General features: G+C 41.6%; 1 protein-coding gene and 1 non-coding gene across 2 annotated transcripts; both read left to right on the top strand.

Moving 5' to 3' along the window:
• Positions 1–47,043: 47,043 nt before the first annotated feature.
• Trnap-cgg lies at positions 47,044–47,118 on the top strand. The gene has a single exon. It is a non-coding gene; the product is annotated as a tRNA-Pro (tRNA).
• Positions 47,119–78,499: 31,381 nt separating this feature from the next.
• LOC124593780 lies at positions 78,500–117,471 on the top strand. Its single transcript, XM_047132129.1, has 3 exons — positions 78,500–78,571; positions 90,239–90,366; positions 117,293–117,471. Coding segments are annotated over exons 1-3 (309 nt in total). The 5' UTR covers positions 78,500–78,569.
• The last annotated feature ends 26,708 nt before the right edge of the window (positions 117,472–144,179 follow it).

Below are 144,179 nucleotides of genomic sequence, written 5' to 3'. Positions count from 1 at the left end.
ATTATGTATGCAATTCCTGTGACAGGAAATATCTATTTGTGCTCCCTTTTTTTTAAAAGAAATTAGATCATAAAATTATTATTTAATGGATCTGTAGGCATAAAATAGTGATATTAGTACATCTATTAAATTTTATTTTAACCAATGCTGCAGTGCAACTAGAAACTAGATATTAAACAAAATAGGCAAATATATACATAAAGCAAGGCATGAAACGTCATTCACTAACCATATGGCATTTCATAAGGCAGTAAAATATTTTTCAACTAGAAAGACATTAGTCGTGAAATGTTTCTCATCATTCCATTAGGCATTTCAGTAAATATCAGAAAGTACAAGCTCCAAACTGTAATCATATTTTTTCAAGTATGAGCGTGTCTTATTTGCGGTGCTTTCTACAAATGAATGTCAATATGAAGGTTAATGGCCTCGTTTTTCTCGACCAGTCCCTCTGAAAGGTACGCACTAATGGATTTTTTTCCAGGCGACTGTCACGCAGCTGGGCGCCCACAGCGCATTAGGTCAAGGTCACTTACCTTCCTTACCAACGTATTTACAACAGCAGTTTCCGCTACAGTGACAGTCAGATACAAATAAAATTTCACAGGTTGAGAAATTACAGTAGAAATGTGTAGAAACGAAATCTCATGAATAACAGTGTTGTGATGCTCACATTCATGCATGTACACATGTTTCATAACTCTTAAACTACGATTCTTGGTTTCCAACATCCTTTTTCACAAGTCAGAGTCCCTAAACACTACTCATTATTTCTTACCTTATTACACATATAAATATTCGTCAGCACTTCTTCAATATTTCATCATAATAAATACATAAAATAATCAAATTCTTCATATAGCATCAGCTTATTGATCATAAACATACCTCAACAGCATAATACACATCATTGTCACAATAACATCATCACTGCAGCTTCCTTCAATAATTTTAGAACCTAAAAAAAAATTCTCTGCTCATTTCAGTAGTGTCATCTACCTCAAATGTTCTTCAAAAATCATGATCCCATACCAAATACATCATTCAAAGCTCTCATAGTATTACAATGGTTCCAAAAAAATATGAAGAGTTCATAAAGTACAGACAAAATACAATTTCATACGTGTGAAGTTATCCAACTGTGTAATTGTGTAAACATGTGTCACTGAAGTACTAAAAAAAATGTTTGTCTCTCTCAGTTAAATGATCAGATAGCTGTGTAATTCTGTGTCAGAGAAATATGGTACCGATGTGTAAAGTTGTATAAGCAAATACCATATTAGCTAGGGCTCCTAGCTCCTCGGGCTTGACACACGCTTAGTACACAAAGTAGGCGAGTACCCCCGGAGGATAAATGTAATTATACCCTCAGATGTTACAGATTACAGAAATGGAATGAAATGTATCACCGAAAACCTTCTTTGTATCTTTGTAATTGAAAAGTCTTTAAAAAATGTTAGAAGTACAAAAATTTAGACACTCAAATGCGTTTCCTGTAGCGCTAATCTGTGCATCTTGCTGTAAGATAATTTCTGTCATTACTTGACGGTAAAAATGTGTCAAGTGTCGTAGTTATCGTCCTCTGTAAGCAAAGTTGTGCAGAAGTCAGTGTACTTACCTTGTCATAAACAAAAATGAAATGCTATGTGTATAGATATCGTAGTTACTACGCTTATTGCTGTGATCAAAAAATGTACTATACTGTAACGTATTGTTGTACTATGGGAAAGGTTGTCTCATCGTAACTATATCATAAAATTTACTACTAAAACATGTTTTACTTTCCAGAATAATACAGAAAAACTGTACAGATATAAAACAGATACAGCGAAAAAGCAATAATGTAAATTGTGTTATTCATTAAAAGCGTCTTGATATAATAGTGTAGCTGTCAAATAAATTAACCACTGTGTCATCTGTTATCTCTCAGAAATTACTAGAAAACCAGACTGTCTTTTCAAGTAAACCAAAATGTGGCATTAAAATCTCATTAGCAGTATATGTTCTAAGTATGTAAGCCTTATAGTCGTTACATAATCGTGCAACTAACAAGCAAGAATGTACACACAATAACACTATGTCTTCTCTTCACTATAACAATGCATTCGTAATTACTGTCTCAATATATTCCCTAGGTTCTTGCCTGGATAGTTGACTTCAAAACATTGTTGCATGTTAACAGTTACTAAGTGTGACAAAGCGTACTAGTAACGTGAAGTGAAAAATTTTATGGCAAAGACTAAGTTAAAAAGCAGATTATCTCTCAATAAACGGTTTTACATGTGAAATGTGGTGCAACCCTTTACTCTTCCTAGTAGGCAGTTTCAACTTCAACGCAATTATCATGTGGTATATGTCGGATTCTGTAAGGTCCATTATAAATCAGAAAGAATTTGAGACTCAAGTGTTTCTTCTTATGTGACAATGAATGAGCTTTAATGAGAACTTTCTGACCAATGCATTTGCTTTACCGTGTAGTTTTCTCCTTTTGTCTGCAGCAGAATTTATATTTTAATGGCCAAATCAACTATGTCTTTGTGCTGAAGTTTATGTGTATTCGGAAAACGTAAAAGCTCTGTGATTCTGTTTGGTGGTTCTTCATTCTTCAGTGCAAGAATCGGTGGTAAAGCAGTGGAGTCAGGGGGTATTTCATACATCACGTTTTGAAATAGGCGTAAATATCTGTCCCAATACTAATGCTTACTGTGACAATAAAGTCTGAAAAGCTTATTGATTTGTTTCATAATCCGTTCAGACGGGTTACATTGTGGTGAGTACAATGAAATAAAAACAGGTTTGATTTTACGATTCCGAGCCATGTGTGACCAAACAGCATATCTGAATTGCGGTCCGTTATCTGAAATGTTTTTACTAACGTGTCCAACTTCACATAAGAAATTTTTAACAAAGGCGTTGGATACAGACCGTCCATTGGCTTTATGTAACGGTGTGAAAGAAACAAATTTTGAAGTAAGTTCAGCAGCGACTAAAACGTACGAAGATCCATTCAATGTTCTGACAAGGGGTCCCAAGGGATCAACAGCAGCAAATTCTTTTCATTTAAAAGGAATTATGGGAAACAACGGAGCACTATGTGAGATAGTAGATGGTTTAGCCTATTGACAAAGTTTACAAACAGAGAAGACTCTTCGAGTTCTCTTTTCCACAATGTTAAAATAACAAGTCGTCCGAAGAATATGATAACATTTTCGTAGACCAAAATGGGCGTAGCTGAAATGAATGTACCAAGTGAGCTTATAAACAAAATCGTCAGGAATGCAAAGTACCAACAGCTTGTCATCAACAGTGCAGCGTTTGAAGAGTATCTTGTTTCTAACCAGACAATAATGCCGAATATGTGTGTGTCTTTTCATGCCATTTACTTTTGATGTCTTTCCAAATTGAATCCTTATCTTGTTCATGAGCAACGTCCTTTAAAGTTATGGTGATGAAGTTTTCAAAGGCGACTTTCTGAATGTAAAGAATACTGAAATTTTTTTCGAGGTTGCCTTCTGTGTTACTTTTCTCAACACCATCCAGTGCACGTGACAGCGCGTCCGCAACAATGTTCTCCTTGCCGGGAATGTAGACTATTGTGAAGTGGAATTATTGCAAAAACAGTGCCCAACGTTTTAACCTGTCATGATTTAATTTTGAAGACATAAGAAATTGTAATGCACGATCTTAACTGTATACTTTTACGTGCTTACCAGAAAGAAAGAAACGGAATTTGTTAAATGCCCAAATGATAGCTAAAGCTTCTAATTCAGTAACGGAATAATTTTTTTCAGATTTTTTAGCACATGGCTAGCAAAAGCAATGGTTTTCTGAACAGTAGTGTCATTTTCTATGGCTTCTTGAAATAAATGGGCACCAAGACCGACTTAAGAAGAATCCGTGCTAAGGCAGAAATCTTGTGACAGACCTGGATGAGTTAGTATTGGCGCGTTGAGTAGCGCTTCTTTCAAAGAATTAAATTCCAACTGTGCCTGTTCGTCCCAACTCCAAACAGTATTTTTTCCAGTGAGAGAACAAAGTTTCGGTGTAACTAAAATTTGCATATTCAGAAAAGGACGGTAAAAATTTACAAGATCTAGAAAAGTGCGGTCTTTTTTTTTTTTTTTTTTTTTTTTTTTTTTTTTTTTTTTTTTTTTTTTTTTTTTTTTTTTTTTGTAGATGGAACTGGAGTGGCTCTGATTGCTTCTAGCCTTTCAGCAGGATCCGGCTGAATGCCTTCAGAAGAAATAATGTGTCCCAAAAATTTCACCTTTATTCTACCGAATTCCGACTTTTCCAAGTTAACTGTAATTCCAGATTCTGCAAAAATGCGTAACACACTGTTGAGGATGCGATTATGTTGTTCCCATGAGGATTCTGCTATTAGAATATCGTCCACATATAAGGTGATATGACGTTTTAAGAACTCACGTAATATGGAATTAGGCCACGAATGAATGCTGCCGAAGAAATGTTCAAACCAAAAGGAAGTTTCCGAAATTGATAACCAACGCCGAAACAAAGAAAAGCTGTGTATTTTCTACATTCTGGATGAAGTACGATGTGATAAAAGCTGGATCTGAGACCAATAGAAGACAACACTTTTACACCATTAAAATTTTGAAGAAGTTCTTCCGACGTTTGTGGCCTGTCTGTTTCAGGAATGACGATAGTATTGATTTGTCTCGAATCTAAGACAAGCCTGATCGATCCATTTTTCTTCTCAACAACATGTAATAGATTGTTGTATGAGCTTACTGCAGGCTCAATAATGCCCTATAATGTGCCGGAATTACATATGGTCTAACACAAAATTTAGTATTCTCACGAACAAGAAATTGGTATTGAAATCCCTTGATTGTTCCTGTTTTGTGAGTAAAAACTGTGGAATGTGCTTGTAAAATCTCAAAAAGGTCCTGCCCATCAGTGTCATTACAATTCTCCATTGTTTGATTTTTATTCTGAATTAACTCATCAGTATCAAATACGCCGCCGATATCATCCCTGTCAATACTCGCAGCGTGATTGTCAGCGTCAAGTTTCGTCGAAAGTTCCGGCTTGTTGGCTAACAAGAGGTAAAGCCGATTAATTTCCTTGTCATGGTTTGAGAGCCAATCTTCAAATTTCAAAGCTATTGACTTACCTTCTTTCTCTAACCTTATTGTGGCATCATGAAAGTTTAAGATTGCTTTGTATTCATTGAAAAAGTCTACTCCCAATATAATTTCTGTCGACAATAATGGAACGATAAGAAAGTTTATAGTGAACCAATGACTTTGACAAAAGAATTCTAAGTTGGTTTCTTGGCTTACATCTACACATTTTCCAAAATTTCACCTTGTAATTTAACCTTACGTAAAGGAAGTGTGGGGCAATCGTTCGATTTGTTGCATTTGCTAAAAACTGTTTCACTAATTACTGAAATGTAACTGCCAGAGTCAAATACTGCCGTAAATCTTACGTCATTTACTGTAATGTGAATTACAGGATACGCAATGTTGTTACGTTTTATGTCGTGTTCCTGGAGTAAAATGCACCTAATGTCTTCCATTTTTACGTAATTAATAGCCACGGCAGCTGCATCGCCAGCTTCATAAGTGCGTTTTGTGACTGCCAGCGGTGTAAGTCATTGATTACTGTCTATTTGTTGTCGCGCGTTGTTATTGGGATTTGGAGATCTAACCTCTACAATTTCAGCTTGTCGAGAGGGCCCTGCCCTGTTTGAATCCCGCCAGTTCTGATTAAATTCTGGTCTATTGTTAAGGTTAAATCGTCTGTCGTCATGTCGGTAATTTCTGTAATTTCTCTCTTGTCGGTCACGAGGTGGAGAATTTCTCCATGAGTCGTAACTGCGCGGTGAATTGTTGAGTCTGAAGTTATTCTGTCTCCCTTGATAATAATTATTTTGGTTCACATATTGTCTGTTTCTGTGATTGTCTCTGTCATAGTCATTACTGCGGAGAGGTGATCTTTCCCTGTAATTATTATTACTCTGCCAACGGTTGTCATACGGGTGGTGTCTGTTTTGGTCACGACTTGCGTTGTAAGAATAGCCTTTTCGTGTCCAGTTATTATTTCTGTCGTCACAGTATTGGGACGGATGTGACCTGTAAGTTTTGTTCTCCTGGTTTCGCGTCCTGAGACTGTCTGTGTCAATTTCTAATTTTTGTAAAAGTCTCTGAAAACCTTCAATGTCGTCTTTGCAACGTCCTGCCAAAATAATATGTCTTAAATGTTCAAGCAGCTACTTTCTCCGATAATGAACTGATTTCCTCAGTGTGTGTTTCTGAACCAAGTTTCAGAGTGTCCATTTGTGTTTAAAGCGTATCTACTGTGTCCTTTAAGTTTTCCTGAGTTTTTGCAAGTTGCGTAACCGAATCGGTAGATGCAACTGAGTCAATTTTAGCCCGCAAGGTCTCGTGACTTTCACGAACAATAGTTTGCAGTTCTTTTATGACTGCTTCGTGATTCTGTAATGCATTTTCATGCCACGAAAAAATAGGTTGAAAATGCTCACAAATTTGTGTTTTTACGTCATTACAGACTTTTTGAAATTTGGATTCAATTTTAAGTAACTCAGCAGTTAAATCTTCACGTGTTTGTTCAAGCGTTTGCTCGATTGTATTTAACTTTTGAAGATTTTGTTCCACTGTTTCTAACTTTTGTAACTGTTGCTGTATTCGTTCTTGATTTTGTTCAATTGCGTCTAACTTTTGTAACTGTTGCTGTGTTCGTTCCTCATTTTGTTCCATTGCTTCTAACTTTTGAAGCTGTTAGCCCATTTGTCTCTGATTTTGTTCCATTGGTTGCAAAAATTGCAATAACAATGTATTAGTGTCTGTAACTTGTTCCTCTGTGCTTTTCGGCAGTGCATTTGCACAGGCAACATTCGTGTTTTGAAAAGCAGAGATTAAGTCTTGACTTAATTGAGAAAAAGGTGAGGACGAAAACCTGAATCTACAGTATTTGCAAGATTGTGTCCTGTCATTTCGGATTCCTGGGGCGAGCTGTTGCCGACCGGTCGATCGACAATACTACCCTGTTCACTAATTGATTCACTGTCTACACCATTATTTGCCGTCTGGTCCACTTCCCTAAGCACAATTACCAAATTACTATGTTGAACATTAGTTAATTCATTACACAGTGGCGCTAACACACTACTCTCGTCTTCACTGTCATTTCTCAGTTTACTTTGGAGCCTAGTATCACGTATTTCACACGCCATAATCGTCACAATATTTCACACGATAACACAGAAAAGCACAATTTGAAGAGTAAAATAATAAAACGCATTAAAATAGCAGTGAAAATAATATCTAATTAATTGCAAGCGCAGCTGCGAAATACTTGGTGCAAATCTACATGCACGCCACAACTGTTTTACAGTACACCAATGAAAAACTACAGCTACAAAGGAAATTCTCTCTACAATTACGCGCTAGCAATAAACAATAGCTACACCAATTACACAAACTACAAGAAAAAATCGGAAGATTCCAGTGAGGTATCCTCGGCTAAGGGTCGACATATGAAACGTCCCCTTAGTATGTAAAGAGTGACTGTGCTAGTAAACTTCTGCATTATTTGATACTGAAACAGCTGAGTAAAACTGAACGTACTCAGACATTTCTCTCTTTACTTTTTCTGATCATCGCTAAACTGACACACAATTTTTTTTTTTTTTTTTTTTTAGCGCAACGCAATCTGACTTTCAATAATCCCTACAAAAGAATGGTCCTGACTAACAATAACGTATACCTTTCATGAATCATTTACCTCACAAAAATCTTCGTTACTCGAACTACTGCAATACACTTAGTGCCAATACTGCCATCTAAATAAAAGATTCTAACTACTGAAGGCACTGACTACTGATAGGTATAGTAAGCAAATGAAAGATTTTGATAGAGAACAAACAATATATTTACCTTAATAATGTGCAAAAGTCATTATATATATATATATATATATATATATATATATATATATATATATATATATATATATATACCGACTGGAAGTGCACCATAGAAATTAAAACAAGAATAGCAATGGCAAAAGAGGCGTTTTATAAGAAAAGGAGAATCTTCTGCAGCGGTCTGGACAGAGAACTCAGAAAGAGACTCATAAAATGTCTTGTATGGAGTTTTCTTCTATATGGCGTTGAAACATGGACTATGACGAAAAAAGACAGAGAAAGGCTGGAGGCTTTTGAGATCTGGACATGGCGGAAGATGGAAAGAATAAGTTGGATGGACAGAGTAAGAAATGAAGAGGTACTGAGAAGAGTGGGAGAGAAAAGACAGTTACTAGATGTAATAAAGAGAAGAAAAAGAAATTGGATTGGGCGTATATTAAGAAAGAATGACGGACTGATAAAAACAGTTTTAGAAGGTTATGTAGAATGGGAAAAGGAGGCGAGGAAGGAAGAGATTCCAGATACTGGATGACATGATAGACGGTACAACATACGGCAGCCTTAAGAAGGAAGCAATGGATCGCAGAAAATGGAGAGGCAAAGGACCTGCTAATATAGCAGATAACTGATGATGATGATGATATATATATATCAGTTCATGATATCCAGTCTTACAAATTTCCTCTTTCTGACGGACACACGTTCATATCGTCCGCTCTCAAAAATCTGGCATCTCCGTCCCGACATCCACCACTGCTGGCGGCTCACCTCCAACTGCGCAACGCTACACTAGCGAATATTCCAACAATGCCAACCAGCCACAGACTGCACACAGGACAGTCAGTGATTTTCATACAGAGCGCTACGTGGCGTTACCTACATAAAAACCTAAACAGCCTACTTACAACTTCATTGGTCATAGAGTGCCGATCACTGTTCTTCTTTACGGATTGTTGCTATGTTTCTTATCTGGCTGGTGAGATATTTCAGTACCTTGTAAATGGCTGTGTTGGGTCCTTATTTTTCTGGTTCAGTGTTAAAGATGTTTGTGATCCAGCTTTCCTGTTGATATTTTTCTAGTAATTTGATTAGCCTCTTCTACACAAGTCTTTGAAATCTGGTGTTTGTTTTTGTAGCATATTTCTATAGCATTCAGATTTTATTTATGCCAATTTTTTCTGTTTCTAGATTCAAATGTTTCCATTTGATGTTTTTAGAGTTTTTTCTGTGTCCAAAATAATTTGCAGCTGCTTTTTCAATTTTGTGTCTGAGACTTCCATTTCCCATCAGTGTTATTCCTTGGTTCAACTGAACTTTCCATTTCTGTTATTGGTTCTGATGGAGTTCTCGTACTGATTCTCCCAGCATAAGATATCTTTTTGAACATCTACTTTGAGTTTCACTTCTGTTCGTTTGTTTTTGCTGCTTTCTCATTTATAAAATCGTGTGTTTGTGAACAGTTTTGTTTTTTTCCTTACTGGCGAAAAGTAGTCTGTATTGCTTACCTGAGATCTTTCGGTCCATTTCACTTAATGTATCTGTTTAAGATCGAAACAGGAGTTTGTAATTGTCAGTCTATCGTAAGCAATGAATTCAAGCAAAACTCTGTTGGTTCTATTTATTACAGATCTACCATTATTTTCTATTGGATTATCTAACTGATCATTACCAATTCTGGTATTAAAATCTGTGATGATGTAGTGTCTTCCCTTACCATGATCTAATTCACATAGTATAAAGTGTCTGCTTCACCTTTGAGACTTTGTTCGAGTGAATTTGTACATGTTATAAAGTGGTTCCTCCATACACTTTAAATCTTGAAGATACCAGTCTCTCACTTATCTCGTTTGCCGGCCGCGGTGGTCTAGCAGTTCTAGGCGCTCAGTCCGGAACCGCGCGACTGCTACGGTCACTGGTTCGAATCCTGCCTCGGGCATGGATGTGTGTGATGTCCTTAGGTTAGTTAGGTTTAAGTAGTTCTAAGTTCTAGGGGACTGATGACCACAGATGTTAAGTCCCATAGTGCTCAGAGCCACTTATCTCGTTATAAGAAAACATTGTTGATGCGTCAGAGGGTAAAAGATGCAAGGACAGCAGCATTCACAGTTACATGCAATGATTTTATTTTGGGTTATATTCAGTTTGATAGACAAGAAGTTACTCATGAAGGAAAATGATTCCCACTCGCAAAAAAAAAATTCATAGTTAAAAAAACTATCTCAAAGTAATTAAAATTCAGTCTGCAGGTATTGAAATTCCAAATCTGATTAATAACCAATAGTAATATAAATGAATACAATTACAAACAAGTTGTCTCCTTCACCCAGAATGGCGACAGTAATTATGACAAGAAATTTCCGTTCAAAGCAATCAGATCTTAAAGGGTTAAACTTTAATCCCAAAAGCAAATAAATTCTGTTCGCATCTTATGCCAAAAACGGCGATAATAGTAATAGTAAGAAAACCTTAACTGACAACAGTGAAATCTTAGACAGTAAATATCGATCTCCAAGGCAATTAAATTTCGTTTAAGTTTCTTCCATCTAACACGGCAATAATACTAAAATAAGAAGCTTTTACTAAAATAGTCAATCTCAAACAGTTCAAATTTTATCCTCAAGCATAATTAGCGATAATAATCAATATATATTATATAGGTAAGTGTACAATGTGTGTCCGCTAAAACTGAGAAACGAGTCCCAGTACGATCAATGAAGTTTTATGGTATGGTAGCCCTCTATCCCCAACCCATGAAGAAGGTTCCCGTTTTTAATTGGCGGGCGTACTTTTGAAGATACAAGGGCTGGGAAGCTTCACCCTCTAGAAATTTCCCGAACATTCGAAAGTATTCGAGAACATTCCAGAATATTCGAGAACATTCCACAACATTCCAGAATGTTCTGGAATGTTCCACAATGATCCAGGATATTCTGAAATGTTCGGGAATATCCTGGAACATCCCAGATCATAGTTGAACATTCCAGAACACTCTAGGATGTCGTGGAATATTCTGGTACATTATGGGCCATTCGAATGTTCTTAAATTCGCCACGGGGGGGGGGGGGGGGGCTGCCTATTGGTAGTGGTGTGTAAAGCAGGACCCGTCGTGAGTTCGAAGGACAGTTTCTTATCAATGACGAAGGGAGAAACCTAAACAGTAGCAATCATCTTAAGGTGCTGCAGTTCTTGTTACGTCGGTGCTTGCTACGAAATACGAAGAGGAATTCCGCTTTATGCAAGACACCTTTCTTCTGTTTTGTTTCACCCAGACATGTTTCAGCCCTTTTTGTGCTATCTTCAGTGGGTTTTTTTATTTTTTAACTGTAAAATTGTTGTTACAAATTAACATTTAGCGAAACTTTAGGTACATAATATTTACACTTGTGAATGAGTAATTGTTCTAAAATATTATACATCATTTGTTCATAGTTCACAGCTGAGATATTTATTAACGACCTGATGCACTATGTGTTGTTTATAACATTACGTCAAAGTTCTATTTATAGCTAACTGGCAAAAAGAGTGGATGTATGCATTAGTTTACATACCTTACATGATACCATTGGACATTTATTTTGGTACCTATTCTGCTACACAAGCTACATCTTGTTATTTGCGAAACAGCAAAGCGTAATTTTTATTTTTTTGTTTATTATGAATTTACAATCGGAAATGAATATACGAGGGCAGTTCAATAAGTAATGCAACACTTTTTTTTCTGAAACAGGGGTTGTTTTATTCAGCATTGAAATACACCAGGTTATTCCCCAATCTTTTAGCTACACAACACTATTTTTCAACGTAATCTCCATTCAATGCTACGGCCTTACGCCACCTTGAAATGAGGGCCTGTATGCCAGCACGGTACCATTCCACTGGTCGATGTCGGAGCCAACGTCGTACTGCATCAATAACTTCTTCATCATCCACGTAGTGCCTCCCACGGATTGCGTCCTTCATTGGGCCAAACATATGGAAATCCGACGGTGCGAGATCGGGGCTGTAGGGTGCATGAGGAAGAACAGTCCACTGAAGTTTTGTGAGCTCCTCTCGGGTGCGAAGACTTGTGTGAGGTCTTGCGTTGTCATGAAGAAGGAGAAGTTCGTTCAGATTTTTGTGCCTACGAACACGCTGAAGTCGTTTCTTCAATTTCTGAAGAGTAGCACAATACACTTCAGAGTTGATCGTTTGACCATGGGGAAGGACATCGAACAGAATAACACCTTCAGCGTCCCAGAAGACTGTAACCATGACTTTACCGGCTGAGGGTATGGCTTTAAACTTTTTCTTGGTAGGGGAGTGGGTGTGGCGCCACTCCATTGATTGCCGTTTTGTTTCAGGTTCGAAGTGATGAACCCATGTTTCATCGCCTGTAACAATCTTTGACAAGAAATTGTCACCCTCAGCCACATGACGAGCAAGCAATTCCGCACAGATGGTTCTCCTTTGCTCTTTATGGTGTTCGGTTAGACAACGAGGGACCCAGAGGGAACAAACCTTTGAACATCCCAACTGGTGAACAATTGTGACAGCACTACCAACAGAGATGTCAAGTTGAGCACTGAGTTGTTTGATGGTGATCCGTCGATCATCTCGAACGAGTGTGTTCGTACGCTCCGCCATTGCAGGAGTCACAGCTGTGCACGGCCGGCCCGCACGCGGGAGATCAGACAGTCTTGCTTGACCTTGCGGCGATGATGACACACGCTTTGCCCAACGACTCACCGTGCTTTTGTCCACTGCCAGATCACCGTAGACATTCTGCAAGCGCCTATGAATATCTGAGATGCCCTGGTTTTCCGCCAAAAGAAACTCGATCACTGCTCGTTGTTTGCAACGCACATCCGTTACAGACGCCATTTTAACAGCTCCGTACAGCGCTGCCACCTGTCAGAAGTCAATGAAACTATACGAGACGAAGCGGAAATGTTTGAAAATATTCCACAAGAAATTTCCGGTTTTTTCAACATAAATTGGCCGAGAAAAAAAATGTGTTGCATTGCTTATTGAACTGCCCTCGTATATCACGTTTTACACACGAAAAATTCGATTTCCACCACTGGAAGCACCTCCACAGGAATTTTTACATTACACGACCGGGGAAACTGCAGAATCAAAACACTTTCTTCAAAATATAACAGCGTAGAACGCCTGCCTTCAAATGACTTCCTTTGATGTCACTTCGATCAACACTAGCACAGATGAAATCGATTCTGTTTTCTTCCATCAAAGGACAAACCTATTACATGTGATCATTTCTATTACTACCCAATGAAGACCACAAATTTCTGCAAATACATTTCATCAGAAACGAAGAAGCAGGAATTGATCAACGATGCACAGATATCAATGGATTGAGACGAGAAATAGTCCGAGATGTACAGGCAGCTGATTCACATATTCAGAACAGCACTAGACCGAATGATTCCTGATTACTAGTAAATTATAACTCGAGCCGGCAAAAGACTAATAATTTCTTTACATGTTATACATTGAAGTTTATCCTTTTATTGCAACTACCACACAATCTCATATCAAACCTCTGAGTGAAGACGGGTACTCCAGATAGGAACGATATACAAATCTGTATTCAAAACAATTAGATTCTAAAAGGTTGAATTTTAATCCCAAAAGAATTAAATTTCGACTGTAAGTATCTTCTGGCCGAAATGTCGATGACAGTAATATTAAGAAAACTTTGCTCCATGCAACGAAATCTTAAATAGTTAATTTTTCATCTCCAAGTCAATTAAATTTTACTGCAATTTTCCTTTGCACAGAATGACGATAATAACAATGGTAAGAAATTTTTTTTAGCAAATAGGTTTAAATAGTTAACTTCATATCTCCAAAAGAATTAACTCTTAACTACAGGCATTGAATTAGCAAAGTTATCTGATAACAGAGTTACAATATATGGATGAAATAAAACCATCAGACACACTCGAAAGTGGGCCAAACACTTCGACACCAAGATGAGACTGCACCACAGCCCCATCCTAGATAGGCTACTGGTGGTGGGGCAACCCAAAGCAATCTAAGATTACCCATAAGCAACCTGTAATGGCAAAAATACAATACCACAATACTTAGATATTAATACACATGCAAGATATCACATCACCTGTATTATGACTCCGGGCGGAAGCAAACAAGGTGATGAGACAATAGTGTCAGCGAACATAGCCACGCCTCAAGCAAACACATAAATACCTGGGTCGATCCTTATCGTACAGACACAGGAGAGCACAGGGTATGATACAAGTACTTGAGTTCACCCTACGGTCTGACACACGTAAACCGACATTGAAAACCAGTTACAGTGGCCACCAGTTAACGGTTTTATCCAATCCAGTGCAGGATAAAATAAAAGAACTGACGCTAAATGTAAATCAATACACTCAAAATCAAATTTATATGCCAACATAAATACTATTGTACTTAAAAAACACGTAAGCAGATATAGTTAATATTTGCATGACATGCCTGAAACTACACTCCTGGAAATGGAAAAAAGAACACATTGACACCGGTGTGTCAGACCCACCATACTTGCTCCGGACACTGCGAGAGGGCTGTACAAGCAATGATCACACGCACGGCACAGCAGACACACCAGGAACCGCGGTGTTGGCCGTCGAATGGCGCTAGCTGCGCAGCATTTGTGCACCGCCGCCGTCAGTGTCAGCCAGTTTGCCGTGGCATACGGAGCTCCATCGCAGTCTTTAACACTGGTAGCATGCCGCGACAGCGTGGACGTGAACCGTATGTGCAGTTGACGGACTTTGAGCGAGGGCGTATAGTGGGCATGCGGGAGGCCGGGTGGACGTACCGCCGAATTGCTCAACACGTGGGGCGTGAGGTCTCCACAGTACATCGATGTTGTCGCCAGTGGTCGGCGGAAGGTGCACGTGCCCGTCGACCTGGGACCGGACCGCAGCGACGCACGGATGCGCGCCAAGACCGTAGGATCCTACTCAGTGCCGTAGGGGACCGCACCGCCACTTCCCAGCAAATTAGGGACACTGTTGCTCCTGGGGTATCGGCGAGGACCATTCGCAACCGTCTGGGCTACGGTCCCGCACACCGTTAGGCCGTCTTCCGCTCACGCCCCAACATCGTGCAGCCCGCCTCCAGTGGTGTCGCGACAGGCGTGAATGGAGGGACGAATGGAGACGTGTCGTCTTCAGCCATGAGAGTCGCTTCTGCCTTGGTGCCAATGATGGTCGTATGCGTGTTTGGCGCCGTGCAGGTGAGCGCCACAATCAGGACTGCATACGACCGAGGCACACAGGGCCAACACCCGGCATCATGGTGTGGGGAGCGATCTCCTACACTGGCCGTACACCACTGGTGATCGTCGAGGGGACACTGAATAGTGCACAGTACATCCAAACCGTCATCGAACCCATCGTTCTACCATTCCTAGACCGGCAAGGGAACTAGCTGTTCCAACAGGACAACGCACGGCCGCATGTATCCCGTGCCACCCAACGTGCTCTAGAAGGTGTAAGTCAACTACCCTGGCCAGCAAGATCTCCGGATCTGTCCCCCATTGAGCATGTTTGGGACTGGATGAAGCGTCGTCTCACGCGGTCTGCACGTCCAGCACGAACGCTGGTCCAACTGAGGCGCCAGGTGGAAATGGCATGGCAAGCCGTTCCACAGGACTACATCCAGCATCTCTACGATCGTCTCCATGGGAGAATAGCAGCCTGCATTACTGCGAAAGGTGGATATACACTGTACTAGTGCCGACATTGTGCATGCTCTGTTGCCTGTGTCTATGTGCCTGTGGTTCTGTCAGTGTGATCATGTGATGTATCTGACCCCAGGAATGTGTCAATAAAGTTTCCCCTTCCTGGGACAATGAATTCACGGTGTTCTTATTTCAATTTCCAGGAGTGTAATTACGAGGGCAGTTCAATAAGTAATGCAAGACATTTTTTTTCTGAAACAGGGGTTGTTTTATTCAGCATTGAAATACACCAGGTTATTCCCCAATCTTTTAGCTACACAACACTATTTTTCAACGTAATCTCCATTCAATGCTACGGCCTTACGCCACCTTGAAATGAGGGCCTGTATGCCAGCACGGTACCATTCCACTGGTCGATGTCGGAGCCAACGTCGTACTGCATCAATAACTTCTTCATCATCCACGTAGTGCCTCCCACGGATTGCGTCCTTCATTGGGCCAAACATATGGAAATCCGACGGTGCGAGATCGGGGCTGTAGGGTGCATGAGGAAGAACAGTCCACTGAAGTTTTGTGAGCTCCTCTCGGGTGCGAAGACTTGTGTGAGGTCTTGCGTTGTCATGAAGGAGAAGTTCGTTCAGATTTTTGTGCCTACGAACACGCTGAAGTTGTTTCTTCAATTTCTGAAGAGTAGCACAATACACTTCAGAGTTGATCGTTTGACCATGGGGAAGGACATCGAACAGAATAACCCCTTCAGCGTCCCAGAAGACTGTAACCATGACTTTACCGGCTGAGGGTATGGCTTTAAACTTTTTCTTGGTAGGGGAGTGGGTGTGGCGCCACTCCATTGATTGCCGTTTTGTTTCAGGTTCGAAGTGATGAACCCATGTTTCATCGCCTGTAACAATCTTTGACAAGAAATTGTCACCCTCAGCCACATGACGAGCAAGCAATTCCGCACAGATGGTTCTCCTTTGCTCTTTATGGTGTTCGGTTAGACGAGGGACCCAGCGGGAACAAACCTTTGAATATCCCAACTGGTGAACAATTGTGACAGCACTACCAACAGAGATGTCAAGTTGAGCACTGAGTTGTTTGATGGTGATCCGTCGATCATCTCGAACGAGTGTGTTCGCACGCTCCGCCATTGCAGGAGTCACAGCTGTGCACGCCCGGCCCGCACGCAGGAGATCAGACAGTCTTGCTCGACCTTGCGGCGATGATGACACACGCTTTGCCCAACGACTCACCGTGCTTTTGTCCACTGCCAGATCACCGTAGACATTCTGCAAGCGCCTATGAATATCTGAGATGCCCTGGTTTTCCGCCAAAAGAAACTCGATCACTGCCCGTTGTTTGCAACGCACATCCGTTACAGACGCCATTTTAACAGCTCCGTACAGCGCTGCCACCTGTCGGAAGTCAATTAAACTATACGAGACGAAGCGGGAATGTTTGAAAATATTCCACAAGAAATTTCCGGTTTTTTCAACCAAAAAAATGTGTTGCATTACTTATTGAACTGCCCTCGTACATTACTGACCATTAAAATTGCTACACCACGAAGATGACGTACTACAGACGCGAAATTTAACCGACAGGAAGAAGATGCTGTGATATGCAAATGACTAGCTTTTCAGAGCATTCGCACAAGGTTGGGGTTGTTTTTTGGGGGAGAAGACCAGACAATGGTCTCATCGGATTAGGAAAGGAAGCCGGCCGTGCCCTTTCAAGGAACCGTCCCGGCATTTGCCTGGAGCGATTAAGGAAATCACGGAAAACCTAAATCAGGATGGCCGGACACGGGATCGAACCGCCGTCCTCCCGAATGCGAGTCCAGTGTGCACACAAGGTTGGCGCCGGTGGCGACACCTACAACGTGCTGACATGAGGAATGTTTCCAACTGATTTCTCAAACACAAACAGCATTTGACCGGCGTTGCCTGGTGAAACGTTGTTGTGATGCCTCGCGTAAGGAGGTGAAATGCGTACCATCACGTTTCCGACTTTGATAAAGGTCGGATTGTAGCCTATCGCGATTGCGTATCGCGACAATGCGGCTCGCGTTGGTCGAGATCCAATGACTGTTAGCAGAATATGTTATCGGTGAATTCAGGAGGGTAAAACGGAACGCCGTGCTGGATCCCAACGGCCTCGTATCACTAGCAGTCGAGAAGACAGGCACTCATCCGCATGGGTGTAATGTGTCGTGCAGCCACGCCCCGATCTGAGAGTCAACAGATTGGGACGTTTGCAAGACAACAACCATCTGCACGAACAGTTCGACGACGTTTGCAGCAAGGTGGACTATCAGCTCGGAGACCATGGCTGCGGTTACTCTTGACACTGCATCACAGACAGGAGCGCCTGCGATGGTGTACTCAACGACGAGCCTGGGTGCACGAATGGCAAAACGTCATTTTTTCGGATAAATCCAGGTTCTGTTTACAGCATTATGATGGTCGCATCCGTGTTTGACGACATCGCGGTGAACGCACACTGGAAACGTGTATTCGTCATCGCCATACTGGCATATCACCCGGCGTTAAGGTATGGGGTGCCGTTGGTTACACGTCTCGGTCACCTCTTGTTCGCATTTACGGCACTTTGAATAGTGGACGTTACATTTCGTATGTGTTACGGCCCGTGGCTCTACCCTTCATTCGATCCCTGCGAAACCCTACATTTCAGCAGGATAATGCGCGACTGCATGTTGCAGGTCCTGTACGGGCCTTTCTGTACACAGAAAATGTTTAACTGCTGCCCTGGCCAGCACATTCTCCAGATCTCTCACCAACTGAAAACGTCTGGTCAATGGTGGCCGAGCAACTGTCTCGTCACAATTCGCCAGTCACTACTCTTGATGAACTGTGGTATCGTGTTTAAGCTGCATGGGCAGCTGTACCTGCACACGCCATCCACGCTCTGTTTGACTCCATGCCCAGGCGTTTCAAGGCCGTTATTACGGCCAGAGGTGGTTGTTCTGGGTACTGATTTCTCAGGATTTATGCACCCAAATTGCGTGAAAATGTAATCACATGTCAGTTCTAGCATAATATATTTGTCGAATGAATATCTGTTTATCATCTGCATTTCTTCTTGGTGTAGCAATTTTAATGGCCAGTAGTGTACGAACAATTGCTCTAAACCCACACAGAACTATTAAATGCTTAATATAAGGAACAAACAAAGAAGATTCTTAAAAGAAAACCGCCCAACTAATCTCACCGAGCGAGGCGGTGCAGTGGTGAGCACACTGGACTCGCATTCGGGAGGACGACAGTTTAGACCCGCATCCGGTCATCCTAACTTGTTCAAATGGCTCTGAGCACTATGGGACTCAACATCTATGGTCATCAGTCCCCTAGAACTTAGAAATGCTTAAACCTAACTAACCTAAGGACAGCACACAACACCCAGTCATCACGAGGCAGAGAAAATTCCTGACCCCGCCGGGAACCGAACCCGGGAACCCGGGCGTGGGAAGCGAGCTGCGGACTGGCCATCCTAATTTGGGTTTTCTTTATTTCCCTAAATTGCTCCAGGCAAATGCCTTGTTTGTTCCTTTGAAAAGGGCACGGCCGATTTCCTTCCCCATCTTTGACACAATACAAGCTTGTGGCCCACCGCTAATGGCCTCAATATCGACTGGAAGTTAAACCCAATCTTCCTTCCTTCTTTCCTACCTTCCCATCTATGCAATTTTAGAACGTCGTTCCTGTAGGCCAGCATAATTATACAGTTTAAACCACTTTAAGTGTAAGGTGTTGCGAAAGAAACAGCAAATCAGATTAGGCGAAACAGGAGTGTCCAGAGAAACATCCAAATATTCACACAAAGGGCCGCTACTCCACCGCCAAATCCTCACCCATGAGTACAGCGTACAGTCGGAAACAGAAAGGAAACATCCGCATGTGGTGAATGTTCAAGCCGAGCAGTAACATAGCTTCAAGTACCTCCTATGGAGGCAATGTTATGCTACAAGACCCAACAAAACCTTACAACCCCAGAGCTGCGTACCCCGACAGAGATCGAACAACAAATTCCCTGACACAGTAGAGGAAAGGTGCCTATTATGCGATAGTTCCCTAATATGAGACACCCCAACTGCGCTCATGTTAGGGGTTGCACTCTGGTGGAGAGTTTCTTAAACACGTCTATTGCGTGCCAGATGACGACACAGCGAGTAGGACGCCGTAGTTGAGCCGGACACAGTACGTAGAGGATGATACAAAATTTCTTGTGTTTGGAGTTTTTGCGACATCGGTGTTGAAACAACATTTCAGGTTAAAGGTGAGTGGATATTACTGCACTCTTTTATTGCATTTATTTGTAACGGTATTAACTATAATCATTGACAATTAGGTTCATTTTCCAACGAACGTTGTTAGCAAGTGCGTGATTCTTTGTGTAAGATGGCGAAATTCCTAATATTCGATAGTATGGGGATCCAAATACGCGACAGTGTCGCATATTACGATACCTATCGCATATTGGGGGAACTCGTTCTCTCACGATTTTTTAAATGTAATTTACTCAATACTATCATGAGACAACAATATTTCATCATTTATTGTAATAAAATTTTGGCAACTGCGTTTATTTTAATTCGATTAAATTATCATAAACAGGGATTACTTTGACTAGTCTTTTGATCAGAAATTGGAATGTTTTCTGGAACTTGATGGACGGTGCACCTGCAGGATCAATATCAGCTTGTCATCCAAGTGGCTGGATACAAACTCACAATTTTACTCAGTGGTTTGATCATTTTGTGAGTCATGTAAAGCCATCTTCAAATGACCCTGTCATTTTGATTCTTGATGGGCATTATTCCCACACAAAGAATCTCGATGTGTTAAAGTACATGAAAATAATGTTCGTATTGTATGTTTGCCACGTCACTCAACGCATAAAATGCAACCACTTGACGTCGGATTTATGGGGCCTTTGAAAACCTACTATGCCCAAGAGATAGAAACGTGGTTGGCAAGTAACCCAGGTCGTGTTATCACCCCACTATTAACAGCCAAGTTATTTGGGGCAGCTTACAACCGAGCAGCAAAAATGGAAGCATCTGTGAATGCCTTCAGAAAAAGATGTCTCATCCCATGCAACAGAAACATCTTTAGGGAACATGAATTTTCGATTCATCGCCGTGCTAACGCTCTTAAAGAAAGAGATACCAAAAACGAAAATGAAACTACTGATGGTCAAGCTGTCAGCCCAGCAGACATCAGACCTCTCCCACACATCGCAAAACCACCTGGAGTTAGTCAAATAGGTCAAACATCGCGTTCGTCCTCTGCTGCGTTACTAACTTCAGCTCCTTATGTGAAGCAATTGCAAGAATCTAAACAGAATAAATCAGAGGCTGAAGCTAAGAAAGCAGCGGGAAAGTTATTTGGGGAGAAGAGCGAAAAATCTTCCAATCGTAGACCTAAAGCAGAAGAATCGTCTAGTGACTCGGCATCCGATTTCCATCTTGATGACAGTGGAGATTCAGACAGCAGTGATGACTATGACGCAGAGTGTCTGTTCTGTACTGGCCGCTTTTCTGAGGGCAAACACAGGGAGAAATGGTCACAGTGCACGACATGTTATCGCTGGGCTCATGAAGATTGCGGTGTCACAGAAGACAATTTTGTTCGCCCCGGATGTCGTAAATATAAACCTCAGTAGTGTGAAATGAGTGAAGGATAACAGAAATGAATGAACATGTAAAAATTGTATACTCATATGTCATTATTATGTAATAAAATAATTAAAGCAAAATATTATTACTGTCTCATATTAAGAAACCTTGATCTCATTTCTACTAAATGCCTTGTTTGTGAAGATTTAATAACTACTCTGAAAGATTGTTTATTATTGCAAATACGATAATTGTATGATAAAATTAAATAATGCAAGATCTTATTACCATCATAAAAAATACAATTTCACTTACTTTTAGGTCTTTCAAATGGGTTTACAAAAGTGTGTCTCATATTAGGCACCTTTCCTCTACGCAAGTGAGGCGTTGCAACACTTAATATGAATCCCTTACCAGCACTCGCTCAACAGAACCAGCGTCCAACAAGTCCAGGGGTAAGAAATACAAGCTGCCAGCGGGACACACTAGCTGCCCTGCTGGAAACACTGGGACACCCCACGCCGGATCCCCACTATACATCATAGTCGAGATGTTACCTAACTGATGTGTGCACATCGACCTAGCGGTTATCGATCCCGTCTGGTGTAAAGTTTGCCTATGTAGCGCGCGCCTGAGGCGAGACACGTGAAGAGAGAGTGAACACGGAGCCAGTAGGAGGCGTGAATCGCGCATGCACTGTGTTTGGAAGCATTCTGGGCGGCAGTATAAGCTGGCGACGTGTAGAACTGAGGCTGTTGGTACTGGCGTTGGTGATTCTGACGATCATTGGTTGACGGGACTCTTACTGGACAGCCTTGTTTCTGTTCACGACGGCATTGGAAACACGGATAGTTTTTTTTGGGAGGGGAGGGGGGTGAGCATAATTTCAGCCCATGAACTGTTGTAACAACGTGATTTAATGTATTGCTGCCTCTTGTTGCCTCATTCGATATTCTCGTGAGCTACTTCAATCTGTGCTATGGGTATTGCCAACTGCCAGTCCTGAACGATTTCCTCAGTAGTGAAATGTCAGTGTTTTGATGGTTTATCAAGTGTGGTTTATTTACTGGACCAATTGGTTGCTTGAAGTTTTCCAGGGCGTAATTTAAAGCACGTATGAACATGTTTCATGTTTTTGAGGCTTGTTGAATTAACACCATCTGTTAGTGTGTTTTAGAAGTTTGGCTTGTTACTTTGTGTTCTCTCTCGTGTGTACAGTGACCTGCCTTAGGAGACGCGCGAACTGGGCCTGTTGATTGTTCGAGAGTAAAAGGGCTCGTACCAAGAGCGGCAGTTCATCCTATCCCGTCAACATGAAGCAATACAAAGACAGGCTTCTTTTTCTGATCTAAAAAATGAGAAAGTGTTTTGTTCGCAAGTTTTCTCGAAAGAGACCCTCGTCAGCAATTAGAGCGCACATTCACGTATACTAGTATTTGTGTCACTGTATTTGCAGTGATACACTGGTCATTAAAATTGCTACACCACGAAGATGACGTCCTACAGAGGCGAAATTTAACCGACTGGTAGAAGAAGCTGTGATACGTAAATGATTAGCTTTTCAGAGCATTCACACAAGGTTGGCGCCGGTGGGGACACCTACAATGTGCTGACATGAGGAAAGTTTCCAACTGATTTCTCATACACAAACAGCAGTTGACCGGCGTTGCCTGGTGAAACGTTTTTGTGATCCCTCGTGTAAGGAGGAGAAATACGTACCATCACGTTTCCGACTCTGATAAACGTCGGTTTGTAGCCTATCGCGATTGCGGTTTATCGTATCGCGACATTGCTGCTCGCGTTGGTCGAGATCCAATGACTGTTAGCAGAATATGGAATCGATGGGTTCAGGAAGGTAATACGGAACGCCGTGCTGGATCCCAACGGCCTCGTATAACTAGCAGTCGAAATGACAGGCATCTTATCCGCATGGCTGTAACGGATCGTGCAGCCACGTCTCGATCCCTGAGTCAACAGATGAGGAAGTTTGCAAGACAACAACCATCGCACGAACGGTTCGATGACGTTTGCAGCAGCATGGACTATCAGCTCGGAGACCATGGCTGCGGTTACCCTCGACGCTGCATCACGTAGAGGAGCGCCTGCGATGGTGTACTCACCGACGAACCTGGGTGCACGAATGGCAAAACGTCATTTTTCCGGATGAATCCAGGTTCTGTTTACGGCTTCCTGATAGTCGCATCCGTGTTTGGCGACATCGCGGTGAACGCACATTGGAAGCGTGTATTCGTCATCACCATACTGGCGTATCACCCGGCGTGATGGTATGAGGTGCCATTGGTTACACGTCTCGCTCACCTCTTGTTCGCATTGACGGCACTTTGAACAGTGGACGTTACATTTCAGATGTGTTACAACCCGTGGCTCTACCCTTTATTCGATCCCTGCGAAACCCTACATTTCAGCAGGATAATGCACGACCGCATGTTGCAGGTCCTGTACGGGCCTTTCTTGATACAGAGAATGTTCGACTGCTGCCCTGGCCAGCACATTCTCCAGACCTCCCACCGCTTGAAAACGTCTGGTCAATGGTGGCCGAGCTCGTCACAATACGCCAGTCACTACTCTTGATGAACTGTGGTATCGTGATTAAGCTGCATGGGTAGCTGTACCTGTACACAACATCCAAGCTCTGTTTGACTCAATGCCCAGGCGTATCAAGGCCGTTATTACGGCCAGAGGTGGTTGTTCTGGGTACTGATTTCTCAGGATCTATGCACGCAGATTGCGTTAAAATGAAATCACATGTCAGTTCTAGTATAATATATTTGTCCAATTAATACCCGTTTATCAGCTGCATTTCTTCCTGGAGTTGCAATTTTAATGGCCAGTAGTGTATAACCTTACTATGACAAAGAAAAAATTATTAATAAAAAAGTTCAGTTGAGCATATAAGAGAAATTTCTTATCGTTTCTTCCTCCAAATTTATTTGTTCTGTTACATAGGACTATGGTCCGTACGCGCAGTTAGTGAAAATTCCGTTATTTTTTATCCTTCCTGGTGTGGGAATATTATTGGCTAGCAGTGTATTTCGTGTGGTTGAGCTGAAATGCTTATTATTTGCTTATCAACACATTTAGGACTTTAAATGTTAATCTGGTATTTGCTGCATGTCGTTTTCTATACTTTACACAGCCATACACCGTATGTGTCACATCTCCCTGAGAGGCAGAACTGGTCTTCCGTCTACCTGAGCAGGCCTCTGTCTCTCCAGCACCACAACAGAGTATTCATCTCGTCATCGACGCTTCTCTTGCGTTTTGTCTTCATATTTCCAACCCGTTTTTCTTCATTTATTCTAGAGTTTGTGTACCTTTTCCTTCATTTTCGCTTTTAAAAACTATTTTCTCTTCTTTTCTTCTCAGGCCAGATCATTTCATTGCTCTAATCTTTTCGTTATTCCTTTTATCTCCACGACTGTTGCTTCACTTTGTGGCCAGTACTGAAAAACAAATCAGAGGCCGTTCGGAATCTTACAGACAATCTCCGCTTACGCCATTCGTGAACGTAGCAGGATTAGAGGGAAAAGACAGTGGCGCCATAAGAACTTCATACTCCGTAAGGTGGCTTGTAGAGCATAGGTATAGAAGCACATTTCACTGTGAGCTGATTCACCTGCTTCAGGAGCCGAAGCGACAGAGCGTCTCAGAGAACACCTGGAGAACATCGCGAGTAGGTTTTCCAATCACGCCACTGCGATATTGAGACACTTCAATTTGCAGCCTGTAGAATGGGGAGGTCATGCAATTGAAACTAGTGCCGGAGACGGGAATTCGTGTGAGATTGGTTTGAATGTCTTATCCGTGAATCGAAGCGTTTAGATCAAAAAGGGGACATGTCACTCATCTGATGTTCTGAGATATATTGAAAAACTGTATAACTCTGCACAGCGTTATTCCCAAACCTAATAGTTAGTGCCACAGACTCATGAGGAAGAATGCAATGTTATACCAACAATCCGTAATCATAGGATAAAGGCAACTAATAGAAAATGGTAACAGAAAATGACTGACATATCCCCTTTTTGATTTAAACAACAATCATTGTACTGAAATGTTGTATAACGAAACAAAATACCACATCTACAAGCAAAATATTTTTTTTAATGATTTCAACATGTTCATACGCATGTAACATTGGAGAGCTAATTCCACATGTTTTACTTATTAAACAACCCATTTTATATTGACAGAGATATATGTTCATAAATTTGTCACTCTTGCTCACTGTCCTAAACTTCAACTCCCGATTCATTGGCGTCCTCTCCACCTGTCAATTTATTAATGTTGCGTTGTTTGAGAATACTATCAAAATACTCAAGAAACTGCAAAGGGATAACGTGAATCATGCGTGCAATATCCTTCAGTTTCTCATGTTTCAGTGGAATGACGTCCATGTATGCTCTCGGCGCATCATGGAAATGAGGGACTGTCCCAGCCTTAACCAGACGAAAATCATATTTCACCATTCCACTGCTACTGGGTGAAACAGAGACGCATTTTGACTGGTCAATGTACTCAAATTGTTTGTAATGTGTAACAGTCCATTTTTCTGCTTTCAGAGTTACACACTTCTTAAAAAATGAATCTAGATGTTTCTGATAGTCAAGAAATGAGTCTTGTGTGCATAGTTCAATATGCATGCGTTTCCTTGCTTTCTGTGGTACTGTGAACCATTGGTGGGGAGTATACACAGTGTCCTGTTTCCTTTTCCGTAATTCCAGACTTGTAAAGTCCCTGTCACAGGCATTGTAGGAATGCCCACGGATTGGGAACATGTGGAAAAGTTGGAAAATCTACCACTATGAACTAAAGTGTACCAAAATTGAACCACTGTACCTGTACAGGCATCTGAAAATGCATACAACGTTTTTACACTAGAGGCCACATGTTTAGTTACGAAATCTATGAGGAGAGAAACCACTGCATTAGGACCCTTCTTAGCGGTTACTTCATCAAACATATAAATGAAAGTTTTGTTATCAGAAAATCTATGAATACCAAATATAAATACCCATGGATGCCACAAATAGAACGTATCAGTTATCTGTATATGTGGAACAGGCACGTTCTGCATGAAATCGAATGTGATCGTTTCTGATTTTCACACCTCTTCTCCTTGTACGAGTTTTTCACAATGTGCCCTTGACGTTATTTTGTTTAATCACATTCCTCCTCTACAATTCGGGGCGTCTTTTCTTCCTTCTAAATTCATGTAAATCGTCTTCTGACTCGTCTGACGGTTCCATCACCGAAGCCGTTTTGAAATCTCACTGCTGATTACTGCAAACCGCTACAGTGCTGCCCTCACGCCTCATGATCTTTCGTGCATTATAGGAACTTGTTTCTGTGACAAGTCTTCTTTCTGCACGAAACGTGATTTTAACACTGGTTTTGACAGGGCAAAAAATACTGGACCAGTCCCATTTTAGAACCAACAGATGCGGAATCGTGTGAAAATACCAACTACAGTAATAACTCGTACACCCCAAACCTGATGACAAGTCCCGTTTCTGATCTCAACGCCTCAATTACTTCGAGCAGACAGAGAAACGTATAGTGACGGTAAACTGTTGAGCCCCTAGTAACTAACAGGCCCGAGTTTTTTGAATCAATTAATGTAGAGGAGGGCATTATTGTTCATACAGGTGTAATAAGGAATGTTAAGAAAAGCAGGAAAATATTTTTTATTGCTAAAAGAGACAGGAAATGAATTGCAAAGTCTCTGAGTAATCAGCAGCAAGTGTACTGTTCTAAGGACGAAGTTGTGAAGCAGAAACGGACGACATTCAGAAGCAATCTAGGCCTAAATTTTGGAGTTTCAAACGTTTAAAAATCTAGCCAAACAATTTAGGTAACGCCAATTCTCTAAAAAAATAGTAACTACTAATTAATTACAGGAAACGTATTCGCAGTTGCGAGTATGAACCACCTTCTCATGTATATTAGAATGATGGCGGTCGCCCCCGGCGGCCGCGTTCGGTTCTCGGTGTAAGCATTCTGTCTGCGTCCACGGCGGAGGACGTTGCAGGGCGTGCTCCCGACGGATTGCCGCTGTCGCAGGGTTCCATGCTGCGCTGAGTTGGTATCCCCCATTTCTGTTGACCAGATTGTCGTGAATCCTTATTTCCATGGATTCTTTGATAACGCTTTCCCAGAAGCCAGATGCTCGGCACAGTACCTTCGTGTTTTCGAAGTTGAAGGTGTGTTCTTCATTTATGCTGTGTTGTGCTATGGCAAATTTTTCCGTGTGACCTAGTCGCACACATCTGACATGTTCTTCGCAGAGTTTCGATATACAACGCTGTGTTTGCCCAATGTACTGTTTTCGACATTCGCATGATATGCTGTATACTCCTGGTGGTTCAGCGCATCTGTGGCAGGACCTAGGAGCTCCCTCGTCTTCGGTGGTGGTCGGAGAACGGTTTTGATATTGTATTTGCCCAGAAGTCGTTCAATGTTGGCCGAGAGCGCACCCACGTACTGAAGGAACGAGAGTAGTTTTTCTTCTTCTTCTTCTTCTTCTTCTGGGGTTCTCACTGCTTCCTTCTTCCTTTTAAGCGCCCTGTTGATCTGCGTTTCACTGTCGCCATTTTGTTGGAAGACTTCCCTCAGGTGTTGCAGCGCGGATGGTAGACTGTCTTTGTCGCAGACGGCCCGCGCCCTATGTACCAGGGCGGTCAGTACTGTTTGTCTTTATGCTGGTTGGCGGCAGCTTGTTGCTTTAAGGTATAGGTCTGTGTGTGTGTCTTCTTCCCAAGTACTGCATGGCCCAGTGAACCATTTGCCTTCCTCTTAATTAAAATATCAAGGAAGGAGAGGCATCCATTTTTCTCCATGTTCGGATGGATGCTGTTGAGGTGTTCCAGAAACTGATCTAGCTCCTGTTTGCCATGTCCCCTCTCGACAAAAGTGTCGTCGACATATCGGAAGAAGTGCTTTGATTTCTGTCTGGCAGTTTGAAGGGCCACCTCCTCGAAATGTTCCATATAGAGGTTTGCAATCGCAGGAGCCAATGGGGAGCCCATGGCCACACCGTCGATCTGCTCGAAGAATTCCTCGTTGCACTGAAAGTAGGTGGTTGTTAGTGCGTGTTCTAAGAGGCTGACAAATGGTTCAAATGGCTCAGAGCACTATGCGGCTTAACTTCTGAGTTCATCAGTCGCCTAGAACTTAGAACTAATTAAACCTAACTAACCTAAGGACATTACACACATCCATGCCCGAGGCAGGATTCGAACCTGCGAGCGTAGCGGTCGCCCGGCTCCAGACTGTAGCGCCCAGAACCGCACGGCCACTCCGGTCGGCAGAGGCTGACAGTTTGTGGTTCAAAGCGCTGGGCTAAAAGTGCCAAGGAGTCTTGAAGGGGCACTTTCGTGAAAAGCGACGTCGCGTCGAAGCTCACGAGTAGGTCCTCCCTTTGTAGTCACATGTCCCTGAGTATTTTTACGAATTCGGATGACTTTCTCACAGTGGCTGCAGTGTCCCACAAGGGATTTGAGCAGTGTCGCTAGGTATTTAGCAAGTCCATAACTGTGAGAGTTGATGGAGTCCACAATCGGTCTCAGAGGTACCCCGCTTGAAAACCGAGAAGACTTTATTCAGGCACGCCGTTGCGAAAGACTCGAAGTACACGCAAATGTGATTTCTGGAGTACCTCAAGAAAATGTTAGAGGACCAATACTGTGATCCACCGGGTAACGTTGGAATCTCTATGAGAGGCGATTCTGTTGTCCATAGGAAGGTTAAGGCTGTAGCGGAATGCAGGGTGACCTGCGAAGGGTCCATAGTTGGTGAAAGGACTGGCAGTTGACCCTGAACGTAAACAAATGTAACACACTACCTCTAAACAGGGGAACAAATCCATTATAGCTCGAGAACGCTATTGGGGAAAAGTACAAGAGTACAAACGTAAAATACCTAATGGTAACCATCCGTACCTGAAGGCTGGAAAGTTGGAGAAGCCACCCGAATACCCAAGAAAGGAAGAAGGAGTAACCCAATGAATTTAAGACCCATATTACTAATGGCGATTTTCAAAAGTATTGTGGAATATATAGCGTACTCAAACACTATGAATTACCTCGACGAAAACGATTTATTGACAAACAGTCAGTTCGGATTCAGAAAACATCGTTCTTGCGAAAAACAACAAGCTCTTTATTCTCATGAAGTAATGGTTGCAAAGGAAGGGCAAATCAATTTAATTACAAATTTCTTGATTTCGAGAAGGCGTTTGAAAGCGTTTCTCACAAGGGACTTTTAATCTAATTGCTTGCCTATGCAACATCGCCCTAGTTGTGCGACTGGATTCTTGAGTTCATGTCAGAAAGGTCACAGTTCGCAGTAACTGACCGGAAGTCATTGAGTAAAACTGAAGTAATATCTGGGGTTCCCCAAGGAAGTGTTATGTGCCCTCTACTGTTCCAGATCCACATACACGAAATAGGAGACAATCTACGCAGCCCTTATAGACCGTTTGAAGAAGATACTGTCATTTACTGTCTTGTAAAGTCAGTGGAAGATCAAAAGTAATTGCAAAATGGTTAAGACAACTTATCTTTATGACGCGCAGAGAGGCAATTGACTCTAAATAATGAAAATTGTGACGTCATCTAAATGAGTACTAAAAGAAGTTCTCTAGGTTTTGGTTACAGGAAAAATCCCACAGATCTAAAGACTGTAAATTCAACTAATTACTTAAGGATTACTATTACAAATAACTAAAATCGGAACGATCACGTAACTAATGAAGCGAGGAAAGCAAACGAAACAGTACGACTTATTGGAAGAACACTTAGAAGGTGCAACAGATCTACTAAAGGGACTGCCTACACTACATCTGTCCATCCACCTCTGGAGTAATCCTGCAAATACAACTGACGTAAGACATCGAAAAAGTTCAAAGAAGGGCAGCACGTTTTGTATTATCGCAAGAAAGGGGAGAGAGTGCCATGGGCATGATATGTCAATTGTGGTGGTAAGCATTAAAAGAAAGTCTTTTTTTTATTGTGGCAGGACCTTCTCGTAAAATTTCAATCTCTGATTTTCTCCTCCGATTGCGAAACATGCTGTTGGTTCCAACCTACATAGGGAGAAATGGTCATCGTGATAAAATAAGAGAAATCAGATCACGGAAAGATTTAAGTGTTCGTTTTCCTCGCGCACCGTTCGGGAGTGGGGCGGTAGAAGAAGAGCTTCGAGGTGGTTCGATGAACCCTCTGCCAGGCACTTACTTGTGAATTGCAGAGTAATCGTGTTCATGTAGATATAGATCTGGAGCGACCTAAAGTGGAACGACTAAAGAGCCATCCCATCACTGAGAATTTCCGCGCTTTTCCTAAATCAGTTAATGACAACCTCGGGTTAGTTTCATCGAAAAGTAGGCTTTTCGGGGGATTACTTCAGAGCATGCCAGGAACTTCAGTTTTTTGTACCAGGTACTACACTCTATGAATGAAATGACCTGTGCCACGGGGAGTATTTGTTACTGGATAAGTATTCATTATTCTACATCTACATGTACATGGATACTCTGCAAATCAAATTTAAGTGCCTGGCAGGGGGTTCATCGAACCACTTCACAATAATTCTCTATTATTCCAATCTCGTACAGCGGGCGCAAACAACGAACACTTATATCCTTCCGTGCGAGCTCTCATTTCCCTTATATTATTATGACGATCTTTTCTTCCTGTGTAGGTCGGCGTCAGCAAAACATTTTCGGATTCGAAGGAGAAAGTTGGTGATTGAAATTTGCCGAGAATATCCCGCCGCACCGAGAAACACCTTTGTTTTAATGATGTCAACCCCAAATCCTGTATCATTTCAATGACACTCTGTCCCCTGTTTCGCGATAAAACAAAACGCGCTGTCCTTCTTTGAACTTTCTCGATGTACTCCGTCAGTCCTATCTGGTAAGGATCCCACACCGCCCAGCAGTTTCCAAAATAAGACGGACAAGCGTAGTGCAGGCAGTCTCTTTAGTAGATCTGTTACGTTTTCTAAGTATCCTGTCAATAAAACGCAGTTTTTGGTTAGCCTTCCTCACAACATTTTCTGTATGTTCATTCCATTTTAAGACGTTCGTAATTGTAATTTAGTTGAATTTATGGTCTTTATATTTGACTGACATATCGTGTAACCGAATTTCAAACGGATTCGTTTCAGCACTCACGTGGATGACCTCACACTTGTTGGTATTTACGGTCAATTTTCAATTTTTGCACCATACCGATATCTTTTCTAAATTGTTTTGCAATTTGTTTTGATCTTCTGATGACCTTATTAGTCGATAAACGATAGCGTCATCTGCAAACAACCTAAGACGGCTGCTCACACTGTCACCTAAATCGTTTATGTAGATAAGGAACAGCAAAGGGCCTGTAAGACTACCTTGGGCAACATCAGAAATCATTTCTGTTCTACCCGATGACTTTCCGTCAATTACTACGAAATGTGTCCTCTCTGACAGGGAAAAGCATGTAATTTCACTACAAGTCGCTTTTGTGGTACAGCCTCAAAAGCCTTCTGAAATCTAGAAATACGGAATCAATTTGAAATCCCATATCAATAGCACTCAATGCTTCATGCGAGTAAACAGCTAGTTGTGTTTCACAAGGGCGATGTTTTATAAATCCGTGTTGACTGTGTGTCAATTGACCGCTCTCTTCGAGGTAATTTATAATGTTCGAACACAAAATATGTTATAGAATCCTGCTGCAAAACGACGTTAATGATATGTGCCTATAATTTAGTGGCTTACTCCTACTACCTTTCTTGAATATTGGTGTGACCTGTGCAACTTTCCAGTCTTTGGGTACGGATCATTCGTCGAGCGAGTGGTTGTATATGATTGTTAAGTATGGAGCTAATGCATCAGCATACTCCGGAAGGAACCCAATTGGTATACAGTCTGGACCAGTAGACTTGCTTCTATTAAGTGATTTAAGTTGCTTCACTACTCAGAGGATGTTTACTTCTACGTTACCCATGTTGGCAGCTGTTCTCGATTCGGATTCTGGAATATTTACTTCGTCTTCTTTTGTGAAGGCATTTCGGAAGGCTGTGTTTAGTAACTCTGCTTTGGCAGCACTGTTTTCGATGGTATCTCCATTGCTATCGTGCAGAGAAGGCATTGATTGTTTCTTGCCGCTAACATACTTCACATACGACCAGAATCGCTTTGGATTTTCTGCCAGGTTTCGAGACAAAGTTTCGTTGTGGAAACTGTCATAAGCATCTCGCTTTGAAGTCCGCGCTAAATTTCAAGCTTCTGTAAAAGATCGCCAATCTTGGAGACTTTGCATCCTTTTAAATTTGGCATGTTTTTTTCGTTCTGCAACAGTATTCTAATCCGTTTTGTGTACCAAGGAGGATCAGCTCGGTCGTTTGTTAATTTAATTGGTATAAATCTCTCGATTGCTGCCGATACTATTTCTTTGAATTTAAGGCGCATCTGGTCTACACTTATATTGTTAATTTGGAAGGAGTGGACATTGTCTCTCAGGAAGGCGTCAAGTGAATTTTTATCTGATTTTTGAATAGGTATATTTTCCGTTTGATTTTGGAGGATTTGGGAGTAACAATATTCAGTCTTGCTACGACAACCCTGTGTTCACTAATCCCTGTATCTGATGCTCATTATTGACTCAAGATTATTTGTTGCCAAGGATTCAAGTGTGTTTTCACAGCCTATCACTATTCGCTTGGCCTCATAAGCTAACTGCTCGAAATAATTTTCGTAGAATGCATTTAGCACAATTTTGGGTGATGTTTTATGCATAACTCCGGAATTAAACAGGTATTTTCGCCAACATATCGAGAGTAAATTAAAGCCACTACCAACTATAATTGAACGAGTCAGATACATGTTTGAAATTAAACTTTAAAGTTTTCTTTGACCTTTCAACAATTGTGTCATCTGAATTGGGAGGTCGGTAAAAGGATTCAATAGTTATTTTATTCCGTTTGCCAAGAGCGACCTCTGCCCATACTAACGCACAGGAAGTATGTACTTAAATTTCACGACAATGTATACTACTTCTAACAGCAACAATCACGTGAACGCCAACTGTATTTAACCTATGCTCTCGGAAAAGCGTTAGATTTCTCGCAAAAATTTAGGCTGAACTTATCACCAATTTGGTCCTAATCTTCTCAGTTATTGCCTCCAGCAGAGTGTCCCTATTACTCTGAATCAGTTTCTTTAGAGAAGAACACACTGCCTCGGGCGCGAGAGTATTTCGCCATTACAAGGAATAAAACGTCGAAGTGAAAAAACTGTACATCAACGCTATTACATCCGATAACGTTGCGTTATCACATCTTCCTTGAGTAAATAATCACTCAGAGATTCGACACGAAGATAACACAGTTATTCATAACAACTCCAGAAAAACAAAAGTATGGTATTACCCGGTAAATATCGCTGATATATTATCTCGAACAGATCCAATTTCTCCGTTGTAACTGTAAGATATTTAAAAGGGCTAATCACGTGAGGATCACCTCAGTTTCTTTAAACAAAATATCTGGAGATCATTACAGTGTTTAGCTGCCGTGTTTCACAATTTTCAGAAAGACACGAAGGAGTACGTTATTTTAAGCAAAGGAAGAATTATCTTCAAAGGCATCTTTGATTTCATTTTTGTATTTCTTAACAAAAGAAAGGATACAAGAGGAAAGATTGTTCTAAAAAGTGAGAAATATTTGGTTCGTGCTGATTCAGATGACTGCTGTATGTATTAATTATTTAGCTGTCACTGCCACCAGCACATTACATTTAGCCTTGTCACTGACATTTTCACAAGGCGATACGAGGATGAAATTACTATGTCATGCAAACTACCAGCTCCTGACTGTGATTAACATAGTTTGCTTCACTAAATTCTAAATTTTGTTACAATGACTTTCAATTAACCAATCATGATCGTACAATTCGAATTATGTCAGCATGTGGTGTCTCACGAAAGACGGGGGGGGGGGGGGGGGGGGGGGGTCTGTGGTTCAAGCGCGGCCACCGCATCAACCGGCCACCGCCGCGTCCGACTTCTTTCATACACTGATCTGGCGGTAGTTGGCTGTCCGAGCGCTTCTCCGAGTTAAATATCAACACCGTTACCATCTGATTAACTTCAGCTTAGCTTTATTTACAGTAGGTACTCAAAGTGTTGTCCTTCTGTGGTAAGAGCAGCCTGACACCTCGTGAACACACTAGCAAATATTCGACAAATTTCGGCTGCCGAAATCGGGGAAATGACTATCCCAACCCAACTCTTCGAGCGTGTGGGGATTGGTTGCAAACACCTTACCTTTTAACATCTCCCAAAGATAGAAATTACACGGATTTACACTACTGGCCATTAAAATTGCTACGCCACGAAGATGGCGTGCTACAGACACGAAATTTAACCGACAGGAAGAAGATGATGTGATATGCAAATGATGAGGTTTTCAGAGTATTCACACAAGATTGGCGCCGATGGCGACACTTACAACGTGCTCACATGAGGAAAGTTTCCAACTGATTTCTCAAACACAAACAGCATTTGACCGGCGTTGCCTGGTGAAACGTTGTTGTGATGCCTCGCGTAAGGAGGTGAAATGCGTACCATCACGTTTCCGACTTTGATAAAGGTCGGATTGTAGCCTATCGCGATTGCGTATCGCGACAATGCGGCTCGCGTTGGTCGAGATCCAATGACTGTTAGCAGAATATGTTATCGGTGAATTCAGGAGGGTAAAACGGAACGCCGTGCTGGATCCCAACGGCCTCGTATCACTAGCAGTCGAGAAGACAGGCACTCATCCGCATGGGTGTAATGTGTCGTGCAGCCACGCCCCGATCTGAGAGTCAACAGATTGGGACGTTTGCAAGACAACAACCATCTGCACGAACAGTTCGACGACGTTTGCAGCAAGGTGGACTATCAGCTCGGAGACCATGGCTGCGGTTACTCTTGACACTGCATCACAGACAGGAGCGCCTGCGATGGTGTACTCAACGACGAACCTGGGTGCGCGATGGCAAAACGTCATTTTTTCGGAAGAATCCAGGTTCTGTTTACAACATCATGATGGTCGCATCTGTGTTTGGCGATATCGCGGTGACCGCACATTGCAAGCGTGTATTCGTCATCGCCGTACTGGCGTATCACCCGGCGTGATGGTATGGAGTGCCATTGGTTACACGTCTCGGTCACCTCTTGTTCGCATTGACGGCACTTTGAACAGTGGACGTTACATTTCAGATGTGGTACGACCCGTGGCTCTACCCTTCATTCGAGCCCTGCGAAACCCTACATTTCATCAGGATAATGCCCGACCGCATGATGCAGGTCCTGTACGGGCCTTTCTGGATACAGAAAATGTTCGACTGCTGTCCTGGCCAGCACATTCTCCAGATCTCTCACCAATTGAAAACGTCTGGTCAATGGTGGCCGAGCAACTGGCTCGTCACAATACGCCAGTCACTACTCTTGATAAACTGTGGTATCGTGTTGAAGCTGCATGGGCAGCTGTACCTCTACACGCCATCCCAGCTCTGTTTGACTCAATGCCCAGGCGTATCAAGGCCGTTATTACGGCCAGAGGTGGTTGTTCTGGGTACTGATTTCTCAGGATCTATGCACCCAAACTGCGTGAAAATGTAATCACGTGTCAGTTCTAGTACAGTATATTTGTCCAATGAATACCCGTTTAGCATCTGCATTTCTTCTTGGTGTAGCAATTTTAATGGCCAGTAGTGTAGATATGGAGAACGAGGAAGCAAGTGAACTATCCTGTCATCAGAAACACTTCGTATTGCTGTCATAGAAGCATTGGCGATATGTGGTCCTGCATCGTCCAGCAGGTCTTAATTCTCCCGAAAAATGGATCCAGTGTATTGTTCACATACCCGACAGATCGTGTTGTTTGATGGAAAATTGTCGGTTCAGTAATTCGACTTGCACTAACTGCGCAACACACTCCTGTTTTCACATGATGGCAGACGCTGTTGGTGAAGTTCATGAGGATTTTCGGAGCTCCAACGTCGATTGTTCTGAGAATTGACGCACCCTACAAATGAAGCTTGATTCAACAGAAAAAAAGTATCTAGGGATGAACTTGCCCAGCGTGCACAGACTATATCAGCCAGTTGCAATAATGACGTTGAACAGTCTGAGTCGGCAAAAAAGAAAGAATGTCGCCATGGTGAGTATACGCAGGCATGAAAAATACAGCTGTATAGAATGTTAATAAAGTTTGTTTTATCGTAAAAGCTTTGTGAGTTTTCACATAAAAAAATCGGAAAATTTACTTTTCAGCGTGCCCTCTCAAGTTTTTCAAATCTAGCATCTAGTGCACTTAGTGCTTGGCCGACCATATATATATTGCTCTCTTGGATCTTTGTTGGGTCATCTCTTGTTTCGTATCAGAAATCCCTTTTTCTTCTTCTAACGCTGTGTCGTGCTATTGTTGATTCAAAATTAGCCTCCACATCAATTTCAGTATCTAGTTCTTTTACATCAGTAATTACATATTCGAAGGACAAATCCGATCAAAGATTCGTAAAAAGTAGTTTGCAATTTCGTAAAAGATCAATTGCAAAGAATAGTCAAAATCTTCTGTTTGCTTCAACTTATTTAATGGATTTAGTATTTATGGGATTAAGCATCTTAAACCAAATAACTAACGAACACAGAACTTCGCTGTTTAACACAATTTGATAAACCAAAGGCTTCGTCTCTAATTAAATTATCATTGTTTTGGTTTTCTTAAATGTTTACTAAGGCGTCGTATACATCTTTCTATTTCAATCCCAAAGGTTTAAAGGCAACCTACTCTCGCACCTAGTGTCACTCAGTGGTTTCAAAGACAACGCTGAACGACTTTTAAAAATATTGCACATCGTAAACCATACGACAACAATGTTGAAGACATTTGCGGCTTCCAGAGGTGCTTTTGCCATATCATTAATAATAATACTGAGAGAGTGGGTACTAGACAGAACATAGAATGCTCGCGAAAGATATGATTTAATTCTAGATTACACTGCTGGTTTATCGCCCCTCACATTGGACCCGTTGTCGCATTCTTGTTAACGACAAAAATCAACTGCGAGAATTCACTGAGAAATCTAACTGCGAGAATTCTAAGACAATCATGCCCTATCTGAAATTTACTGTTATCACCAAATCTATAAACTTTGATGAAAAACTGATTACTTTGAAACTGAACTTGGTCCTCGTGAAATCCTACGAAAGAAAGATTTTGTTTTATACTCTATTTGGCTAGCCTGTGTCGCGGTAGATAACGCTGTGTAAACTGCTGTCGTATCTACAGCGCGCCTCGATAACAGAGCTGCAAAATGTAACTACTGAGATACGCAAAGATGCAATGCATTCTCTAAAAACATTGTTATCATTCTTGGTTCATAATTAGTGATAATGGTTTTAAATAAATTGAAAATTAATAGACCCTTGGGATGTGACAGTGACTCTGGGTTAAATGAACTCAATAGCAATCTCATACTATTTGACTTACTAACATTTAACGAAACTTCAACAATACTTAAGCTTTCTCTGAAATCACATAACTATACTGCAACAATTTCAAAAATTAAAGTTCACATGTATGATCTTTCCTTAAACAAAATTCCAAATTCTAATTCTAAAATATATTTATCACACAATGATCGATAAATCCTAACAAAAAAAAAAATGAAAAGAAAGAATGCTGCATTATCAAACTGCTGCCGCACATAACACAAACTTAATCATTACGTGCAGTCTATTCTTCATAAAGAGTATGATCGTACCAATGTGAAACTCAATTCTTTTGCAATAAATCTTCCATTAATCCATAATATGATTTCCAAGGCCGATGACCAAGCAGTTTTGTTCCTCCCCCCCCCCCCCCCTTTTCAACCAACCTACAATTTCCAAAAATGTATGCGTGATAGATTATTAGAATGACGATAACATCGACAGTTCAGTATACATTTAACAAAATATTACGATGTAATAAGTGTCGTACTCATCAGGTCTTGTAGGACTCTCACAGTCAAAAGGCTGCATTTTGACGACGACATGTACTCATGTCAGATAGTTTTATGTTCTGATACAATGTAACTTTGCAGTGCTACTTGAAAATGGCCAAAAGGCCGAAATTGCGATAGTAACAATACATATTTTATACAGCCAACGGCGACTATGATGTATTTTAATAAATTTCCAAAAATGTTCATTGTTTGCTGCCTGCTGTTACTAAACCAAAAACTCGACTGTTCACGTGTAACACATTGTCCGTCTCCTTTCCTCTCCTCACGATCAACAAATAAATCTGGGACGCATTTTTACAAAGCGAAGATCAATTCTAACGCACCTGTGTGCAGCTCAGCTTCTCTGCCGAGGCTGTGCGCGAGTGTCTAAGCAATTGAAACCTAAGATGCCTGATTCCAGACATCCAAAACAAGAAACATTCCTAGAAAAATTTACACACACACACCATTTATGGCTCTGAGCACTATGGGACTTAACTTCTGAGGTCATCAGTCCCCTAGAACTTAGGACTACTTAAACCTAACTATCCTAAGGACATCACACACATTCATGCCCGGGCAGGATTCGAAACTGCAACCGTAGCGGTCGCGCGATTCCAGACTGAAGCGCCTAGAACCGCTCGGCCACTCCGGCCGGCAGACGCCATTTATACTAACCTTTAGAAAAACCGGACGGGTCCGAGTAGGACCCGCGCTCTCAGGGTTCCATAGCAGTAGGCGGGGCCGCTGCGATCCAGGACTAGATCCGGATGTGCAATTGGGTCCCATCTCCAAATCTAGCAGTCCAATTTTATTGTTATTTTGAAGACGGTTTGACTTGACACATACGTAACCCAATTTGGAGAACAATGGAAATACGCGAAAAATATTCAATACCTGGACATACATGACAAACGTAATTTCTTGTGGAATACTCAACATATATTCACAAATGTTACGTATATAATGGCACTATAAGTTGGACGAGATATCGGCGGTGAAATTCGAGCGAACTAACAATTGTTCATGGCTTTATAAATTAAATCAGAGCACATGTATCATGAAGCCACTATTAACAGCGCTACGTGTGGTTGCATGTTCGATGCAATGGTATCCTGTATTAGAGACCGTAGAATTCGGCAAATCATTGCATTGTATTTACAAAGCAGGTTCCCCCGGAGAAATAGCCCAAATTGTCCCGACGCAGAACAGAAAAATTATGCACAGATGTATCAGAGTCTTTTTCTTCCATTGGCACTATACCCCAGAATGGGACCTAGCCTCCTCGATAATTTTCCACCATTCCTCTCTAGACTTCGCTGTAGACCTCCAGTTACGGTAACCAACTCGGGCAGCGTCTTCTCCAACCTCACCACTCCATCTCCACTTCGGTCGTCCTCTTGCTCTTCTTCCTACAGGTTCACTGCAGCAGGATTTGATTGCAGGATCTCTCATTGAATCGTATTACATGCCTGGGACATCTCAATCTACACAACCTTATGAACTTGACGATATCATCCCCCTTATAGCAGTCATTCCTTCGCCTTCTCCAACTCCCATTTTCATACACAGATAAAAATATTCGCCTCAATATTCTTTCGTGTGACGTCAATCTACTTTCACCCTGCTTTCTGATCGTCCATCTTTCTAAACCATACGTAAGTACTGGGCGTACCAGCGTTTCATAGAGTCGGCACTTAGTCTCTCGTGATAGAAGCTTGGGTTTAAAATGTCGCAGCATTCCAAAATAACATCGATTAGAAGCACTTATGCGGGCCATAATTTGAGTCTAAGTGCACCATTTGGTTCTGCCTTTGTGCTCAGATAAATGGGACATTCCACTCGCTCGAATGTCATTCCATCAAGGCTTACTCTGGGCTGTAAAGGCTGTTTTGCACCATTACACACATACTTGGTCTTTCCTCCATTAATTTTCAGGTCCATCTTCTCTGCCCTCTGTTTCAGAGCTGAGAAGGCATTTTGTAGATCTCTAAATTTTCGTCCTTCTGGAATACGGAAACACGCATTTTATTCATTTCAGAATTCCATTGCTTTCTACCAATGGTTGTTAACAGTGACTCCACTGAACTGTAGATTCAGCACTGCTAGCCCGACGGGAAATACTCTTACTTTAGCACTTTTTTTTGCGACCCTGTAAGATGAAAAGTGATACATAGGCTTACCTATAATCATTTATCATATGCTCCATCGCGAGTGGAACAGGGAAGGAGGGATCATTTGGTCGAATGAGAAGTGCCCTCTTCCGCACTTCGTATTGTTTGCGGAGTATCGATATAAATGTTCGTGGGAAATTATGACGATCTTAGACGTCCATAGAATCTGATATGTAGAGTTTTTATTCATCACAGAATTCTCATACACTTCTAGGAGTAATTTATTACCGCCTTCTCTTTAGAAAATGTAACACCAAACACTCGATTGTGGAACACTGGCTTTATTTGCTTGTAAGTCTCTCTGCTTTCCATAGCAATGAGAACATTGCTGTTTCACAGATCAAAAGAAGGCGGGAAAAAGCCTTTCTTTTGTCTTCGAAGTATTGTTGTAAAGTTGGCTACGCGGCTTTTCGCAACAGTTGTGGAATCAAATTCCCAGCCACAAGCCGGTCGATGTGACCGAGCGGTTCTAGGCGCTTCAGTCTGGAACAGCGCTGCTGCTACGGTTGCAGGTTCGAATCCTGCCTCGAGCATGGATGAGTGTGATGTCCTTGATTAGTTAGGTTTAATTAGTTCTATGCCTAGGGTATTGATGACCTCCGATGTTACGTCTCATAGTGTTTAGAGCCATTTGAACCATTTGAACCATTTGAACCTAGCCACAATCTTCTTAACGTAATCAACAGTAGCTAAACGCAGCGCTTTCTGGAGCATTGTTTTGTGTCACAGAATGCCACATTCGGTACCATGTGCACTCTGATATGCATTAACATTAGCTGATCTCTCTATTATCACTTTCCAGGAAGATTAGGCAAATTAAATTGGTTAATTGACCAACAACATTCTCTCTTCTGATTAATTCCTACCTCAGACTTTTCACATTCAGTATCAATACACATTAATTGAATACGGGAAAAACACTATTCTAAATATTTTGCTGCTTTATTTCTTAGTTTAACGCTCGTTTTATTGAATACATGTCACATATAAGGATGTAATTTTAGATCATCAACATCAAAAATGTGTCACATCCGTAACCATTTTAATAATACAAAAGCCTTTTACATTGAAGGTAATGATAAGTCATACAACAAACATAAATAATGAGTGGATAAGCATCAATTGCCTGGAATTTAATTGATTTCTTGTGTCGCCAGCAAAATTTAGTTCTGGTGGCATTTGCCTCCTACTGATAGAGTTGAGTTACAACTGAATTATCCTACGTCCATATTCAGCCCACCGCATACGAATATCTTTGTTGATCCATGTATAGCGTTTTTACGACTATGACGTGTGGGGTCTCAAGATGGCATCAGTGTAATGCCGAAACTGGTAGCATTTAAGAAGTTCATAAAATAAATTTCTACAATACATACGGTTACTGGTAAATTATTGTATAAAGAAAGGCATACGAAGGTATTCCATCCCAGCAACAGATACGTTAGTGAAAGGGGTACCAAAAATAAGTACACCCTAGTGATTGCACTATTAAACTTTTGCCCAGGTTCAGTGCTCAATGTGGCCCCTGCACTGAATGTTTAACAAAATTAAACAGCAACACAGAGTCTGCTGCAGATTGAAATAATAATTCTTAATACCGAAATACCGAATATTCTTCTAGTCTTTGGAAGGTTTACTTGTGAGCGGCATAAAGCTAACCACCAAGGTGGTATTAAACACTTATTATATGACGCCACATGCAGCAGAAAATGTAGATGACAAGACCCGGAATCAGTTACAAGGGCATTCCATGGTCACCATTCAACAGGTCTTTCACCTCTGCTTTGGTTAGTGTCTAACAAGAATTCAGCCGAAAATGTGGCGATTTGTTTTCGCCTGGCTTGTTAACCATTTGTAACTTTCATGGGTGACAAATTTTGTATAAAACCTACATATTTCTCTGATTTCCGTGTTAAAATATGTTTCCTCTGGCAAAACACAGTGGAGTTTACACAGTATCACCTCAGTACCATGTTGTGCAGACATAGTTGCGAGTGAATTATGAAACAGTGGTTTATTAACTTGGTTAAGTGAGGAAAAGAGGAAAAGTAACGTCAGTAACTTATGAAAAAGCACATCCTTGGTGCAAACTAAACTTTAGTTCAAATGGTTCAAATGGTTCTAAGCACTATAGGACTTCATGTCTGATGTCATCAGTCTCCTAAACTTAGAACTACTTAAACCTAACTAACCTAAGGACGTCACATACATCCATGTCCGAGGCAGGAGTCGAACTTGCGACCGTAGCAGCAGCGCGGTTTCGGACTGAAGCGCCTAAGGTTTAGTGTCTTCACTTATGTTGATCCAAAAGCTATGGTATTTCTCGTTTCACTAGTTATTGATGGCACTTAAAAATTACATTATTTCATCGAAAAACTGTGTAGTTAGTGGAGTAACACGGTAGATAATGAAGTTTTGCACAATAACTATATGGCAAAATAGTTTCCCCTTTACGTGCTGTCTTTTGCTAAAATCTGATTTCGATATCTGAAACATTTTATGAAATACGAGGAATGTTGTGGATATTTCACTCTAGCTTTATCGCTCGCACGGCGCGGTCGCAATTGAGTGTGCTACGTCAGATCAGTTTTCTCGACATTGGTGGCAGACAGGTATCTCTTCCCGAAGGCTAAAGAAAAATTCAACATGTTAGCAGCAACATATTATGTAATATGCACCAAACGCAAAATCATAGTGATCTGTATTTTTCAATGCAAACTTTTCCGCATATCGCGCAGTGTCTTAACTCCACGTAAATATCACAATAACTAAGACCATTAACTTTTTTAAAAAAATCTTTATTCTTCAATATATATAATACATAACAACCCACCACCTCAAACAATTAGTGGGTCCTAATTGATACAATTCAAGTGTTAATACTAAAGCTTACTCTAGGTTAGTTCTTTTGCTCACACTATGGGCACTACTGTTATGGTTTGATTATGTTGTTCTATTTCTACCTATGCTAATCTACTTCTACCTGCAGCGTTACAGATGTGGCAGCGTTGTACAAACCTACGATGTTGGCCGTGTTCACCTAGCTAATCCCGGTGAACGTGCCCCTGGCACCGGGCTGGCCGGAGTTGTTGATCGCTGCAGTACTATACTATTCTAGCTTATCCTACATCTAACTTGACATATAAAGCTATAAGTAAACCAAAAATGAATTTTAATAATTTCTGTAAAATAATTGAGAGAGAATGGAAGGCGCGCGGTACGATTCTGTCATCGCCGACCGGCCAAAAGCTGGCGAACACTTGTCTACCTTCCGAACAAACAAATGGACTCGCCCAGCACTTTGGACGAAAATAGATCTCTGTGCATCAGCCACCGTATCCTGCACGGACACTATCGTCTGTTGGCTCCTCGTGAAAGTGCATATGTATACACGGTGAGTCACCAACTATTGCCACCAAGAATAAGTCTTAAAGTATGATAGGAGCTCAAAGGTTTGTGTGACGGAGGTTGCATGGGACAACGGGGGCCATAGTATGACGTTGGTTTTTTGTTGCTAGGTGGGGTCGCTTCGCAGATATGAAGGTCAACCTTTTTTTTTTAGATAGGGTGCTACGGTTTGGAACTTATTTTCTGATAGCGGCTATCGAGATGAATCCAGTGATATGTAACAGTAACGTCTTTGAAGGTCAACGTTGTCCTCGATGGTGAGTGTTCATCAGAGGTGAGGGTATCATCTGGAGTGCCCCAGGGAAGTGTGGTAGGTCCGCTGTTGTTTTCTATCTACATAAATGATCTTTTGGATAGGGTGGATAGCAATGTGCGGCTTTTTGTTGATGATGCGGTGGTGTACGGGAAGGTGTCGTCGTTGAGTGACTGTAGGAGGATTCAAGATGACTTGGACAGGATTTGTGATTGGTGTAAAGAATGGCAGCTAACTCTAAATATAGGTAAATGTAAATTAATGCAGATGAATAGGAAAAAGAATCCTGTAATGTCTGAATACTCCATTAGTAGTGTAGCGCTTGACACAGTCACGTCGATTAAATATTTGGGCGTAACATTGCAGAGCAATATGAAGTGGGACAAGCATGTAATGGCAGTTGTTGGGAAGGCGGATAGTCGTCTTCGGTTCATTGGTAGTATTTTGGGGTGGTTGATCTGTAAAGGAGACCGCTTATAAAACACTGATACGACCTATTCTTGAGTACTGCTCGAGCGTTTGGGATCCCTATCAGGTCGGGTTGAGGGAGGACATAGAAGCAATTCAGAGGCGGGCTGCCAGATTTGTTACTGGTAGGTTCGATCATCACGCGAGTGTTACGGAAATGCTTCAGGAACTCGGGTTGGAGTCTCTAGAGAAAAGGAGGCGTTCTTTTCGTGAATCGCTACTGAGGAAATTTAGAGAACCAGCATTTGAGGCTGACTGCAGTACAATTTTACTGCCGCTAACTTACATTTCCCGGAAAGACCACAAAGATAAGATAGATTAGGGCTCGTACAGAGGCATATAGGCAGTCATTTTTCCCTCGTTCTGTTTGGGAGTGGAACAGGAAGAGAAGATGCTAGTTGTGGTACGAGGTACCCTCCGCCACGCATCGTATGGTGGATTGCGGAATATGTATGTAGATGTAGATGTAGAAGGTCACAAAGATGGCATGAACGTCGATTTACAGAAGGTGTTGGAAGTGATGCCAGAGAGAATTGTCAGGGCATGTGCTTCGATAATCACATCAGACCTCAATGCGCCGAAACTTGCGAAACAAAAGGCCACAGCTCAGTAGTTCATGTGAGCTGTAAGCTGGACTAGTGACGTCACACTGACACCGAATTCCACCACAATTCTGCGCAGCGTCATCGTGGACGCGTCACACGATTGCAAGGTTGTCACCCCAACTCTTACCCACGTTTCATACCTTTGATGCCTCCGTAATGGAGTTCAGAACTGTGATATCCAGTGTTGCTGACCTCTGGGAATCGACCGGGAAAGGCCTTAAGAATTGTCATAAAGAGCGTCAACTAAACAACCCTCTTCCTTGGAACGTTGGTTATCACACTTTTCGAGGTCGAAATTGACAGTTCCCAGTGAGATTGTAACGGCAACGACTCTTTACTATTGTACATATAAGTAATTCTTTTCATCTGATTTTACGATTAACTTGTGTAATTAATGTTCTGATTTCATTTCATTTTGTTTCATGCCATTTTGTTAAAAAAACTGTAAATAAGTGTCAATGTTAATATTAATGTTTATGTCAAATGTCAAGTAATATTTTAATAGAACGGAAGTGTAACAAATGTTGAAAATGTTGTAAGATGTTTAAAATTGTAACTGTGCGTCTGGTCCATACGTAGGTAATGTGTTAGGATATGTAGTATGCAAAACCTCGGGTGAATACCCGGTCTGTCAGGGAGCGGTAAAAGGTGGGTGGCAGGCGAGCGCTGGAAAATGCACGCGGGCACTGCACGGCACAACGGGCTCAGTAGTAGTTGGTGTTTGGCACTGGTTTCAGCAACACCTTCTGGAGCGAGAAGGCTCTCTTGGAAGACAGCTTCACTGAGCCTCGTGTGTGCCGTTCCAACGCCCACACAGCATGGCAATATTCCATAGGCACTAAATGGAAAAGTATTGCGACGATAAGAAGAATTGCCGATAAGAAGAAGTGCCGATACATCAAGAGCCATAGCTGTGGTTGTATGTGTGCCCTGTGCCTCGCCATCCTGCCGCCCGCCAACCGCCGCATCGATACTAGCAGGATGAAACTTTTAGTACTGTATTCGTATGGATCAGAGAGTAAACTGTGTCTGTTTGGTGCAATAATAACCTAAATTTTACCAGAACTTTTCCATCATTTGTCCTCACAACTACACTAGACAGGGTCCTTTCCAAACGTTATGCAATCCGAGTGTCCCGAAATGAAAATTAAAAATTGTGTTAGTAATAATTATTTGCAGAACTAGCTATATTAGAATGGTGTTAAAAGAAATTTTTTGTTAATGAACCAGTAAATGAATAGCGAAGGTCTAACGAAGTCGAAAGATAACTTTAGTATTGATATAGTAATGAAGTTTATTACTAGAATGAAATTTTCACTCTGCAGCGGAGTGTGCTCAGATATGAAACTTCCTGGCAGGTTAAAACGGTATGCTGGACCGAGACTCGAACTCGAGACCTTTGCCTTTCGCGGGCAAGTGCTCTACCAACTGAGCTACCCAAGCACGACTCACGCCAGCTCCTCACAGCTTTAGTTCCGCCAGTACCTCGTCTCCTACCTGGCGGAATTAAAGCTGTGAGGACGGGGCGTGAGTCGTGATTGGGTAGCTCAGTTGGTAGAGCACTTGCCCGCGAAAGGCAAAGGTCCCGAGTTCGAGTCTCGGTCGGGCACATCGTTTTAATCTGCCAGGAAGTTTCATATCAGCGCACACTCCGCTGTAGAGTGAAAATTTCATTCTAGAAACATCCCCCAGGCTGTGGCTAAGCCATGTCTCCGTAATATCCTTTCTTCCAGGAGTGCTAGTTCTGCAAGGTTCGCAGGAAAGCTTCTGTGAAGTTTGGAAGGTAGGAGACGAGGTACTGGCGGAATTAAAGCTGTCAGGACGGGCCGTGAGTCGTGCTTGGGTAGCTCAGTTGGTAGAGCACTTGCCCGCGGAAGGCAAAGGTCCCGAGTTCGAGTCTCGGTCCGGCACACCGTTTTAATCTGCCAGGAAGTTTCATAAAGTTTATTATTTCGAGACAGATTTAAAGGCATTTAAATGAGCAGCAGATAAGATGAAAAGAGAAGTAACTTATATACTGGAAATCTTGAATGAATAATAAATTCAGTAAACATTTTTTTTAAGTACAGCGATCATAACAGTTTCAGGGTCCCCCCAAATCATTCATTTGAATTCTGAATTGTTCAAAATTGGTTTGACCAGCAAAAGTTCAAGTCAATATAAAAGTCAAAATTTATCAGTGTTTTATCTTTACAAAAATTGACATTTTGTGTGTGGAATGAAAGTACAATTTCTGGGGTAAGCTATGCCCGATTTTAATCAGATTAATAGACAGTATAAAGTTTTGTAGTAAACATTATAGTGTAGTGTTATGTATTCTTGATTTTCCATATCAGTACAGAACGTGAAACTATCAGTTCAATAGATTTACTGGTTCCAAAATTCTACTACATTATGTAGTGTTACAACTTGTTGTTTTGCATGAACATATACCAACTTGTGCAGGGAAGAAACTCAGTTAATGCCTAATTAGTCTGGCGACCGTATTATTGTCACATTGGTAGCATCTTGTGGTTTGATTTTGATCCATCCTGACATGTGATTGGATTTCGAACTTACTTGACGTATTATTGTTATTACAGAGTGGATGTGAATCTGATTTGCCACCATTCAGGTACACGCGGTCGATATCTATCCGAAAATCCTTTTTCATAAGGTGAATCGCGCTCACTTACCATAGCACAGGCTTTAACGAGTACTGTGTCAGGGATTACAAGATGACCGACAGTACGACGTTTCTGACAACGTTCGACACTGCTGGTAAACTCCAGAGGATTCAGCCCTACTCTAAGGAACTCGTGATGCTGTAACCCCATTCAACGTGATCTGACCCTTTCAAGTGTGTAGCGAAACCAATGTTTTGCTCTGGTGTACTGGATGGAATCACTGGGCACCATTCACAAGCACTCGACAAAATTTGAACTTGATCCAAACTACTAAAGGGTGTTTACGCGTTTTTAGCCCTCCTGCTTGGCGCCCTACTGTGGCATGTTCGCAGAGGGATAAAACACTGGCATGTGCGAGAATAAAACGGCAAAGGGTCCCACGAAGACCCCCTCGGTTTTGTGACATCCTCGGTGGCACCCATGCACCTTTCTTGAGCAAGTTAAAAATGTGCTTGTCAGAGCCTTTGACACCAGTTCAGCTGAGTGGTGCCATGCGGCTGCTCTAGCGTCCGAGGGTGTTGCTGAACTGGGGGTTCTTAGAAGGATCCTTCGCCGTTTTCTTCTTCTTTTTCTTCTTCTTCTTCTTCGATAGCGCTACCGCCCTTGTAAGTAGGCTGTTTAGGTTTTTATGTTGGTAATCCCATGTAGCGCTCTGCATGAAAATCACTGACTGTGCTGTGTGCAGTATGTGGCTGGTTGCACTCATTGTTGGAATATTCGCCTGTGTAGCGTTGGGCAGTTGGATGTGAACAGCGCGTAGCGTTGGGCAGTTGTAGGTGAGCCGCCAGCAGTGGTGGATATGGGGAGAGAGAAGCCAGAGTTTTGAGAGGTTACTATAAGTGTACGATCTGGACGTGTGTCCGCCAGAAAAAGGAAATTTGTTAAGATGGATGTCATGAATTGATATATTTATATATAATGACTTTTGAACATTATTAAGTTAAATGCATTGTTTGTTCTCTATCAAAATCTTTCATTTGCTAAATATGCCTATCAGTAGTTAGTGCCTTCAGTAGTTAGAATCTTATTTAGCTGGCAGTATTGGCGCTCGCTGTTATTGCAGTAGTTCAAGTAACGGAGATTTTTGTGAGGTTTGTGATCCGTGAAAGATATAGGTTATTGTTAGTCAGGGCCATTCTTTCGTAGGGATTACTGAAAGTCAGATTGAGTTGCGCTAAAATATTGTGTGTCAGTTTGGTGATGATCAGAATAAGTAAAGAGAAAACTGTTTGAATACGATGAGTTTTGCTCAGCTGTTTGAAAATCAAATAACGTAGAAGTTTACCAGCACAGTGTAAGTAGGCTGTTTAGGTTTTCTAATTGGTAACGCCACGTAGCGCTCTGAAAATCACTGGCTGTGCTGTGTGCAGTCTGTGGCTAGTTTGCATTGTTGTCTGCCATTGTAGTGTTGGGCAGCGGCAGCTGGATGTGAACAGCGCGTAGCGTTGCACAGTTGGAGGTGAGCCGCCAGCAGTGGTGGATGTGGGGAGAGAGATGGCGGAGTTTTGAAATTTGTCATGAACTGCTATATATATTATGACTATTAAGGTAAATACATTGTTTGTTCTCTATTAAAATCTTTCATTTGCTAACTATGCCTATCAGTAGTTAGTGCCTTCCGTAGTTTGAATCTTTTATGTAGCTGGCAGTAGTGGCGCTCGCTGTACTGCAGTAGTTCGAGTAACGAAGATTTTTGTGAGGTAAGTGATTTGTGAAAGGTATAGGTTAATGTTAGTCAGGGCCATTCTTTTGTAGGGATTTTTTGAAAGTCAGATTGTGTTGCGCTAAAAAATATTGTGTATCAGTTTAAGCACAGTCATGTATAAATTTTTCAAAGGGGACGTTTCATATGGCGACCCTGCCAGGGTACCTCACTGGAATCTTCTGATTTTTTTCTTGTAGTTTGTGTAATTAGTGTAGCTTTTGTTTATTGCTAGCATGTAGTTGTAGAGAGAATCTCCTTTGTAGTTGCAGTATTTCATTGTTGTTGTGGCATGCATGTTTACTTGCACCAAGTATTTTGCAGCTGCGCTTGCAATTAACTAGATATTATTTTCAGTGCTATGTTAATGTGTTCTCTTATTTTTGCTCTTCAAATTGTGTTTTTCTGTGTTACCGTGTGAAATATTGTGACAATAATGGCGTGTGAAAAACTTAACACTAGGCTCCAAAGTAAACTGAGAAATAATAGTGAAGACGAGCGTAGCTTGCCAGCACCACTGTGTAATGAATTAACAGACGTTCAAAGTAGTAATTTGGTAACTGTGCATAGGGAAATGGAACGGGCTGCAAACAATGGCGTAGACAGTGAAACAGGTAATGAACAGGGAAGCATTATCGATCGATCGCTCGGCAACAGCTCGCCTCAGGAATCCGAAATGACAGGACACAATTTTGCAAATACTGTAGATTCAGGTTTTGCGTCCTCACCGTTTTCTCAAATGAGTCAAGACACATTTGCCGCTTGTCAAAGTGTGAATGTTGCCGGTGCAAATTCACTGCCGAAAAGCACTGAGGAACATGTTTCAGACACCATTGCATTGTTATTACAATTAATGCAACAAATGGGACAAAAGCTCGAAAAGTTAGACACAATGGAACAAAATCAGAGACAAACACAGCAACAGTTAGACACAATGGAACAAAATCAGAGACAAACACAGCAAAAGCTTCAAAAGTTAGACACAGTGGAACAAAATCTTAAAAAGTTAGACACAGTGGAAAAAAATCTTAAAAAGTTAGCCTCATTGGAACAAACTCTTGAACAAACACGTGAAGATTTAACTACTGAGTTACATAACATTGAATCGAAATATCAAAAAGTCTGTAATGACGTTAAAACACAAATTTGTGAGCATTTTCAACCTTTCTTTTGCGGCATGAAAATGCATTACAGAATCACGAAGCAGCCATAAAAGAACTGCAAACTATTGTTCATGAAAATCATGAGACCTTGCAAGCTAAATTTGACTCAGTTGCATCTACCGATTCGGTTATGCAACTTGCAAAAACTCAGGAAAACTTAAAGGACACAGTAGATACTCTGAAACTTGGTTCAGAAAAACACACTGAGGAAATAAGTACACTATCGGAGAAAGTAGCCGAACTTTCGGATCAGTTCACTAATTTATCTACGAAGGTAGATGATAATCTGAATGACACAAAACCGGTAGTCTTTAATGACCCAGAAGAGTGCGAACAAATTAGGAAATTCAATCAAAATCAAATCAATATACAGTACAAAAGAGAAATCCGGGAAGTACAAGATCAGTTGGCACAAGTAATACAAAAATTACAAATTTCAGAGGACACTCACGCTCCAACACGGGAAGAGGGACTTAGAAATACGGAACAGCCACAAAATAATAACACAGCGCATTTCGGAAATTATGAAAGAAATTGGCAATGTGCACCGAATTTTGAGATTGAACCACCGACACGACGTAACAATGACCGATATGCGACTCGCCGACATGATGATTTTGACTATAAGCTGTTCATTACTACACGTAAATTCAAAACATTTAAGAATTCTGGCAACGACATTCATCCACAAGCATGGCTCCATCAATTCTCTCATTGTTTTCCTCCCAACTGGTCGTTAGAACACAGATTAGAATTTATGTGTGGCTACTTAGAGAATGAACCAGCTGTAAGAATGCGATCGGTCATTCACGATTGTCACAGTGAAGGAGATTTTTATCATGCCTACCTCTCAGCATATTGGTCTCAAGCTACACAAGACCGAGTAAAACATAGCATCATGATGATGAAACACTTTGAACAATCTGAATTTTCCAGTCTTGTCAAATATTTTGAAGACATGTTGCATAAGAATCAGTATCTTTCAAACCCATACAGCCCCTCAGAACTCATCCGCATTTGCTTACTCAGATTGCCTGAACATTTACGACATATTATTTTGGCAGGACGTTGCAAAGACGACATTGAAGCTTTTCAAGGACTCTTACAAGAATTAGAAATTGACACAGGCAGTCGCCGGATGCGAAAACAGGAAAATAATCACTACAGGTCACATACGTCACAATTCCGTGACGACAGAAACAATAACTGGACACGACAAGACTATTCTTACAACGCAAATCGTGACCCAAACAGACACCACCCATATGACAACCACTGGCAGAGTAATAATAGTTACAGAGAAAGATCGCATTTCCGTAGTAATGAATATGACAGAGACAATCATAGAAACAGACAATATGGCAACCGGAACTATTATTATCACGGGAGACAGAATAACTTCAGACGTGACGGTCCACCGTGCAGTGATAATTCAGGGAGAAATTCTCCACCACTTAACCGACAAGAAAGAAATTACGGGAACTACCGACATGACGACAGACGAATTGATCGTAACGACAGACCTGAATTGCATCAGAACTGGTGGGATTCAAACAGATCAGGGCCCTCTCGAGGAGGTGAATTTGTAGAAGTTAGGTCTCCAAATCCCAATAACGACGGGCGCCAACAAAGAGGCAGACAATGACTCGCACCCAGGCAGCCACCTGCGTCGGCTGACTCACAGAAAAATAACATAGACGCTAACCTTGAGAAAAATTTTAGTACTCCTCACCGACATATACTGCATGATAATTCCGTTCAAGTTGAAACTCTGAGTACTAGGAAGGGTAAAGGACTGCACCACGTTTCTCATGTAAAACCGTTTATTGAAAGATAATCTGCTTTTTAACTTTGGTATTGCCATAAAACTTTTCACTTCACATTTCTAGTATGCATTGTCAGACTTGGAAACTGTTACCATGCAACAATGTTTGAAGTTAAATATCTAGTCAAGAACCAAGAGAACTTATTTAGACAGAAATTACGAATGCATTGTTATAGTGAACAGACGTCACAGTGTTCTTGTGTGTGTACATTCTTGCTTGTTAGTTGCACGATTACGTAATGACTATAAGACTTACATACTTAGAATATTTACCAGTACTGCGAATGAGATTTTAATGCAACATTTTGGTTTACTTGAAAATACACTTTCTGTGAGGTACCAGATGACACAAAGGTTAGTTTATGTGACAGCTACACGATTTTATCATGACGCTACTAATGAGTGACAATTTACAATGTTGCTTTTGCAGTGTTTCTGTTTCATATCTGCACAGTTTTTCTGTATTATTCTGGAAAGTAAAACATGTTTTAGTGGTGACTTTTGTGCTATGGCTGCAAGGAGACAGCCTTTTCCGTAGGACAACAATACGTTACAGCACAGTACTTTCTTCATCACGGCAATAAGCGTAATAACTAAGATATCTATACGCAAAGCATTTCACTTTTGTTTATCATGAGGTAAGTACATTAACTTCTGCAGAACTTAGCTTTCGGAGGACGATAATTACGACACTTCCACAGAATTATCTTACAGCAAGACGCACATTTAGCGCTACAGAACACGCATTTGAGTGATTAATTTTGTACTTAAAACATTTATTTTTAAAGATATTTGAAGTACAATGATACGAAGTTTTTCCGCGATACATTTCATTCCATTGCAATAATCTGTAACACCTGAGGGTATAATTACATTAATCCTCAGGGGGGTACACGCTTACTTTGTGTACCATGTGTTTGGCAAGCACAAGGAGCCCTAGCTAATATGGTATTTGCTTATACAACTTTACACATCGGTACCATATTTCTCTAACACAGAATTACACAGCTATCTGATTATTTACCTGAGAGAGACAAACATTTATTTTACTACATCAGTGACAGACGTTTACGTAATTACACCATTGGATAACTTCACACTTACGAAATTGTATGTTGTTTGTACTTGGTGAACTGTTCATATTTTTTCAGAACCATTGTGATACTATGAGAGCTTTGAATGATGTATTTGGTATGGGATCATAATTTTTAAAGTACGTTTGAGGTAGATAACACTATTGAAATGAGCAGAGAATTTTTTTTTAGGTTTTGAAATTATTGGAGGAAGCTACGACGATTTTGAGAATTGACTGAGATGTTATGATATTATTACGACGACGATGTGTATTATGCTGATGAGGTATGTTTATGATCAATAAGATGATGCTACCGTATATGAGGAATTTGATTATGTTATGTATTTATTATGATGAAATATTGAAGTGTCATCGCAAGATGGACGTGTCGACGAATATGTATATGTGTAATAAGGTAAGGAATAATGAGTAGTGCTTAGGGACTCTAATTTGTGGAGAAGGATGTTGGAAACCAAGATCGTACTTTAAGAGTTATGAAATGTGTGTAAATGCGTGAATGTATCACAATGCCGATGAAAACTTTTTGAACACTGTTATATTCATAGAATTTTGTTTCTACACATTTGAACGCAAATTCTCGACCTGTGAAATATTTTTATATGAGACTGTCACTGTAGCGGAAACTGGTGTCGTAAATATTTCGGTAAGAAAGTTAAGTGACCACCTGCACCTAATACGTCGTGGGCACCCAGCTGGGCGACAGTCGCCTTGAAAAAAGCCATTAGCGTGTGCCTTCCAGAGGCAAAGGTGGAAAAAAAAGGGAGGCCATTATCCTCGCTATTGACGTTCCTTTGTAGAAAGCATCGGAAAAACGGCACGGTCGAACTTGATAACATATGATTACACTGTGGAGCTCTTAATTTATGATATTTACTAAATTGCCTAATGAAATGATGAGAAACATTTTACATCCATTGTCTTTTTAGTTGAGAGATTACTCATTTTGTTTAATATCTAGTTTCTAGCTGCACTGCAGCATTGGTTAAAATAAAATTTAATATATGTACTAATATAGTTATTTTATGCCTACAGATCCAGTCAATAAGAAATTTATGATCTACTTCCAAGAAAACGAGGGCACATAAATAGACATTTCCCTTCACAGGAATTGCATAAATAATTTCTTTACAATTTGGTAACTGATCTGCTAGTGTAAGTTCTCGTGATATATCACTCTAGTGTTAAGATGTGACATAGGTATTAGACATGGCCATTTTTAATGTACTACTTTTTCTGCTTGAGCTTTGTCATGTTTAGGTATAAGTTATTTCATTTTCTGGTGCTGTTTGCCAGGCATAGTGTTACTGAATTTGACTTTGTATTACGCTGTTAAGCCAGTTTACTACGCATTTATTTTTCTTGTTTGCTGCACAGTGCCCTATATTAGTTGTAATATTGCAATTGCTTTGCCAGTTTGAACTTTTTGTCATTGATGTCTGTGTTACTTGTTTTGTGCTGCTGCATTGCCTCGTCCCTTAGTTTAGCATATTTTGTGCTGCTGCATTGCCTCGTCCCTTAGTTTAGCATATAAGCTCAGTAGATTTAAGTTAGCTTAAGAGGGGGTAGACTATATAAGAAACTGATTATGGACAATAGGGAAAAAAATGCATTGAGAAGTTATATGAAAAAGATTTGGGCCAAAATGAGTATTGTATAATGAGCCATAATTATATGGTTAGAATACAGAAAAGAGGTATAGATAGGACTTTTTGGGAATAATGATGAACGAAGGGAGCTCTCCAAGAACAAAGAAAGTTTTGTTTGCAAGATACTGCAGTAAAACAAACCCTATCCTTTCCCTTTCTGTTATTCCCCTATGTGTTTGTGTACCCTTGTGTATTTGTTTTCTTCCTGTCTCTGTGTACTGTTTCATAGAATTTTTTTCTTCTTCTAATACTAAGCTACATTCACTATGATGAGGAATACTGTTATCCTCAAATATAATTGGCATTAGTAATATGTTATTTACCTTGTAAATATGCTTAGACATTATTAATTCTGTTCTGTTTTAATGTTCATGTGTGAAGTTGATGTTTCAAAAATTATTCTGATCTTTTATGTATGTACTCATGTCATAATTCCTGTAAACTGAGGTATATATTATTTCGATTCTTTTGTAAAGCCTGTACTACAAATGTTATCTGTATTATTATGTTTTTAATGATGTTTTCTGTATCTTTGTTATTGTATTCTTATGTTATAAAATTGTAATTGACACCAGTTCATCATATTATTAACTTGTAAGTTACATTTCACTGCACACGTTTCTGTTGGTCATAGTATATGGACAATATGTGAGAGGGTAGGGACTGTTAGTGTTTGCACGTGTGTTAATAATTCAGCAAGGGACTGGATAACAGCATTGCTGGTTCTAAGGACAATTCCAAAAACTTTGTGAGTGCACAAGTGGTGGTTATGGACTTCCTATATTATCCACAAGACTCTTCAATGGTGATTGCGCACCTGCATAGTCACAACAGATGGCTGCTGGCCATCTCTACAAGGACTACAGTGGGTCTGCATCTTTGATGACCCACCAATACCATTATTTCTACAAGGACTACAGTGGGTCTACACCCTTGCTGACTCACCAATACCATTATTTCTACAAGGACTGCAGTGGGTCTGCACCTCTGGTGGCCCACCAATACCGTAATCTCTACCAGAACTACAAAGGGGATTCTCTGTGACGACTGACCTACCAATATTCTTCAAAACTTCGACTGACTCTTTGGTGGGTTTGCTCTGTTGTGGACCATTACCTGTCTGCATGTCAAGAGTCAGCACTGCCTTTCCGTTGGAAGGACAACACTACTTCTTCAAGACTGCATGGAAATCCACTACTTCCGTGTGCATTTTCTTTTACTGCTCAGACATTGAGAAAAACACTGCTATTTTACTGTGATGAACGATTAGGACTGTCTTTATGGACTGTGAAAAAGTTTAGCTTTTGACCAACATTGTATCAATAAGTGTGTGCATTTGATTTCTTTGTTATTTTAATTATGTAAAATTTTTTCAAATCTGTACTGGCCTCTGCCCAAAACAATTTGTAAAATTTTTTGTCGGGAGCATGAGGGCTATGTAAGTAGGCTGTTTAGGTTTTCTTATTGGTAACGTCACGTAGCGCTCTGAAAATCACTGGCTGCGCTGTGTGCAGTCTGTGGCTAGTTTGCGTTGTTGTCTGCCATTGTAGTGTTGGGCAGCGGCAGCTGGATGTGAACAGCGCGTAGCGTTGTGCAGTTGGAGGTGAGCTGCCAGCAGTGGTGGATGTGGGGAGAGAGATGGCGGAGTTTTGAAATTTGTCATGAACTGCTATATATATTATGATTATTAAGGTAAATACATTGTTTGTTCTCTATTAAAATCTTTCATTTGCTAACTACGCCTATCAGTAGTTAGTGCCTTCCGTAGTTTGAATCTTTTATTTAGCTGGCAGTAGTGGCTCTCGCTGTACTGCAGTAGTTCGAGTAACGAAGATTTTTGTGAGGTAAGTGATTTGTGAAAGGTATAGGTTAATGTTAGTCAGGGCCATTCTTTTGTAGGGATTTTTTGAAAGTCAGATTGCGTTGCGCAAAAAATTATTGTGTATCAGTTTAAGCACAGTCATGTATAAATTTTTCAAAGGGGACGTTTCAACAGTTATGCTTAATTTTTCTAAGGGGACGTTACACCCTTTGTGAGCCTCGGTTTCTTCAGCGATCTTCCTCCACATTTCTCGTTTGTTTGCTGCTCTTTTCCAGCCCCGGACTCCTTGTGAAATCCACTATTACATCGTCAATCCATCTTCTTCTGGGTTTACCTTTTCGCCTAACTGAATGGATCACACCTTTCATCATTTTCTTTGGAATTTGCCATTCTCTCCACGTGTTCCAGTCACTGAATTCCCTATAATTTCTCCGTGTATTAAGACTTGTAATTCGACGTTGTATATTCTCCAGCCTTATTCTTCCCTTATTGGACCACAGAATTTGTATAGCATTTTCCGCTCAGAGTGCGGCGGGGCGGGGTCGTTCTGTCGTTGTCCTTACTCCCCCTCAGTCACTTTCTCCGAATAGTTCACCTACCACTACATTTATTCTTTCCGACGTCCCTTCACTCTGCAGTAGTAGATAAACGCTAGGCAGTGTAAAGCAGCGTTGATGAAACGACTAGCTAATACCTACCAGACAGAGCCCGCGTAATTCAAGTTGCAAATCAGTTCCTGTAAGTTCATACTGAAAAAATTCGGGCGTTCGGAGAATGCAGTTTTATTTCAGTAAGCATTTGAAAATCCTATTGAAACTGCATTTTATTCTTAATAAAGCACATGAAATGGCTATCAAGGCCGTATTTAATAAGACAAAGGCTCAATCATTCCAAGTTCGCAATTTACACAACAATTCTTCGCATGAAAATGCAGCCAGAATTTCTGTAAGTCCGACCTAATAAATTCTGCGATCTAACAGTCACTGACCCACCACTATTAGCGAGTTGAACATTCGGTCGTTTCAGTGGTCTTCTGTCAGAAGTGCTCGCCAAAGTATTCCTTAAAGAACATGGAATATATGGTTCAAATGGCTCTGAGCACTATGGGTCTTAACATCTGAGGTCATCAGTGCCCTAGAACTTAGAACAACTTAAACGTAAATAACGTAAGGACATCACACACATCCATGCCCGAGGCAGGATTCGAACCTGCGACCGGAGCGGTCGCGGGGTTCCAGACTGAAGCGCCTAGAACCGCTCGGCCACACCGGCCGGCTGACAAGAGATTAAGATCATCCAGAAAATAAAGTTGAACCAATCACTCCTACAAGAATGAGAAATCCTATCATGAAATGTAAATAATTGAATGTATAGGGAAAGAGGGGACAAGCTTCACTCCGGCCGGTGAACATGGAATATACCACGCGGAATTGTCTCTACGACCAAAAGATCACACACTTATAAAACTTCAACTAACTTATTCAGAAACATCAGGCTTTCCTCAAAATGTTCGTAACTTAAGCCGCCTTGGTCACGACAAATTTTAAACGCAATAAACTAACTAGTTCTCCATTTTACGTATTATTTTCATGGAGACATCTAACATGGTGTTACTCGGAAGTAGGTTAGCGAGCGACTCTCTCTATGCTCCTCTCCTCTTTGCCTATCTAATTATCTGTGCATGGGAACCGCGTAATTCTGATTGGCTATTGATCTGAATGACCAATCAGAATTATCCTTCCAGATCATTCTCGCGGCAAAACTTGGTTTAGCCAACCACTAATCAGATAGTCATTTACGTCATTACAATTTCCCTTTCTAATATATTGTTTAATAAAACAGAACAAAATGCAAAATATTCTTTAAAGTAAAATAGAAACTTTTTCCCTTCAGGCTTTTATTCTGGGTGTTCTCTTACAAAAGCAAGCACACATCGACGTACGTCATCAGCATCGTGGTTGCATCACAATTTTCCCACGGTTCAATTTTATAAGGTTTTATATAAAATGACAGTAAATTTTAACGTATGTCCCTCATATACTCTCATTCATTAGCATGTATTTACACCAAAAAATAATAAGCAAATAATAATTTTGAACGATTTTTATACTACATAACGTAGAGTAATTAAAGTTTTGAAAAGAAAATTCCAGTTAAGTGATTTTATATATTGGGTGCTTTGTTATGAGTTCAGTTGATAATAAAAGACTTTTGGTTATTGTTCCTAACTCAGTTTTGAAACATAAGTGTCGGTTTTCGGATATTTAAGTAATTTTCTCAATCTCCTTAACTACAATAGATAAAAATCTGAAATTTTGACGGGATCCTTCCTTAATAACAAAAGATTGCGTAACAAGTTTGAACAAAACCGGATGATAATTACTATGGTTTATGTAGATTCATAGGGGGTATGAATTTGTGTACCGACTGAATGTTACTTGACACCATTCACACTGCTGGTAGCATCAGCTGCGGTGTGAGTCAGAGTGAAGAAAAAACGTAGCCATCCTGAAGCCACTGTGCTACATGGTTGTGTGCCTTAATGCAACGAATGTTATCTCGTAATAACTTGCTAAGTTACACCCCCTAAGAACCTAAAATCATTCCTGAGTGAATTTGAGGTTCTTGCAATGGTAATGTTAATACTGAACTCTTTAATTTCACCAACGCATTTAACTATGGGGCTTCTAATAAAAGTTGTTGCTATTTACAAAAAATAAATTTTTCAGGTGAACAAAATATCAAAAATTACATTAAGGTTTTTTTTCACAATGTGACATCAAATTTCAAAGGGTTGGACTTGAAAGTGAGTAACAAAATTACTTTACGAAATTTCCTTTTCTTCAGAATTAATATCTTTCATACAAAATTCCTCCTTTTAACATTTAAAAAAATCAAACCATTTACATCAGAAAATATTCAAGTTTTACTTGAAATTAAATTTTCCCATGAAGAATTTTTTACACATTTCCACATTGTTTTGAACAGAACCAAACATTTTTCAAGTCGCTATGTTAGTGTATATAAAATCTAATATATTATTTTAATCACTTTGGGGAGCGTCCTTTATATATATACACTTTACTTTTTGTTGAAACATATGGGGGATAACAACTTTCTTTTTCACACTTACACTTGAGTTGCTTTAAAGGCACAACACTGTGATACAGCGTCATCCCTCAGTCCTGGACTGGGTTTCTCCTATTCTCGTATCGGGATTTTCAAATTTTCGTACCTGCAAAATCCAGTACTTTTAAGTCTCCATTCTTAATGTCTGCATCCTAACTTTACAAAAATATATTTACCATAGTCACTTTTTCCGAAGACAACTCCACATTAATTGCCATTCAGAATCTTGTTTATCATAATCTCATAATTTAATTTCAGTAAAAATGAATTAACCCTTATTCAAAATTACCAATAGTACCCAAATTGGTGCTCCTGCTTTACCCTTTTTTAACAACGCATTTTATGCCTTTCTTAGTGACAGATTACTTAAGCAAGTTCCTGCTGAAAGCAATACTTATTTCAAAAAATTACAAACATTTTCTCTATTAATTTTTCCTTTCAGCAAAAAAAAAAATTCCTTTACAATTAGTACTTAACTATCAAGACTTTACAGAATATAAGCAAAAGAGAATGCAAAATTATTGAAAATACTGAAAATTACTTATGCCAATTTCTGTGGCTCTCAAACACTCATCATATATATATATATTTCTAATAAGCGCATACCTTATACCTTTACTCCAAACATCTTACAACAACATTTCTACATGTTTCAAAAATTTGTTGAAAAATCACTTATTGCATAGTTACATTACTTTATTACCTTCATTATTCCTTTTTTCATTACTTTCATTCCACATCCACAATGTTAGTCTTTTAGCCATCTACTTCCAAAACTTTCTCTTACTCCCTCTCTTATTTTCTTATGCCTCTATTCTCTTTATCTACATTTTATCTGCATTTTTCACTACGATAGGGAAGAAGGAAAAAATATAGCAAAAAGTTCTTAATGATGAGGAGTTAGGTTGACAATACGAAACGAAAAGGAAATAATGTTACCAACAATTTGGGATGCCTGGTGTTCGTCAAACACCAGACAATGCAAAGACCACACGTCCCCTGAGGTTAGTTATGCCTCTTTACCACATTCTTTACTATGACTGGGGAGAAGGAAAGAAGATAGCAAAAGTTCTGAATGATAAAGAGTTGGGTAGACAATATGAAAGGAAAATAAATAACATTGCCAACAGCTCAGGAGGCCTGGTTTCGTCAAACACCTGATGACACAAGGAATGCTCGTCCTCTGAGGTTTTTTAATTGCTACTGTCCCCATCGACCTTTTGTATGTACCTCTTAAGTCAATGATGCTTCGCAATCCTAGAAGTCTGTGCCATTTGACATATTCTAATTTATAGCCATTGACATGAGGTTCAGTCACAATACTAAAGGGTCCCACATATTCATCTGTTAACTTTTTGGTTTCAGTGGTAAGTTTTTTAGATTTTTCCTTTGTTTTCACCAGCACTAGATCACCTACATGAAAACTTGTCAGACACAACCTCGCATCGTGCCTTCTTTTTCTCTTCAGAGCCTTTTTTCTAATATTGGCCCATGCTATCCCCTTTTTCTGTTCCATGGCCATTTCCATAAGAGTAGGAAGTTCAACTAGGTCAAATAATAAGTTATTTTGTCTCATTCCACACATTAACTATACTGGTGCAAAACCAGTTGCTTCATCTTCCAGGTGATTAATTACTTCTTGTCCACCCTCAGTAGCTGAGTGGTCAGTGTGACAGAATGTCAATCCTAAGGACCTGAGTTCGATTCCTAGCTGGGTCGGATATTTTCTCCGCTCAGGGACTGGGTGCTGTGTTGTCCTAATCATCACCATTTCATCCCCATCGAAGCGCAAGTCACCGAAATGGCGTCAAATCGAAAGAATTGCACCCAGCGAACAGTCTACCTGACGGGAGGCCCTAGCCACAGGACATTACTTCTTCAAAATATCCCAAGTAGTTGGCCCAAGCTGAGTGCTTCTTGTGACAATACGTTCTGCAGAGATGATTCAGTTCTTTCATTATCCTTTCACATATATTTCCCTGGGGAAATAGGCTGAAAGCTTTACATTTGCTATATTTCTTTTGTTCAAACATTCCTCAAACCTCTTGGTTACAAACTGTGTCCCATTATCTGATAAGATCGCTTTCAGCACTCCAATATTTACAAAATAATCTTTCTCTAGTTTACTGATAATCACTTTGGAGTTTGTCTTTTTTATAGGATAAAACATCACATGCTTCGTAAATCCATCCACCAGTACAAATACGTACTCACAAGCCCCCTTTGAATGTGGTAAAGGGCCAAAAAGGTCCACAGTTATGAGATCTAGCCTATTTTGTGGTTCTGCAGAATACATTTGTCCCTTTATGGTACTATTATTTGCTCATACCTTCTGACATCCATCACAAGATTCCAGCCTTACCTGCACTCTATGCCACATGTTATCAAAAATTACTACCTCATTCAATTTTGCAATGCATTTTCTGGCTCCATAATGCCCATACTTTCCATTCATGTAATCTATTAACGAGCCCACATGTTTTTCTGGGAAACAGATACACCACTTTTCTTCATTATTCTTTCTTCACCTAAACAGAATATCCTGATGTATTTTTTAATATTCCACTATTTTCGGAAAATCTGAATAACCTAGCCTGCCATCTTGGTTTTGTTTCCTGGCCGGCCGAGGTGGCCGAGCGGTTCTAGACGCTTCAGTCTGGAACCACGTGACCGCTACAGTCGCAGGTTCGAATCCTGCCTCGGGCATGGATGTGCGTGATGTCCTTAGTTTAGTTGGGTTTAAGTAGTTCTAAGTTCTAGGGATCTGATGACCTCAGATGTTAAGTCTCATAGTGCTCAGAGCCATCTGAACCTTTTTTTTTTTTTGTTTCCTGCTGAGGTTTTTACAATTGCGTTTAAGCGATCCTTCTCCCTGTAATTGTATCGTTGCCAAAAAACATTACTCGATTCCCATTGTCCTAAGGGATCTAATTCCTGCCCGTTTTCTTTCACATTTCTAGACAATATATCTGCTACAATGTTCTCTGATGTACTTTATCTCTACATCAAATTGCTGAAGATACATTGACCACCTCCTCAGTCTGCCATGTTTAAGTTGGCATGTCTGCAATTAGGTTAAGGTGTCTCAGAAGCGATCTCATAACCTCAGGAAGCTATATCATCAGTGGTGAAAATTGGAACTACTGTGATTGTATTTCTCTACCCACTATCGTACAAACCAGGTCGATATCTGTCCTTATAGTGACCTTCTACCAAGCATGTGTTTGATACGGTGGTAAGATGTCGGGTCGACTTTAAATTACTATTAACACCCCTTTCAAATTTCTACAGCACGAGGAACAAACATGGAATACTATCGCATGAAAGGACATTCGACAGTTCTACGATCATGTCTATACACATTGCTGCACTACTGCAGATAAAGAAAGCTGTGTCGATAGTTGCCAAAGACTTTGTCCATACGTCTGTGATCCTGAACAACGTACGATATGTATAATACACCAACAGGAATTCATTCAAGTTTTACCACTGTTGTGGGAATTTTATTTTAGATCCCTTGTTAGTGCAGGTCTGTCTCTGCTGTTTGGATGCAGTATCCTACAGCGTATGAAGGCGTCATATTTCAGTGATAATTTCCGAGCTCATCACTCTGCGGGATGTCTACAGCTGACGACTTCCACATATGCACCGCTGATGCAACACTGCGTTATGTACTGAGTGTTTTAGAATTCCTATTACAGGCATCTAGAGGTCGTACAGGCTACTTTCTGAGTGACACTTATATCGGAGAAGGTTTATTTTAACTATATATGAAGGCAGTATCTGTTCCCGAAAGAGCAGATACCATTGATGACTATGCAGCTTGTAATAATATTGTAAATATAATACTGCCATTAATCTGTATATTTTAAATTTTTTGTTCAATAGTAATTTTGAAAAGTTAAGTAAATACTATAACGAGAGTAAGCTTTTGTTAAGTGTAGTTTATCTGTTTCAAATAACCTGTTTGACGTAGGTAGAATAAATGTATTAAAACATATTTTGCAAATAATTATGTAATATTTCAAGTACAGCTGTAATTAATTATGTCAATTTTGTATGTGTATGCTGTCATGGAATTGTAGATGGTCCATACTTAGGGTTTTTGTAAGCGGAAGTGTAATTTGAAAAGGTGTAGTGATCATAGGTAGAACGGAACTCCGTTCTGTGGTGGAATGGAAAAGGTAGTGGGGCGCGCGAGTGAGATTTCGCGCGTAGGTGGCTCACACAGTCGGTAGCTGCCCTCCAAATAGTGAACACGCATTACGTTGGTCAAGCACTAGAGGCCCCGAATTTACCTGCAAGACTTGGTTTTTGGCCTCGGACGTGTTCTACATGATTGGCGCAGTACGGCAATAAATTAATAGCTCAGAAATTTGTAATTTTATCGTCGCCAACAAGAGGAAGACAGAGCAATGTACATCAAGAGCCGTACCTGCACAATGTTACTACGCAGCACCGCCTCACGCCACCTTCGACATCAGTAACAGGCAAAGTACTTTATTTAGAAGTGTATCACAGTATGAACCATCCATCTTCAATCAGTGGAATATAAGTGTTAAATGTACCTTTGTGTTTAACCGTGATTTTCCTATGTCATTTACTTCAGTGGGGTCCTTGCCTAAACGAATTTATTTCGAGTTTCCTGATGTTTGTTGAAGCTTGAATAATAGTAAATTACTGGCAAGAGTACTGTTTTGGCAGTAAATTCTGAAAATCATTATTAAATACTAAAGTTTGCACGTAGCAGTTTAAGGGCCTCCGCTTTGCGTGACCATGAGGATAAGTTTTCAATAATATTACTGAAAGTAAAGTAACATAACTGTTTAACTTCAACAATCTTAACAGTAATTGTTCGTGTTGCTTCTCCATGTCAAAGAAAGCCAGACAAATATTGGTGTTAGTAACACGTTAACAAATAACAGTCCTAAAGAAATGAAATTTAGTCGTGTTAAATAATAGTTTTGGTCATATAAATGATAGCTATAAATTTAATATTTTTTTGTATCCTTGTTGAAACATATGTGTGTCTTCCTTAAATAATTACTGAAGTATAGTGATAAATTCCATAAGTAACAGAAAGTGGGATTAATAATATTTATTACCAAGCGACCGTAGCAAATGGAAGTAGTTATTTATTCAGTGTCGAAAATTAACTTCATCTTTTTGTGTAGACACTGTGCCGGATATGGGCTGGCGGCCGTTTTATTAAGCGATACAGTTCATTGTTATAACAGGCTTTGGCTGATGAAAGGTTTCCAAAAGTAATTATTCTCACTGCTTTTCCCCCAAACTGTATGATTTGGAGAAAAATAGTTCGATACTTTACCAGTGGGTTGAACACGGTTAAAATCTCTCTCCGAGAGTCGATGGTTTGGAGTGTTAGTGCTGCGTAATTTAGTGGTGGTGTTCCTGCCGCTACTTACTGCACAGTTCTGACATTCCGAATCGCCTTTCTTCCGTCTTTACAGTGGTAGAACTTAAACGTTCTGGTACCGTATTGACGGGAACGCGAAAGTAACGTTGCATGCTTATCTAGAATGAAATGATAATTAAATCGACACCCTAGCTGCAAACATGTTTATTTTACTTAAATGTGTATCTGAAATTTATGGAGCGAGCATTTTGTGTTGTTAGAACTCCTTGATGTGTGGCAAGAAAATAAGAGCTTTCTAATGTGTATATGAAAAAAGCAAAATAATATGACGAAATTCTAAAGTATTATAATATGAATATGATTATGAAAGGAGTATGTTTGTTAAAAGCTGGTCCATGCTTAGGGCACTTGTATTTGTAACATGTAAACGCTGTAGGAAAGTCCCTCCGCAACGGAAGTGGCATGGCGTGATGTAAAAGGTGGGTTTGGCGGCCGAATTGAGCGGCTGGCTTCATTGTGTGAGCGGCATGCAGAGTGTGGCTAGCCTTAGCATGGTACACCTTCAAGGTGCTAAGAGAGGCTATTGGAAGCTGCATTAGAAGGGATTTGACTTGGATGTGGATTTGGCTATTATCTGGTACCCACGAAATAATGGAATGGCTCTAATATGATGAAAATCCGACGTCAAGAAGAGCATTTGAACATCAAGAGCTGTGAGTACAGTTAGACGCCATTTCGCCTGCCACTAATCTTCGCCACTGCTTCACAGACATCATACATTCAGATATGCATATTGGCATGGACCATACGCACCTCAACGATGAAATTCAGATGATGAGCCAATCGTAAATAAAACGAAGTATGAGGGACAACACAAAGGAAGACAGTGATTATGTTAACGAATCAGTGGATATATTCAATTCATCGAAAGTCGAAAGTGACTCGAGCGAAACAAGAGAAGTAGAATCTGAGCAAGAGGTCACCTTCGAACAAGGTAGCGAAAAACCGCTGAGCATGAACGATCTATTAAAAGTGTTGTCTGCACAAGGTAGTAATATTAACAATCAGATTAAAACACAAGGTGTTAAAATCAGTAAAGAGATCAGAAAAGTAGACTCAAAAATAAGTGTTGTGAGTAATGTAATCAATGATTTAAAAACTGAAATAGATACCATCAATAACAATTTCGCAACTAAACAGGGACAGATTAATGACATCAGCGATAGGTTTGTTACAGAAACAATGAAGACTCCAGACGCTGTAGAACCTCTGGTTGATGCAAACGTTCATGAATAGATTTTTGGTCTCAAAACTGAAATAGTAAACAAATGAAAAGCCGAAATTTCTCAGTTCAGACAAATGGTGAATGATTCCAAAAAGGAACTGAGTAAACAAGTAACAACACGCGAAAAGAAGTGTGAACAGAACACTTTCCAAATTCAAGGTAAAGTGAACGACCTTGAACGGAAAATAAGAGAAAAACCGAATTATATCACTGACAGAATAACGTGTAACAAATTGCTATAGGGCAAAGAATTATTCGAACCGGCAAAAAGGCATAATGGATGGCACCCGTTAGATTTTTTGAAAAACAGTGAAAGGAATTTTCCTGATTGTGTAACGAACCAGGAAAAGATAAATGAGGTCATTTGCGCATTAGGTGGCGATGCAAAAAGATGGGGCCTAAATTTGGATACAGAACAAATATCATTTGGCGAATTTAAACAGAAATTCATAGAGGAAGACTGGTAGGAGGAAAAACACTCTGCCTATGGGGGGAGTTTATCATGGCCAGGTTATATGACAACAGAGGCAGAAACTCAGTGAAAGAGTTTTGTGAAAAGGGGTATCGGAAACTGACACACTTGAGAAGCAGACAAACAGAATCCGAAACAGTGTAGGAACTATGGAAAAACCTTCCAGAGGATTCAAAACGTTAAGTGGGAAGTTGTCACGAAAGCCTCTCGTCATTTTTGGAAAGGGTCGAAAACGATGATCACTGAAGAGGGACTGTCATTATCATCAAAATATTAACAACTGGAATCCGGTTAATCACGAGAATAATGAACAGAATGAGAACGAACGTTACCGCATAAATACGATGCAAAAAGGTAGAGGCAGAGGTCGTGGTAACGTGTTATATCGTGGTAGAAGATTTGCACCAACAAAACTATCAAAACCAATATGATGCGTAGAACTAAGGCCCGCGTGTTTTATGGGCCAGATTCGCGCAGACAAATATTACAGGCCCTAACTAAAGAAATCATACAGGCCAAAACAAAGTGCAGACAGCACAGCGCCGCAGGACAGTGCACACAGAACAACAGGTGCACACACAAGTGAATGACAGGCGACAGGCAATACTACAGGGGTGAGTGTGCGAACTGAGCAATGGCGTGCAATGGACTTGACGGAGTGATCAGCTGTCCGTAGCAAAGCTGCAGTAACGGCTGCAGGGAAAGATGACGTCACAAGGTAATTCAGTGCACCTGTTTAGGTGGGAAATATCACCGAAATGAGAAAGGAATCGGACATGTTGTTAAGTGAAAGTGCAAGCATCGACAACCAAGCAAAGACAGACAATTTGTGCGAAAAGGAGTCTTTAGGTATTGTAGAGTGGAATGATGATTTGTTTTACGACTTAAAACAATATGAGTCGGAAGATTTTAAAAAGTGTGACAGTTCTGACACTAAATGTAACACTTCTGCTACTAAATGTAACTGGGTTTTCTCTTTTGATGCTAGACAATTGTCAGGATGAGCATTACTGCAAAGGGCATTTGATTCTAAGCATTATTTCAGGCTGAAAATACTAAATAAATTAATTTTTCTCTCTTAACACCGAGCGAGGTGGCGCAGTGGTTAGACACTGGACTCGCATTCGGAAGGACGACGGTTCAATCCCGCGTCCGGCCATCCTGATTTAGGTTTTCCGTGATTTCCCTAAATCACTCCAGGCAAATGCTGGGATGGTTCCTCTGAAAGGGCGCGGCCGACTTCCTTCCCCATCCTTCCCTAATCCGATGAGACCTATGACCACGCTGTCTGGTCTCCTTCCCCAAACCAACCAATCTCTTAACAACATGTGGGCAGGATGGGTTCTTCCTTGGCTCGGGTATGAGGTAGAATGAAACAGCATTTTTACATAAGATAACTTTTATTGAAAGTTATGTTCAACTGTATCTTACTGGATGTTCTGACTCGGAGAGCGGCAGCTGTGTCGTTTGCGAAGCCTTCTGCTGCGGCAGCGGCGGCGTCTGATTACTTCTGGCGGTGTGTATCTCGTGTCGCCGTCTCGCCCAGTTGACTGGAGACGCGCATCGTGCTGTGGCCCGTTTAATTATTGAGAGCGAAGTCGTGCATCGGACTGTGATACCTTGGATGTGGCGTCCCAGTGTTTCTCTTCTCTAAGCGGCCGCGTGTGTTGTGCGTCGGCCAGCGGAGCGGCGCGGCGGGGGAAGGCCAGTGTCCCGGACTCGAACAACGGACTTCCGCTTCGGCTGTCAGATCTTCATCCCAGCTCACAGGTGACAGCTGATGTGAGATCGTCTCCTTCCCGTCCTCACGAGTCACCCGGGTACGTAAAAATCAGACTTCCAATACCTTTTAACTTCTGTCTTCTGGCGCCGAGGCTGCTGCTTGCTATTCCATGACAGCGGCGGACTTGGTGCGTCTGTGCATGATGTAGTCTCTTCTTGCATGACGGTCTTCAACACCGAAACTGACTGAAAACTACTGCTACTCTCTTCTCTTCTTCCTCTTCTGTCGGGCCCACTGCGTCTCGCGTATTTATTCACTTCAGTTTACTGGAGGTGAACGACTTCACGGTCGTTGCCTCTTCTGTCACGTTGAAAAGCTTCTCGAAGGTCGGTCATTGGCTCTTGGAATGTAGGCGAGGGCCTGTGGTCACATGTGAGAATTGAGAAACACGTGAGCCGGTCTGGCGATGTCCTGACGGCTGAATCGAAGGCTTCTCCTGAACGTGCTATGCTGACTTCACGGTCATTGTCTCTTCTGCTCTGCCCGCTGTTTCCAATATGTAACTCTCTAAGGTATACCAAGTTTTTCATTTATTTTCTAGTTTCTACTTCACTTCGATTTCACTAATTTATTTACTTATCTTAAGTACCACTCAACAAAAGGGTTATAAGGCCAGAGAATTAATAAAAGGGAGAAACGAAAGTGGAAACGCCGATAAGAGACAAGTGAAAATGAGATGAAAGTAGTTAGCGCCACACAAGGTGCACGACCAGCGATTTCAGATGAGGTGGTTGGTAACAGAGAGGAAGGCGCTGCGCAAAGCATGCAAGCTGCCAGTGTTAAAGAAACTGGTGCTAGAAACAGAAAAATTGTCGGTATAAATACGAATCTGGAGGAGGATGAAATCCTCGATATTGCGTATGAGGCGATCCTGGCTGACGAAAGACTCGTAGAATTAGCTGTTGTTGATGGTCAAGAGAACATAGATTCAGATGAGTATATGCAAACCACTGAAATCCATGATGATTATACTAAATATGAAGTTAAGGTTGACCTCATCAAAAGTCATATTGAAGATAGTTTGGAAGAAGAACCACCTGTGCCATAAAACGCAATAGAAATTTTAGGAAAGATTCGAAATTTTGAAAATACAAAAACTGAGGAAAGGTCAAAAAAGGAGCTTGCTCGTTGTCTAAGAGTAGCGTTCATGTTAGAATCAGACAGTGAATATGAAATAAATGATGGTTCAGATAAGGAATATGTAGAAACGGAGGAAAGGGAACAAAGTATAAAGGAAGATGTCTCTGAAAATAAATATTAAGTCTTATCCAAACAAAATCCGGCAGTAAATACCGAACCGAAAAAGAAAGAGCCACCAGGCGGTACGATACCGGGGCAAGACGTCGAAATCAGAAAACTGAAGAAGCCCCCAGACATATGCGATTTGCCAGCGAATAACATGTCTTGGAACGATCTGATGGTCAAACAAGCTTTGTTATGGGTGGAACAAGAATATTCAGAAAATAGGACGATCAAACTAACTACCAACCCAGACGAAATTTGCAGTATTAGGTTGGAGGTACTTTTAGACACTGGATCCCAAATTAGTCCCATTTCACAATCTTTCTTTGAATACATTTCCAATAAACCTGTGTTACTTATGATGTCAGTAAATGGTGTAAAAATTGTTGGGGCAAATGGCAAATCCAGCAAGCCTATTCGAAGACAAGTGTTGGTGGAATTTGAAATTAATGGGATGAAACTTGAATACTACTTCCTGGTCGTGCCCAAATTGAATACTGAGATGATTTTAGGTATCGATTGGTTAGATAAGGAAAAAGTATTCATTGATTGCAGTAGCAGGACTGTCAAAATTAATAATAAAACTGGTATTTAGGAAGTTGGATTTGAGGAGAACGAAATTTCACAGGACGCCAAAGTTATTCATTGCTGTTAGAATTAAACACTGGGAATGATGGTTTGTCCAACTTATATGAAATGTACAATGTAAAGAACGTAATGACTTGTGACCCAAAAGTAGAAAAATTTAAAGAAATGATTGAAGAGATACAGGAACTTACCTGAGAACAGAAAGCCGATCTGTTTAACATTCTGACTAATAATCAGGAAGTGTTTTCAGATAAATCAGTAGTACTAAAGAATTTTGAATACCATGTTGAAGCAATAGAACATAACCATTCATGAGACCTTATTCAGTACCCATAACTAAGAAAGAAGCTGTGCAGGCGGAAATCGACAAAATGATCGAATGAAGACTTATCGAAAGTCAGTGAGTGTAATAGACGTCTCATTATCGTAAACAAGAAAGATGGAGGCGTGCGAGTAGTAATTGACGCATGAACACTAAACAAGGTTGTCGTCGAGAAAATTTATACAAACTGTTGCAAAAGTTCCACAGTGTGCGGTATTTGACTAGCTTTGATCTCACGGTTGGTTATCGGCAAATTCCTTTGCATAAATAGTCTCGAATGTATACTACATTTCTATTTGTTGGAAAATGTTCTCAATACAAAGTTGTTCCTTTTGGTCTTAATACTTCCATCTCAGTCTTTATTAGGTGCTTAGATTCCGTGTTAGGAAGGAAACTAAGTGCCAGATTTATCATATACATGGACGACTTGTTCATCGCCACGGAATATTGGAAGAATCACTGCGAATTATTAGACAAAACCTTTTCTGTTCTTCAAGCACGAGGATGACACTAAAACTGAAGACATGCGAATTCGTAAAATAGGAAATAAAAATCTTGCGACATGTTATTACCACTTCTGGAATTGGAAAGGACCCAGACAAGTTAAATGCCATTGAAAAATGCCCACCACCTAAGAACCGAAAGTAATTAAAAGCGTATCTCGGTCTCTGCGGATTATACCGCAAATTCGTGAAGGGACAAGCATTTAATAGTCTTCATTTAAATGGGTTACTTAAGAAAAATAGTGCATGCATTTGGACAGAGGAATGCCAACAAGATTTCGAAAATTTGAAAAATGAATTAATCAGGAGTGCTGATAGCAATGCATATAGAATCGGTATAGAAATTTCCCAAGAAAACATAGATACAGTAGAATCAAAACATAGGACAATAGCTTTCGCTAGTCGAACCCTAACTAAGTAGGAAAGAAATTACACCATTTCAGAAAAGGATGCTCCAGCCATCATATGGGGTTTGAAAAGGTTTCGAAATCATTTGTGGGGGCTTGAAACAATTATACATACTGATCACGAAGCGTTGACGTTTCTTAAAGACTGACCCTTATTTACCGGCAGGGTAAGCCGTTGGGCACTGTACCTCCAGCAGTTTGACTACGAAATTTTTTTATGTTAAAGGAATTGACAGTTATTTAGCAGATGCTCTGTCCAGACTACCTGAAGGGATAGACAGTGTGCCAAAGGAAAATAACGAAGATGGCACTTTGCATATGAGGCTCATCAAAGAGGTACAAGGGAAAAAGAAAATCGAACAGATTTGCAAAAACATGCAGTACTACCAAAATGAAGACGAAGTCTGGAAGTCTGTTAAAGCAAATTTTAATAATACAAAATGTCCTGAAGTTATTGAGTATTGTAAGATCTCCATAGGTATTCTATACAAAAGAAAAGAGAGGAGTCGAAAGTGTGTCGGCCGTCTCAATTTGAGATGGAAGTAATTGACTATTTTCATATCTCCTTGGGACACTGTGATCCGAAAAAATGTATCGAAAAACTTTCTGACGTATAACAATAAATATCAGTGCAACAAAGAAAGTAACAGATCGAATTAAGTGATGTGATATTTGCCAGAGGGCAAAGGTCACAGATGTAACCAATGAAGGTATGCAAAACAGTGTACCAGAAGATACTCCTGACTTCTTGTCAATGGATTTATATGGGCCTCTCCAGAAAACTTCCTGAAATTGAACCGACATTTTAGTGGTATTAGAAGTATTTTCGAACTTTATCAAAATTTTCCCATTAAGAAAGCTACCGCAAAAGCAGTATTTAATAGACTGACTCAATATTTCAATGTGATAGGAAAGCCAAAGGTAGCACTACCAGATAATGGACCCCATTTCATTTAAAAAATCTGGAAGAAGGAATGGAACAGAATGGCATTGAAGTGAAATATATTTTGGCATATCATCCTGTAAGCAATCCATTGGAGCACTATATGTGTGAAGTGGGTAGATTGTGTTGAACTTACTGCCACCACAATCATAAGGTGTGGGGGAGGTTTATTGCAGATTTTGAAATTATAATGAATGCCCTCCACCATGAAACTGCATGATTCATACCTGAGAAAATTCTACTTAATCATAAGAGCAAAGGTATAATTGAAGAAACCTTACAATTTCCACCCTGTGTTGAACTAGATCTGAGGAAGAAAAAAGGCTTAGTAAGAAAAAGAATGAAATAAAAAACGGAATCCAGATCTATACGGCATGATAAGGGCCTTAAAGTGAGTAAATTCAAAATTGGGGATTTTGTTCTAGTAAAAACTAACGAAAAATCAAGTGAAATAAACCAAGAAATTTCTAAGTTCAAATATATTTATAATGGTCCCTTTGAAGTGCAAGGAACTCCGCTTACTAAGGCATATTATCTTGTTGACCCTAAGTCAAAGAAGCCATTAGGTGTTCATAACACTGTAGATTTAAAAACCTACATCCACAGAGATGAGTAATAAGGGGTAAAATTAAAAAGTGTCTATGGAATTAATCAAATAGTATTTTACTCTGTATATTCTTGTTCATGATGTTGTGTTATCAAGTGTTGTTATGTTGAAAAACTTTTCTCTTGTGAGACTACTGACACATGTCTGTAAGTTTCAGATTATGTACTACTACATAATTGGATATATAAATTATATGTAAACTCCAGGCTATGACATACTTAAAGACTGCATTGATTGAATACTTGTAGCATAATCAGGAGGACTGCCGAATATGTTAATAGGCTGACAAGTGTTGAAGTTGAAAATAAAGGTGGACTACCTAGAATATTGAAGGGGCAGTGATGAAAAGTTTGTGTAGTGTACTGTGTGTTACGTTTTTCGTGATGAACTGCATGAATGTTTAAACCAGACAAAACATAGTTTCTTAATGCTCATACAGTAAAAAATACGTATGAACTAATAATGTGAAAGGAAAGCATTAAAAATATTGACACATATTATCATCCAAATGAAAATATTGTGTAAGTAAGCTGTTTATGTAAGCAATGTGTAAATTCCTATATATGCTTTTCACAACATGGATTCATGAATAGACTAGTATATATTTTCTAAATATGACAAAAATTTGTGTTCTGGTACTTGTATAATGTACTTATGTAATGTACTTGCAAATTTTTTTTTCTGATCACCCAACACTGTTCTGAAGTGCTATTGATGTTTCATTGATGTATCCCCGTCGGGAAACTTCAATGAAACATGGGGCATATGTAACATTTATATCGATTAGAAGTAGGTTTATTTTAAGTGACTGTGTATCTGCAATTTGTCAAATGTACATTCTGTGTTGTTTGAACTCCTTGATGTATGGCAAGAAAATTAATGCTTTGTAATGTATATATGAGAAAAGCAAAAGAATATGATGAAATTTTAAATTATTATAATGTGAATATGTTTATGAAAGAAGTATGTTTGTTAAAAGCTGGTTCATGCTTAGGTCAGTTGTATTTGTAACATATAAATGCTGTAGGGAAGCCACTCGGCAACGAAAGTGGCATGGCGTGATGTAAAAGGTGCGTGTGGCGGTCGAACTGAGCATCTCCTTTGTGTGAATGGCACGCAGTGTGTGGCTAGCCTTAGCATAGTAACCTCGACGCTGCTAAGAGAGGCAATTGGAAGCTGCATTAGAAGGGATTTGACTCGGATGTGGATTTGGCTATTATTTGGTACTCACAGAATAATGGACTGGCTCTAATATGTTGAAAATCCGACGCCAAGAAGAGATTTTATAGAGCACTTGCACTTCAAGAGGCGTGAGTACAGTTAGCCGCCATTTCGCTTGCCAGTAAATTTCGCCACTGCCTCACAGACTTCATACATGCTGTTACGTAATGTATATTGGCATGGACCAGTTAATTTGTGTGTTGTTTCAATAATAATCACATAAAACGTCAGTTCGTGCTCGAAACCATAACTTCAATCCTGTTCAAGAACCTACGCAGGGTCCTCACCTAAGTGCTACTAAAACAGAGTATCGTGATTTAAATGAACAATTGTGGCATTCGTAAGTTTAAAAGTGATTTTTGTGTAAAGTAATAGGAGTAGCAAAAGTTAAAGTAGGAGTAAAATTTGGATGTTTTGTTTATGGACTACTCCAAGTGAAATTGTTAAAGTGGAAGTTTAAGCACAAAAATTTAAAGATCAATCAATAGGAAAGTGAAAACACTAATTATTTAAAGGATAAAACCATAAAAGTATTGTTGGATAGGCTTTTGCTAAAGTATCCTTTATTTATTATAAAATATAGTTTTGTAGGATTACAGTGCAAGACTGTGTAGACCGAGCGTGGTGGCGCAGTGGTTAGCACACTGGACTCGCATTCGGGAGGACGATGGTTTAATCCTTCGTCCTGCCATCCTGATCTAGGTTTTCTGTGATTTCCCTAAATCTCTCCAGGCAAATGCCGGGATGGTTCCTTTGAAAGGGCACGGCCGACTTCCTCCCCCATCCTTCCCTAATCCGATGAGACCAATGACATCGCTGTTTGGTCTCTTCCCCCAAACAATCCAATCCAATCCAAGATTGTGTAAATATTATTGCCAAGAATACCTGTTTCACAAATGAATTAAGTACAAGTACATACAAATCTTTAATGAACCGATCTGCGGTAATACTGTTAGAAGTGAAGTTATGCTCATTTGTAAAGATAGTGTAGTTTTGGTACCCATCATGAATGGTTCCTTTTGAAGTTAATTAAGCCCAGTGCTGCATTTTCTTACCTTGCGAAGTAATTTAAGTGAATGATTAGCTTTTAGGGATAGTTTTTACATTTGCAATAATCAAATAACCCTGGTTAGTGAAGCTATACTAGTTTATAGGTACATATCATATTGTCGTCCTATTAAGAAAAAATGTACTATTACTGTTACTACGGAAAACTGTTATATGCAGAGAAGCTTAAGCAGTGTATTTAACATGTTATTCATCTTTATTTGTGTTATTCATGTCAACCAAGATAAAAGCCCCTCATATCCAAAATTAGTTTTGCACTTCATGCAGTGATGTTCCAGTATTTTGATTAAGTAATGCTGTTGATTGTGGCCGCCATTAGTATGAGCTCGGTGCAATTTTTCTAACCATAATTTACTGGAGTGTGTGTTGTTGGTAACTGCTGCTACACACAGTACGGAGTGCACTGTGTCAATATGTATCCTGTTTGCTATTCAAAGATAAATCTCAACAAAAGTAACTCCAACAACTAATATCCAAATTTCTCAAATATATATTTCCAAATTAATGTGCCTAATTAGGATGGCGAACGTTCATTTTTTCCCATTAACTTAGAATTTTACTACTTCTGTTAACTCCCAAGGTTAACATCCGTTTGGTTTTACTGTCAACTTCACAAACTTTGAAATTATAATATGATACCCTTTTCCGCTAGACACAAGCACGGTCGAACTTAGAAATCCTCTCAGAGGGTAACATCAGCGTGGTTCACGGCATGTTAGTGTTATAACTGAATAATGTGTTGAAAATTTGGGGGCGACATTTCGTACCTGTCAACGTCGTTAAGGCGTGATGAGCTCTCACGAAAAACTTAATGCGGTAATTCGAAGGGTGTAGCTCGACGCACGCTTGTACAGTCAAACTCAAATTGCAATTACCTACATATAACAGCCTCATTCACTGCAGAGCAGTGGTTGCGATTTGCTGGAGACTATGGTATGATAACTTATGAATGTTAACTAAAGTGAACGCTGGAGCAGACAAATTTTCCGTTCCGTGCAGACGGTGAGATCTGTCATCGATCTACCTGCCGGCTGCTGTCCCTACCTTGGTTGCCACCGAACTTCTTTTCTTATAGCAGAGATTCAGTTGATGGTTAACTGAAATAATGAACGGGACAACAGGGGAAGCTACAGATCAGAGAAAATTCGTCTGTTCTGGTACAGTTGTGGTATATTGTACATCCAGTAGCACAAAAAAGGAAGGTGAGGTAGTCTGTTTTACAAGTGTGACGTTACATTTATAAAAAAATAAAATAAAATAAACCGGTTCTTGTCTCTTCTTGCTGCAGATCAAGTACACAGAAAACATTCAATTCGTAGTAAAGCCTCGAATTAGCTTAATCCAGCTCCTGAGCAATGCGAGAATGTAAGGAGAGTAACCACGCAGAAATCTGATTAGTGGCAAGAAATGTAGCGGAATCCCAGAGAGGGTATTCCATACAATCATTCAGTAATCATTTGAAACAGCGCCCAGTCTAGGGCGTGCCGTACGACGCCAAATATAATCGCGATCGCCGCTGAATGATAGAACTTACTGTCATCTCGCGAGTGGAACGAACACGGTAGAGAAAGGTGTATTAAATTTGACCATCGATGCCAACATGACGGTTAGCTCCGAAATGACGACCGTAGCAGCTGTTGACATCCGTTCCACTTAGTCTACTAGTAACAACTGCCTGTCTCTGGTCACTTTTGTTGACAGAGGAGCCATCAGCAGAGTATGCTTCCGCCGACGAAAGGAGGGGCGTACAGCCAACCTAACCAGCGTGGGTGTGACCGTCATCACCTCTGTGTGGTGGTCAGAGCCCACGGTTAGAGGTTGGTGCTCCTACTGTGGAAGGAATTCTACGGAAACGGTCGGCCCTCACGTGCCCTTCCGAGGCGAGTAGCCGTGGCCTGAGTTTGAAGCTAACGGCTGGATAGCCTACGCCGACATTCGCCATCTTGCGGCATTGTAGAATTAATTTAATCTCGACCATGAAAATTCGTCCGACTCCAAGACCCCTATTCCGCTGGTTAGGCTAGCCGACAGTGGTCTAAAATCGTCGTGGGAAATTATTTTTAAATCGTATAATTAAAGATTAACTTTTACGATTTTTGAGATAATTATTTTATCAGCTCGAGCGGCATATCAAATGAAAAGTAAGTTAAGGAACAACCCGAATCTGAAATCAAAATTACTGATTTAATGTAATCTGTGCTCTCTCCCTGTGTCACTGAGCTGGACCATGCAGCAATATAGGCAGGTCAGGTCTTGTGGCCAATCCACGAAAAGTCTGCACCCTGCAGCAGTATAATTTGTCAGTACAGATCTGTCAGCAGCTCAACCGCTGCTAATTACTAACGTAGTAATCGCCAGTTGTCGGTCCCAGATATCGCCATCGTATCTCAAGATATCGGCAGCACAGTGGCAAGGAGATAAAAAAGCACAGCAGTCTGCAACATCAAGTAGACAGAAGCTTTGCAGCAGCTGCTCGGCAAACAATACCGCTAGAAATGTAAGTATTAAACACTTCACGCTTGTTGTTCTCGCAAATCATGTTTAGCCTTACTCGCTGCATGAAATTTTCCAGTTACGGTTCATCAGCTATGAAGTCTGTGAAGGCTTATTGAAACGCAAAATTCATTGAAATAAGTTCATTTCTCTTATCTCTCCACCTAGTTTTCGATTCCACGGGAATCTTCTACGACGTCCAAAGTTTAACTGAGTGCTACGTCACCGGGTCGAAGTTCTTTTGACTTTACAGCTTATTTCTTACAAATGTCGTTTTGCTTCCCACGAAGTACGAAGGTATTAAAATTAGTAAAAATATACCTTGACATTTCACGTAATAATGAAACTTCTTAGCGTAAAAGCCATAATACTGGGGGCGATGAACCATGGCAACCGATATCAAACACAGACCACACTACTTTTCATCGTGTAATCATAAAAGATAGTGAGTTGCCATGCACTTTTATGCCTTTCGCCTCTTTTCGGAAAGCACCTTTCGACCAAACAACTTTTCATCTGTAATCATAAAAGATAGTGAGTTGCCATGCACTCTTATGCCTTTCGCCTCTTTTCAGAAAGCAACTTCCACTTTCCTAGTTTGCGTGATATCATCAATCAGAATGATAAAAGACAATTTAAGACATGGGGGAATAGCTTCCATGGTACTAAAGTGAGCTGTAGAGGATAAAAACTGTAGGCGGAAAGAGAGATTAGAATTAACCTGATCTTGTAGAACGTAGGCACTATGGCAACCGTCGCTGAAATACAGTTATAACGTTCATAAGTTTTATAATTTGAATCCACAATCACCACACGCACAGTTTGAAAAGTTTATTTAAGTAAAATTATTAACTGTATAGGATTTGTTACTACGGATCTATCTTCAGATGGGCCTCAGAAGTTGTTTTTTTTTTCCCCCTCTCCGGCTGGGGCCTTGTTTCGTCGTTGTTATTGGTTTTGTGCGTTAAAGAAAAGAAAAAGTTTTGCATTCAAAATTTGGTGAACATGGAAGACACCGTTTCTCTTTTTCGTACTTCACGGATACACACATTAATTGACAAATTGCCTGTTGGCTTCCGTCTGGATTCTTCGGCCGACATTTGTTTGATAATTTTTCTGACGCGTCGCCAGCACAAGTGGCTGGCATTGTCAAAGCTTCACCCTCCATTGGTGGTGATGGACTGGAGTCGAGCTCGCGGCCGCACGTTATGTGTGCCTGGCGCGCCATCGTACGAGGGATTTTCCGTGGTCATCACTCTGTGGTTATCCCCTTGCTATCTGAAACGGCCTTTAGCTGCAGGACAGAAATCCAGCATCCATTCACTTTGAGGCTTTCATCTTTCTTGTTGATGCTATTGTTAGGTGTGTGGATTTCTATAGCTTTTAGACATGTACAGTCGTGGACAAAACGAGCGAGACCCCTCGCCTTTTCGATATGCTGATCCGCACAGCTTTATAGTCTGCTACACAGCATAACAGGCAAGGCGACGAAGTGCTACCAACATATTACGCAAGTTCGCTCAGCTGATGTGCTGAGATAGCTCTAGCACTGGAGAAACTCGCGCTTCGAAGACGCCACAGCATCGTCTGCCACCACTTCGTGGGAAACGAACTACCTCAAGTATAAGCCAATGTGTTGTATTCGCATATCTGTGACTATGACTTGGATCTGAAGTGTAGTTATGGATAGTACGTATGCTCAGATTGCGAATCTAACATCATGAATAAAAACTAGGGGAAATGAATTAGGCGTCCTTCCTCTTCCGTAACATGAAATATATTTTAGTTAATCTTTCTTAAATGAACTGCGCAGAAAATCAATCACCAGAAGTGAATAACTTTTTAGTAACACCAGATGATATTAACAGCTTGCCGGCGCGGGTTAGACGCGCTCAAAGGCGTCATATCGCCGACCGCTTGGCTCCTTGCGCCGTCAGTTCGAATCCCTCCCCGGGCATGGATGTGTGCTACGTTAGGTAGGTTTAAATAGTTCTAAATCTAGGGGACTGATGACCTAAGCAGTTTGGTGGCATAGTTCTTAGAGCCATTTTTTGCCCTTTCGCGTTAATTTTCTTCACATAAACTGCCGTATCTTTAGCTTTCGTTGACATAGCTCACTTTTTTAGATCACCAAGGGACCGTATATCGCAGGAAGTGCGATACATTTCCGCTTATGATGTCCACCCGTACTCGAGGTAAACGGATTTGAAGAGTTGGGTAGACTGATAGACGGTCTAGAAAGTGAGACTAGTAGGGTTCCATTTTTACCGATTTACGTGACGAAATCCTAACAACGAAAATAGCTACCACAGTTACTGAAGATGAGGACCGCATAATAATTTCCCCTACTCTTTATTTGAAATGTTCCAGTTGCAGCCGATACATCAGCATATTAATCGTAGCTACGCTTTCGATCCAAATCACGCTTACAGGAATGCAAATAAAATCCATTTGCCTATACAGGTGGTAATTCAGATCCCACTATTATTACTACCGCGTTTTAGATGTGCGAGCATTCCCATTTGCTAGCTACCTTAAGGAACACTTCGGCTAATGAACGTTTTCTGGTTGTGGCACGTCTAGTGGAGAATTCGAAACATTGTAGAATACGTTTGGCAGGTACGTCGCCGTTTATTTCCTGGGGTGGTGCAGAATTATCCTACTAAATTTACTCGCTAATAACAGGTTTTTGTTATTTCGATAAACGTCCCGAATGATTGTCACATAAGCGGTGACATAAAGATAGACAATTTATGTTTTTGAGTCCAGAAAGCTCTATGCAACAGAAACTGCAGATCATTTTACCATTTGCAATGCAAAATTGCCGGCTTACTCATGTCTGGGGTAATAATAGAGGGCTGTTTGCCTGGGTTGTCTGCTAGCTTAGTGAAAGGTGTTTGCTACTGCAAGGGAGGTCTCGTTTATTTTCGGTTCTAATCTCGATGGAGGCAGATAGACTACCAGTAAAGGAATTTTAAAAAATTCTCGCACCCCAGTACGTTTTATTGCTACCTTTATTCTGTACCGGCGCCCTGTGGATGTCGATATGAAATATACTTGTTTCTGCCTACTTTTTACGCTTCTGTCAATAACTTAATTGACTTAAGTGTGGCACTGAATGATTTTTAACTGAATTTCGTTATGAATCTTCACGAATTGCTAAATTTGCACACTTTGATGGTAGGTCAGCAACGGTAATCCAGTACGACTAGTCTCAACGTTGACACAGACCATTTTGCGGTCGAATGCGCATAATATTTTGCTAATTCTTAACGATCTGGAGTACTTTGTCGTACTAAAATAGTTATGTTATCTCGATAATGTTATGTTATCTGGTTAACACACTGATCAGCATTAATATAGTCTTACACATGATTGAAAACAGTCTCACAAATTTCGGATAGTTTTTCAATTTCACGCCTGTGCATAGTATGTTGGTAGCACTTCGTCGCCTTGCCTGTTATGCTGTGTAGCAGACTTTAAAGCTGTGCAGCTCAGCATAACGAAAAGGCGAGGGGTCTCGCTCGTTTTGTCCACCACTGTACATGGAATGCAATATGTTCTCGACATTGCAAGTGGGTCCCTTTTTACTTTTTGCCGATCTGAGACACTTAAGATAAAAGAGTTTTTCAAATCGGAATAGGGAAAAAGTGGAGCTACTTGCAATGTCGAGAATACACAGCAAACGATGTACACGTGGAACCACGCTTCTGGTACGGTCGCAGGTTCGAATCCTGCCTCGGACATGGATGTGTGTGATGTCCTTAAGTTAGTTAGGTTTAAGTAGTTCTAAGTCTAGGGGACTGATGACCTCAGATGTTAAGTTCCATAGTGCTTAGAGCCATTTGAACCATTTTTGATGTACACTTGGAAAAGTCTATGTTGGAGTAACTGGATGATCAATCAACATCAGGATCACGGACATAAGCGCCATTCCGGGTTGGGACAGGTCGAGAAATCGGCCATGGTGGAACATGCGCTGCATGAGACTGACCACATAACAAAATTCGCCGAAACGGGAGTTTTTGCTGTACAGAAGATCTATCACACCCGCTTGTTCAGGGGAGCTATAGAAAAACACAAGCATGACAGTAGCTTCAACAAGAGAGAAGAAAGCCTCAAAGTGAACAGATCCTGGATTCCCGTGCTGCATCGAACGACCGCTACAGGTAGCAAGGGGCTACGGCCGAGAGCTTGACTCCAGTTCAGCACTAGCAATAGAGGGTACTACTTTGACAATGTCCTCGTGTTGGCGAAACATCAGAAAAATCATCAAACAAACGTCGGACGAAGAACCTTAGACAGAAACCAACAGGCAATTTGTCATTTCATGTATGCTTCCACGAAGTACGAAAAAGAGGAAAAAAAAATTCTCGTAAATTTACGGAATTGTGAACGAAAATCTTTGTTTACCTTAGCGCACTAAACCAATAACGAAATGGAACCCCGGCGGGAAAGCAAGGTAATCTGTAAGAACCATCTGAAGGAGGATATGTAATAAAGCCGAAACCGTTGATGGCTTTATTCAAAAGTTTTTATGCCATGCTTTTGGTTGGCTGTTGTTTCAGGTTATAAACCTTATAAGAAATTTGAATGTATGCAACAATTAACTGCGAACGTTGTGTATAAATGCTACAATGAGATGAGGAGATTGGCCCTGCAGAGGAACTCGTGAGGGGCTGCATCAAACCATTCAGGAGACGTACGACACGAACCAGAGCCCTCAGCAACCAGGAATTTTCTCATAAAATGAATAATTACATATGTGAACCTGACTAATAATATAATGTCATTGCCTCAGTTTCTAACAAAAGTGAAACAATTTTTCGTTATGCTGCTATGTGCGGATACTTGCTCAATTTCATTATTGTTTTTACCACTTGTTTATCCACATCTGCTTGTATCCTCCCGTGCTCATTGTACTTTTGGCAATAAGTGTATCATATCAAAACCTCCAACCAATTATACGACTGGAAGGCTCAGCTGTCGTCGGGCGTTAGAGGATTAAGTAGAGAATCTTATCTGCTTAATTTTTATATTTTCTTCTTCAACCATATGTCTCATAAGATGTAAATCACATCATCCCCCACACGCGTATGCTTTATTTTATGACAGCGTACGGCCGATACCCTGAATATTCGCACAAAATAGGGTTGGGTTGGGTTGTTGTGGGAGAGAATACCAGACAGCGAGGTCATCGGTCTCAACGGATTAGGGAAGGACGGGGAAGGAAGTCGGCCGTGCCCTTTCAAAGGAACCACCCCGGCATTTGCCTGAAGCGATTTAGGAAAATCACGGAAAACTAAATCAGGATGGCCGAATGCGGGACCGAACCGTCGTCCTCCCGAATGCGAGTCCAGTGTGCTAACCACTGCGCCACCTCGCTCGGGCAGAATAGGGAAGAGGCAATGAGTGTTGACGTGAAAGGTGATTTAGGATGCCCTGTGCAAGTGATGTTCACGTTCCCTATCCAAGTGGAAACTAGGAGACGTAAACACTCTCAGAGCGAAGCGCAGCTGTTATTTTTCATATCCTAAGCTCAGGACAATGTGGAGCAGTGGCTGGTCCATTTCTTGACCAACATCCTAGATAATGGATCACTGCCCAAGGATCTAAAGAAAACAAAACTAGTGGCAATTTTGAAGCCAGGTAAACCAGCTGACCACCTTCAAAGTTTCAGGAAAATTTCCCTTTTGAGCTGTACTTATAAACCCTTGAAGAAGCTCATTTATAACTGAATTAGCGCCGCGCGGGATTAGCCGAGCGGTCTCAGGCGCTGTAGTCATGTACTGTGCAGCTGGTCCCGGCGGAGGTTCGAGTCCTCCCTCGGTCATGGGTGTGTGTGTTTGTCCCTAGGATAATTTAGGTTAAGTAGTGTGTAAGCTTAGGGACTGATGACCTTAGCAGTTAAGTCCCATAAGATTTCACACACATTTGAACAGTTTGAACAGAATTAGCGGCTTTGTTCTTGAACGTGTCCCAGCTGAAAAGCGGGTTTCAGGCCGCAGAGAAGTTACTGCGACCAGGTACTGACCTTAATAACTTTCATAGAGGCTGTTCCCAAGAAAACGTGAAGACATCTGTCGCATTCGTAGAGCTAATCGCGGAATGTGACACAGTCTGGAGGGAAGGGATATTATACAATAACTATACTAAAAACAACAAGAGGCCGAAACACTGGAAGTCTCATCAACACCGTGATAAGTAATAGATGTTTCCGTGTTTACTTCGGAGAAAGTGTGAGCAAGGAGAAGACATTAAGTAATGATCTATCACAGGGCTCCGTCTTACCCCCCCCCCCCCCCCCGCCCCTCACCCCTAATATTCAAAAGCTTATATATCTCAGATCTTCCTGACGAACAATTAAATTCTCCTACGCATACAATACCGCTCCTGTTCGTAGAACCAAGGATCTCGGAAAATCAGCGACAATCTTCACAGAAATCTAGCCGTTATGGGCTCCTGTTTTAGAAAGTGGTGACATGAACCCAGTACAAGTAAAACTGAAGTATGTGCATTCTATCTGAACTACAAACAAGCTATCGCAGAACTCAGAGTGAAACTTAACGGAAACACTCTTTGGCACAACAAGTGCCCTAAGTACCTTGGTGTCATCCTTGACTGCACGCTTTCATATAAAAAAAAATCTTGAAAATACTGCTATCAAGATAAAAACTCGTAACAATATTATTCAAAAATTGTGTGGAATGACATGGGGAGCTTCGGCAGACACCCTGAGCACATCATCCATTGCGCTGGTCCTCTCAGCACCCGATGATTGTATCCCTGTGCGGCTAAACAATTGCCACACCAACTTGATGTCCAGTTAAACCACACTGTGCGGTTAATGTCTCAGTCAATCTGACTAACATCGATTTATTGGCTTCCCCTGCTGAGCAACATCTGTCCACCCACCAGCCGTAGAACGAGACCTTGCTTAAGGAATGCCGCAAGCTACAAGAGAACCTGGAATTACACACACCGAAAGACAAGTCTACAACGAAATACACTCCGTTCAAGAAACCTACCATTTCGGCAAGCAGAACAGCTAGATGCCAATAATACCGGGGTGAGAGACCCATGGAATCTGATCTGTCAACTTATGGAAAATCCTAAAGAGCGTGAGTTCCGAAAGAATAACTGTGATAATGCTGGAACGGAACTCGACAGGGAATTATGGGTCAAATTCGACAGCGCTCGCACTGGGCATGGACTACGCGCAGACTCTGTTTACAAATGCAGTGCTACAGAGGCTGCGGTCTGTGACTGTGGGTCTTCGAACCAGGCAATCAAGGACATTAGAGACTAATGCACTTTGTGTTCCCATCAGGGGAATTGGAGCGACTTCACGAAGGCTGATGATACAGCTGTTATATGCATTTCGAGGAAATGTTAGAAGCACAGGTCAGAGAGTTATTGAGAGATGACATGGGATGAGTGAGGGGGAATATGCCAATGATGGGGAGATGTGAAAAGACGTCAGTAGTGCCAATGCTGAGGGAGTGAGTGCCATGACATGATACACAAGTGACAGTAACCATAACCAGTACATGCATAAATATTGAAAGGAAAAAGATGTTTCCGTTTCACATGTTTTTCTCATTGAGCGAACCATCAGGCCATGATCGGTTGTTTTCTAAAGTTTGTTTTATTGGTGTGCACGAAACCTTTGCAGAGGAGACGGACAATGAGTACTTAATTATTCATTTTTCTACACGTTCCTTCCCCCCACTCGTGTGTCCGCAATTTTAAATATATGTAACCTTGTTTTGTTGTTTCTTGAATGTTTGCTTTGCTAGGTATGATCGTGGGTGGGTGTCGTCTGCTTGGCAGCAGAGTGCTGAAGCCAAAGTTGGTGTTTGAATCTTTGGTTGTTACCAACAGAAATTAACTCTGCCTGGAACCCAAAGAGAGTGGTCAGGCCAAAGGGGGTAGTGGACTGTGACTCAGGGTGTGCGGTTGGCCACAGTGGTCATGTCCGTTTCCCCTCATCACTGTTTCTGGAGTGAAGAATGATCTGGAGGTCGTCATGTTTGACACTCTATGACTAACTTCGGAGGTTTGAGGTTGACTGTGATATATGTTCTGTAATTTCATCCTGGAGGAGACAGTGTAAGCGTGTGGAACATCTAAGTTGAATAGTGAAGTAATTCACATTTTCCGGTTCCGGTTTTCAGTACATTTTGGGGGGATATAGAGTCTGTAGTCAGAGTTCTTTCAGGAACTGAAATCGGTTGGAGATAGGGTGAGATAACGGCCATGCAGCACATGGTTGAACGTTAAGAGGAACCTTGGTCGTGTAATTTTAATTTGAAATACTTAAGTACCCGTTTCTTGGAATTAATTCTTGAAAACTTAAGAATCCGTCTGTTACATTTAGTCTGAAATCCTTAACAAACCGTGTGCAAGACTTCGTCTGGAGTGCTTAAGAATGCGAGTGTTAATTCCAACCAGAAACCTTCACACTTACCAATAAAAAGAGGAAACTGGCTTTTACTATGACAAAGGACGTTCTGTGGTGTATAAAATAACAAGAATTATTTAGATTTTTTATGTTTGAGGGTGTAAACTGTACTTGCATCCGAAATAATTGCTTAGTTTAAATAAAAGCGTAGAAATTACAAGATCAACTCGTTTTTATTACTCATAAAATGCCACTTATATTTTTAAAGATATACACTCCTGGAAATTGAAATAAGAACACCGTGAATTCATTGTCCCAGGAAGGGGAAACTTTATTGACACATTCCTGGGGTCAGATACATCACATGATCACACTGACAGAACCACAGGCACATAGACACAGGCAACAGAGCACGCACAATGTCGGCACTAGTACAGTGTATATCCACTTTCGTAGCAATGCAGGCTGCTATTCTCCCATGGAGACGATCGTAGAGATGCTGGATGTAGTCCTGTGGAACGGCTTGCCATGCCATTTCCACCTGGCGCCTCAGTTGGACCAGCGTTCGTGCTGGACGTGCAGACCGCGTGAGACGACGCTTCATCCAGTCCCAAACATGCTCAATGGGGGACAGATCCGGAGATCTTGCTGGCCAGGGTAGTTGACTAACACCTTCTAGAGCACGTTGGGTGGCACGGGATACATGCGGACGTGCGTTGTCCTGTTGGAACAGCAAGTTCCCTTGCCGGTATAGGAATGGTAGAACGATGGGTTCGATGACGGTTTGGATGTACCGTGCACTATTCAGTGTCCCCTCGACGATCACCAGTGGTGTACGGCCAGTGTAGGAGATCGCTCCCCACACCATGATGCTGGGTGTTGGCCCTGTGTGCCTCGGTCGTATGCAGTCCTGATTGTGGCGCTCACCTGCACGGCGCCAAACACGCATACGACCATCATTGGCACCAAGGCAGAAGCGACTCTCATCGCTGAAGACGACACGTCTCCATTCGTCCCTCCATTCACGCCTGTCGCGACACCACTGGAGGCGGGCTGCACGATGTTGGGGCGTGAGTGGAAGACGGCCTAACGGTGTGCGGGACCGTAGCCCAGCTTCATGGAGACGGTTGCGAATGGTCCTCGCCGATACCCCAGGAGCAACAGTGTCCCTAATTTGCTGGGAAGTGGCGGTGCGGTCCCCTACGGCACTGCGTAGGATCCTACGGTCTTGGCGTGCATCCGTGCGTCACTGCGGTCTGGTCCCAGGTCGACGGGCACGTGCACCTTCCGCCGACCACTGGCGACAACATCGATGTACTGTGGAGACCTCACGCCCCACGTGTTGAGCAATTCGGCGGTGCGTCCACCCGGCCTCCCGCATGCCCACTACACGCCCTTGCTCAAAGTCCGTCAACTGCACATACGGTTCACGTCCACGCTGTCGTGGCATGCTACCAGTGTTAAAGACTGCGATGGAGCTCCGTATGCCACGGCAAACTGGCTGACACTGACGGCGGCGGTGCACAAATGCTGCGCAGCTAGCGCCATTCGACGGCCAACACCGCGGTTCCTGGTGTGTCCGCTGTGCCGTGCGTGTGATCATTGCTTGTACAGCCCTCTCGCAGTGTCCGGAGCAAGTATGGTGGGTCTGACACACCGGTGTCAATGTGTTCTTTTTTCCATTTCCAGGAGTGTAGAATACAGAATGGACTAACATTGAGCAGAATCGACTAACACTGAAAAAAATACAAAGAGAAGTTTTCCCCTATCATTTACTCGGTCACACATTCGTTTATGTATATTTTTCTACCAAAACTACCTGTCTGTAATCCTACAATTTACTACATCATTAATGTACTTTACCAAAATCGCCTAACTGTAGTTTTGCTACAGCGTAACTCGTAACAGGATAGTACGTTCATTCACAGACAGTTGTGATAAATGGAGTTTTACCGTGTCGCTTGATAACTCGGCAATTAATAATAGTTAAATTCCACAAGTTTAATGTTAGGTAAGTAGACGCAAATATATAATGTGTGGAACTCGCACAAGATAGGATGGCATGAGGATTACCGAACCACACACTAACAGAAGGACTGCCCACAATATACTGTACTAGGTTTTGTGGCTAGAAAAAAACATTTTTCTGCCTCAATCCCCCTATTCAAGCGTTCTGGGGCGGTTCATACGCTCAACCACAGTTACACGGTGGGCCATATTGAACTATTGATAGCCTTGGTTGAGCCAGCAGGGACAAAACTCTACCATTTGGTGAGCCAGATGTATGATGTTGTTGTTGTTGTTGTGGTCTTCAGTCCTGAGACTGGTTTGATGCAGCTCTCCATGCTACTCTATCCTGTGCAAGCTTCTTCATCTCCCAGTACCTACTGCAACCTACATCCTTTTGAATCTGCTTAGTGTATTCATCTCTTGGTCTCCCTCTACGATTTTTACCCTCCACGCTGCCCTCCAATATTAAATTGGTGATCCCTCGATGTCTCAGAACATGTCCTACCAACCGATCCCTTCTTCTAGTCAAGTTGTGCCACAAGCTTCTCTTCTCCCCAATTTTATTCAATACCCCCTCATTAGTTATGTGATCTACCCATCTAATCTTCAGCATTCTTCTGTAGCACCACATTTCGAAAGCTTCTATTCTCTTTTTGTCTAAACTATTTATCGTCCACGTTTCACTTCCATACATGGCTACATTCCATACATAAACTTTCAGAAAAGACTTCCTGACACATCTATACTCGATGTTAACAAATTTCTCTTCTTAAGAAAAGATGTATGATAGAGGCGAAATGCCCTCAGACTTCAAGAAGAATGTAATAATTCTAATCCCAAAGAAATCAGGTGTTGACATGGATTAATTCTGTTCTTGAGTTGAAGGAATATGGAATGACGTATCCGTACTCGTATTTGTCATCCGAGGCTCGATGCACGCCCAGGTTACCGCTAATGTTGCTGTCAGATGTGGAAGGCCTGTCGACTAAATATCCTAACTTTACAAAACAACTTACGTATTTTCTCTATTACACTGTAAACACACAAAAAGTTAAATTTCATTACTTGCATACCTTATAAGCGTTCCAGTCTTAATACCCTACGGTTTATTTGTGAAATGGACACTAAGGCAGAATCTGCGAAATTTTATAGTACATTATGTTTAGTTGCATAATGGAAACATTCCTCTTCACAAGAACAGTCTGATGTCTACTCTGTCATCGGACTTTGTCTTTAGAAATTTCTCTCGTGCTGCAGGGCAATGTGGCAGTGCGTCATCATCGGCATTCTGGGTCTTGCGGCTTCTTCCAATGCTCTCTCCGCCTGCATCACACAGGCCAACAGCAACGATTCGGTTCAACACGATGTGTGCCCTTCAACTTCAAGTAAGTATCGTTAACACACAGTGTTTATGTAGGCAGCAGCAGCTTGATCTATGCATAGTTCAAATTTCTTTCAAAAACCTTGTGGTAAAATCTTCGGAAACATTGCAGTATCCGTTTGTAGCTGCTAATCCTCATTTATTGCGGATTCAGGTTACAACCGCTTTCGTAATATTGAATCGCGTCTTCAGGTTAATTTGGCTGGATTACGTTAAGGTATTAAATCAATACGACCTCCCAACACTCTATAAGGTACATATCATGGCACATCAAATGTGTTGGATGTTCAAAGATCCACCAATAATCTTAGGTAATTACGGGTCATCACTGAAGGACATACTACACAACTGGCCATTAAAATTGCTACACCACGAAGATAACGTGCTACAGATGCGAAATTTAACCGACAGGAAGAAGATGCTCTGATATGCAAATGATTAGCTTTTCAGAGCATTCACACAACGTTGGCGCCGGTGTGACACCTACAACGTGCTGACATGAGGAAAGTTTCCAACTGATTTCTCATACACAAACGGCGTTGCCTGGTGAAACATTGTTCTGATGCCTAGTGTAAGGAGGAGAAATGCGCACCATCACGTTTCCGACTATGATAAAGGTCGTATTGTAGCCTATCGCGATTGCGGTTTATCGTATCGCGACATTGCTGCTTGCGTTGGTGTAGATCCAATGACTGTTAGCAGAATATGGAATCGGTGGGTTCAGGAGGGTAATACGGAACGCCGTGCTGGATCCCAACGTCCTCGTATCACTAGCAGTCGAGATGACAGGCATCTTACCCGCATGGCTGTAACGGATCGTGCAGCCACGTCTCGATCACTGATGGGGACGTTTGCAAGACAACAACCATCTGCACGAACAGTTCGACGACGTTTGCAGCAGCATGGACTATCAGCTCGCAGATCATGGCTGCGGTTACCCTTGACGCTGCATCACAGACAGGAGCGCCTGCGATGGTGTACTCAACGACGAACCTGGGTGCACGAGTGCCAAAACGTCATTTTTTCAGATGAATCCAGGTTCTGTTTACAGCGTCATGATGTTCGCATCCGTCTTTGGCGATATCGCGGTGAACGGACATTGGAAGCGTGTATTCGTCATCCACATACTGGCGTATCACCCGGCGTGATGGTATGGGGTGCCATTGGTTAAACGTCTCGGTCACCTCTTGTTCGCATTGACGGCACTTTGAACAGTGGACGTTACATTTCAGATGTGTTACGACCCGTGGCTCTACCCTTCATTCGATCCCTGCGAAACCCTACAATTCAGCAGGATAATGCACGACCGCCTGTTGCAGGTCCTGTACGGGCCTTTCTGGATACAGAAAATGTTCGACTGCTACCCTGGCCAGCACATTCTCCAGATCTCTCACCAATTGAAAACGTCTGGTCAATGGTGGCCGAGCAACTGGCTCGTCACAATACGCCAGTCACTACTCTTGATGAACTGTGGTATCGTGTTGAAGCTGCATGGGCAGCTGTACCTGTTCACGGCATCCAAGCTCTGTGTGACAATGCCCAGGCGTATCAAGGCCGTTATTACGACCAGAGGTGGTTGTTCTGGGTACTGATTTCTCAGGATCTATGCGCCCACAATGCTTGAAAAGTAATCATATGTCAGTTCTAGTATAATATATTTGTCCAATGAATACCCGTTTATCATCTGCATTTCTTTTTGGTGTAGCAATTTTAATGGCCAGTAGTGTAATTTGGACCGGTTGGAATTCAACATCGGTTTAAGTTAGTATGTCCCTCAATGATGAGCCATAATTATCTGAGATTATTAATGGATGTTTCAACATACATTGTATCTGATGTTGCTAGGATATGTGTCTCACAGAACTTTGCGAGATCGTATTGGTTTAATATCTTAATGTAATCCGGTCAAATTAACCTTAAGTTGCTATTCATTATCGTGAAATCGGTTGTTCCTTGATCTCACTGCAAATGAGGATTAACAGCTACCAGCGGATACTAGAGTGGTTAGATGATTTTACCACAAAGATTTTTTAAGTAATCATCGTTAAAATCCAATTCTTAAGCTTGTTATCGGAAAACAGCTTGAGCGCTGAAATCAAAATGATATATTACATTCTACCAGCAACAATTTTACCACTAATAACGAACACAAAATATATGTCAGACTTGCTGCATGCATAAGGAACACTTCTTCTATATTACTGTATTAGTCACTGCTGAGCTGTTTAATTAATAAAAGTTGTAAAAATATGCTTAACTTTCAACGAAATTATAGTTTTGTATGATTATTAGGGCCTCAGTAGCTCTGTGAATCGTAAAAGCGATGATAAAAATATATATTTTTCCCGTTATTTATCTGCTTTTAATCAGTCTAACATAGTGTACAAACATGTCTACTTCAAAATATCCACTTGATGGCCGTTGGCTGAGAGCTGTTGCAATGGTGAAAAGATTCAACGTTTGGACAGCAGACAGCGTTTAGTGTTACGAACTGTCAAATTATTCTCTGTCTCATTTATGTTATTTCTTTAACGTAGACTGAAATATATTCGCGTAATACAGACAATAGGTTTTGCTTCAGTGGAAGAACTGTTCATGGAAACAATTAATTCTCTGATGTGCACGAACTAACCTGTATCTAGCTGCGCTACTGAAGCAGTTAATCAAATACCTGGTTTGTTATAACGCCAACCACAAGAAACCAGAACAGCTGTTAGCATGAGTAACATAAAAGTAGATATCTTAGGTGTTGCGAAACAACTCAAATCACTTAAGAAAGGCAAGTCTTCCGGTCCAGATGGCATACCAATCAGGTTCCTTTCATAGTATGCAGACACAATAGCGCCTTTCTTAGCAGTCATATACAACCGTTCACTTGACGAAGAGTCTGTTCCTACAGATTGGAAAGTAGCGCAGGTCACACCAATGATCAAGAAACGAAATAGGTGTAACCCATTGAATTACAGACCCATATCACTGGCCTCAATTTGCAGTATGATTTTGGAGCATATACTGTACTCGAACATTATAAATCACCTTGAAGAAAATTAGTTATTGATACATAACCAACACGGATTCAGAAAATATCGTTCTTGTCCAACGCACTTAGCTCTTTATTCCCATGAATTAATGAGTGCTGCCGACAAGAGATCTCAGATCGATTCCATATTCCTAGATTCCCAGAAGGCTTTTGATACCGTTCCTCACAAAAGACTATAAATCAAATTGCGTGTATATGGAGTATCGTTTCAGTTGTGTGACTGGATTCGTGATTTCCTCACAGAGAGGTCACAGTTCGTAGAGATAGATGGTAAATCATCGAGTAGAACAGAAGTGATATCTGGCGTTCCGCAAGGTAGTGTCATAGGCCCTCTGCTGTTCCTGATTTATACAAATGATCTAGGTGATAATCTGAGCAGACACCTTAGATTGTTTACAGATGACGCTGTAATTCACCGTCTAGTAAATCATCAGACGATCAATTCCAATTACAAAATGATCTAGAGAAAATTTCTGTATTATGCTAAAACTGGCAATTAGCACTAAACAAAGAAAAAAAGTGCGAGGTCATCCAAATGGGAACTAAAAGAAATCTGATAAATTTTGGGTATACGATAAATCGGAGAGCTGTCAATTCGACTAAACACCTAGGAATTACAATTAGGAGCAATTAAAATTGGTAAGACCACATAGATAATATTGTGGGGAAGGCGAAACAAAGACTGCGCTTTGTTGGCAGAACACTTAGAAGATGCGACAAACCCACTAAAGAGACCGACTACATTACACTTGTCCGTCCTCTGCAGGAATATTGCTGCGCTGTATGGGATCCTTACCAGGTAGGATTGATGGAGGACATCCAAAAAGTGCAAAGAAGGGCAGCTCATTTCGTGTTATCGCGCAACACGGGTGAGAGTGCCACTGAAATGATACGCGAGTTGGGGTGGCAGTCACTGAAACAAATGCGGTTTTCTTTGCGGCGATCTATTACGAAATTTCTATCACCAACTTTCTCTTCCGAATGCGAAAATATTTTATTGACACCCACCTACGTAGGGAGAAATGATCATCATAATAAAACAAGAGAAATCAGAGCTCGAAAGGAAAGATTTAGGTGTTCCTTTTTCCTACGTGCCATTCGAGAGTGGAATGGTACAGAAGTAGTACGAAAATGGTTCGATGAACCCTCAGCCAGGCACTTAAGTGTGAATTGCAGAGTAACCATGTAGACGTAGGTCTATATGAAAAAGCGACACATTGGCCTAAAAGTTCACCTGCAAGGTAGGTGGTTCATAGTAAAACAACAGTATAGGAACAGTAGTCTGGAGTAGACCAAAGGAACACCTTAGACGAAAGAAACTATTTCCATATCTAGAGTTTAAAAAGAAAAAAAAAAGTATCTGTGATACTAGTTGTGCATCGACTTACAAAGATCAGAAACTGGAGACAAATATGGATATAATGAAACTCAAAAATAAGAGTACTGACACCAAGTAATCGGCTTCAGTTTAACAAAAAATTAAAAGAAGCCTTGTGGATTTTCTTCAGTATTAATTTAGTTCGTTAAACGGTTTCTAGCTTACAAGACCTCATCGTCATGTTATTACTATCGTCATCCAAGACGATAGAGTTATGGTGAATAGCACTGAAAACCACATTACTCATGGAGAGGGAGGTTCAAACATAGAGTAAAAGTCATCATTGACAGTGAAATAGTAAAGTAGTTGAAGATGTTGTTAAGTGGACACTCTACCAAAAAATGTATTTTTCTTCCAATTTTACTATTTCAGCCGACTTTTAAAAACATGTGTATCACGTAAAGATGTAGATTATCCAATCTTTGACCATCGTGGTTTTCGAGGCATAAATTTTCAAAACGCTTTTAACCAACTTGTGATACAAGAGCTCAGTTTCCAAATTCCATATTCCTTAGGTACATTAAAAAGACATTATTCAACGATTCCATGCATTCATTTTATGAGAAATGGCCTTAATTTACTTCAAATATTCTTTTAGTTTTAAACTTAATTACTGGTACACAAATGTGATGATAATGTAGACAAACTACATTATCTATATCGTTAAGTCGTAGAAATACTCAAATACCTCGGAGTACTTCATTTCATTTCACTGAGATTGTTTAATATTTAGGATAGAAAAGTTGTCATTGAGCTTAGAAAATAATATTTACCCTGAGATGACAAAAGTCATTGGAAAGAGATATGCACGTATACAGATGACGGTAGTATCACGTACACAAGGGATAAAACGGCAGTGCAGTGGTGGAGCTCAACATGCCGGGCAAGGAAAGCTCACCATAGGAGCGTCAAGCGTCAAGGAGCTGTCCGACGCGATTGTGGCCGCGCGACGTGAATTAACAGACCTTCATCGTGGGATGGTATTAGGAGCTAGACGCATGGGACATTCCGTTCCGGGAATCGTTGCGGAATCAAATATTCCGAGATCCTCATTGTCAAGAGTGTGCTGAGAATTCCAAATTTCAGGCATTATCTCTCATTACGGATGAGCAACACTGCATGAAGTAACCGCAGAAATCAATGTGGGACGTACGACGAACGTATCCGTTAGGGCAGAGCGGCGAAATCTGGCGTTAATGGGCTATGGCAGCAGACGACTGACGTGTGTGCCTTTGCTACCAGCACTACACCGCCTGCAGCACCTCTACATCTACATCTACATCCACATCCATACTCCGCAAGCCACCTGATGGTGTGTGGCGGAGGGTACCTTGAGTACCTCTATCGGTTGTTCCATCTATTCCAGTCTCAAATTGTTCGTGGAAAGAAGGATTGTCGGTATGCCTCTGTGTGGGCTCTAATCTCTCTGATTTTATCCTCATGGTCTCTTCGCGAGGTAGGAGGGAGCAATATATTGCTTGACTCCTCGGTAAAGGTATGTTCTCGAAACTTCAACAAAAGCCCGTACCGAGCTACCGAGCGTCTCTCCTGCAGAGTCTTCCACTGGAGTTTATCTATCATCTCCGTAACGCTTTCGCGATTACTCAATGATCCTGTAACGAAGCGCGCTGCTCTTCGTTGGATCTTCTCTATCTCTTCTATCAACCCTATCTGGTACGGATCCCACACTGCTGAGCAGTATTCAAGCAGTGGGCGAACAAGCGCACTGTAACCTACTTCCTTTGTTTTCGGATTGCACTTCTTTAGGAATCTTCCAATGAATCTCAGTCTGGCATCTGCTTTACCGACGATCAACTTTATATGATCATCCCATTTTAAATCACTCCTAATGCTCACTCCCAGATAATTTATGGAATTACCTGCTTCCAGTTGCTGACCTGTTATATTGTAGCTAAATGATATGTGATCTTTCTTTCTATGTATTCGCAGCACATTAGACTTGTCTACATTGAGATTCAATTGCCATTCCCTGCACCATGCGTCAGTTCGATGCAGATCCTCCTGCATTTCAGTACAATTTTCCATTGTTACAACCTCTCGATACACCACAGCATCATCCGCAAAAAGCCTCAGTGAACTTCCGATGTCATCCACAAGGTCATTTATGTACATTGTGAATAGCAACGGTCCTACGACACTCCCCTGCGGCACACCTGAAATCACTCTTACTTCAGAAGACTCCTCTCCATTGAGAATGACATGCTGCGTTCTGTTATGTAGGAACTGTTCAATCAAATCACACAATTGGTCTGATAGTCCATATGCTCTTACTTTGTTCATTAAACGATTATGGGGAACTGTATCGAACGCCTTGCGGAAGTCAAGAAACACGCCATCTACCTGGGAACCCGTGTCTATTGCCCTCTGAGTCTCGTGGACCAATAGCGCGAGCTGGGTTTCACACGATCGTCTTTTTCGAAACCCATGCTGATTCCTACAGAGTAGATTTCTAGTTTCCAGAAAAGTCATTATACTCGAACATAATACGTGTTCCAAAATTCTACAACTGATCGACGTTAGAGATATAGGTCTATAGTTCTGCACATCTGTTCGACGTCCCTTCTTGAAAACGGGGATGACCTGTGCCCTTTTCCAATCCTTTGGAACGCTACGCTCTTCTAGAGACCTACGGTACACCGCTGCAAGAAGGGGGGCAAGTTCCTTCGCGTACTCTGTGTAAAATCGAACTGGTATCCCTTCAGGTCCAGCGGCCTTTCCTCTTTTGAGAGATTTTAATTGTTTCTCTATCCCTTTGTCGTCTATTTCGATATGTACCGTTTTGTCATCTGTGAGACAATCTAGAGAAGGAACTACGGTGCCGTCTGTGAAACAGCTTTGGAAAAAGACATCTAGTATTTCGGCCTTTAGTCTGACATCCGCTGTTTCAGTACCATTTTGGTCACAGAGTGTCTGGACATTTAGTTTTGATCCACCTACCGCTTTGACGTAAGACCAAAATTTCTTAGGATTTTCTGCCAAGTCAGTACATAGAACTTTACTTTCGAATTCATTGAACGCCTCTCGTATGGCCCTCCTCACATTACATTTCGTTTCGCGTAATTTTTGTTTGTCTGGTTTCGTTGACCACATCGGTTAGATACTAGACTACTGGAAAATCGTGGCCTGGCAATATGAATCCCGATTTCTGTTGGTAAGATCTGATGGTTGATTTCTAGTGTGGCGCAGTCCCGACGAAGCTATGACCCAAGTTGTCAACAAGGCACTCTGCAAACTAGTGGTGGCTCCATAGTGATACAGGCTGTGTTTACATGGAATGGGTCACCGACTGGAAATGGCTATGTTGGGCTATTTGGAGACCATTTGCAGCCATTCATGAGCTTCATGCTCCCAAACAGCGAAGGAATTTCTATGAATGACAATGCGATTGGATTGAAGAACATTCTGGACAGATCGACCAAATGATTTGGCACCGAGATGAGACGTAGTAGAGAAGTTATCTCGCGCACAAATTCCTGCTCTGGCGACACTCTCACAATTATGGACGGCTATAGACGCGACGTGGCTCAATATTTATGCAGGGGCTTCCAATTGCTTGTTGAGTCCACTTCACGTCGAGATGCTACACTAAGGCGGGCGTAATGACGTCCGACATCATATTAGAAGGTATCCATACTCTAGAAACTGAAGAAATTTCTTAAGAATTGTGAATCATGTTGTGTCTAGACAAGACAGCCTAGACACAATGAGAGGAAGCCGAAAGGCACGCGCTTAAACTCACGCAGGCTGGCGTGAGGTCTGAAACAGGATACGTAATGAATGCTATAAAGAAAAGTACGTAGCTTCTGGAATACTTAACTTTAATCCATAATTGTATAACATCGCTCTTGTACAGCTATAATCTCCATTTCAATATACTTGGTGATGGCGCCTTGCTAGGTCGTAGCATATGACTTAGCTGAAGGCTATGCTAACTATCGTCTCTGCAAATGAGAGCGTGATTGTCAGTGAACCACGGCTAGCAACGTCGGCTGTACAACTGGGGCGAGTGCTAGTACGTCTCTCTAGACCTGCCGTGTGGTGGCGCTCGGTCTGCTATCACTGTGGCGACACGCGAGTCCGACGTATACTAATGGACCGCGGCCGATTTAAAAGCTACCACCTAGCAAGTGTGGTGTCTGGCGGTGACACCACAAATCACTGAGGTGAAAAATCACTCAGATTGTGTGAAATCACGTGCACTGACAAAATTCAATAAACAGTAACTCGCAAAATTACTAAAATTCTCCAAAAGAGACTAAATAATTTTCCTTGTTTTTTTTTTTACAACTGTTTGAAGAAATTATCGCCATAAACAAAGTCATTTATTTATAATCAATAAATAAAAAGACATTAGGTACCACTAGAGTATATTAAAGACTTCATTGTGTGAACAGCATCCCCAGTTTAAGCCCATTACCAATATGAAGAACTACGGTCTTCACACTGTGAGAAGAAGAGGCAATGAATAGTCTTCACACCTCAGGATTATAATTAATTCCATCTTCTATCCCGACTTTTACATTAGTGCATGCAACAGGACTGGCTTGCATTGTGAAAATAACTGACCACTTGCTAGGAGGACTCGCGCCGTGAGGATCCCGTACAAACTTAATTATGTACACTACTGACCATTAAAATTGATACATCTGACCGGTTGGCTTACGAGCTAAAATGCTGCAGTATTTATGGAGCGAAGTAGTGGCTAATACACTACTGGCCATTAAAATTGCTACACTAAGAAGAAATGCAGATGATAAACGGGTATTCATTCAATAAATATACTATATTACAACTGACATGTGATTACATTTTCACGCAATTTTGGTGCATAGATTCTGAGAAATCAGTACCCACAACAACCATCTCTGGCCGTAATAATAGCCTTGATACGCCTGAGCATTAAGTCAAACAGAGCTTGGATGGCGTATACAGGTACAGCTGCCCATGCAGCTTCAAAACGAAAGAGTAGTGACTGGCGTATTGTGACGAGCCAGTTGCTCGGCCACCATTAACCAGACGTTTTCAATTGGTGAGAAATCTGGAGAATGTGCTGGCCACAGCAGCAGTCAAACATTTTCTGTATCCTGAAAGGCCCGTACAGGACCTGCAGCATGCGGTCCTACATTATCCTGCTGGTTGGTTGGTTGGTTGTTTCGGGGAAGGAGACCAGACAGCGAGGTCATCGGTCTCATCGGATTAGGGAAGGACGGGGAAGGAAGTCGGCCGTGCCCTTTGAAAGGAACCATCCGGAATTTGCCTGGAGCGATTTAGGGAAATCACGGAAAACCTAAATCAGAAGGGCCGGACGCGGGATTGAACCGTCGTCCTCCCGAATGCGAGTCCAGTGTCGAACCACTGCGCCACCTCGCTCGGTCCTATCCTGCTGAAATGTAGGGTTTCGCAGGGATCGAATGAAGGGTAGAGCCACGGGTCGTAACACATCTGAAATGTAACGTCCACTGTTCAAAGTGCCGTCAATGCGAACAAGAGGTGACCGAGACGTGTAACCAATGGTACCCGATACCATTACGCTGGGTAATATGCCAGTATGGCGATGACGAATACGCGCTTCCATTGTGCGTTCACCGCGATGTCGTCAAACACGGATGCGACCATCATGATGCTGTACACAAAACCTGGATTCATCCGAAAAAATGACGTTTTGCCATTCGTGCACCCAGGTTCGTCGTTGAGTACACCATCGCCGGCGCTCTTGTCTGTGATGCAGCGTCAAGGGTAACGGCAGCCATGGTCTCCGAGCTGATAGTCCATGCTGCTGCAATTGTCGTCGAACTGTTCGTGCAGGTGGTTGTTGTCTTGCAAACGACCCCATTTATTGACTCAGGGATCGAGACGTGGCTGCACGATCCGTTACAGCCATGCGGATAAGATGCCTGTCATCTCGACTGCTAGTGATACGAGGCCGTTGGGATCCAGCACGGCGTTCCGTATTAACCTTCTGAACCCACCGATTCCATATTCTGCTAACAGTCATTGGACCTCGACCAACGCGAGCAGCAGTGTCGCGATACGATAAACCGCAATCGCGATGGGCTACAATCCGATCTTTATCAAAGTCGGAAACGTGATGGCACGCATTTCTCCTCCTTACACGAGGCATCACAACAACGTTTCACCAGGCAACGGCGGTCAACAAATGTTTGTGTATGAGAAATCGGTTGGAAACTTTCCTCATATCAGCACGTTGTAGGTATCACACCGGCGCCAACTTTGTGTGAATGCTCTGAACGGCTAATCAATTGCATATCACAGCATCTTCTTCCTGTCGGTTAAATTTCGCGTCTGTAGCACGTCATCTTCGTGGTGTAGCAATTTTAATGGTCAACAGTGTACATAGACAATTCATCCATTCCAGAAATCTAGCAGTTTGAAGACTTATGACTTTGATACTGGCAAGATATCGGTCCCAGAGACTCGAAAACTTTAGAAAATTACGAAACGCATTCGCAAACTGGGAGTACGACTGTATAACGGCTATAGGATTTACTACTATCACATGAAAATTTGTCACGGTGACCCAGTATAGACTGTTAAAGAAGGCCAGAGCAGACCGAATTTGTTCCTCAATATGTGAGCGGTTTGAAGACTTCTTAAGCTATAGAATCCAGTACGTTGTCATCGACGGTGAACGTTCATGAGAGACAAGGGTATCGTCAGGAGTGACCCCAGTAGTGTGATAGGAGCGCTCTTGTTCCCTGTATACATAAATGATAAGGCGAAAAAGGTGAACACCAATCTGCGACAGTTTGCGGATAACGTTGTAGGATATAGGAAAGTAGCATCGTAAGGTGACTGTAAATGATACATGGTGAGTCAGACAGAACTTTTGTTCGATGAATGGCAGCTTGTACTATATGTAAAAAATGTAAGTTCATACATGTTGTTGTTGTTGTGGTCTTAAGTACTGAGACTGGTTTGATGCAGCTCTCCATGCTACTCTATCCTGCGCAAGCTGCTTCATCTCCCAGTACGTACTGCAGCCTACATCCTTCTGAATCTGCTTAGTGTATTCATCTCTTGCTCTCCCTCTACGATTTTTACCCTCCACGCTGCCCTCCAACACTAAATTGCTGATCCCTTGATGCCTCAGAACATGTCCTATCAACCGATCCCTTCTTCTAGTCAGTTTGTGCCACAAATTCCTCTTCTCCCCAACCCTATTCAATACCTCCTCATTAGTTATGTGATCTACCCATCTAATCTTCAGCATTTTTCTGTAGCACCACATTTCGAAAGCTTCTATTCTCTTCTTGTCTAAACTATTTATCGTCCACGTCTCACTTCCATACATGGCTACACTCCATACAAATACTTTCAGAAACGATTTCCTGACACTTAAATCTATACTCGATGTTAACAAATTTCTCTTCTTCAGAAACGCTTTCCTTGCCATTGCCAGTCTACATTTTATATCCTCTCTACTTCGACCACCATCAGTTATTTTGCTCCCCAAATAGCAAAACTCCTTTACTACTTTAAGTGTCTCATTTTCTAATCTAATTCCCTCCGCATCACCCGAGTTAACTCGACTATTTCCATTATCCACGTTTTGCTTTTGTTGATGTTCATCTTATATTCGCCTTTCAAGACACTGTCCAATCCGTTCAATTGCTCTCCCAAGTCCTTTGCTGTCTAGGACAGAATTACAATGTCATCGGCGAACCTTAAAGTTTTAATTTCTTCTCCATGGATTTTAATACCTACTCCGAATTTTTCTGTTGTTTCCTTTACTGCTTGCTCAATATACAGATTGAATAACATCGGGGAGAGGCTACAACCCTGTCTCACTCCCTTCCCAACCACTGCTTCCCTTTCATGTCCCTCGACACTTATAACTGCCATCTGGTTTCTGTACAAATTGTAAATAGCCTTTCGCTCCCTGTGTTTTACCCCTGCCACCTTGATAATTTGAAAGAGGGTATTCCAGTCAATATACATATGAGTATGAAAAACATTTCTGTAATATTCGAATACAGCATTATTGAGGTGCTGCTTAACATCGTGACGTCGATTAAATATATAGGCGTAACGCTGCAAAACGAAATAAAATGGAACGATCACCTAAGGACGGTAATAGAGAAGGCGAAAGGTACACCTTAGTTTACTGGGAGAAATTTTTTTTTTTTTTTTTTTGAAAGTGCAGCTCATCTACAGAGAAAACCGCGAACAGAACACTTGGGCCACCCATTCTTGAGAACTTCTCATTTTTGGGATTAAAGGTAAGCATCGTAGCAGTTCAGAGGCGTGCTTCTAGATTTCTTCCCGTAAGGTTCGATCAACATGCGAGTGTTAAGGACATGCTTCGTGAACTGAAATGGGAATCACCGGACGATAGGTGAGTTTCGTTTCTCAGACCACACACAACAAGCTTCATAGAATAGCCTTTTGTAGCTCACAGCAGAGAGGATGTGCTGCCGCCGATGAAAGTTTCATGGAATAACCGTGCAAACTAAATGAAACAAGTTCGAGTCCGGGGCTTATAAATAATCATTTCCCTTGTTCCACCTGCGAGTGGAATAAGAAAGAAAGTGACTAGTATTGGTGGAGAGTACCATCCGCCACGAACCATACGTTGGCTTGCGGAGATGCATGTAGATGCACATGTAGACAATTATTGCAAAGTCTGTGAAGAAATGATATTTCCTCTGCAAAACCAAAACATTACACCATTAATTAAAAAGGAATCGAATTACAGAATATTTTGGCTGCAAAATCGAAGATCAGTGTAAAACATCATTATTTTTGCAATTTCCATGCAGTATCCGCTTCAGTTCCTGTGGTAGTAGGGAGCTCACAGATCACATTTCAGATTGGTGTTTCTGTATTCTTCCCACTAGGAAGTACGGAATTCCAAAGAAAAAGAGACTAGTAGGGTCCTACCCTGATACACTGTCTCTCATGCGCCCAGTTCCATATGGAGAAGGGCTAGGTGTACCTGAAACACCAATAGAATACAGAGTTCATTCTGAATACAGTCGTCAAAAAACTCAGTCTCATGAGTGTAGAACTTCGAAAAACACGTATTTCAAAACTGGTGTGTTTGACGAGAAGTCACACACAGCTACTAAAAAGCAGCTAAGTGATCATTTAGAAAATAAAGCTGAACCGATAGAAAAGCGCTTACAAGAATGACAAGTCCTATCAGCAAATGCAAATGCTTCATTGTACAGGAAAAGAGGGGATAAAATTCACATGCTTTTTAAGGTTCCGTACATCAGTTCGGACTTTTGGTGAGGTGAATACAGGCTTATAAATACAAATAGGGGTAATTCAAGAGTAGGTTTAATAATAAATTTTAAAAAATACGACCGCGGGTAAGCTACTACGAATAGCATAGTGAACGCATTATTATAGCCAAAATAGACATGAAGCCCACGCCTAACACAGTGGCACAAATTTATATTCCAACTAGCTCCGCAGATGAAGAAGAGATTGAAGAAATATATGACGAGATACAAGCAATTATTCAGATAGTGAAAAGAGACGAAAATTTAATACTCATTGGGGATTGGAATTCGATAGCAGGAAAAGGAAGAGAAGAAAAACTAGTAGACGAATAAGGAATTGGGGTAAGGAATGAAACAGGAAGCCGCCTGGTAGAATTTTGCACAGAGAATAACAAAATTATAGCTAACACTTGGTTTAAGAATCATGAAAGAAGGCTGTATACGTGGAACAGGCCTGGAGACACAGGAAGGTTTCAGACAGATTATATAATGGCAAAGCAGAGATTTCAGAACCAAGTTTTAAACTGCAAGACATTTCCATGGGAAGATGTGGACTCTAACCACAATCTATTGGTTATGAACTGTGGATTAAAACTGAAGAAACTGCAAAAAGGTGGGAAATTAAGGAGATGGGATATGGATAAACTGAAAGAATCAGAGGTGGTGGAGAGTTTCAGAGAGAGCATTAGGGAACGATTGACAAGAACGGGAGAAAGAAATACAGCAGAAGAATAATGGGTAGCTTTGAGAGGTGAAATGGTGAAGGCAGCAGAGGATCAAGTAGGTAAAAAGACGAAGGCTAGTAGAACTCCATGGGTAACAGAAGAGATACTGAATATAACTGATGAAAGGAGAAAATATAAAAATGCTAAATGAAGCAGGCAAAAAGGAATACAAATGTCTCAAAAATGAGACCGACAGGAAGTGCAAAATGGCTAAGCAGGAATGGCTAGAGGATAATGTAGAATCTTATGTCACTAGGGGTAAGATAGATTCTGCCTACAGGAAAATTAAAGAGACCTTTGGAGGAAAGAGAACCACTTGCTTGAATATAAAGAGCTCAGATGGAAACCCAGTTCTAAGCAAAGAAGGGAAAGCAGAAAAGTGGAAGGAATATAAGAGGGTCTATACAAGGGCGCTGACTTGAGACTAATTTTATGGAAATGGAAGAGGACATAGATAAAGATGAAATGGGAGATATGATACTGCGTGAAGAATTTGACAGAGTACTGAAAGATCTAAGTCGAAACAAGGCCCCGAGAGTAGACAACATTCCATTAGAGCTACTGATAGACTTGGGAGAGCCAGCCATGACAAAACTCTTCCAGATGGTGAGCAAGATGTATGAGACAGGTGAAATACCCTCAGACTTCAAGAAGAATGTAACAATTCCAATGCCAGAGAAAGTTCGTGTTGACAGGTGTGAAAATTACCAAACTATCAATGTAATAAGTCGCGGCTGCAAAATACTAACACGAATTCTTTACAGACGAATGGCAAAACTGGTAGAAGCTGACTTCTGGAAGATCAGTTTGGATGACATAGAAATGTTGGAATACGTGAGGCAATACTGACCTTACGACTTATCTTAGAAAATAGATTAAGGAAAGGCAAACCTACGTTTCTAGCATTTGTAGACTTAGAGAAAGCTTTTAACAATGTTGACTGGAACACTCTTTCATATTATTACGGCGGCAGGGGTAAAATACACGGAGTGAAAGGCTATTTACAATTTGTTCAGAAACCAGATTGCAGTTATAAGAGTCGAGGGGCATGAAAGGGAATGGGTGTTTTGGAAAGATGTGAGACAGGGTTGTGGCCTATCCCCGATGTTATTCAATCTGTATATTGAGCAAGCAGGAAAGGAAATAGAAGAAAAATGTGAAGTAGGAATTAAAATCCATGGAGAAGTAACAAAAATTTTGAGATTTGCCGATGACATCGTAATTCTGTCGGAGACAGCAAAGGACCTGGAAGAGCGGTTGAACGGAATGGGCAGTTCTTGAAAGGAGGATATAAGATGAACATCAACAAAAGCAAAACGAGGGTGACGGAATATAGTCAGATTAAATCAGGTGATATTGATGGATTAGATTAGGAAATGAGACACTTAAAGTAGTAAATGAGTTTTGGTATTTGGGAAACAAAATAACTGATGATGGTCGAAATAGAGAGGATATAAAATGTAGACTGGTAGTGGCAAGGATAGCGTTTCTGAAGAAGAGAAATTTGTTAACATCGAGTATAGATTGAAGTGTCAGGAAGTCTTTTCTGGAAGGATTTGTATGGAGTCCAGCCATGTATGGAAGTGAAACACGTACGACAAATATTTTAGATAAGAACGAATAGAAGCTTTCGAAATGTGGTGCTACAAAAGAATGCTGAAGATTAGATGGGTAGACCACGTAACTAATGAAGAGGTACTGAACAGAACTGGGGAGAAGAGGAATTTGTGGCACAACTTGACTGGAAGAAGGGATCGGTTGGTAGGACATGTTCTGAGGCATCAAGGGATCACCAGTTTAGCACTGGAGTGCAGCCTGAAGGGTAAAAATTGTAGAGGGAGACCAAGAGATGGATACACTAAGCAGATTCAGAAGTATGTAGGTTTCAGTAGTTACTCGGAGATGAAGAAGCTTGCACAGGACAGAGTAGCGTGTAGAGCTGCATCAAACCAGTCTCTGGATTGAAGACCACAACAACAACAACAACAGTCCGTCTGTCTGTCTCTCTGCCCGACTAATGAAAATCTTTTTAGTCAGGAACAGATTGACGTATCAAGTTGAAATTAGTCACATTCTAGAGTTCATGGTCCCTTGGCGATAGAATAAACATTAAGATAAACATAAACATTAACTTCTAAATCAAGACAGTCAAAAACACAGTCATTCATGTCACATATTTTGATACTCGCAAACTCACTCATTAAAACCTATGGGGTACTTCCCCTTGAAATAGAATCATGAAAAGTGGCAAGAAGAAAGGATTCACAGTACAAGCAAAGAAACAGAAACTGAAAATTGTTAATGTGTGTACATACAGTAGCACAGTGTCTGTATTTTATAATGTCTGTGTAGTCCGGTGCAATATTCCTTGGCACACTGTAAGATACACACACTGCTCCACTCAATTTCATACCAAAGAAAGGCACTCAGAAGAGCAAAACAATGTCGTCCACCTGTGGGAATGCTGCGATATGTTTGCGAGTACTTTGGGATGTACATACTAGGACATAAGGAAGTCCGAGTGGCCCCTGTAGGCGTGTTCGTATCATCGAACCGGTTAACGCGACCACTCACGTAAATCAGGAAATCAATGTTCCATTCCCAGTATGGCCAAATTTTCGTGTGTTGCTATTAAATCGTATAGCCTCTGGACAATCGTACTGCCGCGCGGGATTAGCCGAGCGGTCTAAGGCGCTGCAGTCATGGACTGTGCGGCTGGTCCCGGCGGAGGATCGAGTCCTCCCTCGGGCATGGGTGTGTGTGTGTTTGTCCTTAGGATAATTTAGGTTAAGTAGTGTGTAAGCTTAGGGACTGACGACCTTAGCAGTTAAGTCCCATAAGATTTCACACACATTTGAACATTTTTGACAATCGTACTTGCAGTTGGTGAATGCATTTCAGAATTTGGTAAGCTGTCAACCATCAGCAGTCTCTGTTAATTTGGACACGTATGCATGTCCGAAGGAACGTTTCATTGAGCTATACAGACGATGTAAAACACAGATATTGCCTTACTGATGCTCCAAAGTGTTTCAATTTCATGTTCAAAGTCGCATAACAAATGACAAAACAAAAATTATTTCGCGTGATATCAGTACAAATTAACGATTTTCTGATTGTGTTCCTTTACTTGTACTGTGAAAACTTTCTTCCTGCCACACTTGATGAAACTGTATCAAGAGAAGGTACCCAGGTTTTAATGAACTACTTTGCGAGCCTCAAAATACGTGACATAAATGGCCGTATCTATTCATTGCATTGACTTAGAAGCTAACGTTTCTTATGCCGCCAACGGACCATAGACCTTAGAATGAGCCATAAATTTCAACTTACTGTATATACCGTTGCTGAGAGAAAAGGTTTTGAACATGTAACCTCCCCCTCACTTATCGAGCTTAATGACAGTGAAAAATTAAACCGCGTGCACCTAATGGAAATTTGGGAAAAGCAATCGTCACCGAAGTTAATTTGTCAGTAGAGAGGGAGGAAAGGGTTACATCTAAATGAAAGGAAAAATGCAAATGAAATTGGTCGAAATTAATTTTGAGAAAAGGGTAAAATTAATAAAGAAAGTAAATGTGCGGTCGTTACGTTAACAATTAATTGGCGTTAATTAGATATTTCAGATTTGGGGAAAATTACGGTCGCCAGTCTTATGGACAGCTACTATAATAACTGAAAATGAAAGATTAATGCACATATAATTAGCACTAAAAGCGTGGCAACAGGAGGTTGACACGTGTTGTGTGAAAACTGAATGTTTGTCAGAAATAATAAATTTCACTGCACTCTGAATTAATTTAGCAAAAGAATTAATAAAACCGCAAAATTGAAAGTTAATTTAGTGACTGAAATTAATAGTGAACTTTGTTTCTGAAGCACTACGAAATTCAATAAAAATAAGGTTAGTCTGTGGCTACCTCAACAATCATTTCAAAAGCTACTTGAATCTACGCAATTTAGAAATAAGAAATTTAACTTTGAACTTGAATTAAATGATTCTGAGCAAATTAACAATAGTAAAATTTAGTACGTACCAAGCTGAGCTGCAGTCACAGGTAAGCTAAAATATGGTAACAAAACTCGCTCTCTTAATTTCTGCTCGTGTTATCTAAGTATTGTAGCCAGCTATGAATACTTTAACTGAACTTTGAAATTAAAACAGTGAAATGGAATGATATTACTTTAATGCTTGCGTATGAATTTCAGCGACACTCGGGTTCATTCCAGAAAAGGAAAGGACCCTGCTTGGCAATGCAATTGGGACAATGAGCAACAAAGGTTCATGCTAAGTTGCTGTAATTTTGCGAGGCAAATGGAACAATTTGAAAAGCTGAGGTCTGCCATACAGTTCTGAAACTTTACGTGCTTTTAGCCTTCCTTGTTGGTTGATTGAAGGCTTGAAGCCGTCGATCGAGGAGGTGGCGACAGTCACTCATTGTCGGCCGTCGCTGTTGCAGAAGCTGGATGTTGGCGCGCCTTCTTCTCGACACGGTCACCAGGCGAAACGGGTTCTTGATGTGCCCCAGCTAATGCTTCCCGTCCGCGACACCGTGTCAGAAACTATCATATCAACTCGAGCGCAATTACATGCTGCCAAACCCCGAAAGCGCGGCAACTCGCGGGAGCGTCACACAACACACCTGCTCCCACCGCCCTACTCCAGCCAGACTCCCCTCTGCCCACGCTCCATGCTGCACAGTTAACACTACCGAAGATCCTAAACACTTTGGTTCTCCACACGACCTATCGATGTAATCGTTCGATAGCATAGTTTTCCCTAGGCCAGACTCAGCGTAAAAATACAAATAATATTTACAAAACAAACCAACTATACATCGACATAAATGCAAATATATATATATATATATATATATATATATATATATATATACACAAATAGTAGAACAATTACAATATATAAAGACACAGAAATGTCATATCTTCAGGTAACAAAATAAGGAAAAAAAATTATAGTACAGTAGATGGAAATAGGAGGATATACATTTCCGGCATTACAAACAGTTGGACAAACACACAACAAAGTGATCCTATTAAGGGTCCAGAATTTATCCGCTGAGATATGGAACCCTTAAAATAGCACATAAAGTTTGTCCCCTCTTTCCTCATCTCTTGTCAGATCATGTAGTTACTATTGGATAACTGTGGGTGACTTGTTATAAGACACTCCAGTTATATGAATATTCTGAACGCCAGTTTATAAAAGTCTCTCCACACTTCACTGTATACCGGGTGTATCATAACTAACAGCGAAAACTTATATCGGTAAAAAAAAATAACTTAATAGAAGCAAGAACGTTCGATTGAAAATGGTTCTGCGAACGATCCATCTGCGAGGTAACTGCGAATGCGAGGCTACGGGCCACCACAGACTTCGTGTGAATTATTGTCCTAGATAATAAGAGTGCACGTGAAACGTAAACTTCTCGTTTAAATCCCCGACTTAATGAGCTCGAATTGCACCTGTGGCGCAACAAGAAATACAATACCAGTCGAGGACATCACACTATACAATTTACTATATCCTTGACCTGTAAAATTGGTTTTCCCACGTCCCGCCCTCGCATTTTCGTGCAATAACAAATCTTCACAAAATTGTACAATTCGTTACTCCCATTCTTCAACGACATCAACGGAAGTGTTATACACTTCACTTTCGAGCTGACCCCCGGCACAAAGACCCCAGAGAATTAAGGTCACGCGATCTTAAGTCAAGGTGAACGCTCTCGTCGACCCTTCATCTAGCGCCATTGACGCGATAGCTATTCTTTTACGTCTGTAGGAAAATGACAGTTCCCTAAAGAGCATCCGCCAGTTTCCCCAACCACGGGCCACGGGTGCTATCGGGTTCATTCTTCTGCTTGGTTTGATGTGACGCGTCACCAATTCCTCTCCTGTGCCAATCTTTTCATCTCACAGTAGCAGTCGCAATCTTTGTCCTCAATTATTTGCTGAATGTATTCCAATTTCTGTCTTCCTCTACAGTTTTTACTCCCTACAGCTCTTTCTAGTACCGTGATGTTATTCCATGATGTCTTAACACGTGCCCTATCTTCCTGTCCCTTCTTCTTGTCTGTGTTATACACATCTTCCTTCCCTCGCCGGTAGAGCGGAGAACCCCATCGTTCCTTACCTTGTCGCACCATATCTCAAATGCGTCGATTCTCTTCTGTTCACGTTTTCGCACAGACGATCTTTCAACACCATACAGCGCTGTGTTCCAAACGTATTTACTCAGAAGCTTCTTCAAAGAATTAAGACCCATGTTTGACACTAGTAGACTTGTCTTGGTCAGGAATGTCCTTTTTGCCAGTGTTAGTCTGTTTTCTGCATCACCCTTACTCCATCCATCATGCGTTATTTTGCATCCTAGGTAGCAGACTTCCTTAACAACGTCTACTTCGTAATTCAGACTTTAATACTAAATTTCCTGCTTTCCTCATTTCTACTACTCATTGCTTTCATCTTCCTTCGATTTACTCTCGGTCCATATTATGTACTCTTTAGACTGTTCATTCTATTCAGTAGAACCTGTAATTCTTCTTTACTTTGACTAAGGGTAACAATGTCATCGGTGATCTTATCATTCATATCCTTTCACCCTGAACTATAACCCCCTTTTTAAACTTTCCTTCTTTGCTACTTCGTTGTATAAACTGAAGAGCAGGGGTGAAAGATTACATCCCTATCTTACACCGTTTGAAATCAAGCACTTCGCTCTTAGTTCTTGTACTTGCTGTATATTACCAGTCTTTCCCTATAGCCTACTCCTATTTTTCTTAGAAATTCGAACATTTTGCACCATTTTACACTGCCGAATGCTCTTTCCGGGTCGTCAAATCCTATGAACGTATCTTGATTTTTCTTCAGTCTTGCTTCCATTATTAACCGCAACTTCAGAATTGCCTCTCTGATGGCTTTACTTATTCTAAAATCAACCTGATCGTCCTCTAACAGATCCTCAATTTTCTTTTCCTTGTCAGCTGCTTGGATGCATGAGCTCATTGTGCGATAACACTGTTCGACATGGGTTCTATTTCTGATATTAAAGTATGTGCTTCTAGACGATTTTACCGTGGGAAATTCAAATATGTAAACAAAATATCGTTGTCAGGGATACTTTTTATGTAATACGTATATATATGTATATTCACAATTCATGGCAAACACAGAGACGTTATAGAGAAATACGGTTATGTTGCCGCAGCCAGTAGTGATAGAACGTCATAATTTCTTGTGCAACAGCAGGTGGGAAGAATCAGACATCATTAGGTTACCGCTGCCACACCTATGTCATTAAGACCACCTGAAACATATCATTAACTCGAACGGCGACAGCCGGTCGCTGCCTCGGCAGTAAAGCTTCACGCCTCCTAGGGGCAGTTGCATTGAGTTTACAACAGTGGTGTTCGCCGCAATTTGTGTCAGTCTTAACAAGTGGGTGTTTTGGCTGACAAGTAACTGTCTGTCATATTTCCGAGCACGGTTGAATTTTCTAGTTCCTGTGTGTAAACTGATTGAGCCTGGTGCTGAAGGTAAAACGACTGCTTGTTTTTACACATCAGCGTTCCTCTAGTTCCCTACTATTCGTTTAATACAGGTGTATTACCAAAGTGGTATTTTTAAATTTGCAGAAATGCCACGTCATCGTGGATGTCGATATAAGCCGGAAAACTTCTGCTACATCTGTGGGAAGTTCACTTTTGCCAGAAATAGGAAGAAAATTTCTTCAGTCATAAAGAAAGCATACAAACATTACTTTGGAGTAGAGGTAGGAGACCAAGATACAGAATGGGCACCACATTTCTGTTGTGCTACATGTTCCTGCAAACTAATTCAGTGATGGAAAGGTAAAGAGAATGTGGCGTTATTTGCTGTTCCCATGGTGTGGAGGGAGCCTAAGGACCATGTTACTGATTGTTATTTCTGTCTAACAAAAATTCAGGGTTTTACGATTGTTATTTCTGTCTAACAAAAATTCAGGGTTTTACAAGCAAAAAGTCGAAGAGGCACATTGTTTACCCAGATCTGCCTTCAGCGAGAATGCCAGTTCAGCATTCCGACAACCTTCCAGTACCTTCAAGAGCTCGAGGTCAAATTCTGGGTGACAGTGAAATAAGTAGTACTGAAGAAATCACATATGATGATTCTTTATATCACTGCACAAGTGAGTCATCGCCACATTTGTTAACACAGGCAGATTTAAATGATTTAGTACGTGATCTAGAACTGAGTAAACAAAATGCGCAGCTGCTTGGTTCAAGATTACAAGAGTATAATCTACTGCACCAAAGTACTAAAATCAGTGTGTTCAGGCACAGAGAACATGCCTTTATTTCTTATTTTTCAAGTGACGAAGCACTGACATTTTGCAATGACGTTGCTGGCCTGATGAAAGTGCTGAACTTCACTTATATTTCACTGGAGTGGAGACTTTTCATAGATGCATCGAAAACAAGTCTGAAGGGTGTTTTGCTCCATAACGGAAATAAAATGCCCTATGCTCCAGTATCTTACGCTAGTTTGACAAATTACAACTAGGATCACAATACTTTTTATCAGAAATAGAAAAAAAGGTTTCTTTTGTAGAACAGTGTAATTCTCTTCACTTGTTCGCTCTTACTGTCTTCGAAATTGTATGAATAATTTTTTTTCCGGAAGTCTGACGATATATCGCCAGTCTCATATGTCCTACACGCCAACGTGAATAACCGTTCAGTTCTCACTTGCTCCAATAATTTTAGTAACTCTGATGAAATATTATCTATTGCTTCTGCCTTGTTTGACCAAAAGTCGTCCAAAACTCTGTTAAATTACGATTCTAACACTGTATCCCCTATCTCTTTCCTGCCAACAGTTGTTTCTGCATCTATCATGCCATGAGGGAGGTGATCCTCCTCATAGACCTTCAATGTACTCTTCCCAATTATCCATTCTCTCTCCTGCATTTAACAGTGGAATTCCCATTAATGTTATCATCCTTGCTTTTAATTTCACCGAGGGCTGTCTTGAATTTTCTATACGGTGAGGCAGTCCTCCCGACAATCATCTTTTTCTCGATTTCTTCACATTCTTCATGCACCCATTTCGTCTTGTCTTCCCTGCACTTCCGCTTTATGTCGTTCGTAAGTGACCTTTATTTCTGAATTCCTGAATTTCCTGCAACAGTTCTGCACTTCCTTCTTTCGTCGATCATTTACCCAATTGGTTCTCGCAGTTACCATCTTTGTACCTATGTTTTTCTTTCCAGCTTCTATGAGTTTTCTTTTTTAGCGTTGTCCATTCCTCTTCGACTGAACTGCCTATTGAGTTATCCATTATCGCAGTATCCACAGCCTCAGAGAACATCAAGAGCATCTTTTTGGTCGTTAGTACTTCCGTATCCCACTTTTTCACGCGCTTATTCTTCCTGACAAGTCTCTTAAACGTCGGGCTACTCTTAAATCTGTTTACATTTCAAATACAGGAAAATGTTTCATACTGAAGTCAGTGGTGACTAGTGACCACACAATCGCAATGACCTCAAAAATCTAAAACATTTGATCAGGTGAACATTCGCAGCTGCGGATAGTATTTATACAACAAAAAACCCCTTCAGCTGTCAGTAATTTCTTAATTTATTGCACGACCGGTTTCGAAGCATAAAGCTTCATCATCAGCTGCTGCCAAATAATTATACGAACATAAATGTGTGGCGGTCGGACGGGCGGCTCATGACTGACTGGCTCGACCGCCACACTTTTATGTTCCCATAATTATTTGGCAGCATCTGATGATGAAGCTTTATGTTTCGAAACCGTTCGTGCAATGCACTGAGGTGACAGGTATTGTAATAACAATACGCACATATACAGATGGCAGTCATATCACGTATTCAAGGTATAAAAAGACAATGCCTCGGCGGAGCTGTCATTTCTACTTAAGTGATTCATGTGAAAAGATTTCCCGCGTGATTAAGGCCGCACGACGTGAATTAACAGACTGAACGTGGAATGGTAGTTGAGAGTTAGGGGCACAGGCCATCTCATTTAGACAATCGTCAGGGAGTTCAATTTACCGAGATCCGCAGTGTAAAGAGTGTGCCGAGAATACCAAATTTTAGGCAACACTTCTCACCACGGACAACATAGTGTTCGGTGGCCTTCACCTGACGACCACAGCAGCGGCGATGGGTATAGTTGTGTGGTGAGCGTACGGTAAGACCTTCAGTACACACACCATCAGATTATTTGACTTGTCGCTCTAACGAAGTAGGCGAGTGTCAGCAATATGTCTTGTGGTGTTATCGTGGCGTGTTTATCTTCTGCCGTTAGGTCAGACAATAGAAATGCCACTTGCACGCTTAGAGTAGCAGATTGACGCTGACCAGCTTTATGTCCGCAGCTCGTGGTCGTGCGGTAGCGTTCTCGCTTCCCACGCACGGGTCCCCGAATTCGATTCCCGGCGGGGTCAGGGATTTTCTCTGCCTCGTGATGACTGGGTGTTGTGTGATGTCCTTAGGTTAGTTAAGTTTAAGTAGTTCTAAGTTCTAGGGGACTGATGACCATAGATGTTTAGTCCCATAGTGCTCAGAGCCATTTTTTTGACCAGCTTTAAACAGAACTTGATTAATTTTCACGCACATTTATTACAATAATAACAAGCATGAAAATTACTTAACTTGGTTCTTGATGCTATTTACAATTGACAATCTGAAGTTCCTTTGGTACTGGTACGTTAATCTTATTCTCACAGATATCTCTGATACTTGACAAAAGTGTCTATACATTTATCTTCATGGCTATGTACAGGAATATGGTAATCTTATTAGGCGCAGACAGAAAACTTGACTACAGACTAGTACAGACAAATGCAGAACTCGTACAGACTGGTACAGACTAATGCAGACTGGTACAGACTGGTGCAGACAAATGCAGAATGACTAATCGGAAGTCTGTACACTCGTTATAATACCTCGCGCGTTCATGTATCACTACGCGAGTGTCATCCGCGAGGAGAAAAGGTTCTACGTTAGCAGCAATCTCATTGGCTGCGTTACATATTAATACGCGGATCGTTGGAAGTAGAATTTGGTCCGTCTCTAAGACAGCGCCATCTCGTAGTGCAGAGACGGACGAGCGCTGCGCCTGCGCTTTTGTGCTTAGCGGGGCGCGCTCTAGTGGGAAAGTTGTGTACGCGCTGACTACGCGGAACTATGTACACAACAAGTTGTCAGTGTTAACAGACAAGCAGCACTGCGTAAAATAAGCGCAGAAACCAATGTGAGACATACGACCAACGTATCCATTACAACACTGCTGCGAAATTTGGCCTTAATCAGCTATTGTAGCAGAGGACCGACCCGAGTGCGTTTGCTAACAGTATCTCATTCAGCGCCCGTCCTGGGCTCATGACCAAATCGGTTGGACCCTAGACGCCTGGTAAACCGTCCCCTCAGATGAGTCCCATTTCCAGTTAGTAATAGCTGAGGGTAGTGCTAGAGGATGGCGCAGACCACACGCAGCCTTGGACCCAAGGTGTCAACAAAGCACTGTGCAACAAGCTGGTGGTGGCTCCATAGCTTTCTGGGCTGTGTTTACATGGAATGGACTGTATGGCTCAAATGGCTCTGAGCACTATGGGACTCAACTGCTGTGGTCATCAGTCCCCTAGAACTTAGAACTACTTAAACCTAACTAACCTAAGGACAGCACATACACCTATGCCCGAGGCAGGATTCGAACCTGCGACCGTAGCAACAGCGCGGCTCCGGACTGGAGCGCCTAGAACCGCACGGCCACCGCGGCCGGCAATGGACTGTATCCTCTGGTCCAATTCAACCAATCATTGACTAGAAACGGTTATGTTCGGCTACTCTGACACAATCTGCAGCCATTACTGGACTTAATGTTCCCAAACAACGATGAAATTTTTATCGATGACATTGCGCCGTCTCAGAGGGTCACACCTGTTTGCAATTGGTTTGAAGAACATTCTGGACAGTTAGAGCGAATCATTTGGCAACTCAGATTGCCCCATAAGAATCCCATCGAACATTTATGGGGCATAATCGAGAGGTCAGCTAGTGCACAAAATTCTGCACTGGCAACAGTTTCGGAACTGTGGACGGTTACAGGGGCATCATGGCTCAGTACTTCTACTGGGGACTTCCACGTTACGTCGGGTTGCTCCACTACGCCGTGCAAAAGGATGTCCGACACGATATTAGGTTGTTTCCTATGCGTTTTGTCACCTCACTGCAAATTAAGAAATTGCTGACAACTGACGCGGATTTTTATTCTGTAAACATCTTAAGTGGCTCGTTTGCGGTCCTATGTTCTCGGAGCATTTTTGATTGCTATCGCATGCTATTACACGTCTTAGCTTTCACTGTTGGTTGTAATATACCCTATACAAAAATCGAATGTTTCGATCGCGAGAAAACTATGCTCGCAGTATCTTAAAGTTTCACCACATTAGTATGCAACTGTAACAGCTGACCAAGCCTCTTCATGTAGGCTCGTCGCTGTTGCTGAGGAGTGACCGGGGCTTCAGCGACCAGTTCTTTGAGTTCATCGATGTGACACTGCGTGAAATTCTGAGGAATGGGGCTGGGCCACTGCCACCACTGGATCCACTCGAGATCAGCAATCTGAGCCTGTCACTAGGATCGGAAAGTGAAGCCTATCAACCGTAAGTATTCACCGCAGGAGTTACATCTAAAAGATATCGTCTTTTCTCTGTCTTTATTCTTGGCTTTGATTGCCGTGTCAAATTATTACAAAGAACATCTTGTAACTAACTAGATTAATCATCGCACTCAGTACATGTAAGGTTTACAAGTTCTGAAAGTATCTCAGTGTTGTAATGATTGGTTTCTATGGCTTTATAAAACTGTTGGCCCCACAGGCTTTCCAACATCTGCTATAATATGCTTTTCGCAGTGTTCACATAGCGATGTACAGTGAGGGCCGATACTGAATGGATTTATTAGTATAAAGTTTGTTTTTATTTTTTCACTTTATGTTCGTCAGTGCCTTCTGCGAGGCGGTAAGTCTGGTACCGCCCGCCGCGGAATCTGAATCCCCGCCAGACGTCATGGACGTCGAAGACCCCTAGAGGTCTCTGCACCATCGCGCCGTATGCTGTGGAGGCGCACGCCTCCTGGCCCGCATTTAGTGTGAGGGCGCCATAGTGGAACACGTGGTTCCAGCAGCCAACAGCGGCGACCCTGATAGAGCATTTAAGCACCTGCCTCTCGCTCAGCCATTGCACCAGCTCCCCCTCCCTGATGAGCCCTCCTCCCCTCCATCTACCCCTCCTACCAACTTTTATACTCCCTCCCTCTTCCTGTGATTGTTCCTACGGGCACCCCCTCTCTCCCTTCTCTCCCCTTTCCCTCCCTCCTCTCTCTCTCCCCCTCCACCCCCAGGCTTCCCCTACCCCCCATATGTTCATTCCTCCCTCCATCTCCTCTGCCCTTGGCATCTTTGCGCTCTCCTCTCCCTCCCCCACCACCTTCTTCCCCTCTTGGCAGGTCCCCGGACTCGCACACGCCAAGTGGACATTCGCACGCCGGAGATCATCACCATCAGTTTCTCGTATGTGTGACATCTTGTTTGTGTTTAGTGCTCTTCTCCGTCACGCTCCTTCATTCACCTGTACTGTCGAAGTCGTCAATGTTTGTGTGCCATGCCGACAGTTTTTAGTGTTTTTACGTCTAGTGTGAACGGCTTCATGTCATTTGTTTTCTGTGTCTACTGTTTTTTGCCCCCCCCCCACTTTGTTCAGTATCTTCTGTGTCTCCTTTGTATTTTCATTGTCAAACTTGTGGCTGAAGAGCAGCGTAGTATGCTCCTGCCGGCCCACCTTGCGTAAGGTGTTTAAATAACAATAAAGAAAAAGAAAAAGCTTAGCCAGTCCCACGTTCCACCTGCTCTCCATCTCTCCACTCTCCATATTCTCTCCCAAGATGGCTTCCACCAGCTCCCACTCCCTGATGATGCCCTCATCCCCTCCATCTACCCATGCTATCAACTTTGATCCTCCTCTTCCACATTCTGTGTTTTTTCCGTAGGGCACCTCTCTCCCTTCTGTCCCTCTTCCCTTCCTCCCCCCTCCTCCCCCCGGGCTTCCCCTACCCCCCCCCATACCTTCTTTCCACCCCCCATCTCCTCTGCCATTGCCTTCTACACTCTCCCCTCTCCCTCCTCCCCCACCTTTTTCCCCTTTTGGCAGGTCGCCGGACTCCCACATGTCGCGTGAACTTCCGCGCACCGGAGGCCATCGCCATCAGTTTGTGGGTGAGCCGTCGTGTTTGTGCTTCAGTATTTTCGCCGCCCACACTCCATCGTTCACGTGTGTCATCTCAATGATCGGAGTTCGTGTACAGTGCTGACAGTTTTTTGTTTTTCTACGCCTGTGAACGGCTTCGTGTTTTTTAATTACTGTGTCTAGTGTTTTTTGTCCACCGTTATGTTCTGTTATTCTGTGTCTTCATTGTGTCTTTTTGTACTAACTGTGGATGAAGAGCGGCGTAATGTTGCTGCTGCCAGCCCACCTTATGTATTAGGTGTAAAATCACAACACAGAAAAGAAAAAAAACCTCAGCCAGCCAGTTTAATCTTGCTTACGTCTCTGCGTCTCTGGACACATCGCCTCACCCTAGACAGCTTATTTACTTTCTTGTTCTGTGTACGAGTGAACGTGATTGTTTCGATCTTGTTGTTCGTTCTGTCCTCCGTTGGTCCTGTCCGTCCTCTCCCGTTGTGTTGTTGTTCGCTGGCCGCTCCGCGGGTCCTGCCGCGCTTTCCGTCACTTCAACCCCGCGACCGTTCCGGTCGCCGTTACAACAGTAAGCTGCAGCGTCTCAGTCACGTTGCCCACAACCGGATAGAACCATTCTGAAACTTACCTGTTGAACCACCAGCAGCTAAACTCACGTCTTGCTGACGAGGCAACGCTACCGGTCTACGCGTCTTACGATCTGACCGACCAATAGGGAGGCTTGCAGGTGCTCAAGTGGGGGTGGAACCGCGGCCGGCTGCCGGGAGCGGACACGCCGTTCGCTGGCAGCTTCCAAACCGATCAGGCGCCCTCCTCACCTGCTCTATTAGGCAGCTGCCCATTCAGTCACGGCGGCGCCTCCAGGCCTGACTTTCTTTATGGCATTAAAACTTCATACAGTTTAAACTATGTTTTATTCTTCTCCTCAACAGGTGCCTACTGCTTTCCCCTCCTGGCCAATCCTGACGCATTAACAGCAAATAAGAGATCTGAGGTGATGATTTCTAGCCGTATAATGAGCCACATTATCATTCTTATATTTCTTATTCTCCCTGCAAACATAATGTACACCATGCATCTGCGCTTGAGGATAGATTCATTCAGTTCGTTTGCTAGAGTCATTCATACCATTTAATGGTCCTAGAGAATATTATGGAAACGTTTCCGAGGGCACAACGCTTACTTCATTGCCGTATGTGTAGCCATCAAGAGTTTCGGAGTGTTTGCCCTTCGGGTTCTAAGTCCAAAAGAGTCGATAGCTACACTACTGGCCATTAAAATTGCAACACCAAGAAGAAATGCGAATGATAAACGGGTATTTATTGGACAAATACATTATACTTGAACTGACATGTGATTACATTTTCACGCAATTTGGGTGCATAGATCCTGAGAAATCAGTACCCAGAGCAACCACCTCTGGCCGTAATAACGGCCTGGATACGCCTGGGCATTGAGTCAAACAGAGCTTGGTTGGCGTGTACAGGTACAGCTGCCCATGCACCTTCAACACCATACCACAGTTCATCAAGAGTAGTGACTGGCGTATTGTGACGAGCCAGTTGCTGGGCCACCATTGACCAGACGTTTTCAATTAGTGAGAGATCTGGAGAATGTGCTGGCCAGGGCAGCAGTCGAACATTTTCTGTATCCAGAAAGGGCAGTACAGGACATGCGGTCGTGCATTATCCTGCTCAAATGTAGGGTTTCGAAGGGATCGAATGAAGGGTAGAGACACGGGTCGTAACACATCTGAAATGTAACGTCCACTGTTGAAAGTGCCGTCAATGCGAACAAGAGGTGACCGAGACGTGTAACCAATGGTAACCCATACCATCACGCCGGGTGATACGCCAGTATGGCGATGACGAATACACGCTTCCAATGTGCGTTCACGCGATGTCGCCAAACACGGATGCGAACATCATGATGCTGTAAACAGAACGTGGATTCATCCGGAAAAATGACGTTTTGCCGTTCGTGCACCCAGGTTCGTCGTTGAGTACACCATCGCAGGCACTCCTGTCTGTGATGCAGCGTCAAGGGTAACCGCAGCCATGGTCTCCGAGCAGATAGTCCATGCTACTGCAAACGTCGTCGAATTGTTCGTGCAGATGGTTGTTGTCTTGCAAGCGTCCCCATCTGTTGACTCACGGATCGAGACGTGGCTGCACGATCCGTTACAACCATGCGGATAAGATGCCTGTCATCTCTATTGCTAGTGATACGAGGCCGTTGGGATCCAGTACGGCGTTCCGTATTACCCTCCTGAACCCACCGATTCCATACTCTGCTAACAGACAATGGATCTCGACCAACGCGAGCAGCAATGCGCGATACGATAAATCGCAATCGCGATAGGCTACAATCTGACCTTTATAATAGTCGGAAACCTGATGGTACGCATTTCTCCTCCTTACACTAGGCATCAGAACAACGTTACACCAGGCAACGCCGGTCAACTGCTGTTTGTGTATGAGAAATCAGTTGGAATCTTTCCTCATGTCAGCACGTTGTAGGTGTCGCCACCGGCGCCAACCTTTTGTGAATGCTATGAAAAGCTAATCATTTGCATATCACAGCATCTTCAGCCTGTCGGTTAAATTTCGCGTCTGTAGAACGTCATCTTCGTGGTGTAGCAATTTTAATGGCCAGAAGTGTATTTATCCCGTGCTTCACTGCAAGGTACGAAGGCTTGCTGAAATGTAATGCATCCGGATTTTTTTACTCTTTTCGCAGTATCGGTTTAGGTGTTACATGCCACGGATATTACTCGGCCGACATTCCCGTTTCGCTGACGCTAGTTCCAACCCTCTGCCGCTGGAGGGCTCAAAATTGTAGCTTGTAACATGGCGGCGTCTATCGTCACTGCGCATGCGCGTGAGAAACAGCGTGCTGCATCCGAGTTCCGAATTCGAATTCGTCCACGCACGGAGCACCCTCTCCTTTAACTTGACAATACTCGAACACACACGAGCACTGCGACATCTTCAACAGTCCGGCGTCTTTGGTTCACCGACATGGAGCGGCCTCCGTACAGTCCCGACTTCGTCCCATCCGATTTTGATCTGTTTCCAGAACTTAAAAACACCCTCCAGGACTTCACTTTGACAGTGATGAAGCGGTGCAGGCAGAGGTGAGGTTGTGTCTCCGTCAACAAAGTCAAACATTCCAAGGTGACGCTGTCAACAAGTCTGGTCTCTCGCTGGGAGATATGGGATCGTCGTCTGGGTGGCTGTGTTAATTTGTAGACATGAATAAGAAATACGAAGGATGTTGATAACGTTTGTTTTGCTAGAAAGGTTTAAGAGTTTGCATACACAAATTTCGGTAGCAATACTTTTTAGCACGCTCTGGTACAAACAGACACTACTTAAGTTTCCGTAATGGCAACCGGATTCAAGTTTTTCTTTTGTCAGTCAACCATTCGTCAGCAAGTGTTACGACAACACCCTCCTGATTTTGAGTCCTACTGACAGCCTTGGGAGAGCCAGTCCTGACAAAACTCTACCATCTGGTGAGCAAGATGTATCAGACAGGCGAAATACCCTCAGACTTCACGAAGAATATAATAATTCCAATGCCAAAGAAAGCAGGTGTTGACAGATGTGAAAATTACCGAACTAACACTTTAATAAGTCACAGCTGCAAAATACTAACGCGAAATCTTTACAGACGAATGGAAAAACTAGTAGAAGCCGACCTCGGGGAAGATCAGTTTGGATTCCGTAGAAATATTGGAACACGTGAGACAATACTAACCCTATGACTTATCTTGGAAGCTAGATTAAGGAAAGGCAAACCTACGTTTCTAGCATTTGTAGACTTAGAGAAAGCTTTTGACAATGTTGACTGGAATACTTTCTTTCAGATTCTGAAGGTGGCAGGGGTAAAATACAGCGAGCGAAAGGCTATTTACAATTTGTACAGAAACCAAATGGCAGTTATAAGAGTTGAGGGGCATGAAAGGGAAGCAGTGGTTTGGAAGGGAGTGAGACAGGGTTGTAGCCTCTCCCCAATGTTATTCAATCTGTATATTGAGCAAGCATTGAAGGAAACGAAAGAAAAATTCGGAGAAGGTATTAAAATCCATGGAGAAGAAATAAAAACCTTGAGGTTCGCCGTTGACATTGTAATTCTGTCAGAGACAGCAAAGGACTTGGAAGAGCAGTTGAACGGAATGGATAGCATCTTGAAAGGAGGCTATAAGATGAACATCAGCAAAAGCAAAACGAGGTTAATGGAATCTAGTCGAATTAAGTCGGGAGATGCTGATGGTATTAGATTAGGAAATGAGACACTTAAGGTAGTAAATGAGTTTTGCTATTTGGGGAGCAAAATAACTGATGATGGTCTAAGTAGAGGGGATATAAAATGTAGACTGGCAACGGCAAGGAAAGCGTTTCTGAAGAAGAGAAATTTGTTAACATCGAGTATAGATTTAAGTGTCAGGAAGTCGTTTCTGAAAGTATTTATATGGAGTGAAGCTATGTATGGAAGTGAAACATGGACGATCAATAGTCTAGACAAGAAGAGAACAGAAGCTCTCGAAATGTGATGCTACAGAAGAATGCTGAAGATTAGATGGGTAGATCACATAACTAATGGGGAGGTATTGAATAGGATTGGGGAGAAGAGAAGTTTGTGGCACAACTTGACTAGAAGAAGGGATCGGTTGGTAGGACATGTTCTGAGGCATCAAGGGATCACCAATTTAGCATTAGAGGGCAGCGTGGAGGGTAAAAATCGTAGAGGGAGACCAAGAGATGAATACACCAAGCAGATTCAGAAGGATGTAGGTTGCAGTAGGTACTGGGAGATGAAGAAGCTTGCACAGAAGAGAGTAGCATGGAGAGCTGCATCAAACCAGTCTCAGGACTGAAGTCCACAACAACAGCAACGTGTTTTCCGAATGATTGCAAGAGACACGAAACACACCCCCTGTTATTTAGATGGGTTGAAGCTTCTTCTTTGGTGAATTGCATATCGCTTTTGCAGTGTTCATGTTGGATATCGGTTACATTTGCTGGCAACGATTCCAGTTACCTACACATGATACACTATCAGCTTACAGGCCGATGAAGAGCCTCAAGCAGTTTGATAACATAAGCACCGAGTCTCTTATCCTGGAAGTCGGTATTCATCCGTTTTCGACGAACATGATAAATCACTTCATGTACGCTTTGTGTCTATAATGTAAAAGTACTCACGGTATCTGATCCTTTTCTACACAGGCCAAGCAGTGTAACCTACCTGCTCTACCTGGTGCCCTATGTTTACAGTGGGTGTTCTGGCACACTTCTATTACATTCGTGACAATGCCATAGTCCATTTCTCCATGATGTCATCAAGCGGCAATTCCTGCCCTCTTTCCCTCCATTCCCCCTCCCAGTCAATCACAGCTTAGTATGGGTAAAAATGGCGTCAAATACAAACATACGCAGAAAAAAAAAGTTACGGAATCTTCACAGCCACCAAGGTCAAAGACAGTTATGTAAAATATTTGTCTCTGAAATGCGTGCGTGCGCGCTCCCACATACACCCCCCCCCCTCCACACACACACACACACACACACACACACACACACACATCAAGGACACACACACACACATACACACACACAAACATGCTATGCTTGCGAGTACCATCACTTACTCTGTGTGTGTGTGTGTGTGTGTGTGTGTGTGTGTGTGTGTGTGTGTGTGTGTGAGAGAGAGAGAGAGAGAGAGAGAGAGAGAGAGAGAGAGGGAGGGAGGGAGGGAGGGAGAGAGAAGTCCAGTGTCCCATAACATAGAGTCCAACCAGGACTGCCAAGAAATGATACATGTGAACTCGCTAAGTTATCTTGGATGAAGTACGAACAATATATTACTGATGAAATGAGAAGGGAAAACAAAAGTACTCTTGGAGGTTAAAATTTAGCACAATTTTTTCTATGTACAATGTTTTTGCATTCTTTGTTCGAACATTTGAGCATTGTGGCCTAGCTACAACAAGGGATATCGTACAAAGTTTTTCACTATCTGAGCAACTGCAAACAAACTAAACGGCCATCGGAAAGAATAACTCAGGTTAATGAGGGAGGAGTGTATTAACATCAGTCAAAATTATGATGTTCAGTTTACACTCATTTTTAGGTATTTCCATTATTTATAGTTATTTACATTATTTACGGTTATCATTTTTATACGATAGTGACTAAAAGCTAGTGTATTCACCTTATCTAGAAATAGGAAATGCTTATCGTCCTTCACCGAAAGTGCTAATTCGCACTATGTTATGGTCGAAACTGAGTGTGGCTTACAATGAATTACGAAGGGCTTTCAACAAGAAACGCAACACATTTCTTTCTCGAACAATTTCGGTTGAAAAAATGCGGGGTTTTTTTGTGGGACATCGTGGAATATTCCCGCTTCGGTCCCCGTATTTCCATGTAGTTATAAAAACTGGTGGCACTTTACGTGAGAGGGTGAAGTCCCAACAGCGACATGCAGGACAGCCCGATTGGTTATCCCAGTGTACAGCCGGTATGTCTGTATATACACTGCCAGAGAGTGGTGGCACCTCCATGCTCCCAACTCGAAGAGTTTGCAGTCAGGTAGATTAGTTCTTAACTCAAAGACGATCTGTGTGGTCCTCATCTTCGGTCAGTCACCATTGTGACTAGCAGGAAAGGCAGCTCGCAGAGTTGAAGTGCCGTCGTCGCATAACTCCCCACCCCCCCGCCCCCCTTTCCCTCGCCAAATGGCTGTGGACTGCCAACTGGCAGCAGCTGGCGGCAGTTCGTCATTTGACAATCGCTTATCCTGCAGCTAATGGAGCTGGCCTTCTGTCGGCATCAGTGATGACCAAACCCTGATCACTAAGTGAAAAGAAGGAGCCGGCCGCGGTGGCCGAGCGGTTCTAGACGCTTCAGTCCAGGAAAATGGGGGGGGGGGGGAGTTAGGCGACGACGACACTTCAACTCTGTGAGCTGCCTTTCCTGCTAGTTACAATGGTGACTGACCGAAGATGAGGACCACGCAGATCATCTCTGAGTGAAAAACTAATCTATCTGACTGCAAACTCTTCGAGTTGGGAGCATGGAAATACGGGGACTAAAGCGGGAATATTCCACGATGTCCCACAACAAAATCCCGCATTTTTTCAACCGAAATTCTTCGAGAAAAAAAATGTTGCTTTACTTGTTGAAAGCCCTTCGTAATTCATTCTAAGCTACACTCTGTTTCGACCATAACGCAATGCAAATTAGCACTTTCGGTGAAGGACGATAAGAATTCCCTATTTCTAGATATGGTGAAAACACTAGCTTGGAGCCGGCCGCGATGGCCGAGCGGTTCTAGGTGCTTCAGTTCGGAACCGCGCGACTGCTACGGTCGCAGGTTCGAATTCTGCCTCGTGCATGGATGTGTGTGATGTCCTTAGGTTAGTTAGGTTTAAGTAGTTCTAAGCTCTAGGGGACTTATGACCTCAGATGTTAAGTCCCATAGTGCTGAGAGCCTTTTGAACCATTTTTGGAAAGAAGGAGAGGTTTATATAATGATCGATGACGTGATTCCCTTGCACGGGTGGCCGAATGTTCTCGAGTTTTTCGGGCCTGTCAGCATTCTCTGCTGAGCTAATGTTTAGTTTCAGAGCGTCAGAGCGTTCTCTTATGCAAGGTTTACAGCCTGAAAGGCATTGTTGCATAGTCTTTACGTGTAGTCGCTCCACGCCGGCTCCTTAAAAGAATATCATTACGCCTCCTTTGCAATGACATCATGGTGGTGAATCAGGTGCTCCTGACGCTCTCTCTCGCACAGGCTGTGGTAATGTGTCCCTTGCTTGCTTGTGATCCCTAATCCCTAAGTGTTTATACGCGTTTCGCAACCACTGCATACCAGGCGGGCGCACTACGCCTGTACATCATTCCAGACAGCTGAAAATTTGTATTCTTTTCTGTAATACTATTTTTTCTGTGGAACAATATTCACTATTTTTATTCAGACCTGTTTCACTACCACCTGACAGAAGAAATCTAAGCGAGCTTATATGATATACCGATGTTATTCGTTACAGAAAACTAAAACAATGTTTACAACATAAATTGGTTTCAAGAAAGATTCCTCGAATTTTATCATCTGCGTAAGCTCCCTGAATGAAGCCGTACATTTAGAGTAATGCACAAGAAAAAACGCACGAGTTCAAGCACATATTTTGTGAAAACATTTTTCAAACTGTAGAATGATAGTGTGTCTGGATACACAATGCAAACTTGTGAAAAATGCAGGACATAAGATTAGACTTGGGAAGGCAGATATGGAGAAGCTGTATTAACTTCCAAACCAATTTTCAGACGAGTGTTACTTTTAACATTGAAGTGAACAGGTTGATGTAGTTTTTCACAAAATCATCGCTGTAAGAATGACCTTTTGGCGACGTTGAACACCTTTTTTTTGGAGTGCCATTATGGATAGGTACTGAACAAGTTTCCAGCAAACAACATAAAACCGTGCTACACTGATAGCGTAATTTATCACACCACAATTCCAAATATTTACGAGGATATCGTGAAAGAGATCCATAAAAGTTTTAATACTTCAAGTTTTCCTGTAAGTATCAGATACAATATTCACCTTATGACTATATGATAGTGCACTACACTGAGTGACACAATGGTTGATAATGTAGATTATCAGAGTATAAATTCGAATTGCCAAAACCAGTTGTCTATATACGTATTCATTGTCATATGGGCAAAACTTTTCTAATCATAAGATTTCATTTTTCAAATGTAAGAGAGGTTGGGTTAGTGAAAGACGTATTAAGTGGTAAACTTATTACAGAATTTGTCCGTCTATGAACAAACGTGTGGAGTCAAGACTGAGACTGGACCCACAATGTGCAGAGCAAAGTGTACAAAACAGTATTCTGTTAATAGGTAAACCATTTATGATTACGGGCAATGTGTGTTAAATTTGGAAGGTAAAATACCTATGCATTATGTAATTTGTTCAAAACACCATGTAGGTTCTTCTATTAAACAACATAAGCTAGGTTTATTTGCTCAGCATGGTCGTTTTAAACTTTCATGTAAGGTGAAATCACTGAAAAATGATGACGATGACTGATTTTGTTGTAAAAAGGTATATACCTGAAAAAGTGTGCCGGCCGCGGTGGCCGAACAGCTCTAGGCGCTTCAGTCCGGAAACGCGCGACTGCTACGTCGCAGGTTCGAATCCTGACTCGGGCATGAATGTGTGTGATGTCCTTAGGTTAGTTAGGTTTAAGTAGCTCTAAGTTCTAGGGGACTGATGACCTCAGATGTTAAGTCCCATAGTGCTCAGAGCCATTTGAACCATTTTGAAAAAGTGTAAACTGTTTGTATGTTTGTGTGTGTGCATGTGTTGCGCAAAAAATGTAAACTGTAGACTTAAATGCTAATTTTAATTGCAAATGATGTGAATTGACACACTGTATTCTGATTGACTAGATTACAGTTGAGATCGTCTGAAAAATATGGTTTATTACCTTGAGTGCGTCTGATTTCAGCTATGATTTATACTTTTCAGTAATTAAGAAAATTACAAATTTCGTTCATGTGTTTGTGATCAAGAGATGTCAATCATAATTGTTCATATAGCGAATTTATCGATTAATCTAAAAACGATGAATGAAAAGTATTGTACTAACAAAGTATGCTGTTGTAGTGACAAACTATGCTAAAATGTAAACACAGAGTATGAAAATGAAAAAACCTTGTACTGTTTAAACTTCTGTGATTTACTCTATGAAAATGTAAACTAAGTTTTTATAATTAATACACACACTTTCAGAAAAAAGAACACCTTCAACGACTAGGGATAGGACGTTCATACTCAGAGGACATGAACACTATTATATTCTGCAGAAATGATTAGTATTTCAGTCACTACAGTTCAGTGTGTGTCCTGCTGCCTAGCAGGCATAAGGTCCACCATAGGCCCTGATAACTTCTTCCATTCTTGATGGCAGCCATGTGTATACGGCATGAATGGCGTCCCGCGGTATAGCCATCCATGCTGGATTCTTCTCGTTCCAATGTTCATCTGTGGTGACTATTATTGGGTCAGAACACTGCACTCTTTGTTTCACCATATCCCACGCATTTCGACTGGTAACAGATCTGGTGATTTGGTGTGCCAGGGCAAAAAGCTGACATTCTGTGACACCAAGTAGGCATGTATTCGTGCAGAAATATGTGGTCGTGCATTGTCTTGCTGAAAAATAGCGTCCAGGGATTTGAGCAGAAAGGGTATGGCTGCAGGCCATACATAGGATGCCACTCACGTAGGTCACACTGGTCGTAGTGCCCTGGACACGCACCAAATGTGATTTGTGGTTGTACCCAATAACGTTCCACACCATGAGGCCTTGAGGTGGCGCCGTATGTCCTGTGCGAATGCAATCACTGTGATGCCGCTCCCCCTGTCTGTGGCGAACCAAAATGCGGCCATCACTTCAAAACAAACAGAACCTGTATTCGTCCGAAAACACTATCTCGTGCCATTTCTGCCCCCAGTGACGTCGCCCCATATACCATTGCCGGCTAGCAAGTTTCTGCAAGTCCCTCAAAGGTAGGCGGAGAAGTGGACGATGCACAAGTAACCCATGACGTAATAAGCGGCGACGGACTCTCACCCCTGATAGTGTCCGATGTATTCCACACAGTTCCACTGTTGCGCCAGAGCCGAGGAGGACGCAGATCTGTCCTGCATCCTGCAATGCCAATCGGATGAGATGTCGATCTTCTCCGGGGAGGGGGGTCTGGGCAGTGCGATCTGACCGATCTCGTCTTGCTCGTGTCCTACAATAATGCACCCTCTTTCAGACTCCCTGCTCCCTGATTTGACAGTACGGTTCGCGCATACTACCGATTCGATAACCTAACGCGAAATGGAATGTAGAAGTTCCGATTTCCAAAACTAATATGCTACTGTGATGGCACTGCAACCACGGTCCGTATGACCTGAGTAAAAATGACAGGAAACTAGAAAAATGCAGGAAGCACACTTGTACTTCACCCTAATGACAGGGAGTGAAAATTCATGCAAGCTGAACACGAACTACAGCCCACATACACGTTTTGCTTGGAACATAAAAATCTAGAGATGCACTTTCGTCCTCCTGGCGGCGGACACTTGTGTGATGGCTCTGAAGCAAAAATAAAGGTGGGGTTGAGTACTATGTTCGTAAAACCTGCCACGATAATTTACGTGTGTGGAATGGACGGTGGCTATTTCATTGGCACTGACTAAACTAGTCATCACAGAGAAGTGAAACATGCGAACGTAGATGTATTCAGGCAAGTAGCTTTTGAGAATGACACACTTACACTTATTTACATGTCGAATAATCCCCATACGAAACGTAGCAAATACATAAACGTGAAACTATGGTATTTTCTATGAGAATAGTGGTCAATACCATAATTTTACACGACATTTCAAAAGGGAAAACTGAACTGAAATCACCCGCAGAGTCTGAAACGGCGGCCGGCCGTAAAAAGTCCATCATATATACTAAGATGGTATCCGTTCTTTCGGACATGTCCGAAAGAACAGATACCATCGGTGACCATGCAGCTCGTTAGAATGAAATTACAATGAAATGAACACCCTTAGCTGCTTACAGGCGTTGACATACGTCCTCGGGGACAGATGAAAGTGTGTACCCCGAGCGGTACTCGAACCCGGGATCTCCTGCTTACATGGCAGACGCTCTATCCATCTGAACCACCGAGGACACAGAGGATAGCGCGACTGCAGGGATTTATCTCTGGCACGCCTCCCGCGAAATGGGCGGGGGCACTACGAATGTAGTGCGGGACAATACGTTGAGAATGTGGGTTTCGCGGGAGGCGTGCCGGAGATAAATCCCTGCAGTCGCGCTGTGTCCTCGGTGCTCAGATGGATAGAGCGTCTGCCATGTAAGCTGGAGATCCCGGGTTCGAGTCTCGTTCGGAGCACACATTTTCATCTGTCCCCGTTGACGTATGTCAACGCCTGTAAGCAGCTAAGGCTGTTCATTTCATTGTAAAGTCCATCAGCACGTTGCTCAATGTGAGGTAGACTACAGTTATGTGATTCACGCCCCACGTCAGCCGCAGCCGACTGTGGTTGTAGTACAGAACAGCACCCCACCTGTCATCAGTTAGGAGGAAGACATCTAAACAGTGTACTGATAACAGTGAATTTTGCTTTGAAAATCTTGACTATCCGTTGAATTATCACACTGAGGAGTACCCACATTTTTTTCAACCATTCAGACGGAACGCGTAATAGCACCCCAGAGTTCGACTAGAAGGAACGGTAATGGTATAGAGCCAGTGTCAGTAATCCAGGTCAAGCAACACGAAAAAGGACAGCAACCACGAATTTGCCATCTAAGGGCTCCCAACTCCCCATGTATTCCACGTTGCATATATGACATCAGACGTCTCCATGATTCAAATGGCTCTGAGCACTATGGGACTTAACATCTGAGGTCATCAGTCGCCTAGAACTTAGTACTACTTAAACCTAACTAACCTAAGGACATCACACGCATCCATGCCCGAGGCAGGATTCGAACCAGCGACCGTAACGGTCGCGCGGTTCCAGACTGTAGCGCCTAGAACCACTCTGCCACTCCGGCCGGCCCAGATGTCTCCATAGGATTTGCAAATGAAGACAGTTGATAGGCATACATAAAATCGTTCAATGTATATCGAATAAGACTTGGCAAAATTGTCCACTGAATTATTATGTTAAGTCGTACCCATATCTGTTACAGATGAATTATCATGTTAAGTTGTTCCCATGTCTGTTACAGATGTTAAATCACAACAACTCGGAAACTGAGAGTTCCACACATTTTAGGCGAATGATAGTGATGGTATTATAACGTCCTTTACGTTTTCAGAAAAACCGAGTCTTCCATCCGCTTCTCTTGTATAATATGACGCCAAAGAATGACTCGACTCTAACCACTCTCCCTGTCGGGAAGTCTCGGTATTTGTTCCCGCATCAGTCAGTCAGTCGTAGGATTTGTATCTGTCACTTACCATTTCCTCTTTTTGAGTCAACATTTTCCTGTGTGGTCTGACGTGGCCCACCACGAATTCCTCTCCTGTGCCAACCTTTTCATCTCAGAGCAACACTTAGAACCTACTTTCTCAATTATTTGCTGGACGTATTTCGATCTCTGATTGCCCTTACAGCTTTTACCCTCTACAGCTCCCTCTAGTACCACGGAAGTTATTCCCTAATGTCTTAACAAGTGTCTTATCATCCTCCTCCTTCTTCTTGTCAGTGTTTTCCGTATATTCCTTTCTTCGTCGATTCTGCAGAGGACCTCCTCATTCCTTATCTTATCGGCCTACCTTATTTTCGACATTCTTCTGTAGCACCACATCTCAAATGCTTCGATTTTCTTCTGTTGCGGTTTTCCCACAGTCCATGTTTCAGTACCATACAATGCTGTGCTCCAAACGTACATTCTCAGGAAATTCTTCTGCAAATTAAGGCCTATTTTTTACAGTAGCACACCTCTCGTGGCCAAGAATGCCCTTTTTGCCAGGTTTAGTCTGCTTTTTATGTCCTCCTTGCCACGTCTGTCTTCGGTTATCTTGCTGCCTATATAGCAGAATTCCTTGACTTTGTGTACTTCATGATCCCCAGTTGTGATGTTAATTTTCTCGCAGTTCTCGTTTCTGCTACTTCTCACTACTTTTGTCTTACTTTAGTTTAGTTTCAATCCATATTCTGTACCCATTAGACTGTTCATTCCATGAACAGATATCGTAATTCTTCTTCACTTTCTCTGACGACAGCGATGTCATCAGCGAATCTTATAATTGATATTCTTTCATCCTGAATTTTAATCTCACACTTGAATCATTCATTTATTTCGATCATTGCTTCTTCCCTATATAGATTGAACAGTAGAGGCGAAAGACTACATCCTTGTGTTACACCCTTTTCAATCCGAGCTCTTCGTTCTTGGTCGCCTCTTGGCTCTTGTACATATTGAGTCTTACCCCTCTCTCCCTATAGCTTAAAGCTATTTTTCTCAGAATTTCGAGCATCTTACACCATTTTACATTGTTGAACGCTTTTTGCAGGTCGACAGATCCTATGAACGTGTCTTGATTTTTCTTAAGTTTTGCGTCTGTTTGCAATCGCAAAGTTAGAAATGCCTCTCTGTTGCCTTTACCTGTCCTAAAGTCAAACTGATCGTCATCTAAAACATACTCAATTTTCTTTTCCACTCTTCTGTATATTAATCTTGCAGGTAACTTGGATGATTAGCTGACTGTACGAGAATTCCCGCACTTTTCCTCTCTTCCTATCTTCGGATCTGTGTGGATAATGTTTTTCTTAAAGTCAGATGGTATACCTCGAGTCTCATACCTCCTACACACCAACGTGAATAGTCGTTTTGTTACTACTTCCCCCAATAATTTTAGAAATTCCGATGACACTAATGCTGGCTCCCCTATCTCTTCCCTCTCGACTCCTGTTTCTTCTTCTATCACATCGTCAGGCAAATCCTCCCCCTCCTATAGACATTCAGTGTGTTCTTTCCATCTATCCGCTTTCTCCACTGCATTTAACAGTGGAATATCCATTGCACTCTCAGTGTTACCGCCCTGGCTTTTAATTTCACCGACGGTTATTTAACTTTCCTGTATGCTAGTCACTTATTTCCGTTTCGACTTATTCATATTTTTCATGCAATCATTTCGCCTAAGTTTCCCTGGCCTTCCTATTTATTTCGTTCCGAAGTGACTTGTATTTCTGAATGTCCTGAACACTTTTGTTCTTCCTTCTTTCTCCAATCATCTGAAATGTTTCCTCTGTCGCATATGGCTTCTTCGCAGTTATCTTCTTTGTACCTATGTTTTTCTTTCCAGGTTCTGTGATTTCCCATTTTAGAGATGTCCATTCCTCTTCAAATGAGCTGCTTACTGGGCTATTCATTATCGCAGTATCTATAACCTCAGAGAAATTCAAGAGTATGTCTTCAATCCTTAATATTCCTGTGTCCTACTTCTTTGCACATTGTTTCTTCTTGACTAGAATTTTGAACTTCAGCATACTCTTCATCATTACTAAATTGTGACCGAGTCTGTATGCTCCTGGGAACCCCTTACAACCCAATATCTGATTTCGGTATCTCTTCCTGACCATGAAGTAATCTAAATAATATCTTCACGTACCTACCAGCTTTTTCCAAGTATATCTCCTCCTCTTGTGATTCTTGAACAGAATATTACTTCAGAACTCAGTCTTTTTCCTCTCTCATTCCTAGTTCCACTCCAATAGTCTACCGTAACCGTTTCTTCTACTCCTATCCCTACAACAGCATTCAAATCTCCCATGACTATTAATTTTTAATCCCCCTTTCCATACTGAATTAACCGTTCAATATCCTCATATACTTGCTCTATCTCTTCATCTCATGCTTGCGATGTTGGTGTGTAAGCCTGAAAGATTGTTGTCGGTGTTGGTTTGCTGTAGATTCTAATGAGAACAACACTATCACTGAAATGTCCACAGTGATACATTCCCTGCCTGATCACAACGAACCCTACTCTCATTGTACTATTTTATGCAGCTGTTGATGTTACCCTATATTCATCTGACCAGATATCTTCATGCTCTTTCCATTTCATGTCAGTGATTCCCACTATATCTTGATTGAGCGATAGCATTACCCTTTTCGTATTTCCTATCTTCCCTACCGTATTACAACTTCTGACATTCTACGCCCCAACCTGTAGAACTTTATCCATTCGTTGGTTATTCAATCTCTTTCTCATGATCACCATCCCCCTTCGCAGTTCCCTCTCGGAGATTCGGGAATCTTTTGGGAATGCAGAGAAGAGATCATCGTGACACTTTTTCAATTACAGGCCGCATGTCCTCTGGATACACATTACGTGTCTTTAATGCTGTAGTTTCCATTCCCTTCTGCATCCTCATGTTGTTGGTTAATACCGTTTCTTCGGCCTCTTAGAGGCATTTTCCACCCCAAGTTGGGATGTGCCTTAAAGGCAGAATGAGGGCGACCCCTTCTTTGGTTGCAATTGCTGATTATTTTTATTCAAAATTTGAACAGCGGCAGGTTTTGAATCTGGAACCGAGAGCGCTCTGATTATTTGTCAAAGAATCTATGGCTAGAACATGGGTAATGTACTTTGTGATACTTTTAATATTTGTTTGTTTAGACGCAAACACTGTAGATATAAATCGTAGCCTGATTGCTATCTCTTTCTTCGTTCAGGCATTTCATAAATTCAGTAGATTGACCAAAGAGTCATAAACACTGTTGGAGTCTATGAAATCGAGTTCCATATAGTCTACACATGAGTTAACTACATAGCAAAAGATTTTAAATGCTGTTATATCACCAGTTTTAATAACTCAGCAAACTTCCCCAGCTTCTAGACCCACAATGTTGTCTTCTCATAAACCAGTGGACAGGCTGCAGAACACTGGTACCCAATCTACATCTTCACATTGCACACATGACATCAGACATCTCGATAGGATTTGAGAATGGAGACCAGCTGTCTCCACGCATACAGAAAATCGTTGAATATACGTCGAATACACTCGAATCCACTGAATTATCAGGTTAATGTGTTCCCATTTCTGGTAGAGTTTCGAAACCTATATAGCAATCCGTATTGCAGAGTACAAGTCGCATAGATTCATTCCATTTGAATGCTTGAAAGTTACTTGACAGAGAACAGTTAATGTAGAGAGGCACGTAATCGTCCTCTCATTGTTCAATTTGCTAGTGGAGTAGGAAAGGGAATGACCAGCAGCGATATAAGATGTGCTCAACAGTTAGGTGTATGAAAGTTTGCAAAGTGTATATAGTCACTTTTCCTAGGTGTGGGGCTCAGCAGAAGTAGCATCACAGTCTTTAACACCACACGCATCACATCTCAGCACATGCACCCCAAACAAAACATTACAACACACCCCAAACACAAATACCACATCATACCACAAGACACACCACACATGATATCACACCACACACAATACACGAGCAACACAACACTCACCAAACACCACAGATGACTACAGACAACACAGCACAGAGCACAATACACACCACAGATGACAAAACACACACATCACACCCACCATAAACCACACGTTACCCACCTAACACACCTCATACAGCACACTCAATGCTCACCACACATACTACATATCACACACCACCCACACATCGCACCTCTTATTTCTGATTAATTTTAAGGGTGCTTGTACAAGAAAATGTGATTTAATAGTTCATGTAGGCGTGAGGATCATGTATACCATCGATTGTAGTAGTGGTAGTAGTAGTAGTAGTAGTAGTTGCAGGTTCAACAGATTCAAACAGTAGGTCGCTTGGCAACTTTGGATCGCTACCAGCTCTCAATGATTCTTAACTGAATGTTACACAGTGACCTACACTTTCTGTTGATGGGTGAGAGTATTATTTTCATTGTACATATGGCTTGGTATGATGGAAATTTGACATCAGTGTAGATGGAAACCCACCTAAGAACAGTGAAAATATACATCAATAATGAGAATACTATATAGTGCACTCACTTTCAGAAGCCTGATGCATGTCACCAAAACTATGTACAGATATTATGGAATTCTCTTAAGAAACTTTGTAGAGCTCATCCACCAGAAAACTGAGGAAGTAGTCTCTGCTGTAAATTCACGTTTATTCACATGTTACATTCCAATACAGTAAACCTCTGAGCAGGGTAACATTATTTCTATGATGTTGCCCTACAGGTACTAACCTGGACAGTACTGTCACACATTACTCATGTATATTCAACAATTTTTGTATGCATATCAACTGTCTCAATTTACAAAACATAAGTAAACATCTGATGTCATGTGTGCAGGATGGAACACATGGAGAGATGGGAGCCCATAGATGCGAAATTCAGTTACCTGGTTGCTGTCATGGCCCATGTTGGCTCTCCTGGAATACTGGCGCAGCCTCTATACCATTCTCTTAGCTTCTACTCGAACTTTTTGGGGCTATTATGCATTCTCTCTGAAGACTTAAAAAATATGCGTACACCTTTATGTGATAATTCAACGGATATTCACAGTTTTCAACGCAAAATTTAATATTTTCGGTACAATATTCGTTGTAGCAAGCATCCAGCCACTGTCCATTTCACACACAGAAATTTTTGTGGTGAGTTTTACAAGCATATTACCTCGACCTACTTCTTTTGGCTTCAGAGCCACCATACAAATGTCCTTTGCCAGGAGGAAGAACGTGGCATGTCTAGATTTTTAAGGTTCCAGGCAGAACGTATGTGTGAGTTGTAGGTTTCTTCAGATTTTATTAATTTTCACTCCCCGTTTCCAGCAGCTTGACCCAAAGTCTCCAACCTGTTTCCAAAGTCTTCCCAAGATTTCTTCTTAATTGCAGCATCCAAGAAGAAATCTTGGGAAGACTTTGGAAACAGGTTGGAGACTTTGGGTCAAGCTGCTGGAAAACCATTCTGGAGTGTAATTAGCAGTCTTCGAAAGGGAGGTAAGAAGGAAATGACAAGTATTTTGGACAGGTCAGGAAAACTGCTGGTGAATCCTGTGGGCAGATGGAGGGAATATTTTGAAGAGTTGCTCAATGTAGGTGAAACTACGATCAGTAATGTTTCAGATTTCGATGTACAATGGGATGATGATGGAAATAGGATCACATTTGAGGAAGTGGAGAAAATGGTCAATAGATTGCAGTGCAATAAAGCAGCTGGGGTGGATGAAATTAAGTCGGAACTCATCAAATACAGTGGAATGTCAGGTCTTAAATGGCTACACAGGATAACTGAAATGGCCTGGGAGTCGGGACAGGTTCCATCAGACTGGACAAAAGCAGTAATCACACCAATCTTTAAACATGGAAACAGAAAAGATTGTAACGACTACAGAGGTATCTCTTTAATCAGCGTTGTGGGTAAAATCTTCTCAGGTATTGTTGAAAGGAAAGTGCGAGTATTAGCTGAGGACCAATTTGATGAAAGTCAGTGTCGGTTTAGGCCTCTTAGAGGTTGTCAGGACCAGATCTTTAGCTTACTGCAAATAATGGAGAAGTTTTATTAGTGGAGCAGGGAATTGTATCTATGCTTTATAGATCTAGAAAAGGCATATGACCGGGTTCCTAGGAGGAAGTTATTGTCTGTTGTACGAGATTATGGAATAGGAGGCAAACTTTTGCAAGCAATTAAAAGTCTTTACCTGGATAGTCAGGCAGCAGTTAGAGTTGACAGTAAATTGAGTTCATGGTTCAGAGTAGTTTCAGGGGTGAGACAAGGCTGCAACCTGTCTCCAATGTTGTTCATATTTTTATGGATCATATGTTGAAAACAATAGACTGGCTGGGTGAGATTAAGATATGTGAACACAAAATAAGCAGTCTTGCACATGCGGACGAGTTAGTCGTCATGGCAGATCCAATTGAAAGTTTGCAAAGTAATATTTCAGAGCTAGATCAGAAATGTAAGGACTATGGTATGAAGATTAGCATCTCCAAAACGAAAGTAATGTCAGTGGGAAAAAGATATAAACGGATTGAGTGCAAAATAGGAGGAACAAAGTTAGAACAGGTGGACGGTTTCAAGTACTTAGGATGCATATTCTCACAGATGGCAACATAGTGAAAGGACTGGAAGCGAGGTGTAGCAAAGCTAATCCAGTGAGTGCTCAGCTACGATCTACTCTCTTCTGCAAGAAGGAAGTCAGTACCAAGACTAAGTTCAATCTTTCGACCAACTTTGTTGTATGGGAGCGAAAGCTGGGTGGATTCAGGTTACCTTATCAATAAGGTTGAGGTTACAGATATGAAAGTAGCTAGGATGACTGCAGGTATTAGTAGATGGGAACAATGGCAGGAGGGTGTCCACAATGAGGAAATCAAAGAAAAACTGGGAATGAACTCTATAGATGTAGCAGTCAGGGCGAACAGGCTTAGATGGTGGGGTCATGTTACACGCATGGGAGAAGCAAGGTTACCCAAGAGACTCATGGGTTCAGCAGTAGAGAGTAGGAGGAGTCGGGGCAGACCAAGGAGAAGGTACCTGGATTCGGTTAAGAATGATTTTTAAGTAATAGGCTTAACATCAGAAGAGGCACCAATGTTAGCACTGAACAGGGGATCATGGAGGAATTTTATAAGGGGGACTATGCTTCAGACTGAACGCTGAAAGGCATAATCAGTCTTAAATGATGATGATGATGATAATGATGATGATGATGATGATGATGATGATCACTCCCCATCATTTGTGTGAAGTACAAATGTGCCTCCTGCATTGTTATAGCTTTGTGTCGGTTAACTCAGGACATGCCGGTTGCGGTTGTAGTTTTGATAATTGGAACCTCTACACTCCATTTCGCACTAGATTATGGAATCGGTACTACGCATGTGGTGTCCCTCTGCACGGAGCTGTCGTCGACGGATGGTGGGCTGACTGCCGGCTGCCAGACATTTAATGGAATTTAATAACGTGTGTGAAATCTTATGGGACTTAACTGCTAAGGTCATCAGTCCCTAAGCTTACACACTACTTAACTCAAAGTATCCTAAGGACAAACACACGCACACCCATGCCCGAGGGAGGACTCGAACCTCCGCCGGGACCAGCCGCACGCCTTACATTTAGGAGACGACAGTGGTGCGTGTTGGCTTCGCTGTTAGTGGGCTACCACAGACTGAGCAGTGGTGGCCTTCGCGACTGGTCTGGCGATTATGTCCTTCACGACCGCAGAAACGGAGTTCCCACTGGCAAGGTGTCTAAATAAAGACGCAAGTGTTCCTTCTACACAGCATACAGTTTGGGCTTTAACTTAGAGGAATAAGTCGGGGCAGCGGTGAAGGGGCATGTGTAGAAGGTAGAAGGCACGCTTCAAATGATCGCAGTAGTTTATGGTTACTAGGTGTGTTTCTTAAAAGTTTCCCAGTGTGTGGTAATGGATAGCTGTTTGGACCATTTGGTCTGGATATTTAATGACCACTTCCCGTTTTTAAGGTGTGTGAGCATGTCGTTTGTCTCGTATGTTGTTTCGCCCTTTTTACTACATTGTGTGTGCTTTTGTAGCATTCAGTTGTGACTTTGTTGCCATTGATGTTATGCAGTGTAATGAATGGCTTCATCTGGCACTTTTGCTTTAAGTGTATGGTTTTGACTCTAGTTCATTAGTAACTGGGAGGGGTTCAGTGTTGAGTTTCACTGTATGAAGTGCCTTTTCGGAGCACAATTTGGTTTTACAGTGGTGTTCCACTATCAACGTGTAGTTAAGGTGTTCAGAGCTTTAGTATATGAATTATGCATTCCGTCTAATATCTAATCTTTTCACATTTTTGGTGTGACGTCACGTGTGATGGACTGCTGTTTAAATTGCTGTTAAAAATTGCTTGTCAATATTTTATAAACTTTTAGTCTTCGTTACCCATTTTAAAGTTTATCTGTGTTAATATTTGCTGTAAAGGAAACTTATTAGTGGGTTTTCATTAAAGTCTTTCTTCCTGTGTTATTGACTCGAGTGGTCTATTATTCGTGAGTGGGCTTACGTCGATCGTCCAGTCCTCACGCCTCAGTAGTGTATTTACATTTTGCGGCGTGCAGTTGGAGCTGTAGCGGGTATAAAGCTAAGTACTGAAAAAGTTATTTGCGCACTGTTATACAGTTATTAAATCTAATAGTTTTCATCGGTGTTTCGTGCTGTTTGTGGCGAAATAACAATTTAATAAACTTTTGGAAACGTTCGCTCGCTGTGTTTTTTAGAGTTTTCTGTGCGTTGAAGTCGTTTAGTAAATTTCGTGCTTTAGTTTCCAGCTGAGGTTTCTTATTGTTTCATTTCAGTAATATTTTCATTCAGTGTTTTAACTTCTTCGAGTGTTCCAGTAGCAGCTTCAATTTTTGGTTTTAGCTAATAATTTTCTGTAATTTTGTTGGTATTGGTATTAGCTGTGAGTAGTAGTATTAATACAAGCAGTTGCCTCCTTAGTAGACAAAGAATTTCGAGACCACTATTGTTAGTTCTATAAATAGCTCTATTGGTGTAAATTAACTTAGGTAGCGTGTATAGTTTTTTTTTTCAGTGACTGTAAAATTTTACCATGAATGAGAAGTGTGGGCTCTGTCGAAGGTTTGTGAGTAGTGGGTTACGGTGTGGGCGTTGTTCGAAGTATTTTCATTGGGGGGAACGCAATGGGCTTCCTGGTAATGCAGAGTCTGTAGTAGAAGTAAGTTGCTCGAACAGTCCACGGGTGTACTGCTGGAGCATAGTCTGCAACGGGCACAATATTTCGGCGATCAGACATGTCGCCATCGTCCGGTGCGCTGACGAACATAGTTGTGCCCGTTGGACACTATGAACCAGCAGTACACCCGAGCAAGAAATACTCCGGGAGAAACTGAAGAATCATAGAAATAAGTTGATAGAGGAGCAGGAGCGTAAGATCTGTGCCCTTCATGTACAGTTACAACATGCAAAGGAGGAACTAGATAGGTTGAGGAGTGTGAGAGGTGGTGGGGAATGGGAACTGGTAGTTGGCAGGAAGGCAGCTAGGAGAAGGAGGTATTCAGACAGTTATACTTTGCGTATACGCAATAGATTTGACCAACTGTCAATGTAGAATGGAGAGGAGCCTCTTGTAGCTGTAGATATAGGGAACATACAGCAGTCCTCAGCAGTTAGGAGGCCTAGGTCAGTTGCAAACTGAAAAAGGAAGGTTCTGCCTCTAGGTAGTTCCCATGGTAGAGGTGTGGGCCAGCAGTTGCAGGAAGTGTTGGGGAGTGAGTACCAGGTCACCAGCAGTGTGAAGCCTAGTGCAGGACTGGCTCAAGTGACTGGCAGCGTGGGAGAGCTATGTAGGAATTTTACAGAGAAGGATCAGGTACTGATAGTGGGTGGAGCAGGGAACAGTCTTCATAATGAGAGGGAATATGATGTAGGTGGTCATCTGGGAAAGAGAGCTACTCAAACTGGTGGCACTAATTTGCATTTCGTGCAACTGTTTCAGCATTATGATCAGCCTCATCCTAATGTGGCTGTTAGGGGTGTTAACAAAGGTCTGGAGAAGACGCTGTTGGCGTAGGGTATGGGTCACATTTCAGTGGTGCCGTTTGAGTCTATCAGTAGACCAGGTTTCACAAGGCATCACCTGCACCTCAATAGGTATGGGAAAGGGAGGCTGGCAAGGCTTATGGGTGACAGTGTAGTGGGATCACACATGGAAAAATTGCTGTAGTAGTTGGTGTTAGAGCTGCACCTTTTTTAGATTGAAGTCAGCTGATAGGTATACCTGCTTAAAGGAAGTCCCTCCAACTAAGGGCTCACCTTCAGAGGATGTCATCTTTCCAAGTAGAGAAGGAATTAGCATATTTCATCAAAATATGAGGTATTAGAGATAAAGTTAGTGAGCTGCTTATAGATGTTGACTCTGAAATTATTGGTATATCAGAGCACCACTTAAATAATTTGAAAATTCAGGGGCTCCCTTTATCAGGTTACAGATTAGCTGGCTGTTTTTCACGGAGACCCTTGTAGGGTGGGGGAGTGGCTATGTGTGTAAAAAACAGTATTCCATTTGAGTTCATGCACATATCACGGCACTGCACTGAACAGATATTTGAATGTTGTACAGGGGCAGTTGAATTTAGTGAAACTTAACATCTAATTGGTGTTGTTTATAGGTCCCCTAACTCTGACTTCAGAGCATTTCTGCTCAAGCTAGAGTGGGGTCTTTGTTCACTTTATAGGAAGTACCATAAATTAGTTATATGTGGTGACTTCAGTATAAATTTTGTATATGATGGTGCAAGAAAAAGTATGTTAGTAGATCTCCTAAATTCATATGATCTGATGCAGAATGTGGTTTTTTTTCAGCTAGGGTGCAAGGTAACAGTAGGACAGCCATAGACAATATTTTTATACATTCTTCATTACTGGATGGGCATTTTGTTAGTAAGAGGGTGAATGGCCTTTCAGACCATGATGCACAAATTTTAACACTAAAAGGCTTTTGTACTCAAACAAATGTCACATATAATTACAAACAATGTAGGAAAGTTAATCCAACAGTAACAGAGTTTTTTAAACCTTGTCAAGGAACAAGAGTGGCAGGACTTTTATAGTGCTGATAACAAGATAATAAATATAATGTTTTCCTTAACACATTTCTCATGCTCTTTGAGATCTGCTTTCCTTTAGAACATTCTAAATGGGGTACTAGCAGTAATAGGGAGCCCGGGTGGCTGACTAGTGGGATAAGGATATCATGTAGAGCAAAGAGGGAATTATATCAAAATGTTAGAAGTAGTCACAATCAAGCTACAAACAGTATTGTAAGGTGCTTAAAATGTTATTAGGAAGGCAAAGAGTATGTGGTATTCAAATAGAATAGCTAATTCACAGAATAAAATTAAAATCATATGGTCAGTTCTGAAGGAAGTGTCTGGTCAGCAGCACAAGGTCGACGATATAAAGTCAGTTCATAGTAAAAATATTTCTGTTAGTGATAATTCAGATATATGTACAGTATTTAACAATCATTTTCCGAGCATTGCTGGTGAATTAAATAAAATTTAGCTTCTACAGGGAATCATATAACTCTCTTGACAAATGCCTTTCTGAGACTAATGTCTGAAATACTCCTCTGTGATACAGACAAGGGGGAGATTGAGTCAATAATTAAATCACTGAAGACTAAGGGCTCTCATGAGTATGATAGAGTGCTTAGCAGAATATTAAAATACTATGATGCACATGTTAGCCCTGTATTTAGCCATATTTGTAATTTTTCGTTTAGAAATGGTCAGTTTCCTGAACGATTAAAGTATTCAGTAGTAAAGCCGCTTTATAAGAATGAAGAAAGGGGTAATGTAAACAATTTTACCTATTTCTATGCCATCAGTGTTTGCTAAAGTTATTGAAAAGGCTGAGTATATAAGAATAATTTATCATTTTATATCACATGATTTGCTGTCAAATGTACAGTTCAGCTTTAGAAGTTATTTAACAATTGAAAATGCTATATCCTCTTTTGTCTGTGAGGAACTGGATGGGTTAAACAAA

This window comes from Schistocerca americana, chromosome 2, assembly GCF_021461395.2.
Source record: "Schistocerca americana isolate TAMUIC-IGC-003095 chromosome 2, iqSchAmer2.1, whole genome shotgun sequence".
Classification (NCBI taxonomy): domain Eukaryota; kingdom Metazoa; phylum Arthropoda; class Insecta; order Orthoptera; family Acrididae; genus Schistocerca; species Schistocerca americana.
The sequence above is the reverse complement of the archived record's forward strand: the minus strand, read 5'-3'. Positions and strand labels throughout refer to the sequence as shown.

Excerpts from the sequence above, each read along its gene's own strand:
- LOC124593780 (XM_047132129.1), top strand. Across the intron at positions 90,367-117,292 it reads TGTGTGCCCTTCAACTTCAA|GCTCGTCGCTGTTGCTGAGG; the intron begins GTAAGTATCGTT and ends CTCTTCATGTAG.